General features: G+C 45.8%; 1 protein-coding gene across 9 annotated transcripts; it reads right to left on the reverse strand.

Annotated features, from left to right (window-relative positions):
* Positions 1 to 6,722: 6,722 nt before the first annotated feature.
* On the reverse strand, positions 6,723 to 107,793 carry znf462 (zinc finger protein 462). 9 transcript variants are annotated; one of them, XM_080188334.1, is made up of 16 exons: positions 107,311 to 107,793; positions 107,043 to 107,212; positions 106,438 to 106,534; positions 61,354 to 61,602; positions 53,393 to 59,130; positions 45,840 to 46,010; positions 40,321 to 40,586; positions 37,834 to 37,952; positions 23,759 to 23,953; positions 23,329 to 23,367; positions 22,489 to 22,750; positions 20,779 to 20,915; positions 19,437 to 19,660; positions 13,304 to 13,430; positions 9,888 to 10,011; positions 6,723 to 9,435 (listed from the first exon to the last, which is right to left on the reverse strand). In XM_080188334.1, exons 4-16 carry the CDS (start codon positions 61,571 to 61,573, stop codon positions 9,201 to 9,203), a joined length of 7,857 nt encoding a protein of 2,618 aa, XP_080044460.1. In that variant the 5' UTR covers positions 61,574 to 61,602; positions 106,438 to 106,534; positions 107,043 to 107,212; positions 107,311 to 107,793; the 3' UTR covers positions 6,723 to 9,200. The 9 variants fall into 9 exon arrangements, with proteins under 9 accessions (XP_080044460.1, XP_080044457.1, XP_080044454.1 ...); XM_080188331.1 differs by having other exon boundaries at positions 45,840 to 46,013; positions 106,438 to 106,529; positions 107,311 to 107,792; XM_080188328.1 differs by having other exon boundaries at positions 45,840 to 46,013; positions 107,311 to 107,792.
* Between the last annotated feature and the right edge of the window lie 36,386 nt (positions 107,794 to 144,179).

The following is a 144,179-nucleotide window of genomic DNA, read 5'->3' on the forward strand; positions in this document are numbered from 1 at the left end:
CAGGCTCATGGCTCCTCTCAGAGTCATTTCCAGCTCTTGAGAATCATACAGTGCAGAAGGAGACCATTTGACCCATTACATTTGCACTGGCTCTTTCAAAGAGGAATCCAATTACTCTGGCAAGTCCATTTGTTTTAGGTAAGTCATTTGCTCAATTATCTTAGAATCAGTTAGAAACCATTTGCGCAGCCACCTCCTTCATTCAAAAAGGCAAATGAAATATTAATCTAAGGGATGGAATCGTAGATTCCCTACAGTGCAGAAGGAGGCCATTCGGCCCATTAATCCTGGACCAACAACAATCCCACACAGGCCCTATCCCCATAAACCCCACACATTCACTATGCTAGTCCCCAAGACACAAAGGGGCAACTTAGTAAGGCCAATCCACCTAACCAGCACATCTTTTGGACTGCAGGAGGAAACCGGAGCACCCAGAAGAAACCAGTGAACACAGTTACCCAAGACCGGAATTGAACCCGGGTCCTTGGCGCTGTGAGGCAGCAGTGCCAACCACTGTGCCACCAAATAGAATAGGACATAGGATAGAATATAAAGAGAAGCAGGTTTTGTTCCACCTCTCCAAAGCCCTAGTTGGACACATCCTGGGAATAGTATGTACATTGTACCATTAGGAGGAATTCAGAACAAAGGTTATGAGAACCCTGTTGATTAGGATATGACGAGAGATTACATAAACCAGGCCTGTTTGCTGGAACATGGACGGTTAAGGGCGATTTGACTGAGGGTTTTGGGATTTTGAGAAAAATGAATATATATGTTTCGCATTGTGTAAAGACGTAGATTGGTGGGGGAGCTTAGGTCAAGGAAACATTATATTCAAATCAGAGCCACGACGCAGGAGGCAAGATAGAAAATACTCTTTCATGTAAAGGATAATAAAAGTGAGGCATTCTCTCCCACAAAAGAGAGTCACTGGATCAATCATATTTTTAAATCTGATAGATTTCTGCTGGACCGATGTTTAAAACTCAGGATCTGGAGCCAAGGAGAGTGGGTGGAGTTAATATACAGATCAAGTATGATCTTACTGAATGGAGGAGCAGATTTGAGGGACTGAATGGCCTCCCCCTAAACCAATGATGTGTGTGTGATACAGTATATTCTGTAGGAAGGATGGATTCACATGGGCTTTTCTCATTCCCAGCTGTATGTTATTAACAAGGGAGAATTTTCGGTCGGTACAGATTTACTTGCGGGGTGTATATGTACAAGTGGACTTATTACTAAACGACAGTTAACATTAAATACTAAAAACAAACAGGAAAATCATCAGCAAAGTTCCACATGAAATGTGTCTCTGCTCCTGCCCTGTGAAGTTCATGTTTACTTTAACATTTATCGCACAGAGAATGAGGAAAACATAAATAGCCTACTCGAATGCAAAGCTACTACCCATTTCCAATGGCCAGTGGGTCAATATACTAATTACAGCTTTCTTCAGCCAAAGATAATTGCACCACAAATGGCAGCTTTTGTGTTTAAATCAATTTATTCAGTCATTAATTATCTTTCATTGGAAAATGTGTTCATGTTAATGTTTAATACCAGTCGGCGGGGTTCAGTAAACTAAATTACCATCCCTTTCTCCACTGAATTATGTTGGTTTATACGCTCCCATTTTCCATCTCATATTTCAACGGCGAACAGGTCTTTTCTTGCTGTTTCTTGCTCACTAAAGCAGCTGCTGTCCATTGTCAATGTGACACACACAAAGGCTCCTGAAATTATGGAATTTAACTTGAGGATATTAGATGGGTAATGCTCTGGATCCCTCAGGTTAAAAAAAAATCCTTTTGAATTTACTTACAAGTAGACAATGTTTTAAATTTAAATTTGATTTGATTTGGTTTGACTTATTATTGTCACATGTATTGGTAGACAGTGAAAAGTATTGTTTCTTGCGTGCTATACAGACAAAGCATACCGTTCATAGAGAAGGAGAGAGTGCAGAATGTAGTGTTACAGTCATAACTAGGTTGTAGAGAAAGATCAACTTAATGCGAGGTAGGTCCATTCAAAAGTCTGACAGCAGCAGGGAAGAAGCTGTTCTTGAATCGGTTGGTACGTGACTCAGACTTTTGTACCTTTTTCAGGAGAAGGTGAAAGAGAGAACATCCAAGGCGCATGGGTTCCTTAATTATGCTGGCTGCTTTTCCAAGGCAGCGGGAAGTGTAGACAGTTTTAATGGGTGGGAGGTTGGTTTGCGTGATGGACTGAGCTTCGTTTGCAGCACTAAGTAGTTTTTTTGTGGTTTGGGACAGAGCAGGAGCCTTACCAAGGTGTAATACAACCAGAAAGAATGCTTTCTATGGTGCATCTGCAAAGGTTGGTGAGAGTTAAGAACATAAGAACATAAGAAATAGGAGCAGGAGTAGGCCATCTAGCCCTTCGAGCCTGCCCCGCCATTCAATAAGATCATGGCTGATCTGAAGTGGATCAGTTCCACTTTCCCGCTTTCTCCCCATAACCCTTAATTCCCTTGTCTATCAGGAACCTATCTACCCGTGACTTAAATATATTCAGCGAGACAGCCTCCAATGGGCAGAGAATTCCAGAGATTCACCACCCTTTGAAGTGAAGAAGTTCCTCCTCAACTCCGTTCTAAACTGCCCCCCCCCATCTTGAGGCTATGCCCTCTAGTCCTGCTGTCCTTTCTAAGCGGGAAGAATCTCTCTACCTTTACCCTATCCATCCCCTTCATTATCTTATACGTCTCTATAAGATCACCCCTCATCCTTCTAAACTCCGAGTACAGACCTAGTCTATTTAGTCTCTCTTCATAGTCCAACCCCCTCATCTCCGTTGCAACTGACATGCCAAATTTCCTTAGCCTCCTGAGAAAGTACAGGCATTGGTGGGTTTTCTTAGCTATAGCATCGGCATGGGGAGGTGGGGGGGGGGAGGTACCAGGACAGGTTGTTGGTGATCTGAACACCTAGAAACTTGAAGCTCTTGCCCATTTCCACTTCGTCCCTGTTGATGTAGACAGGGACACGTCCTCCACTACACTTCCTGAAGTCGATGACTATCTCTTCTTTGTTGACCCTGAGAGAGATTATTGTCGTCACCAGTTCACTGGATTCTCTATCTCTTTCCTGTACTCTGTCCTATCATTTGAGACCTGACCCACTACGGTGGCGTCATCAGCAAACTTGAAAATGGAGTTGGAGAGGAATTTGGCCACACGGTCATAGGTATATAAGGAGTATAGTAAGGGGTTGAGGACACAGCTTTTTGGTGCACTAGTGTTGCGGATGATCGTGGAGGTGTTGTTGCCTATCCTTACTTAATGTGATCTGTGGATTAGGAAGTCTAAGATCCAGAAGGAATCTAGAGAGAGATGCCGAGACCCAGTTGGAGATGGGCTTTATAGGGATGGTGGTGTTGAAGGCTGACTGTAGTCAATAGATAGGAGTCTGATATAGGTGTCCTTGTTATCTAGATGTTCCAGGGTTGAGTGCAAAGTCAGGGAGATGGCATCTGTTGTGGACCTGTTGCAGTGGTAGATGAACTGTAGTGGATCCAGGCAATCTGGGACGCTGGAATTGATTCATGCCATGACTAGCCTTTCAAAGCACTTCATAATGACAAATGTCAGAGTCACTCGACAATAGTCATTAAAGCTCGCTGCCTGGCTTTTCTATGGTACCGGGATGACGGTCGTCTTCTTAAAGCCTCTCCTCATAGGACCCACAAGTCTGTAGTGACAGGTGAGCAAGCGGTCACTGCAACTGCTGTGTAGGAATGAAACTGACCAGGACACGAGAGAGTAAGTAGCTGAACTATTTGTCGTGAATTCTATTTGACCTGGCTGGTATCTTTCATTCTGTCTTCTATAAATTCAAGCTTATCTGGAACACTGCTGTGTGTGTGTCCTACCTTACACAAAGCCCCAGTCACCTTTCACCCCCGTACCGACAGTGGCACCCACACAAGCAACATCTTGATTTCAAAATTCTCATCATGGTTTTAAAATTCCATTGTAGCCTCTCCCCTCCCTGTTCCTGTAATCTGCTCCAGCCCAACAATCCTGAGAAACTGGCTTTTTCATCATCTCCGATTTTAATCAGTCCACCCTCGACAGACGTGCCATCAATTCACTCAGTCTCAAGCTCTGGAATCCCCACCGGAAAACTCTCTGTGTCATTGTCCTCCTTTGAAAGCCTCCTAAAAAAACCTTATACAGGTTTGTCACTACCTGTCCTCATATCTCCTTGTGAAGCTCAATGTCATATTCTGTTTCCTGATTCTCCTATGCAGCACTTTGGGATTTGTGTTATATATATGTCCTCTTTCCATAACAACAATCAGTTTAATAATCGGGAGGGTGACTATACGGATGAAGCTGTCAAGGCAGCACTCCCTCTGGGCTGGAGTCAGTGGCAGCTTAGACACTGAAAAGTCACGATGTGTACAATCTCAGAGGTTAGCGCAGTAGCAACTAAACCTTATGAAGACAGGTCAACTTTTGCAACTTTTCATCAACTCCCACCGTGGAGAATCCTTTTGAAACCTCCAAGCAAAACCATGACAATTTAGCAACCATGGTAACTGTATAATCCACATCCTCATCTTCAAAGTTGCTCTGGATATTTTGAAGGAGTTTTTATTATTGTGTGTATTGATTGCAATCATCCTTATATCACCATCTATCCAATTACCATTTTGAACATGTTAGATTGAAGTGAAGGTGGAAGTAGAAGCTGAGATTTTATGTGGATTTTACTGCATTGAAATAGTTCGACATATCCATAATCAGTTCACAAGCCTCCTCCCATCCTTATATGGCGTTAGTGTACCTTTAAGAAAAGTTTTTTTAAAATCATGATTTCTGCAGCTCACAGCTTCAGGTGATGCCACTGTTGCCAACTTTTTTTTTGAAAAGATTATTTATCAGTGTCACAAGTAGGCTTACATTAACACTGCTATGAAGTTACTGCAAAAATCCCCCAGTCACCATATTCCTGTTCAGGGACACCGAGGGAGAATTTAGCATGGCCAGTGCACCTAACCAGCATGTCTTTTGGACTGTGGGAGGAAGCTGGAGCACCCAGGAGAAACCCATGCAGACATGGAGAGAACATGCAAACTTCACACAAACAGTGACCCAAACCAGGAATCCAACCCCGGTCCCCTGGTGCTGTGAGGCAGCAATGCCACCCTGGAATTGTCCTTTTATTGCTTGTCAAATGGTTTAAAAGGGGTTGTTTGTGTTTACTCTAGTATTACTTTTATGATCCTGCATTGTTAGGAGATAAGGTCATGTATTTTTGGACAATTCTTTTTCTTTCCAGCAAGTTGAAGGTTTCAGTTTTGAGAATTCTGAGACTGCAATTTAGTTTTAGCAGAGGGATCAAGCAAGAAAGAAGCTGAAGTCTCTCTCTCTCCCTCTGTTCTATTTAGAAATTTTGCTGGTTCTCTCAAGGCAACATTTTGCCTTCTGGAAGGAAAGTGAAGACTTTCCAAAAAAAATTCAATTCCAGTCGTGAGATTTTAACCTCTGCTGTTACCATCACACTCCGACACCCCTTGCTTGCTTGACTGGGCGTCATAGACCATCGATGTCTCAACTTTAAAATACTTATCCTGGCTTCAAATCCTTCCATAGCCCCCTCTCCCCGCCCAATGTTCTTCAGCCCCACATCCCTCTGGGATGTCTGAGGTCCATTAATTCTGGGTTTTTGAGCATTCCCGATTTTAATCGGTCTTTGTGCCTCCAGTTGCCTAGGCCCTGAGACCTGTAATTCCCTCCCTACTTTGCTTTCCTTCTTTAAGATGTTCCTTAAAACCTCTCTGACCAAGCCTTTAGTCATCTGACCTAACATCTCATGTGACTCAGTCATACTTTATTTTATAATGCTCCTGTTCTCTAATGCTGTGTGATGTGTCTTGGGGCATACTATTCCCTCAACCATTCCGTGTGGGAGCAAGTTCCACATTCTCCCCACTCACTGGATAAAGATGTTTCTGCTGAATCCCCAACTGGATTTATTAGCGACCTACATACTGATAGGCCCTAGTTTTAGATGTGACCCAAATGGAAACAAATACTCTACCCTAACCAAATCCAAGCCCTTCAAAACTCAAAAAAAACTATCAGAATCCATCATACTTGTTGTTGCAGCGATCAAGTTCACAGTCACATCTGGACGCTGTTAGCAGTTTACAGCTAAGCTACTTTCTAATGCAGGGGAGGCGATGGTTCAGTGATATTATCACTTGATTATTAATTCATAAACTCAGCTAATGTTGTGGGGACCTGGGTTCAAATCCCACCATGGCAAACTTGAATTCAATAAAAAAAAATCTGGAATTAAGAATCAACTTATGATTGTGAAACCATTGTCGGAAAAACCCATCTGGTTTACTGATGTCCTTTAGGGAAGGAAATCTGCCGTCCTTACCTGGTCTGGCCTACATGTGATTCCAGAGCCACAGCAACGTGGTTGATTCTCAACTGCCCTCGGGCAACTAGGGACGGGCAATAAATGCTGGCCCAGCCAGCACAGAGAAAAACCTAACAGCTGGAACTAAGGGTCCTACTTCAACACGCCAAAAGCCAGTTTCTGGACAGGGTGTCAAATTGAGCTGACAATCTCAAAAGGTGCGATGACTCACAGCTAAGCTGTTGGTTGGCTTGATGTGGTGTTTAATAGGGAAAGAAACAAATCTCCCAAGAAAGTTACAAAATTAAAAAGGAGTCATCACTTTTTATTTATCAAGTCAGCAAAACAAAATACCAGGAAGTACAGTATTTACAGATCAGCTAGAAACTAAAGCAGCATCGTTCAGAAGCTGCACTATCAAAATACAGAGGAAAGCCAATTAATTTTGGTAATGTTTACAGAGTTCATTTTTTTCAACCCTTACAGTTGGCTTAAAATTACAACAGGCTTCCAATGTATGTCCTAAACAGTCAACTTCGAAAGTATCTTAGATAACAAAAATATTTAAAAGTTTCCTAAACTACAATGTAGACAACAGAAAGAACACAATATACATGGTAACCTGCTATATCCCTGTCTTTTTCACAGAAACTGCTCCCATTTTGCCCCCCTGTTTTCAACATGAAAATAGGTGAAGTTTAATGAACTGCTTCACGGAACAGGATACGAGTTGCTGCTGTTCTCCGAAAGCATCATTTCAAAAATACCTTGATCACAATAATATTTCATTTGAAAATGCAAACATCTGGGTGTGAACCGAAGAGACGTGTGCCAAACAAAAGGTCATTTTAACGAGCAATGGGTCTTGACAACCCATATAGTGATTTAATTAAAGTGTTTTATATAAAACAAAAAAAAAGTAGAATAAACTGTAAACTTGGCAAACAAAACCTAACCTATGGAATTCTTATTCATGTAAAGTAGTCTCACTACAACATTGTAACACACGTCTCAATGGAGATGTGCAAGAAAAAAAAGGAAATCTACACAGTTTATGAACAGGTATCACTGTTACAGAATGAACATTCATTAAAGATTAATGCTGAGGTACTGCAAATCATATCACCTTTTGCACCAACTTTTCCTACATTAACAGTAATCGTTAGGACCATATCTGCTATACAAACAAGTTTCCTTTTAAATAATCGATTAAAAAAAAACATTTTACCAGATGCATTAGTGCAAGAAAACAATGTACTCTTAGTATGGTAAGCTTTGTTCAGTTCTGTATTACACACACACACACAACACAAAATCAAATCAATGTTGGTGCTACAAGTGACCTGGGCTCAGTATCTACCTAACTATAGCAACAGGGCGCAACCTGGTCCTTCCTCACTATTTGGAAATGTCTCCGTCACACTGCCGCAGACACCGTTTCGAAGAGACGCTTCTAAATCTCCTCCCAAGTGAACAGGAAGAGTCAACTATTAGAGGTGACCCTTCCTCCTTTACAAGGTAAAGGTTAGAATTTTTAACTGGCGGGGGGGGGTGGTGTGGATGGGGAGGAGGAGGAGGGAGATCTGGACCGTGAGTCGTTACAGCCGGCGTCGTGCGACCAGTGGAGAGTGAAGCTAACTGCTTACAAATAGTTCTTTGGACGTGTATCAACCAGGCGCCTTGAACTTAGCCAGATGTGGGCCACAATACAGCAGCTGGAAAATACGTCCCACCATAGCATGACACTCACTGAACCTGAGCTGCTTGACTGGTTAAATCCCAGGTCCCATTGGATATGCATCAATGGATTAATGACTGCGTCAAAGTCAAATTTGGGGGGGTTGGGGGGGGAGGGTTTTGGTTCTCAATTCACATGTTTGATATTTTGCGTTTTTTTTTAAAGAAAAGAGTAATAATGAAAGATTACTTCAATGAATGTCACAATTGCTAGTGAAGTAATGATATTCCCACAAGACCATACTAAGTTTAAAATAAAACACAACTTACTAGATTAATGAGGCAGTGCCCAATATTATTTTTCTTTTACACAATTCATTTGAACAAAGGATGGGGGTGGGGAGAGGAAAGGAGGGAAGAGGATAGCATCGGGGGAGGGGGAGGGAAGGGGAGGAGGGGAGTTGGAGGCAAGTGGGAGGGGGGAGGAGAGGGGCAGCTGGGAGAAGGGACAGTGAGGGGAGGAGGAGAGGATGTGGAGGAGAGGTGGGGGGAAATAGGAGGAGAGGATTGGAGGGGGGAGTGAAAGGAGGTGGAGAGGAGCGGGGGCAGAAAGGGGGGAAATACAGAGGAGGAGCGGAGAGGGGATCAGATGGGGAAGAGGAGGCGAAAGCTCCCCAAATGGCTCAGTAGGTGAACACCACGTGGTATAATGACCCAGAGTTACACTATTCAGAAGTGTCCAAAAGGCTTAATTTCCCATCTGAGAGTTTACTGACCTGACCATGGGTGGCAGTAGGAGGTTTTACAATTAGCCTCAGTCCTGGAGAGGTAAAATTTGGCAAGGTCTCTAGCTCTCGACCACACTCCAGCGCCCATATGTGGAGACATCAATAGCAGGACTGAGCCGAGATGTCCTCTTTGAGCCGGCAGTCTGTCAGTACTTACCGCTTAGACCCGCACAGGAAGAACAGACACTTTGATGAGGTACTGAAGGGTCAAGTGGACCCACAGAACTTTGCGCCAAAGTGAATCAGGAGAACATGGGGTTGGGGGGAGGTGGGAAGAGGGGGGAATTCGAAGGGTAGAAGGAACTTGCACAATGCTTCAAGAATACTAACATAGCTCAGACTTATTTTTGGTCTCAGTATCTAGATCCTGGGAGTTTTCCTTTATTAATGCTACAGAGATTGGACAGGATGGCAGGTCCTGGTAAGAGATTTCTGTATGTAAATTGTCAGCTGTGTCTAAATGATCTTGCACTCCTGAAGGTGTAGTGTTATTCTCCTCACTGGCGTTCTCGGTTACTGGACTGCTTTCACTTTTCTGATGATTGCTCTCACTCAGAGCCCTGGGTTTTAAAAGATAACATAAAACAATAATGAGAGAGAAACAGTTCAGGTAGAGGTGGCAAACTATCTTATAAAATCCACAGAATCACAGATTCCCAACAGTGCAGAAGGAGGCCATTTGGCCCATCAAGTCTGCACCGACCACAATCCCACCCAGGTACTATCCCCATAACCACATGTATTTACCCCCGCTAGTCCCTCTGACACCAAGGGGCAATTTAGCACGGTCAATCCACCTAAGCCACACATCTTTGGACTGTGGGAGGAAACCGGAAGACCCAGAGGAAACCCACGCAGACACGGGGAGAACATGCAGACTCCGCACAGACAGCGACCCAAGCCGGGAATCGAACCCAGGTCCCTGGCAGCAGTGTCGCCCATGCGTGCCGCCCATATTTACTTAAACCAAACGTTTTTTTAAGTATGGTATTCATCATTTTTAAGTTCTTACATTCCATGTCGTTGAATATGACGTTCCCAGTCAAAACCACGGGCAAACGTGCGGCCACAGAACTCACACGGGAATCTTTTCTCGTTGTAAATACGAATGCCACTCCCGGGGCACGTCTCAATTCCTGTAAATCAAACCAACCGTTCAAATCTGGTTTAAAACAGATTCCAACGTCACACACATACAGGACGATGGTTAAAAGAGAGGTGTACTAATCAGACTATCGAGTCAGAACAAGGTTAAACACAGTACTGTTCCCACTTCAACCACTCGCAGTTTCTTTGGAAAGTTAAAGACAGGTGAACAAACCACTCAAACAGATTTTGTTATTGGAGTGGGACGTAACTTTGAAGATTACAGCTTTTGGCCCAAGTCACGTAGCAAGAAAAATACTAAAATAAACGAGGCACAGAAAAAGAAAACATTCATTCATTTAGCACATTTTTACAATCTCGGAATCCCCCAGAGCACGTGGCTGTGAAGTGTGGCCCCTGCTGTTTGTGTAGCTATCACAGCAGCCAATTTACACAGAGAAAACTCCCACAAACAGCAACGATATAAAGATTAAATAATCCCCCTGTCTGCTGATCCATCCTGGCTCCTGGTTAAGCAATGCCACCCTTCCAAAATTCTCAAAGCCTGTTTTCAAATCTTCCCACAGACTCTCCCTGTCATCTCTTCCCAATAAATATTGGCCAGAATGCAGGGAAAATCCTCTCCAAAATAAAGCCTTGGGATCTTTCACATCCGTCCAAGGTGGCGGGGGGGGGAGGGGGTCTGATGAAACGTTTCATCTCGTTTACATCCCTGAAGCGAGACTTGAACCCATGACCTTTGGACTCTAAGATGAGGAGGGACAGTTTGGTTCAAGTGGTCTGGGATCAGACCCACATCCTTCAATATTCTCAGCGGGAAATTATACTGGAGTTAATCCCCGTGCACATTCCAAAATGAAACCAGGCTCCAATATTTCCAAGCTGGCACACAAAAACCTGTGGCAAGGACCACTCTCATTCAGATGTTGTCATAGCTTTGTGTTAGAAAAATGCAATTAGCTACACAAAGCAATGGACAATACAGCCTTGGATTCCTGCTAAGCTCATTACCTAAATGGAGAGACCTTTCACTGTTTCTGGGCAGCATGGTGGCACAGTGGTTAGCACAGCTGCCTCACAGCACCAGGGACCTGGGTTCAATCCCAGTCTTGGGTCACTGTCTGTGCGCAGTCTGCACATTCTCCCCGTGTCTGCGAGGGTTTCCTCCGGGTGCTCTGGTTTCCTCCCACAGTCCAAACAGCGGGCTGGTTAGATGCTTTGGCCATGCTAAGTTCTCCCTCGGTGTAGCCGAACAGGCAATTTTTACAGTAGCTTCAACGCAGTGTTAATGCAAGCTTACTTGTGGCACTAATAAATAAACTTAAAACTTCAGAGCACTTTGGTGCAGAGGGATCTGGGTGGCCTCATGCATGAATCTCAGAAAGGTAGTATGCAGATGCAGCAAGTAATAAAGTAAAGCAAATGGAATTTTGGCATTTATATTCCATTCTGTTAGTAATAAAAGTAACAAAGTGTTACTGCAACTGTATCGGAGATTACATCGGGGTTAGTGCACCGAGTTTTGGTTCCTTGACTTGAGAGAGGATGTGAATATATTAGAGACAATTCTGAGAAGGCGCACTAGATAGATTTCAGAGATGAAAGAGTTATGGAGAGAGACTGAGCAGTTCAGGCCTATATGTGCTGGAGTTTGGAAGAATCAGAGGAGATCGAATCGAGGTGTACAAGATGCTAAACAAGATTGACAAGATAGGCGTGGAAAGGATGCTTCCTCTACTGGGTCATTCTAGAACGAGAGGCCATGGTTTTAGGATAAAGGAAGGCAGATTGAAAACAGAGATGAGGAACTACTTCACCCACAGGATGGTGAATCTGTGAAATTCTCGAGAGTGCAGTAGACACTGGAACACTAAATACATTTGAGGGGAGAAAGATTTTTAAAGAGTAGCAGGGTGAAAGGTTGTGGGGAGCAGGCAGGAAGGCAAAGTGGAAACCGAGGTAAGATCAGCCAAGATCGTGCTGAACAGTACTGCAGTCTCGAGGGGCTGAACGCTTTAATCCTGATCTGAGTTTTTAATGCTCTAAATTCTGAATTGTGACCAAAATAAGCCAGTTTCCAACATGCTGGACTGCCTCAGGTACAATACCGCTGTGCCAGAACACCAACACAATCTCATTCACCATAACCCATCACACTGCCAATCTATAAATAGCTGCAGATCGTGACCCCATAAATTCCACCTCAAGTGTAGAAGTGACCAGGATTGATTTTTATGCAGATGATTGTGTTTGCAGCAGTTCCTGGAGATGCTTTGAAACAGGCCACATGGGTTGTTTTGCTCACTGGAAAATCTCATTTATTATTGTCACATGTATTAGTATACAATGAAAAGTATTGTTTTTTGCATGCTATACAGACAAAGCATACTGTTCATAGAGAAGGGGAGACTGCAGAATGTAGTGTTACAGTCATAGCTAGGGTGTCGAGAAAGGTCAACTTAATGCAAGGTAGGTCCATTCAAAAGTCTGATGGCAGCAGGGAAGAAGCTGTTCTCGAGTTGATTGGAACGTGTCCTCAGACTTTTATATCTTTTTCCCGACAGAAGGCAGCAGGAGAGAGTATGTCTGGGATGAGTGGGGTTCTTGATTATTTTGGCTGCTTTTCCTGAGGCAGTGGGAAGTGTAGACAGAGTCAATGGATGGGGAGGGGATTGGTTTGTGGGCTTCATTCACAACCCCTTGTAGTTTCTTACAGTCTTGGTCAGAGCAGGAGCCATACCAAACCTTGATACATCTGGAAAGGATGTTTTCTATGGTGCATCTGTGGAAATTGGTGAGAGTCGTAGTGGACATGCCGAATTTCCTGAGCCTCCTAAGAAAGTAGAGGTGTTGGTGGGCTTTCTTAAAAATGCACTGCTTGCTGTAAGTCCCAACTCGAGAACAGCTTCTTCCCCGCTGCCGTCAGACTTCTGAATGGGCCTACTTCGTACTAAGTTGATCTCTACACCCTAGCTATGATCATAACACTACATTCTGCACTCTCTCCTTCTCTACGGGCAGTATGCTTTGTTTGTATAGCATGCAAGAAACAATACTTTTCACTGTATGCTAATATGTGACAATAATAAATCAAATCAAATCAAAATCAAACCCGTTCCAGCCCCTCCTTGTCTCCAAGGTGGCAGAATGCTGTCAACAGACACAGAAAATACACATCTTCTTTTGGCTTATGACGTACTAAAACATGTCCCAATCTGTCTCTCTCCCCCCACACCACCTTCGTATTTACAACCCACCTTGAGACAAAGTGAACACAAAATTTATTTTTAAATTAAGAGACAAATTGTTGAAAGCACGAACCTCTTTGTTCCACAACACTGCCTTTGTCTTCTTCTCTGGCCTCCTCCTCACTGCTGAACCAGTCTTTATCTTTAGAATCCAACTGATCCAAGTTAACGCGACCAACCAATTCAAAGTTACGCACGACCTGAAATTGGAGAAGACAACAGACTGTGGAACATTCAATGACCAACATGGAATTTCCCGCACAGTAAGAGGCCATTCGGCCCAACTAGTCAGTGCCAGTGCTGATGCTCCACACAAGCCTCTCTCCACCATTACTTCACCTCATCCAATCAGACAAATGGATTAAGATCATTGGGTTAGATGGATTAGCCATGGTAAATGTGTGGGGATAGGGTGGCAAAAAGGGCCTGGCTAAGATTCTCTGTCACTGCAGACTTGATGGGCCGAATGGCCTTCTCCTGCACTGGAGAGATCCTATGATCATGATGCTTCCTTTCAAAAATACTACTGACCAGTGTCACAGGTGCGGAAAAAACACTTGCATTTATATAGCACCTTTCATGACCTCAGGCCATCCCAAAGCATTTAGTCAACGACATGCGGTCACTGCTGAAATGCAGCAGCCAATTTGTGCACAGCAGGATCCCACATCAGCAACGTGATAACGACAGGATAATTTTTTCGTAAGTGTGACGTGGGCTGTCAGGATGCGGAGGAGAAGTCCCCCTGCTTGTCTTTAATCAACCAACTGGACAGGGCAGACAAATAAGGAGTTTATTTATTAGTGTCACAAGTAGGTTTACATTAACATGCAATGAAGTTACAGTTTGGCACTCCTGCAGTACTGGGAAGGGACCAGGAATTTGGGCTCAAGCCTTCCGAAGCCTAAGGGATTCCGGTCCCTGCTGCTTTGACACAAAACCAACATCAAATGTGATGACCAGGGATTGCGTGCCCATTAGCTCCGAGATCATTACACACAAATATGAAGCAATGAACACTGGGGGCTTTTCGAATACAAATTGCAAAACACTCATTGCCAGAAATGCAGCAAGCAGTGCGATGGTGTCAATTACTTTGCCACTGCGTGCTTTCGTTGTCTTGTCGGGAGAGTCCTAAATATATGGCTTCAAATGGAAAGTCTGCCAACATAAAATAAGCCCCAAAACATGGTCTCCACAATCATTCACCAAAATAACATCATGGAGGCAAGGACGCTATGCTAAACCTTTGACTGTCTAAACCTCAGTGACACTAGAATCATAGAGGTTTACAGCATGGAAACAGGCCCTTCGGCCCAACTTGTCCATGGCGTCTTTTTTTTAAACAAACCCCGAATCTAATCCCAATTGCCCACATTTGGCCCATATCCCTCTATAGCCATCATATCCATGTAACTATCTACTTTTTAAAAGATAAAATTGTACCCGCCTCTACTACTACCTCTGGCAGCTTGTTCCAGACACTCACCACCCTCTGTGTGAGACAACTGCCCCTCTGGACACTTTTATATCTCTCCCCTCTCACCTTAAACCTACACCCTCTAATTTTAGACTCCCCTACCTTTGGGAAAAGGTACTGACTGTCTACCTTGTCTATGCCCCTCATTATTTTATAGACCTCTGTAAGATCACCCCTCAGCCTCCTACGCTCCCGACGAAAAAAATCCCCTGTCTAATCAGCCTCTCCTTATAACTCAATCCATCAAGTCCCAGTAGCATCCTAGTAAAGCTTTTCTGCACTCTTTCTAGTTCAATAATATCCTTTCTATAATAGGGTGACCAGAATTGCACACAGTATTCCAGGTGTGGCCTTACCAATGTCTTGTACAACTTCAACAAGAATACGGTGTCTAATTCTGGGCACTGCACTGCAGGAAGGGTGTCACGGTCATGGAGTACAGGGGATTTACCAGAATGATACTAGGGTTGAAGTTCAAGTATTAATGTCACAAGTAGGCTTAGATTAACACTGCAATGAATTTATTGCAAAAATCCCCCAGTCGCTACACTCCGGCACAGGTACACTCTGGGAGAATTTAGTACGGCCAATGCGCCTAACCAGCATGTCTCTTGAACTGTGGGAGGAAACTGGAGAACCCGGAGGAAACCCACGCAGACACGGGGAGAATGTGCAGACTCTGCACAGACAGTGACCCAAACTGGGGGTCCCAGGCGCTGAGAGGCAGCAGTGTTAACCACTGTGCCGACTCTATTTGGAGAGAGTGGAGACGCCGAGTGTTCTGCTTATAGCCGAGGAGGCAAAGGGGAGATTTAGTGACATATTCAACACTGTGAAGGGTTTTAACAGGACCAACAAGGAGATATTGTTCCCACTGGCAGGAGGGTTGGTAAGCTGGCAGGTGGGGAGAGGGGACACAGATTTGAGGTGATTGGTAGAAGAGCCAGAGCAGGTGAGATTTTTAAATTAAAAAACAGCGGTGAATTAGTGAGATTTGGAAGAACTTTCGGGGTCGATCAAATGGAAACACTTTTTAATTTAACAATGTTTGAAAATGCGCAGCTCTACTAGGACTGAGGGGCTGAATGGCCTAATGCTGCTCCTATCATCCTACAGACATCTCTATTTCAAACCAGCTTTCATAAGAATGAGGCCGTTCAGCCCATCATATTTATGCTAGCACTTTGAAAGAATTAAACAATTAGTCCCACTCCTGGCTCTCTGTGAAGTTATCTTCCTAATTTCCTTTCAAATCTGCTTCCACAGCCCTTCCAGAGTGTTCCGTGTCACCGCTGCTCACGTGTAGTAAAGTTCACCTCATCTCCCACTCGGATTCTTTTGAACCTCATGTTTTTGAGGAAGGTTTGAGTTATTCCCGGAAGTGGTGACCCCCTGACTCAATGTTGAGCCGAGCCAAGCCAATGCGTTCATTAGGTTGACCAAGTCAATCCGGGCAGTGCTGTTTTACAAAGGTGGGCAAATGAGATGCTGTAGCTGAGAGTATTAACCCATACTGCAGCTGAACTACAACACATCCTGCTGGCTTTCCAACCCACGTGTACAGCACACACTAACTACCCGGTTTATTAAAGCTGTTTAATGATGGATTTGCCCAGATTTCATCATCAGACAAAAACCAAACAGGTAGAAATCAGTAAACATTCTTGATTACATTCAGATAGGACAGAACGAAGGGAATTGGCGAGGGTCAGTGGTATTGGGGAGTGGGGGGGAGGGGCAGAGAGCTCTGATCTGGAACTCTCAGTCTGAAAGAAGCAGATTTGACAGAACAGGAGTTAGCACTGCTACCTCAAGGATCTGGGTTTGATTCTTGACTTGGCCATGCTAACTGCCCTTCTAGTATCCAAAGAGGTGTAGGTTAGCAGGATTAGCAGGGTAAATACATGAGGTAATAGGGATAGAACTGGGTGGGATTGTTGTTGGTACAGGCTTGATGGGCCAAATGGCCTCCTTCTGCAGTTCCTATCCATAGAGATGAACATTGTCGGACAATACAGCAAGATATAGTTAGGCTGGAAAATTGGGTGGAGAAATGGCAGATGGAATTTAATCTAGATAAATGCCAGGTGATGCATTTTGGTAGAACTAATGTAGGGTGGAGTTATACAATAAATGGCAGAACCATCAAGAGTATAGACACACAGAGGGACCTGGGTGTGCAAGTCCACAAATCCTTGAAGGTGGCAGCACAGGTGGAGAAGGTGGTGAAGAAGGCATATGGTACGTTTGCCTTTATAGGAAGGGGTATAGAGTATAAAAACTGGAGTCTGATGTTGCAGCTGTATAGAACGTTGGTTAGGCCACATTTGGAGTACTGTGTCCAGTTCTGGTCACCACACTACCAGAAGGACATGGAGGCTTTGGAGGGAATGCAGAGGAGGTTTACCAGGATGTTGCCTGGTATGGAGGGTCTCAGCTATGAGGAGAGGTTGGGTAAACTGGGGTTGTTCTTCCCGGAAAGACAGAGAATGAGGGGAGACCTAATAGAGGTGTACAAAATTATGAAGGCCGTTGATAGGGTGAACAGTGAGAAGCTTTTCCCCAGGTCGGAGGTGAAAATCCGGAGGGGTCACGGGCTCAAGGTGAGAGGGGGGAGGTATAACTCAGATATCAGAGGGATTTTTTTTACGCAGAGGGTGGTGGGGGCCTGGAATGTGCTGCCAAGTAGGGTGGTGGATGCGGACATGCTGGGGTCATTTAAGACTTACCTGGATAGTCACATGAGCAGACTGGGAATGGAGGGATACAAACGAATGGTCTAGATGGACCAATGAGCGGCGCAGGCTTGGAGGGCCGAAGGGCCTGTGCTGTACTGTTCTTTGTTCTATGATTCTAAAGAACCAGCACAGGCACAATGGGCCATGTGGCTTCTTTCAGTGCTACACCAGTCCAGTTCTATGATGCCGTAGAGAAACTATTTTCCTTCTCCACAGAAGGTTTGTAACGTTTTATCCCCATCTCCTGAATTAACAACACCAGCAACACAACTTCAGGAGCAAATCTGGTTAAGGTCTCGACTTCAGTGCCTGAATATCAGTGAACCCTCTGACCCCCTGCTGTGGGCAATCGCAGCACTTTGTAAATTCCAGGCACCAGAGTATTCATTGACATTCTTTTGTAACCTACCCTCCCCCACCACAAGTCTTTTCCCTACCTGTAACATCGCTTGTCCCACTGCAGCGGGAGACGCTACACAATTAGGTACACTTACACTGCCCAGGGAGGTGGTGGGAACAAGTACACTAGTGGCATCTAGACAAATACATGCATAGGATGGAAATGGAAGGATACGGATTCCGTAAGTACAAACGGTTTTAGTTTATGATGTGGAGATAGAACATAGAACATTACAGCGCAGTACAGGCCCTTCGGCCCTCGATGTTGCACCGACCAGTGGAACCAATCTAATGACCCTCTAACCTAAACTATTCCAATGTTATCCATATGCCTATCCACTGACCATTTGAACACCCTTAAAGTTGGCGAGTCCACAACTGCTGCAGGCAGGGCATTCCACACCCTTACTACCCTCTGAGTAAAGAACCTACCTCTGACATCCGTCCTATAATTACCACCCCTTAATTTAAAGCTATGTCTCCTGGTGTTAGCCATCACCATCCGAGGAAAAAGGCTCTTACTGTCCACCCTATCTAACCCTCTGATCAGCTTGTATGCCTCTATTAAGTCACCTCTTAACTTTCTTCTCTCTAACGAAAATAACCTCAAGTCCCTCAGCCTTTCCTCATAAGATGCCAGCGTTGGACTGGGGTAGGCACAGTTAGTAGTCTCACAACACCAGGTTAAAGTCCAACAGATTTATGTGGTAGCACGAACTTTCGGAGTACTACTCCTTCATCAGGTGAGTGAAGAGTTCAGTTCACAAACAGGGTGTATGCCTGTTGGACTTTAACCTGATTTTAGTTTAGGCAGGGATGGTGACCAGCGCGGGTGACCAGCGCGGGTTTGGCGGGTCGAAGGGTCCACTCCTGTGCTGTACTGTTCTTTATTAATCTGTATCTGATCTTTAACCTGCAAAATCCAAACTTTGGAGCATCTTTCTAGGTAAATTATCCCTTTATCAGCACAGTTGTCAGTTTGATCTAAAATAACCCCAAGTCCTTCTACACGGAGCGTGGAACAAAACCCACGTGAGGCGTACTGAATAACTCCATCGTCACAGCAGAGCCCGAATGAAAAGGCTGATGAAAATGACCTGCAAAATTTCGATAAAAGACTCATAAGTTTAAGGGTTATCAGTATAAAACAGTCGCTATTAAATCCAGGCAGGAATCCAGGCGAAACATCTGGATCCAGACAGGTGTGAGAAATGTAGAACTCGCTTCCAAGGCCATTAATTGCAGAGATATGTGTTAAGAGAAAGCTGGATAAACATGTAACAGAGAAAGGAATGGAAGGATATGATGATAACTCGAGACGAAGAGGGGTGGGAGAAGGCTCGTGTGGAGCAGAAACACTGGCGTGGCTGTATATTCAATGTAAATTTAGGTGGTCATCATTCACCAGTTAAAAGCTACATAATCGTGTCAACGATTAAGCTGAATTAGTGGGGCGGAGGCAGTTTGAAGAGTTCACCACTATGCTTAATGGTAGAAAAACACTTAACGGTAAAGTGTTAATGGGATGGTTTAATCACTAAATTACAGGCCAGGAGGAAGATACAATCCAAAACAATAATCAAAGTTACTTTGTGTTCTTCCTGAAGATGGTTTTCTAAATCGTCCTTTATTCTGCTCTCGTAGTAACACAGTTGGCACTTGTACGGTTTCATTTCCTTGTGTTTCTCCATGTGTTGCTGCAGAGCCTCGTCGCTAGAGCAGGTAAACGTGCACTTGTCGCATCGGAACACAATCCCTTGCAAGTGTCTGGAGAGCTTCGAGCGGCGGACTTCAATGGGGACAACCCTCTCCTCTGTACAACAGCAAGGGATGAAAAAGCATTTCTCATTACTAACCTCACAAAAAACCACCATTAAACCCCAGCAGGGCAAAGTGCTGGCTCATGAAGCAACACAGAAAGCAACGCATCAATTTTTCGATAAGGTTAAGATCACTCTGCAGACAAGGGTAACATCAAGAGTCAGATCTGCAATTAATTTTGCAGCCAGCAAGCAGTCATTTATTAAAATCGTCAGGAGAATCCACTTCTTCAGTTCACCCAGGACAAGAATTTATTGACACGTTTCACAATCACGAGGACAGCGTCCAGCCAATTGTAAAGTGTCTGTTCCCAACCTAAGACCTGATGTTTTACTGCAAGGGTTAACTGCGTCAGACCTTACAACCACAAACCAAAAGAGAAAATGCTGGAAAATCTCAGCGGGTCTGGCAGCATCTGTAAGGAGAGAGAAGAGCTGACGTTTCCAGTCCAGATGACCTTATGTCTTCAGCTGTGACAAAGGGTAATCTGGACTCGAAACATCTGCTCTTTCCTCTCCTTATAGATGCTGCCAGACCCGCTGAGATTTTCCAGCATTTTCTCTCTTGGTTTCGGATTCCAGCATCCTCAGTAAATTGCTTTTATCCACTTTTTTTTTTACAACCACAAAGTCTTGCGAAGCAGGATGCAGAAGAGTCTGAAAATCAGGCCATCCCCACAGAGGCCACTCAGCCCATCGAGCCTGCACCGAGAACAATTCTATCCAGATCCCGTCCCCGCCACCCCACATGTTTACCCCATCTAATGCCCCTGACACTAAGGGGCAATTTAGCACGGCCAATCAACCTAACCCACACGTCTTTGGAGCGTCCGAGGAAACCAGAGCGTCCGGAGGAAACCCACGCAGACACGGGGAGAATGTACAGACTCCACACAGACACTGACCCGAGGCCGGGAATCAAACCCGGGTGCCTGGCGCTATGAGGCAAACCCACTGTGCCACCCGTAATACCAAAGAGAGTCTAGAAAATAATAAGAAAACAGACGCCCAGGTACGCCAATATTTAAACTACCCGCCCTCCCCCGTTTTACTGAGGCTCTGATCGAACGCCCCTCGTGTTGCACAAGCTCTGACACGACAGGAAGCTCACCTCTGTGGAGGACGATGTGATCAATCATGCTGCTTTTGTATTTCGTGTGGTAGAGACAGAGGGGGCAACGCAGGTCCTTTGGACCCTCAACAGGAGGAGCTGTGTGGCTCCCTTCAACGTGCATAGAGAACGTAGACCTGCAACACAAGCAGAGAACACCACCGACCATAAACAACCTTAAACCGGAGAGACAGGCGCAGCTTCATTACACACACACACGCACCGTCTTAACATTGAATCACAAAGGGCACCATCTTGTCCATCACTGCTCTCTGTAAAAGAGTGATACCTGTCTAGTCCCAATACTCCCCACTGCCTGATGCCCCCAGCCCTAAAAGTTGCTCTTGAATCTGCTTCCACCGCCCGTTGAGGCAGCCCATTCCAGATCCCAATGATGCACCGAGTGAAAAAATAAATAAATTCCTCACCGCAGCCTGGTTCTACGTAGGAACGCGACAGACAGGAGCAGCTCAGGTATCACAGCCCCTCAATATCATAACCGACCTCCTACCGCCATTCCCCAACCATCTGCAATCTCTCTCTTCTGGGTACTGACCCCCGTGGAGACATTTCTCCCGAGTTACTCCAGTAAAACTCTCCAGAATCGTGCACCCCCCTCACAGAATCCCCACAGTGCAGGAGGAGGTCGTTCAGCCCATCGAGTCTGTGCCGACCACAATCCCACCCCAGCCCTATTCCTGTAAACTCGTATATTTACCCTGCTAATTTAGCATGGCAAATCGACCCAATCCGCACATCTTTGGACTGTGGGAGGAAACCAGAGCACCCGGAGGAAACCCACGCAGACATGGGGAGAAGGTGCAGACTCCACACAGACAGTGACCCAAGCCGGGAATTGAACCCGGGTCTCTGGCGCTGTGAGGCAGCAGGGTTCATCAATGTGTCGCTCTGTTTAATCTTCTCTTCAACCTCCTTGTTTTTGCACTGCCTGGTTGGAGGGGGTTGGCAGGGGGGAGTTGGTGGGGGGGGGTGGGGAGTGGTGGCTGCAGCACAGAGGGATTTGGGGGTTCTCATGCATAAATCACAAAAAGCTCGCATGCAAGTTCAACAAGTGATAGGGAAGCCAAATGGCATGTTGGCATTTCTGGGGAATGGCGTATAAAAATTAGGGAAGTTTTGCTAAAACTATACAAGACATTAGTTAGACCACCACTGGAATACTGTGAACAGCTCTTGTCCCCTTACCTAAGGGGAGATATACTGGCATTGCGAGGCAGTCCGGAGAAAGTTCACTCGATAGATCCCGGACATGGAGGATTTTCTTGAGGAGGTTGGGCGTGTACACATTGGATTCTCAGGGGGACTGACTGGGTCGATGCTGTTTCCCCTTGTGGGAGAGTCTGGGACCAGAGGCTTAATCTCAGAGTAAGGGAGTCACCCACTGGAGCCAGAGAGAGGGAAGAATTTCTTCTCTCAGAACATATGGAATTCTTCTCCGCAGAGAGCTATCGAGCCGGATCATTCAGTACGTTCAAGGCTGAGACAGGAAGATTTTTTTTTAGGGATTCAGGGGTTATGGGGATAAGGCGGGAAAGAGGATATTAGGTCAGTTGCGATCTCATTGAATGGCAGCACAGACCCGATGGGCCGAATGGCCAACTCCTGCGATTTACAGCTCCAGGACTGCGCCCTTTTCAAAAATCAAAATCCAAGAGATATGTGTCGCCCCGTCACGTTTGATTTTCTTACCTGAATCCTGTGAAGAATGGGCAATCCTTACACTTGTAGAGCTTCTTGCCGCAATGCCGGTCTCGATAGTGACGCCTCATGCTCTGAATGTACTCGGAATTAAACTGGCAGAACTCACAGCTGAAATAGCCCTTGGTTATCTGTTCGGAGGAAGCGGTTGGAGAGGGTACGGGGATGGGGCTGGATCGGTTCCTGGCCATCGCAGCCGTTTGGTAATGGTTAAGTTGCTGCTGGACATCGGGCGGCTCGGAGTATGAAGAATCTGTACGTGAAGAGCCAGTGCACACAAAACTGTATAAAATCCGACTCCTTCCCCCACCGGCCGCTCCCACCACCTCCAGAATGCGGGCGAAAGCTCAGAAGCACAACGACCCAGGCATCACATTTCCCCCATTCGCCAAACCACCACGTCAAAAAAAAACAAAAAAAATCCCCCTTGCAACAGAAAGCCCCAGGAAAGCAAGTACAGCGTCTGAAACCTCCCCCCCCCCCACCTCGGGAGTCGCAGGAAAAGCCAGGAGAGCAGGAAAGCAGATCAACAGGAAAATGGGAAGAATTTCCCCGTCCCCCGGTTGGACCTCGGGAGAAATTCCAACCATTTTCTCAGGTGGACGGTGGAAATCACGCTGCGTGGATTGGGGTGGTGGGGAGGGAGTTAATGATTTGAATGGGGGAAATCACTGACAGGACAGTGAGGTACAGCCAGCTGGTTTGGTTAGGCTGAAGCAGCAGGTTGGAACAGCGGCTACGCTCAATATTCTGTGCGATTGTACATGGCCAATGAAAGGACGCTGCTCAGAGATAAAGAAAGTGCAAGACAAAGCGATGACCGTCTCCTACCTTTGTTTCTGATGAAGGGAAATTTTAAGAAGTTGGGGTCTGGAATAAGGACACAGAGCAACAACTGGGTCTTACACCATTTCCGAGAGTGCTCTTACAAAAACGAGCTATTAACAATTCTTAACAGAAGAACACAGTACGGCAACGGCAGTAACTGCTTTCCCCGACCAGGTAGGCAACTCTTATGGACGCGTTTCCCTAGTTTTAACTCTCTTAAGGGGAGTGGTGTTGTGTTGGGGTTGGGAGGGGACATGGCAGAATTTGAGCGCAAATTCATGCTCTCAGTACAAAAACTGGGTTTAAAAAGAAAAAGCACACCGAGTGTGTGTCTTGCTCCCTGCTGGCTAATGTTTTTTTTTTGTTTGAAGGCATTTAAAATAACTTCCAAGTCAAGACTTGCGCACATCAGAGATAGCCACGAGCAGCTTACCATCTGACTCTGTCACTCCCTCAGCCTGGGACTGAGTCTGTGGTGGGCTTTCGGCAGACGAGAAGACTGCTGGCAGGTCAGTGTGGAGGTTGGACACGCTCAGTACATGGCCGTGTACTTTCAAGGCATGTTGCTTCAGCTGATTTACCATCAGAGTGGAAAAGGAGCAGTAGGAACAACTGTACGTGCACTCCACTGGCAAGACACAACAAAAGGCTTTTTTTTGAGAAAGAAAGTGTTTGCTCAGGGCGCCCCCGCCCACCCACCCCCCCCCACAACCACGTTTCTTTTTGAAGGTGTGGGCAAAAGGCTTGCAGTTGGCACTTGACTGGCACAACACAGCCCAGGTCACTTTAAATGCCTTCATGTCAGAATAAATCCAGTGCCTAATTATATTTTCGAATATGAATGGCGATAAATATAAACACACACCCACACAGGCATATCTTTACCTAAACAATAGAATATGCCCTCTGCTCCCAGGGCACATTTAATGTTCAGCAATTCACTCAGGGAAGCAGATACTCCCTATGCCAGTGCCAAGAGCAAACAAACAGCTCCTTCACAAAGACTAAACAGTTGCATTAACCTTCTGACTCTGTCAGCTCCGACTTGGTACATCCTGCATTAGTACTTGCCACCGTTCTCAGAGATCTCGTCTTCATGTTTTTATTTTGCTTTATTCACTTGCGGGACGTGGGCATCGCTGGCTGGCCGGCATTTATTGCCCATCCCCGACCGCCCTCGAGAAGGTGATGGCGAGCTGCCGTCTTTAACCTCCGCAGTCCTTAATGTTGTAGGTACACCCACGGTGCTGTTAGGGAGGGAGTTCAGGATTTTGACCCAGTGACGGTGAAGGAACGGCGATATATTTCCAAGCCAGGATGATGAGTGGCTTGGTGGGGAAACTGCAGGTGGTGGGGGTTCCCAGATATCTGCTTTTCTTGTCCTTCTAGATGGTAGCGTTCGGAAGATGCTGCCTAAGGAGCCTCGAGTTCTTGCAGGGCATCTTGTAGATGGTGCACACTATTCATCTATTGTAGAGGGAATGTTTGTGGATGTGGTGTCAATCAAGTGGGCTACTTTATCCTGGATAGCATTGAGTTTCTTGAGTGTTGTTGGAGCTGCACTCATCCAGGCAAGTAGGGAGTATTCCATAACACTCCTGACTTGTGCCTTGTAGACAGTGGACAGGCTTTGCAGAGTCAGGTGGTGAGTTACTTGCTGCAGGATTCCTAGCCTTTGATATGTTCTTGTAGCCAAGTATTTATACGGCGAGTCCAGTTCAGTTCTGGTCAATGGTAACCAAGATGTGGGGGATTGAGTGATGATAATGCCATTGAATGTCAACGGGTGATGGTTGGGTTCTCTCTTGCTGGAGATGATCGTTGTCTGGCAGCTGTGAGTTGTGAATGTTATTTGCTACTTGTGAGCCTGGATTTGTTTCAGCTGCTTGGACAAGGAGTGCTTTAGTGCAAATGGTACTGAACATCACCAATTCTGACCTTGTGACAGAGAGAAGATCATTGATGAAGCAGCTGAAGATGGTTGGGTCTGGGACACTACCCCGAGGAACTCCTGCAGTGATGTCCTGAAACAGAGATTATTGACCTCCACAAGCATCTTCCTTTGTGTTAAGTACGACTCCAACCAGTGGAGAGTTTTCCCCAATTCCCACTGACTCCAGTTTTGCTAGGGCTCCGTGATGCCACACTCAGTCAGATGCTGCCTTGATAGCAACGGCAGTCACCTTCTTCACACCTCTGCAGTTCAGCTCTTTTATTCCTGTCTGAACCAAGGCCGTAATGAGGTCAGGAGGTGAGTGACCCTGGCAGAACCCAAACTGGGTATCACTGAGCAGGTTATTGCTAAGCGCTGCTAGATAGCAGTGTTGATGACCTCTTCCATCACTTTACTGAAGATTGAGAGCAGACTGATTGGGCAGTAATTGGTCGGGTAATTGGATTTGACCTGTTTCACATGTGAACACACCTGGGCAATTTTCCACATTGCTAGTGTCATATCTGCACTGGAATAGCTTGGCTGGGGATGCAACAAGTTCTGGAGCACATGTCTTCAGTACAATATTGTCAGGGGTTAGGCTGGTTGGGGAGACAGGTGGACAGTCAGAGGTGGCAAGTATTAGAGTTACCCAGGAGTTGGAAGTGGTTTTAACTCTTCTAACTTTTTCTGGGTAACTTCTTCCCAGAGAGTTGGAACCATCCAAAGTCCCAAGCAACTGCCATGCAGTCTGTGCATGCGGACTTCCAGGGGGTCCCCTAGCACACGTTCCAAGGTACAACACCCTGGAGAACGGATGATCAAAAGCTACAAGCGAAAGGAACACTACATGTTCCAGATCAACAGTGGCAGCTTAACTGCGAAAGTGCATCCAAGATATAACCACTGCATTCACTGAACACTTCAAGAAATACATCAAAACTATGTTCCAATTTGTATTATTAACCAAAGTGACCAGCGGAGATTTGTTGCACGTTTTTCTTACAGAAGTCATGTTCCTTCTAACACAACATAAAGCTCAGAAATATACCATTCAGCCCAACTGCTCTGTGACAGTGTTTATGTTCCACTTCCCTGTGGCACAGTGGTTAGCACTGCTGCTTCACAGCGCCAGGGACCTGGGTTCGATTCCCAACTTGGCTCACTGTCTGTGCAGAGTCTGCACATTCTCTCCATGTCTGAGAGAGTTTCCTCTGGGTGTTCCAGTTTCCAAATTAGATGCATTGACCCGAACATATGCCAGAGTGTAGCAACTAGAGGATTTTTACAGCAACTTCACTGCAGTGTTAATGTAAGCCTACTTGTGACAAGAAATAAACTTTTCACTTTTATCACACCCCATCCACATCTCCTTCTATTCTGTTCTCCCTCATGTGCTTATCCAGCTTCCTGTTAGGTGTCACTATACATTCACCTTAACCACTCCCTGTGACGGTGAGTTCCACATTCTCACCACGCCCTGGTGATGTTTCTCCAGAATTCCACACTGGGTTAATCAATGCCTAAGTTACATTTGTGTCTGCTAGTTTTCATTTCACCCAAGAGTGGAAACATCTTCACATTTTATCCTAGCAAACCTCTTCATAATTTTAAAGATCTGGTCACCTCCAGAGAATGGAGTCCCAAGCTTATCAGTCCTTCCTGATCCCAGGACAGGGAAGTTCTAGCTATCATTCTGAAACCATAGTGTCATCGCATGATACAGCACAGATAGAGGCTATTTGTTGTTAAAAATTCTTCAGCCAACCCCTCTGTTCCCCCTGGCTTTCTACACTTTGGTAAATTCTCCCCCTACAAATATTTATCCACAGTAAGAAGCTTCACACCAGGTTGAAAAGTCCAAGAGGTTTATTTGGAATCACGCGCTTTCGGAGCGCTGCTCCTTCATGCATCTAATGAAGGGGCAGCACTCCGAAAGCTCGTGATTCCATTTAAACCTTATGGATTTTAACCTGGTGTTGAGAGACTTCTTATTGTGCCCACCCCTCCAATGCCGGCATCTCCACACCAATATTTATCTAAGAGAGAAAATGCTGGAAAATCTCAGCAGGTCTGGCAACATGTGTCAGGAGAGAAAAGAGCTGACGTTTCAAGTCCAGGTGACCCTTTGTCAAAGCTCTGACAAAGGGACTTTGACAGAGGGTCATCTGGGCTCGAAACGTCAGCTCTTTTCTCTCCTGACACATGTTGACAGACCTGCTGAGATTTTCCAGCATTTTCTTTTGGTTTCACATTCCAGCATCCACAGTGATTTGCTTTTATTCAGTATTTTTCCAGTTCCCTTTTCCAAGGTTACTATTGAATCTGCTTCTACCTTTGCCTTTCAGGCAGTACATTCCAGATCACAACAACTAGCCGTGCAAGAAATATTCTCACCCCCGCCTGGTGTGTAACCAATTATTTTAAATCACTAACCCGCCTGCCAGTGGAAACCATTTCTCCTTAATTACTTTATCAAAAACAGCTCACGTTTCTGAACCCCTCTATCGAATCCCACCTTAACCTTGTCTGCTTGAAGGAGAGCGACGCCAGTTTCTCTCATCTCAACAGGCAACATTTCTATAGTCGAGCTGGACTTTGAGATAAGCTGGAAGAATTCACAATGGAGTGGGTTAATGCAGGTCACAAGCTTCTGACTGAATCAGAGATTGTGGATGTGGGTGCAATTGATTAAAGCAAGCTTCTAATGTCAGATAATGAAAATTGATCGTTAGAACTGAAAACGTTGGCGTGGATCGAGAACGAGGTAAAGCCATTCAATAGGACGTCAAAGCGTTTGAACAAAACCATCCTTATTTTGATACTCTGTTGTGGATCCATGTATTATTTTCCCACTGCAGTGTATGCTTTAAATCAAAAGTGAGTTGGTTGTTTGCATTTAGAGGCATGGGAGAGGGTGCAAAAAGATTTACGAAACTGACTGTACGAACAAAATGGGAACATTCAGAAGACAGAGGAAAGGAGTGCTGGGGATGGGCGTAGGTAATAATTTCAAGGTGCCCGGATTAGTTAAGAAGTTGCAAAAGAATTATCGGACTTAATGAATTGAGGCAGAGGGATATTAAAGCAAGGTCATTGCAATAAACCTTTATAAAAACTCTGGTTTGACCCCAGCCAATGTATTGTATTTAACCTTGGGCACCACACTGCAGTAAGCACCCACCCCCCCCCCACCAAATATCACCTAATGTGGCCTCAGTTTCATCTACTAACACTCTTGTGAAGAGCCAGATAAATGATCTGACCCCCAGTCACCTCTGCTTCTCCATTCCTTCCTTACATATCTGAATCAGACATTTCCTCTGGTTTTGTTTTTAAATTTCTCCCGATGGTCACAAGATTGGCAACATTTCGGGAGAAAAACCCAGGTTGAGAAATAGCTCGAGGCAGAGGGAATGCACAAGAACGTGACATCAGATTCAGATATCGAATCAGTGTTAATCCACCACAGCACTTGGAAGCTTCTCCCAGTCACTAAACCAATTACAAACTGTAGAACGCAATGTTAGTTGGAAAGATCTACCACAATCACCAAGGATATATCATAAGTACCTGTTTAAATTAAATTAATAGTTGCTTACAAAGGAACAGAAAGAGGCCATTCAGCCCAAATGGTCTACACTGGTGATTAAGCTCCAGAGTCAAAGAAGTTTACAGCATGGAAACAGACCCTTCAGCCCACCTTCTCTCCCCTCACCTTTAACCTCCACCCTCCAGTTTTAGATTCCCCTAACTTTGGAAGAAGATGTTGACTGTCTAGCTGATCTATGCCCTCCATTATGTTACAGACCTCTATAAGATCACCCACAAGTCTCCCAAGCTCCAGGGAAGAAAGTCCCAGTCTATCCAACCTCTCCTTATAACTCAAACCATCAAGTCCCTGTAGCATCCTAGTAAATCTTTTCTGCACTCTGCATTCAAACTGCCTCCCAGCTTTTCTCATCTATTTTACCGTTGTAATTCTGTATTCCCTTCTATCTCTCATGCTTGTGTAGTTTCCTCTTCAACGTGGCTATACTATTCACCGCAATGTGATGCGCAATGGTAGATTGAACCAGGGCAGGACTTACTCAGTTAACGGCAGGGCGTGGGGGAGAGTTATAGAACAAAGAGATCTAGGGGTACCGGTTCATAGCTCTTTGAAAGCGAGGTCACAGGTGGACAGAGTGGTGAAGGCAGCATTCGGCATGCTTGGTTTCATCGGTCAGAACATTGAGTACAGGAGTTGGGACATCTTGTTGAAGTTATACAAGACATTGCTAAGGCCACACTTGGAATACTGTGCGCAATCCTGGTCACCCTATTATAGAAAGGATATTATTAAACTAGGAAGAGTGCAGAAAAGATTTACTAGGATGCTACCAGGACTTGATGGATAGGATTATAAGAAAAGGCTAAAGAGACTAGGACTTTTCTCTCTGGAGCATGGGAGGCTGAGGGGTGACTTTATAGGAGTCTAAAAATAATGAGGGACACAGACAAGGTAGACAGTCAATATCTTTTCCCAAACGTAGGGGAGTCTAAAGTTAGGAGGCATAGGTTTAAGGTGAGAGGGGAGAGATACGAAAGTGTCCAGAGGGAAAATTTTTTCACACAGAGGGTGGTGAGTGTCTGGAACAAGCTGCCAGAGGTAGTAGGAGAGGCAGGTACAATTTTATCTTTTAAAAAACACTTAGATAGTTACATGGGTACGATGGGCATAGGAGGATATGGGCCAAATGCGGGCAATTGAGATTAGCTTAGGGGTTTAAAAAAAAAGGCGGTATGGACAAGTTGGGCCGAAGGGCCTGTTTCCATGCTGGAAACCGCTATGATTTTGCGGTAGTGTGTTCCATGTCCTCCCCACTCTCTGGATAAAGAAGTTTCTCCTGAATTCTGATGGTCTCGAAGAAAACATTCTCAGAACCCACTCCAGCAAAACCTTTCAGAATTTAAAGAACTCATATTAGGTCAACCTCCCAAAGGAGACCCAGCCTATTCCTCTGATATGTAAACCCACATACACAGTTCTGCACAGAAGTTCTTCCAAGGGTGATACCAGAAAGACTGGATTGTGCAGCGAGTAGTTTTATTTTTAATTGGCTGAGACGGGGAGATAAAGTAAAATAAAAGTAGTTTATTTATTAGTCCCAAGTGAGGCTTACATTAACACTGCAATGAAATTACTGTGAAATTCCCCTAATTGCCACAATCCGGCACCTGTCCGGGTCAATGCACCTAACCAGCATGTCTTTTAGACTGTGGGAGGAAACCCAGGCAGACATGGGGAGGGCATGCAATCTCCACACAGACAGACAGTGACCCAAGCCAGGAATTGAACCCGGGTTCCTGGTGCTGTGAGACAGCGTTACCACCAAGATGCTTCCATGTGCTGTGGTCTGCAGTTACACTGAATTGGTATCTGAATGAGTTATCAAATTCTTACTCATTTGTGAGTTCCCTCTGCCTTGGGCTATTTTTCAAATTAAACTTTCCCCCAGATTTCGCACATTCTACATTACTGTGCTGTACTGTTCGATGTTCTACAATGGCCAGAACTGCAAGCAGTATTCTTACGCATGATCTAACTAAGGCTCAGTATGGGTTTAAAGTAACTTCCCTATCTTATGATGCTATCCCTCTAGAAATAATTTTTGTTTGCTTGTTTTTTTTTTAAAAATGGCCTTGTTAACCTTTGGGGCAATATTTAGTGATTAATGCATTTGTATTCTAAAATACCTTAGTTCCACTATGCCACCTAGACGTAGAGCTTTCAAGTAATTAAGTGACCTTCCTATTCCCTCTACCAAAATGTACTCTCTCACATTTATCAGTGTTGAACCTCATTTATCAATTATTTACCCTTTTTGTAAGTCCTCCTGTATTAACTATGCTGGCCTCCTGTTTGATGGCATCCCCAAGTTTAGAAATTGCATTTTTGACTTCAGCTTAGGACCCTGAGATGACTTTTTTAAAATTCATCAGTTGGACACGAGTGTCACTAGCTGGCCAGTATTTATTACCCATCCCTAGTTACCCTTGCTCAGGGGACAGTTAAGAGTCAATTGCTTGGCTGTGGTTCTGGAATCACATGTAGGCCACACCAGGTAAGGGGCGGCAAATTTCTTTCCCCAAAGGACATTAGTGAATCAGATGGGTTTTTTTGACAATCGACAATGGTTACATGGTCATCAGTAGATTAATTCCAGATTTTCTTTTAATTCCACCACCTGCTGTGGTGGGATTCGAACTCAGGTGCCCAGAACATGAGCCGAATTTTTGGATTAATAGTCAGCTATAATACTACTAGACCAATGCCACTTTATATGCAGCACATAGCCTGGATGTCAATAATGGAGGTTTTGAGGTAATTAAATAATTAAAGACATGTTCTTTAAAAAAGTTACGCTAACTTTCGGAATATGCATCCCACTTTCAAATCATGGTTATTTTTTTCCAAATTGTGAAAATTTGCATCATTTAAAAACAGTGGTGACTAGATTCAAGAAACAGCGTGTGTGAGAGCACGTGTGACAGAGTGAGAGAGTGAGAGAGTGAGAGAGTGTGTGAGAGAGTGAGTGTGTGGTCAAATGCAAATTGCTAAAACAGCATTCCAACTGAAGAACTCTGATCATGTGCAGGTCTAATTAAATATTTAAAAATTTTACCACCAAATCTCACCACAAATTATGTCCAGGATTTGCAGGCAGTCGAGATGAAATATGAAACAAATTACAAAATGTTACATTTAATAGCGTTTGGGTGGTACACTAAGAATTAATTGGCCAAAGCAGTGATAAACTGATGGGTTTAATGGGCACTATGTTTCTTTGTAATGTGGTTCCATTACAGCTGAAGACTGAACGAGCTCATTAATCCACTTCTGTGTGATGCCAAACTAGAGTGTCGATTGTCTCAGAAATAATTCTTTTGAGGGGAGTGTTAAAAAGCAAACGTTTCAGCATTTGGAAAGTGTGGCTGTAAATCACTAAGCAAGTGGGAAATACTAAATGGTATTACTGCAGAAGCTACAAAGCATAACCCCCCACTTGCAAATATTTTTACAAGGCAGAAATTATCTTCAGTGAACTGGAAACTCCAGGTTTTTAGTTTAATTGCAAAACAGTGGCCAACCTCAAACGTAACATTTCCCAGTTCCAGAATTACACAAGATTCTTGTGTCTAATTTTACTGCCAACTAGCCAGCCAGCATAACTCTCGTTTTGCAAACCCTCAGTTGGTAACTAATGGTCCAATTATCCAGTTATGCAAATAGAATTTTCCTCCTCCTCGCAATTCCCCAGCAGAATCACGTCTCCTAATTTGGTGTTTACACTTGGTCGGTTTGAAACGAGTGTGATTAACCGGCACAATGCTCGATGTAACTGAGCCAGGTATGGCCCTGCTTTCTGTAACACACTTCGACGTATCAGTGTCTTCCAAATTCCGCCTGGGTTTCACAATTATCTAAAAACAAAACTGCTCCAGAACTGAACACGAAAGGCGAGACTTGAAACATTACTTCTTGTTTCTCTCTGCACAGATGCTGCCAGATCTGGAGTTTTTTCAACAATGAACTGCTATTTTAAAATTTTGAGGCATCTGCAGTATTTTGCTTTTGTCCTCAAACTCAAAAGATATCCAGGCAAAAGATCTGAAGCATCCGTGACAATCTGCAGCCAGAAGTGCCGAGTGGGTGTCTTCCAGAGATCCCCAGCATCAGACGTCAGTCTTCGATTCACTCCACACGATATCAAGAAACATCTGAAGACACTGGATACTATGGAAGTTCCTCAGGGTTAGTGTCCTCAGCCCAACTGTCTTCAGCTGCTTCATCAATGACCTTCCCTCCATCATAAGGTCAGAAGTGGGGATGTTCACTGGTGATTACACAATGTTCAGCACCATTTTGCAACTCCTCAGATACTGAAGCAGTCCATGTCCAAATGCAGCAAGACCTGGACAATATCCAGGGCTGACAAGTGACTTTCACACTCCACGCGCCAGCCAACGACCATCAACGAGAGGATCTAACCATCGCCCCTCGACATTCAATGGCATCATCATCACTGAACCCCCCCCACTTTCTACATCCCGGGGATCATCCTTGAACCGGACCCAGCCATATAAATGCTGCGGCTACCGGAACAGGTCAGAGTCTGGGAATCCTGCAATGAATAACTCACTTTCTGACCCCTCAAAAGCCTGTCCACCATCTACAAAGGTGCAGGTCAGGGGTGTGGTGAAACACTCTGCATTTGCCTGGATGAGAGCAGCTCTAACAACACTCAAAAAACTCAATACCATCCAAGACACCCCTTCTGCAAAAATGAACTCCCTCCGCACCGACGCAGAGCGGCAGCCATGTCAGAGGCTTACAGCATGGAAACAGGCCCTACCATCTACAAGACGCATTGCAGGAACTCATCAATGTTCCTTAGGCAGCACCTTCCAAATCCATGACTGTTGCCATCTAGGAGAACAAGGGCAGCAGATACACGGGAACGCCAGCACTTGCGAGTTCCCCTCATGCTCACCATCTCGATTTCGAAATATATCACACACAGTTCCTTCACTGTCGCTGGGTCAAAATCGTGGGACTCACTCCCTGCCTAACAGCACTGTGGGTGTACCTACACCATATGGATTGCAGCGGTTCAAGGAGGCAGCTCACCAGCCCCTTGTCAAGGGCAATAAGTGCTGGCCTGGTCAGCAACACCCACTTCCCTCGGGCAATTTTTTAAAAAATTAGTTGATTATTTGCTGACAGCCTTAGTGTTGGATTATACTGGTCGCACTGTTTAGCCAAGCCCTGGGTGGGCGTGAATAAACACATTCACTCAATCCCCGGTCAGAGGATAATAGTCTGGCCTCCACAATTTGGGTCATTAAGTCACCGATACTGTAATTTTTAAGACAGCAGACTAAAGACGATCAGGATCTGTCCGTGGCGATGAGATTGTTGCATTCGTTTTAACAGGAGCTGGAAGGTGGCCCCTGTGTTAAGTCAGTCAGAGGGAGTAGTAGCAGTGACTCGAATTCTTGGTAAAGCTAATCACGTTGTTTAATGAATAGAAACAGGTGATGAGTGTCAATGGTTTTCTAGCGAGCACAGATAAATAGCAGACGAGCCAGTAACAGGTCATCGAGCAGACTGTCTGACCCCTGACTGTCTGACCCTCTACCATGTCTGCATTCCCAACCAGGCAGAGGGAGCATGGAACAGGACGCTTCAGGACTTTCCGTGCCCAATGGGCACCGTGGGGACTGGAGTGCATCATTACCCCTGGGAATTATATTTTGAGTTTTGAATCGATTGCAGTGCCCTACCAGAGGCTGAGATATTTATATAAATTGGGGAGAGCTATGAGACTGAACAAGTCAATGAACTCTCTCAACAAACATAAACTGTGCTTTGGTCTTGGCTTCACCAAAAGGTTTGGATCCGCTTCACAGGTCGAGTAGATGTTTAACCTTCCAGAAATGATCAGTACGCTTAATACGGTTTAAGCCAACGGACCAGAACCTGAATTTATATAGCGCCTTTAATTGGTAAAACATCCCAAGGCATTCCACAGGGACAGTAACTAAACATTGACACCGAGTTACTTCAGGAAATATTAGAATAGAATCCCTACTGTGCAGGAGGTGGCCATTTGGCCCATCAGGTCTGCACTTAGCACAATCCCACCCAGGCTCTATTCCCACAACACCACATGTTTACCCTGCCAATCCCCCTAACACTGGGGTCAATTTAACACGGCCAATCAACCTAACCCGTACATCTTTAGACTGTGGGAGGAAACTGGAGCACCCGGAGGAAACCCACGCAGACACGGGGAGAATGTGCAAACTCCGCACAGACCCAAGGTTGGAATTGAATCCCAGTCCCTGATGCCGTGAGGCAGCAGTGCCAACCACTGTGCCATCATGCCGCCCTTATTCAAACAGCACCATCTGCCATGGTGGCATTCGAACCCAGGTCTCCAGCACATGTGAGCATTGAGAACACAAGTGTAGAGGATAGAAAACCAAAAGGTTTGGTCAGATAGGTAGGTTTTAAGGAACAGCTAAAAGCGAGAAAGAAGGTTGGAGAGATTTAGGGAGGAAATGTCAGGAGGTTAGGATTCATCCTGAAGGCACAGCCACTAATGGACTGATGGAAATCAGCACCATCTAGAATAAACAGGGAGAGTATGTGACGTGGACAGGGCTGAATCAATAAAAGAATAATTCTCACTGTCATTAGATTCAGCTACTTTTGGTATTTACCCAAGCAAACCTGTCAACAGTGGATCAGTCACACATGGATTAACTTAAACCAGTTCAATCCAACAGAGGTTCCAATCTTTCAGAAGCTGAAGATTTAGAAAAAAAAATCTAAGATTGTGTGTGTTTTCCTTAAATGTATTCATTCACAGGATGAGTGTGCCAGTGGCAAGACCAGCCTTTATGACCCATATACCCTCGAACAAGTGGTGAGTCAGCCTGAACTGCTGCTCGACTGGTGGTTTGTGGCCAGTTTTTGAAAATCAGCCACATTGCGGTGGGTGTAGATTCACACACAAAGCAGGTCAGGTGAAAATAGCAGATTGTCACCTGGGAAGAGGGAACCAGATGAGTTTGACGACAACCCAGTAGCTGCGTCGCACCATTTCTCACGCCATCTTTTTCAATCCCAGGTTCATTTTGTGAATTGAATTTTAACTCGCCAGCTGCTGGGGTGGGATTTGAACTCCGGTCTCTGGATCCTGAATTCAGGCCTCTGATCTTGCAACATAACCACTTTGCTACCATATCAATAATTGACAAAAGAACCATGGAGAGATGAGGAGGTTTATTTAAAAGCTCTTAAATCATCATCTGGAACTCGCTGCCTGTTTAATAATAACTTTCAAAATGGAATTGGGACAATCTTGCTGGACTGTGGTGAAAAAGAGCAGGGCTCAGTGCGACTAATTCAGGGGAGGGCAGCACGGTGGCACAGTGGTTAGCACTGCTGCCTCACTGCACCAGGGACTCGGGTTCAATTCCAGCCTTGGGTCATTGTGGAGTTTGCGTTTTCTCCCCCGTGTCTGGTGGGTCTCCTCCAGGTGCTCCAGTTTCCCCCCACAGTCCAAAAGACGTGTAGGTCAGGGGGATTAGCCATGCTAAATGTGCTGAATTATAGTATAGGACGTGGGGAGTGGGCCTGGGTAAGGTGCTCTCAAAGAATTGGTGCAGACTTGATGGGCCGAAAGGCTTCCTCTGCACCATAGGAATTCTATGGCACTATGGAGGCAGCAGAGTAGTGGTACTGTCACTGGGCTCGTAAGCCAGTGACCCAGCTCCGGGGACCTGGGTTCGAATCCCACCAGGGCAGATAACGGGACTTGAATTCAACTTTTTTTAACAATCTGGAATTAAGAATCTACTGATGGCCATGAAACTATTGTCGTAAAAGACTCATCTGGTTCACCATTTCCTTCTTTGTGAAGGAAATCTGCCTAAATGTGATTCCAGAACCACAGCAATGTGGTTGACTCTAAACTGTCCTCAGGGACGGGCAATAAATGCTGACCAGCCAGCGACACCCACATCCCATATAAAAATAAAAATAATTGGCTACCTTTCTCAAACGGCCAGCTGGATTATCTTCCTTTAATGAAATAGTAAGCCTTCAAATGATTAACTTTTTGTCAAGAAACAGCAAGGAACTTTCGATATCACAATTCATATTTATCTAGAAAAATGCCCCAAGGTATAAAACAAAATTTGACCCTGGGTCATGAAAGGTGATATTAGGATAAAAGCTTGGTTTTAACAAGTGTCTCAAATGACTGGAGAGAAGGAGAGAGGCAGAGGAGTTTAAGGAAGGAATTCCAGAACTTGATCTGAATGCAAAGTGTTTTAGTTCAGTTTAAGCAGGGAACAGTTCAGTGTATATTTGCTAAAGCCATGCCTGCGAATGCCACACCCATAGGACTTCCCACGTTAGATCAACAGGACACAAGATCCTGATTCCTGAAGATGTTTACAGACGGACCATCCCATCGAGAGATGGGTCCCGTCAAATACTTTTGGGAATATTACCTGAACAATGAGCATCGCTCATCTTTAAAACAGTAGCTGCACGTGTGAAGATATTAAGACAACAAGCTGTCTTGTATTAATAGTTCAAGGGACTGAGACGAGATAGAATTTGTGGTAAAGTGTTCAGGTAAGTACATGTTAAAAAGGGACACATTTGATTATGCGGCCTGAATTTTTATCATCCCTATTTAAAGTCACAACAAAAACAAGCATATATAAAAGGCAAACACAGAAGAGCACACATTGCAGATAATGCAGCACACACACAGCTCAGACAACGCAACAAGTCACACCGAGGCATTGTACATGCACATGGATGGCCAGTTTATAGACCCGTACACATCATTTACAATTCTTACCCTGGCCATATCCCACTCTGAAATCTAATTGCTTTTAAATGAGTGCAAATTATCTGCTTACTTGAATCGGTTACTAATCTCACATTACATCTCAGCAACATATATACATGTGTAATGTTATTATATATTAAAAAGTAATCTTACCAGCGTGAGCCCTCTGTATGTGACTCTTGAGGCCACTAATAAAGGCAGTCTTAAACGAGCAAAGTTTGCATCTGAATGGTTTTTGGTGCCCATGTTGGTTCTGCATGTGGCGTTCCAAGCTGGGAAATTAAACAGCAAGATCCAAATCAAAATCGGAAACAGTAAATGCCATAGGCTGCAACTCGTGCTTTCGGACTTACGGCGACAATCACCGGCTGTGTATTAGTGAGATTTTACACTGCCATAAAGAGGGCAAAGGGAGCGGAGGGAAAAGCAGCAAAATAAACATCAAATCAGTTGAATGAACTTGTCCCTGCAGAGAGGGGTGTGAGGAAATTTCAACTAAATAAAAAGTTGCTGAACTTGGAGTCTGGGACAGGGATGCAATGTGAAAGAAACAATAATGTTTAGTCCCACAGCCCCAACATCACACATCCCATAGACAAAAAGATTTGTCTTTAAAAAAAAAGGTCTTTCTTCAAAAGATACAAGCAATCTTTTCCTTTCAGAGCTCAGGTGTTCCACAAGGAAAACTAGTCTGGATTTGTACAGATGTTCAAGGCCCAATCCTGGCCCAGTTCCAGAGTCAGCTGTATCTAGAACACTCACTTCTTCAGTCAGAAGACCTTGAGCTCAAGTCCCCCTCCAGATGTGAGATAGGGTCATAGAATCCCTACAGGGCAGGAGGCCATTCAGCCCTCAGAATCTGCACCAACTACTATCCCACCCAGGTCCTATCTTGTAACCCCATGTATTTACCCTGCTAATCCCCTTGACACTATGGGGAAATTTAGCACAGCCAATCCATCCAACCAGCACATCTTTGGACTGTGGGAGGAAACCAGAGCACCAGGAGGAAACCCACGCAGATACAGGGAGAACGTGCAAACTCTGCATAGTGACCTGAGGCGGTAATCGAACCTGGGTCCCTGGCACCGTGAGGCAGCAGTGTTAACCATTATACCACCATGCTGCTGCCAACATGCTATGCCTAAATTGGCTACCTATTTCCTACACCAATGGCTACACTTCATAAGTACTCCGTTGACTGGACACTGCTTTGGGACACACTGTGGGTGTGAAAGCGTCAAGGGTGCTCACCAGGGGGGGGGGTAGTTTTCTTTTAAATTCATTCGTGGGACTTGGGCGTCGCTGGCTGGCCAGCATTTATTGCCTAGTTGGCCGAGGGCAGTTGAGAGTTAACCACATTGCTGTGGCTCTGCTGTCACATGTAGGCCAGACCAGGTAAGGACGGCAGATTTCCTTCCCTAAAGGACATCAGTGAGCCAGATGGATTTTCCCAACAATATATTCATTGTCATCAGTAGATTCTGAATTCCAGACTTTGTTTTTTTAAATTGAATTCAAATTCCATCATCTGCCACGGCTGAACAGTAACCGGGTTTCTGGATTAATATTCTATTGATAACAGCACTTGGCCATCGCTTTCCCTGTTACACGTGCAAAGGCTGGCTGCCCTTTACAACTTAAAATGATAGCGCTCTCATTGTGGGCACATGCATTCTAATCCCAGCTTCCACTAACATCAGCAGAGAACGTAACAAAAACAAGATGATAATTTCATTGAATTTTCTGATCATTGGCACTGGTGGCCCTGCCTGAGCCCGGGGCTCTGGGATTCCCTCCCGAAACCTCATCACCCCACCATTCCTCCTTGACGACCCTCCAGGAATCCCTCTGGAACAACGTCGGGGGTCACTTTGTCCCAAGAGCTCCTGGTTGTCAAATGTGTTGACGCTACAGTTGATGTCGTCACTCTGGTGAAGGAACCCAAAGTCTGGCTTGCATAGCTGGGAAACAGAACCAGTCAAAAAAAAACACAATATCACAGAGAAAAGATGATTTGCACAACACAGCTGGATGAAGTTACTAATTCTCACTCGGCTATTTGACTGACGCTGTAACGTCTAAACGTAAACACTTCAGCGTGGCAGCTGTGTTTACTTTTTGGATTTGCTTGGTTAGAGATCAACCCACATTCCACCCTTGGTTCAGTTGTACTGGCGATTCCAATGCTTGGTAGGGTTGGAGGCGGCGATGGCCTACTGGTATAATCACTAGAATATTAATCCAGGAACCCAGCCAATGTTCTGGAGACCCGGGTTCGAATCCCGCCACGGCAGATGGTGGAATTTGAATTCAGTAAAGAAATCTAGAATTAAGGATCTACTGATGACCATGAAACCACTGTCGGGAAAACCCATCTGGTTCACTAATGTCCTTTAGGGAAGGAAATCTGCCATCCCTATCCAGTCTGGCCTACATGTGACTCCAGAGCCACAGTAATATGGTTGACTCTCAAACTGCCCTCTGAAATGGCCTAGCAAGCCACTCAGTTCAAGGGCAATTAGGGATGGGCAATAAATGCTGGCCCAGCCCACGAACGAATAAAATAAAACTGTGGGGTTTGATAGTCCGCAGCCTCACAGCGCTGTCAGTGGAATGAGACATCTATGGTCCACTTACTTCTGCCGGAAGGCAGTGACGAACAAACAGTACTGGCAGTGATGTTTGCCCTCACGGCTGAACAATGCGGAAGCCGTGTGACTCCTTTCATGGGACCGTAGCCCTTGCAAAGACATGAGAATCCGGTCACACTGACTGCAGGGGTAGCCCCCAATGGTAGCGTCCACGCCAGCGACGTCCTCCTCCCCCTCCAAACTCTGCTGCTCTGGCAACATTTCTGATGACTTTTCAGCCAAACATATCGAAGTGTTATCCCCGTCTTTGTCCTGTTGGGAAAAGTGAGAGGTAAGATCATTCAAAACGTGGGGTCGGGCACACACGCACCCTTCTGAGCCTGTTTCACCACAAAGAAAAAATCACAGCTGATCTTCAAAATCAACTCCACCTTCACACATCATCCCCACGTCCCTTACTTCCCTTCAAGTATAAAAGACGTCCATCGATCTCAGTCATGAATAAACCCATTGACTGAGCACGCACAGACCCCTGGAGGAGAGAATTTCAAAGGTTTACAAACCTCGTGAAGAAATGTCTCATCTCTGTCCTAAATAGTTGACCCCACGAAGGAATGAAAACGGCCAAAAATGTATCATTCATCGAGATTTTGAACGAGAGCGTACCACCGCACTTCGTGTTGTGGATGGTAACGCGAGGGAATTCAGTTCCACAGGAAGACGGAACAATCCGGGGTCATTCTTTTACAAGGCAAGGAGATTAAGGGGCGATTTAGAGGGGTTTAAAGGAACGAAGACTGGCGATGAAATATCTCAGGAGCTTTCAGTGGCAGGAGGGTGGGCAGCTAGAAGAACGGAAATATAATTGGCAAAAAAAAAAGAACTGCAGGGAGGGAGATGAGGCGATTTAAAAATAATAGTACAGCCGTCGTGATTTGGAACGGTCGAAGCAGATTCAATAATAACTTCCAAAAGAGTATTGGATGAGTAATCGAAGAGGGAAGGTGGGCAGGACGGGGCTGGGGAGGAGGGAGTTAATAGTTGCCGTGTCCAGTTGAAATGTGGCTCCCCACGGCAGGGGGTGGGGTGGGGGCTGTCGTTCAGTCTGGCCGCCCACCTCTCTTCCGTGGCCCAGTCTGACATCCAGTGTTCCCGATGGGGGGAGCTTGCAGCTTCGACTCAGGCCCTCCCACCACCAGTGGGCACCAGAGGGACAGCATCATGCTTTAAGTTTGCTTTCACTGAAGTGTTTGTAGCTCACGGATTGCTCCCCTTTAAAAAGCGGGCACCTCTATCAGTTGGATTTTCGGGGGGGGGGAGGGGGGGGCGCCGTCTCAGAGGGCAGCTGATGCCGCTCGCGCAAGGCGAAAACTCGCTGGCTGCAATCAACGACGGCTCCAGTAACAGGGAGCGTTGCAGCAACCTGCGCTTAGCTGGAGTCAGCTACATCAGTGCTAATTACACAACTTGATTTGCAGCCTCAAGCTGCGACGCCAAGCAATTCACTCCAGGGTACACACGGGTTTAAAAACATCTCTTCCACAACCCCTCCAGTCACAGGTGTTACAGAACGCCATGAAAAACAAACACATCTTATTCACTATAACACAGAGGACTGCTTATTCACAAACGCTTTCCATGTGCATTCCTCCCCTGACGTAAAGGATGACTTATTCCTGTACCCAATTCTCCAGGGATTAATCGTGTATTCGAACCATTAGCCCTACGCGTGTTGCTGAGCTGTGTAAACGTGCAATTTTAAGAGCAGGACTACACAGTAGAGCAATGAACACACCACCCCACTTTGCTGGGACGTGTATTTAAATAGAACCAGTGCAAAAACAAAAACAGTTTGCTGTAAGATTTGACTCCAGCATCCTGTCAGATCCGAATCTTAACCACTCTCTAAGGTGTAGGAATTTCTCCTAGTTTTCCCCTTGGTTCTGTTGTCCATTATTGTAGCCCTGGAAGCTTTGGTTACTGACACACTTGCCAGAGAAAACTTTCAAAACCCCAAACCTCTATTAAATCATCCTATCGCCAACTCTGCTCAAAAAGGAAAAATCTCCCAGTTTCTCCAGTCCCTCGGAACCGAGGCAGATAACGGCCTAGATTTTGCAATTTCAGCATCCACCACTGAAACTGACATCAACTTCTAGATGCTGCACGTGTGGTCAAATGCAGGTAGGAAGGGGGAGCAGGAATTTTCCCTCCGACACTTTCAAAAGCATTAAGTCACATCTTGTTGATTCAGGTATGACCCGGTTTCTCAATGCACGTTAGATTTGTTTTATTCTTGTCACACGTATTAGCATACAGTGAAAAGTATCGTTTCTTGCGCGCTATACAGACAAAGCATACCATTCATAGAGGAGGAGAGGGTGCAGAATGTAGTATTACAGTCATAGCGAGGGTGTAGAGAAAGATCAACTTAATGCAAGGTAGGGCCATTCAAAAGTCTGACGGCAGCAGGGAAAAAGCTGTTCTTGAGTCGGTCGGTACATGACCTCAGACTTTTGTATCTTTTTCCTGACGGAAGGAGGTGGAAGAGAGAATGTCTGGGGTGCGTGGGGTCCTTAAGTATTCTGGCTGGTTTACCGAGGGAGCGGGAAGTGTAGACAAAATCAATGGATGGGAGGCTGGTTTGAGTGATGGACTGGGCTTCGTTCGTGACTCTTTGTAATTCATAATTACTTCTAAACTCCCTCAATGGCCCTAAAAGCCTGATTTTACATTTGTGTAACATCAAATTTCTCGATTGTGATTGACTACCACGTAACTTAACCATATTTCAACTTTTACTTTAATCCCATGAACATATGACAGTTTATCATTTCGCTGTGTGCAAAATAATAATTCAATGGAAGATAATCAGTGCTTTCAACTTCCTGGTTTGCAGTCTGTGAGAATAAGTCAATGTGATTGGCTGCTTTCTCCATTTGCCGACATCACTGTTCCCAGGTGCTTGGCAATCCCCTTGACCTGCCGCCAGATTCCAGGGAAAGGGAAATCCATGCCACAGAGATTGAGAGATCTTTGTGGGAAGCTTTCTCCATGGTTAGCAACAAGAGCTGTCACTGACTACCAAGTGGAGGCCCAATTTTATTTATTAGTGTCTTACATTAACACTGCAATGAAGTTACTGTGAAAATCCCCTAGTCAGTTTGGAGCCAGTTTGGGTAACACTGGAGGGGGAATTTAACACGGCCAACGCGCCTTAACCAGTGCGTCTTTCGGACTGTGGGAGGAAACCGGAGCACTCGGAGGAAACCCGTGCAGACATGGGGAGAATGTGCCAGCTCCGTTCAGACAGTGACCTAAGCCAGGAATCGAACCCGGGTCCCTGGCGCTGAGAAGCAGCAGTGCTAACCGCTGTGCCACCATGCCTCCCGTCTTATATACTTGGGCAAAGGATTTAATCACATGCATTAAATCAGCAGTTATGCCAATTCCAACCATTTCCTGGTCAGTGTTAGTGAGTCAGTAATAGTCTAATGCCACAAGCTGATACAACTTGGTCTGCACATTATTAAGGAATAATTTTTGGACAGACATTTAAATAAAGTTGCCTTCACCTCTGGTGTCCTGAGATTAAACTCAGCCCAAGGAAGGTTAGGAGTAATGTTCACAAATGCGACATTGTGTATATTAAACAAACTGATGATATTGAAATTGGATCAAAGCAGAAATGAATGAGCCGAGAGCCAGCCAAATAAGACGTGGGATTAGTGAGTGTTGTATTCCCTGGAATTAGCAAGGGGTGATTGGATCAAAGTTTCCGAGATATTAATGGAACTGATGAGGAGAAACTATTGCCGCTGCTTAGGAAGTTCAAGACTGAGGAACCTAAAAGTTCAAGTGAGATTTTTCAAACCATAAGATATAGGAGCAGAACTAGGCCTCTTGGCCCATTGATTCTGCTCCGACATTCGGCACGGTAGCACGGTGGTTAGCACTGCTGCTTCACAGCTCCAGGGTCCTGGGTTCGATTCCTGGCTCGGGTCACTGTGTGTGTGGAGTTTGCACATTCTCCTTGTGTCTGCGTGGGTTTCCTCCAGGTACTCTGGTTTCCTCCCAAAGATGTGCGGCTTAGGTTGATTGGCCATGCTAAGAAATTGCCCCTTAGTGTCCAGGGATGTGTAGCTTAGAGGGATTAGTGGGTGTAATAGGTAAGGATATGGGGGGTAGGGCCTGTGTGGGATTGTGTTCGGTGCAGACTCGATGGGCTGAAGGGCCTCTTTCTTCACTGTAGGGTTCTATGATTTCTATTCAATCATTTTTTTCTCATCCTCATTCTCCTGCCTTTTCCCCATAACCCCTGACCCCCTTATTAAATCAAGAACATATCCACCTCTGTCTTAAAGACACTCAACAACCTGGTGTGAAATTAGGAAATGTTTGTACACAGGTGGTAGCGGTTTGGAGCTCCCCCTCACAAATGGCAATATCTACCAGGTCAGTTTTAACTTTAAATCTCTGACCGATGGATCTTTCTTCTACAAAGGGACTTGTGGCGATGCTGGGTAGAGTGAGTTAGGCCACTGAGCAACCATAATCTCACTGAATGGCCTCCTCCTGTTCCTATTCTCTATAGAAACCGCCCTCCTTCCCCAAACAAGGCAGACAGTTCCAGCTACACCCTGGTGCCTGCGCGTCGAGTTTCCAATTTCGAAAGTCAGTCCAGTGCCTCTCAAAGCTCGTCCCCATCTGCCTGTCACCCTTCAGCTGATTTATGGGCTAATTTCTCAGGGCCAACAAGCAGGCACACGGGCTTTTGTTTGAAGATTTCATAGCCAAAGGGAGTTCGACGAGAGGCTACACTACAGGCCAGATGGCCAGGCCTAGCAGAACGCAGCTTTCTGCCATCTCAACAGAGCGGTGTTGATCATTCTAATCACATCGCTCTCTCCTAGTCACAGAAACTTAACAAAAGGCTGGGGGGGGGAGAGGCCTCAAAGCAGAAACAGCACGGACCATGAGCGATTCCAGAAACCCGTTTGAGTACTTGTTGCAAGGTCGCTCCACAGCTGAGACGTGAGGAGTGGGGCTGGAACAGATGCAGGGACCCATTTGAAAGCAGTGACATAAAAGTGAATGACTGCGGATGCTGGAATCTGAAACCAAAAAGAGAGAGAAAATGCTGGAAAAAATCTCAGTGGGTCTGGCAGCATCTGTAAGGAGAGAAACCTTCACCCTTCACTCAAAGGGTGGTGAATCTCTGGAATTCTCTGCCTGTTGAAGTGGTGGAGGCTGCCTCGCTGAATATATTTAAGTCACGGGTAGATAGGTTTCTGATAGACAGGGGAATTAAGGGTTATGGGGAGAGAGTGGGAAAGTGGAACTGATCCACTTCAGATCAGCCATGATCTTATTGAATGGCGGGGCAGGCTCGAAGGGCTAGATGGCCTACTCCTGCTCCTATTTCTTATGTTCTTAAATGAGAGCTGACGATTCGAGTCCAGGTGACGACAAAGCGTCAGCTCTTTTCTCTCCTTACTGCCAGACCTGTTGAGATTTTTCCAGCTCGGTGACAGCGGTACCGAGTGTACAAATAGTAAAGCTCACCTCTTCGCCCCGAGTGGCGTCCAGCGACTCACCGAAGGCAACATGTTTGCGCAGGTGATTGGATATGGCTCTGGGCGTCGGGTGGACCTCGAAGCAGAAACTGCACTTGTACCCCACGACGTTCCGCTCCTTAACCAACGGAGCCGCGCTCGTCGCCTGGATGGCATCCGGCTGCTGTGACAGAGAGGGAGCACGGACAGCGAACAGTTACTAATTTTACACTGACAGGCGCAGAGAGAACATCAACTGAAGCAAGAAACAAAACCGGATGGAGGGGTTCTTCTGCCCACTGTATCAGCTGTAGCTCAAGAGGGTAAGCAATCCCAGCTCACAGCCTGAAGGTTGTTGCTTCAAATCCCACTCGGGCCCATAATCCAGACTGACTCTCCCATCGCAGTCCCAAGGGGGGGTGACAGGGGGGACGGGACATTAAACTGACACCTCAGGTAGACACCAAATATCCTCCGGCCAATACTTGAAAAAGGGAACGGAGAGTTTCCTGGACGATATTTATCCCTCAAACAAAAACAGCGGAAACAGATGATTCGCTTGTTATCAGGTAGCAGCCTATTCTGCTGTCATGAGAATGACGTTTCCTTCAATCTTAAAGCACTGACCAGCCTGTAAAACGCTTTGGGAAAACCTGAAGTCAGGAAAGGTGCTACAGAAATGCAAGTTTTTACTGCCGTTACGAATACATACAATAGACACATTGATATGTTTCCATTCCATTGACCCAGGGATTTGGGACAAGTCTGGTATCTTTAATCGTATTTTGGCCTCTCAATCAAATCCTCCATTTCTCAGTTTACCAAGTGAAAACTTTTTTTTTGATTTAAAGGGGACCAGCTTTCACACCACTCAGAGTTCAACATCAAACTGCTCGTGTGAAGAGGCAATTGTGTGTGTGTTATCCACAACAACTTTCATTTATTTAGCACCTTTTATGGCGATTCAAGCTTCCCAAGAGATGTCACTGGAGTGATTAACAAAAGTGAACACCAGGTCACAATGAAATAGCCCAACAGGTGAAGTAGGTTTTGCAGGGTAATTTAAAACTGAGAGGGAGAGAGGGGAGGGAGGGAGAGAATATGAGGCAGACCCAGAGAGAAAGAGAGAGAGAGAGAGAGAGAGAGAGAGAGACAGAGAGAGCGCACGCCAGGCAGAGGGAGAGAGCGAGAGAGAGAAAAAGAGAGGGTGCGAGAGCGAACCAGATAGAAAGAGAGAGAGAGAGAGAGAGAGAGACATAGAGAGCAAGCCGGATAGAGAGACACAATCAGAGAGAGAGGGGGGGCTCAAGAGAGAGAGAGAGAGAGAGAGAGAGCGAGCGAGCGTCAGGGAAAGGAGAGAGAGAGAGAGAGAGAGAGAGAGAGAGAGAGGGAGAGAGAGAGAGCGCAAGAGAGCCAGAGCTAGACAAAGGGAGAGAGAGTCAGACAGAGAGAGAGAGAGACAGACAGAGAGACAGAGAGAGAGGGGGGAGAGAGACACACACAGAGAGGAGAAAATCTATTTCTCACATCCTTTTCATTTTATCAGAATTTGTGTCTTGAAGCATACATTTTTGAGAATTATTTCTAACCGCTAATTAACGTGGACTCTTTATTTCTGTTCGACAGTCGCGCCTGGAGGTGCAATCTACTCAGCAGATAGGTGGCTCTAAAAATAAATCCGCCACTTCATTAACATTCAAAAATAGGCATTTGACTTCATTACTAATGCTGCAATTCTGTCACAATGTTCTGAAAAGTGCACTTGGGAGAGAAAAAGCACGGCTCACTATCTCCAAGGACTGAATCACAGTTCACTCAGTCCGTTCTCAGAAGATACTGACCCAGGTTTCGGAATTCTTCCCACCATCACTTCCTGTTTTCTTCAGCCTCTCGGACATTTGCCGACGGATTGTGGGAATGACTGGGTCAGAGCGAGACTCTGCGTGTGTTTTAATGAATTCTTTTTCAAGTGCAATTGCTGAATTGTCAGAATTGTACCCCTTTCACCCAAATATTCCCCAGTGTGTTATTCGCTGGTTCCAATAGGGCAATAACCTCACTGTGCAAGCACAGAAATCCTCCTCATATTATTACCTCCTTGTAGTTTACATCCCGTGGTGGTGCTTGTAGGCACTTTTAACACCAATATTCATTGCCAATGCACCTCACTTCATCTACGTTAAGTGTCATTAAGTCCAAAAGATGTGCAGATTAGGTGGATTGGCAATGTTACAGTGGATGGCACTGCTGCCTCACACTGCCAGGGACCTGGGGCCGATTCTGGCCTCAGATGACTGTCTGTGTGGAGTCTGCACATTCTCCCCGTGTCTGCGTGGGTTTCCTTTGGGTGCTCCGATTTCCTCCCACAGTCCAAAGATGTGCAGGGTAGGTGGATTGGCCATGCTAAAATTACCCTTTAGCGTCAGGGTAAATTAGCAGGGCAAATTGCTTCAGCTGCAGCATAGGCCCTGGGTGGGACTGTTGTCAGCGTAAGCTCGATGGGCTGAGTGGCCTCCTCCTGCCCTGTAGGGATTCTATTCTGTGAAGTTGTTCAACACATTATAACTTCCCCTTGGTATTGGCTGGATTTGTTTATTTTTAAACCTTTCTTTCCCTTTTCGCAAAACCTTTTGTCAACTTCAGACGGAAAACCGTGTGGCAGCGGGAGGAGTCTGGATCCCCGACATCAGCCAATAAAGGTGCCCAGGAAGTCTCGCTCCGTGACATCCCTCCACTTCCCAACCCGGACGCACCCACGATGGACTCATGTGGGATTTTTCATAATCAATTATCAAACTCAGATCAACCCTTACAACGCGTCTCACGTTGCACAGACCATCACTGGAGCTCAGCTTGGTGGCTAATCTTCAAAAATGATTGAGAGAAGTAGAGAAGAATGATTCTGAGCTTAACGAACCTCAGTCAAACAACCTTGGCGTATTTACAGAGCAGTGTAAGCTCGGAGGCGGTCTACGGTGAAACAATGAAAGAGCTGGCTCATCCCTGTGTAGTTACACTGACTGGGGAGGATCGTGTGGGGCCACTGTTTGAAACTCAGTCAAGAGGAGGAACGGGTTGGATATTGGTGGTTCGTCTTATCACAGTGCTCTGGAATGTGTTGTTAGCTGAGACACTGGGTGCAGGCTTATCCCAAGTTTATGAGGGGCATGTACTGGGTAAATAGGGGACAGCTGGTCCCCTTATTCAAAGTGTCAGTTATGACGGGACATCTTAAAAGTGATGGATGAGAGGTTTAGTGGGGATTTGAGGAAAAATGTTCTTAGCTCAGAGGGTGACGATGGCCTGGAATGCGCTGCCTGGGAGGGTGGTGGAGGTGAGGTGGCTCACATCCTTTAAAAAGTACTTGGCACGCCTTAACATTCAAGGCTACGGGCCAAGTGCTGGCAAGTGGGATCAGGTGGGCAGGTCAGGACCTTTTGTGCGTCGGTGCAGACTCGATGGGCCGAAGGGTCTCTTCTGCACTGTAAAGATTCTGATTTTGTGGAGGGAGAGCTGGACTGGTTTCTGACGCGGAGACATATTGACAATCAGTGCTTTTATAGAGAGTACTTGTTGGGTGCGATCTCCTGGGTCAGCTTCTATCACTTGCAGAGGAGAGAGATGAATTTTACAGGGTACTTTTTTTTCTCTTTTTTGCCCAGTTTGGTCTCTCCCTGGAGATTTGATGGTAAAAATGCTGGTGGGAAAAAGTGCAGGGAGAGGGGTGCGAGGAGAGGAAATGTTTAGTCAGGACATCATGAGGGCTTACAAATGATTAACTTTCTTGCATCCTGTCTCTGCCCTGCGTTGACCAATGATAATTCGCTACTTTTTTCAGCCCCCAAGATTGTCTCCATCCACATCCAGCCCTCCTCACATTTTCTCATTTCCTCTCCAGTCCGAGACATTGCCACTCCCGTCACTGGAACCCAATACTACATTCATTCACCAAAAGCCCAATCTCCAAATAAGCACTTTCTCAATTTCTTGACTTTCAATAGATGCTACTGTACACTGATGTCTCAAGAGAGCAGATTACAAAGTCTGGCATGTTGCCACATATCTTTCCTGTGAATAATGGAGAACGGAACAATTCAAGAGTTTCACTCTGACTGCCTCAGCAATGTACCATCTACTGAATCCTCCAACTAACCTGGTCACCCTCTAGATTTGCAATCACTGAGCGACTGACTAATTTCCTTGCTGGAGGAGCAGTTTCTCAAATTTGGCTTTCCCCTCCATTTCCAGTCCAAAATTAATTGGGTCTGGTCAGGAAACCATTCGGTCTTTTGCGGACATGCCAGCCCTCTGTAGGAACTATCCAATTACTCCCATCCTTTCTCCACCCCTCCCAGAGAGCTCCGAACATCTCCCCTTACAAGGATTTATTTGAAGTCCTTTTGAAAAATCACGATCGAAGCTGCTTCTCGAGTCAGTCCCCCCATCGATCAGACTTTTAAAGATCCAACACCAGGAATTGATTAAGATGGGGAATAAAGCAGTAATTGTAATTTGTATTAAATGGAAAAGACGACAACAAATCTTCAGCATCTGTCAAAGTCCAGCAAAAATCAAAGGGTTGGTTAAATTCGAAAACAGCTGTGAGCGCTGCACCTTGGGAGGATGATACTGTGAAAGTGCACTTACACCAGAGTAATAACAAGGCCAAAAAAGTGTTAAATCATCAGGGCAGGTTGTAGAGACTCGTATTCCTTCTAGGCTAGGAGATTAAGGAGTGATCTAACTGAGGCAAGGAACTGGTAGCTTTGATAGAAAGAAACTATTTCCTGTGGTTGCAGAGAGCCAAGAAGGCAGCAAAGCATTAGCTCCCAGGCCCTTCAGGGGCAATGTCACGCAGAGGGGAATGGAGATCCGGAACTTTCTCCCGGAGGATTGGAGGGGATGTCAATTTAAAATTCCTATCACCGCGTTCAGGTGGATTTATCACAAGAGGATGGAGATAATCGAGCTCTTACTGACATCCCTGTGACAGGATTGGGACAGGAACCAACGTGGAACAAAAGAAAATCAGTAGTGAAGTGATGTGGAGTAGATCTTTAGCAAGGTCGTCAGAAACGGAGGAAAAATTATTGAACCAGGCAAAACTTTTGGAAAGTTAGCATTCGCCCCGATAAAGAGGAAAGGCTGTGGAAAGCAGGCTTCGGAATGACAGCTCTGGCAAAGCCCCAGCTGGAACAGCTGCTCAGAGGGTCAGGAAAACAGCGACTCGCACAGCTTTCCGATGCAAGTTACATTTGCAAATGTCGAGAAGTGCATCTATACAGGCTGCACGCTGAAAGAAACCTGGTGGAAGATACTTCAGGCTAATCGGATAGGTTAGCCGCAAGAGATAAAAGGCCGAGCCTATTCCAAAATAACCATGGTGACAGTCACAGCAAACAAAATGTCAGGTCAGATCTGCTGGAGGTTGAGGGGGTGGGGAGGAGGGGAAAGGAACAACTCAAGCTCCCTCTCGGGCCAGCTAAAAGTCAGAGTGCCAGGAGAGTGAAAGCAACATTTGGCCTTGGGGAAGTGGCAAAGGATTCTTGCATGATGATTGTGACAAATAAAATCTGGCTGGTGGGCTGAGGGTTGAGGTGACGTTTAAAAAGGTAGACATAAAATGGTCAGAAGAGTCAAACACAGAATTGGGAAGCAAGGATAAAGTTCTGGGAGTCTGTTTGATTAGGCAACGTGGAGAAACAGATTCAGGACTTTGTAACGGTGAATTTAACAGTGGAACAAAGCTAATCCCCTTGGTCATTAAGAGGTCTGGTGGTAAATTCTGTTTGACGCTATTTGAAAAACACTTGGTCAGCAGGATGAGGAAGTGACAGCGCTAACAGGTCAATAGAAAGGTGAGAGGATATTGAAACCGAGTGACTCTCAGGAACTGAGAGGGGGGTGGGAAGTTACAGATACAAACACGTGATGTGCAGAAAGATCTCAGGATACAGCAGGAAGTTCAAGGGGGCCAAGTGAAAAGGGGGAGAGAGTCTGAAAGACAAGCACAAGACAACGCGTGATGGAAATGAGAATCAAGAAAGGAGGAGGCCACTCATTCCCTGGATCCCACCACAATCAATCAATGCAATCAGCTCAACTCCAGCTTGCTGTCTTAATTCTGATCCCTTTACCCAAGGCTGGGCCCAAACCTGATCGACTACGGGTCACAGGCCCAGTGGCGTAGCATCTCTCTCGTGTGGTTTTGGGACCAAATCATAATCTGCGGACATGCACACAAAATCTAGGCTGACACTCCCAGTGAGGAGTTAAAATCCCTCTGGCCTCGTCTTCCCACTCAGACGGGTCTCGCGTGACCCCCATCGTAAAGAAGACCATGGGAATTCTCCTCAGTCCCGCAACCAAAGCGGATCACCTGGTCATCATTGTCTCTGGGATCTTGCTGTGCACACACTGGCCGCCACATTTCACACGCTATTTCACTTTGAGAAATACTTCAATGGCTGTAACACATCCTGAGGTCAGGTAACGCACGTCTGGTTTCTTCACACCAGGAGGACTAGTCTAGCCCTGCAAGTCTCCGTGAATCTTTAGTCTGCATTCGAATGTCGTCCGTGGCGTCCGCCAGAGGACTCCACCCTCTGGGGTGATTTACTCACTCTCATTTTCCATCGGCCCCTCAAAAGTCAGGTGACTCCCTTCTGCTGTACTGTCTTAAAGAGACACACACACACACACACACACCAGAATTAAAAAGGCCACAAGTCTAAGATGGTCACTAGGAAAACCAACAGGAAATTCAGGAGGAATTTCAGAGAGCGGTGGGAATGTGGAGCTCGTCACCTCAGAAAAGTGGAACAGTATCAGTCCCTTTAAGGGGAAGCTGGATAAACTCACAAAGGGGAAAGGAATGAAGGGATACGTTAGTGGGGAGGGGGCGGGAGGAGGTCCATGTGAAACATTAACATTGGCATGGGCCCATCCAGCCAGACAGCTCATTCCTATGCTGCAACTCAGTGTAGTGTCATCGTAACCTAGCAACAATCCGATCACAGTGGCCTCTTTAATGTCTCAAGCAGCGCTGGGAACTGGGGAATAAAAAAACTGGACACAGAGAATATATAAAAAGTTTGAGAATGAAGAGGCAGAAGGGGTTTGTGATGTGGACAGAACTGTCAGCATGAAGCATTAGTGACTGAGCAACCTGTATAAACATCCATGTGTCTTGGTTTTGTATCAATGGCGGCCAATAATGGGGATGACAATATTGTCAATTATTGATATCTTAACATTCTTACAGGATTATGAACAATCCACGCAGTTAATTCTGCTGTTGGGTAAGTCTACAGCACATAAGACACACACAGGTCTCGCTCAGTCTAACCCCCCCACATTGAGAAATGCCAGAACTGCACAGATTCCTCAATGCAACTTTCCTCATTACTGAATGTTTGCAATGACCAGTGACATTGCTAGTCTGGATTTTCTATCGTAAATCACTGCATTTAAAAACACACATTTATCTTCTGAAAGATGTGACATCCGTGTCACGGACACCATGTTGTGAATAGCATGCATGAAGTTGTGTGTCCAACATACCTGATTCTTATTGCTGTCTGCTTCTGTCGTCTCTGCTTTTTCTTCCTCGTTCACTTGCTCCTCTTCAGCAGTTTCCGCTCCTTCTTTAGGGCGCTCTTCATCTTTAACTTGGTCTTCCTCTTGGTGATCTTCAGCAGCAGCAAGCTGCTGCTCCCCGTTAGGGTGAGCCTCACTCGGATGTTCCCAGTTAGGCTGCTCTTCGCCTTCAGGGTGATCTTCCTTTGGGCCCTCTTCCCCCTGAAGCTGGGCTTCCTCCTTCGGCTGATCCCCGTCAGGCTGATCGGCCTCCAGCGCCTTCAGCTTCTCACGGTGCAGCTTGGCCCGCTGGCTGAAGCGCTCGTTGTGCAGGGTGAGGTGGGCACTCAGCTCGAGGGTGCTGAGGATCTTGCTGGAGCAGTGGTTGCACTCGTAGGTGGGGCTGTGCGAGCGGGTGCTGCCGGGGAGCAACGTGAAGTCTAGCTTCAGGTCTCGGCTGTGGTGATCCGTGTAATGCATGCAAAGGAGTTCCGGGGTGCTGAACGAGAGTTTGAAGCATTTCACACACTTGAAAGGGAGCCACTCACTCTCCCGTCCGTGGGTCATTCCAGAACTTTCTATAGCAGTGACCTCATCCTTCACGCTGCACTCTTCCTGGTCATCAGAATACACAACTGTGAAGTAACCATTGTACTTGCTTACGTACTGCTTGCGTGGGTAGACGCCGGGGTGGCGTTTCATATAGTGGGACACCAGGCCCTTCTTCGTGTAGGTTTGGAACGAGCAGAGCGAACACTTCTTCTTCTCCACCGCCCTCCTAAGCTCCTCGCTCAGGGGCGGAGATTCCGGTTTGGACTCCACGGGGAGGATGAGTTTCTCCGGCTTCTTGCTGATCATGGTTTTGGAGGCGGCCAGACAGTGGGTGTAGTAGGAATCGATGTCGTGGCGTTTTTGGTAGTGAGCGGCGAGCCCTTTGCGGAGCGGGTGAGTGTAAGCACACAAGGCACACCGGAAGATGTTGTTCTTGCCTTCGGGTTGAGCCCGGACGTTGTTGTGTTTGTTCCGATAGTGTCTCGCGATACCCTTCCGAGAGGAGCAGAAATACTTGCACAGCTGACACTTGAATAAAGTACTGAGGTCAGAGCAGCCGCTGACAAAGGGGGGAGTCTCAGGGACCGACTCGGTCACTTCTGCCGCCTTGTATTCCTCCGAGGTATTCGGTTCTTCGGGTTCCGCTGACTCGGTGACGGAGTCGGTGAACATGTCGATGGCCGGCTGCCTGTGGTACTTCTCATAGTGAACCTTCAGCTTCTCCAGGGAGCCGTGGGCATACGGGCACAGCTTGCAGCGGTAAGCGCCAAACCCCTGCTTCGGGACTTTGGTCATCTCTTCCAGGTCGTTGCTTTGGCCGTCGGGGAGTTTCTCCGCCTCGTTCATGAAGTCGTCAGCGGTGACCTTGATGGAGGGGTGCCGCTTCTGGTAGTGTGTCAGGACACCGTGGATGCGAGTGTTGACGTACGGGCAATGCCGACACTTGTACAGGGTGCTGGGCTTCTCGTCCTTCTCCAAGGCAAACTCGGCAGCCTTTACCTTCACCCCCGGGTGCTTCTTCCCGTAGTGGGTCAACAGGCCGTGCAGGTTGTTGTACTCGGACTTGCAAATCTTACACTGGTAGGGAGAGCTGGTGGGGACGGAGCTGGCGGGGGCCCTGGGAGGAGGGGGGCTGATCGGGGAAGGGACCAAGACTTTCGGGGGCACCTCGTCGTCAGCCAGGCTGGACTCGGGAATGCTGCAGGAATCCACGGCCGAGTAATCGTGGGCGGTGGGGTTGTTCTGCTCGGAGGCGTCTTTCCCCAGGATAATGTCCAGCAGCACGGACTCGTCGCCGCTGACGGCCCAGGGGTGCAAGGCCTGGTAGTGGTTCGTGATGTCCCAGATCGAGGCGGCCTCAAACACACAGTCCCGGCACTTGTAGTGTTTGAGATCAATGAGTGCAATCTGCGAGGGGTTGGCCGAGGGGTCGGGGCCGGCCCACAGCTTGCTGGATATGTAGGTGTAATCGACGGGGTGCTCCGGGTGCCTCTTTTGGTAGTGTATTAACAAGCCGCTCGGCTCCTGATGCGAGTAGATACACCATTCACAGTGATAACCGGCCGTCACCACCCCGTCCTGGAACGCCCACCGCAGGATGGTGGTGACCGTGGCCTTGACGCTGGGGTGCTGCTTGCGCAGGTGTTTCTTCACCGCGTACAGGTAATGCGCCGTGTAGGAGCAGTGCCGGCACTTGAAGAACCGCAGCTGCTCGCCGTCCGTCTCCTGCTGCACGGTGGCCATGGGCACGCTGACGCCAGCCTGGTTGTTGGTGGCCCGCTCGCGCTGGCTCCTCACCGCCGCCGTGTGCTGGCGCACCAGCTCGGCCGTCGCCTTGATGTCGCGGTGCTTCTTCCGGTAGTGAATCACCACGCCCTTAACCGTCCGATTGCCGTAGTTACAGTGCTGGCAAAAGAACATCAGCTCGCCCTCCCCCTTCTCCACCAGCCTCTGCTGGGGGCTGAGGTCATTGTCGTAGGTGTTCTTGCTCCCCTGATTGAGGTGTTTGGTGATGAGTGGCCTTGCTGGCGTAATTTGCAGCTCTTCCATCGTCTTCTTCAGGGCTGGAGTAGGCGGCGCGTGTTTGATGTACTTTGCGGTCACCTTAACCTCTGGATGCCTTTTCTGATAGTGGACAAGCACGCCAACCACCGAGCGATTGCTGTAGACACAATGCTTGCAGTAATACAACTGCTCGAATTCCACCGCCTGAGGGGGGGGAGGCGGCTCGTTCACTGATGGCGCAGGAACCATCTCAACGACGCTCGGGGCGCTGATCGCGGGGTTCTGGACAGACACCACGCGCATGGTCTTCTGAATTCGGAAGTAGGAGGCCTTTTCCTCGGGGTGCTTCCTCTGGTAGTGGACCAGGACCGAGTGCATGTTTGGGCTGGAGAACGAACAGACGTCGCAACTGTAGACCACGGCGCTGATCATCGACGCCTCCCCCTGCTTGGGGCTCATGCTCTTGGGCGAGTTGACGTTGGAAGGGCTGGAGGAAGAAGCGCGCTGCGACAGTGGGGTGGACGTCCCGATGTTCTTCACACCGGAGTTGAGGATCTCCCTCAGCGTCTGGGACTCGGCGCTGACCTCGTTGGTTTGTTGGACGACGTAACTGGAGAATATCATGGAGTTGTTGATTTTTACGGTCGGGTGCATTCTTTGGTAGTGGGGCATGAGACTGCGGACATTGGGACTCGTGTAGGAGCAGAAACGGCACCGGTAGGTCAGGTTGGCTTGATGGAAGTTGAGGATATTCTGCGCTTCGGGATGGAACTGAGCGTAATGTTGCCGCAGATCTTCGAATTCCGCATATTCCACGAAACACTCGAGGCAGCGGTACACCGCGCTGTGATCTGTGGGGTCCTCGATGTATCTGAAGCTGTATTTAATGTAAGGGTGCATTCGCTGATAATGGGTGCTCACGCTGCGCGCCACCTTGTTGCTGAAGTTGCAGTGTTTACAGTAGTAAATCTTGCCAGAGTCTTCGGCGGCCTCCGGGTTTTCCTGAAAGGCGTCCCTGCTGTCCGAGCCGGCTTTTTTGTAAGCCGAGCTGCCGGCGAGTTTGCGCGACGAGCCGTCGCACTGCCCCGAACTGGAGTTCCCGTAGAAGTCCTCGTCGTCGGAAAGAGTCAGTTCGATCTCGGCGCTGTTGCTAACGGAGTAATCCTGCTCCAGGGTCCCATATCCCGTCTCTTCGCGCATTCCATCCGCCCCCTCAGTCCACATCTGGTGACCTCCGTAAGCGTAGTTTGGCATCTCCATCAGATGATCGGTCTTCCCTTCCTCCTCGTCCAGGTCACCGTCCATATCCACTTCGACCTCCACGTCCCTCTCTTCCTCCTCCTCCTCTTCCTCCTCCTCTTCCTCGTCCTCCTCCTCCTCCTCCTCCTCCACGTCCTCCACTGCGATCACCGACTCCACCTCGCTGGCCTGCTGATTGGCCTGGCTGATCTTACTCTGCAGGTTGTTGGCAATCTCGTCGATTCTGGTGCGCTTCTTTGCGGGAGACAGGTCCAGCGGGCTGTCCGTCACCAGCCTCTTGCCCTTCTTGAACAGGAAGGAGTTCTTGGAGGTCGACCCAAGGATGGAGGTCTGAGTTTTCACAATACCCGGCGACGGGAGAGCTTCAAACTGCGAGAGTGTAGTGTCCTGTAACGTATCCGACGCCTCTTCTCTGGCTGCCAGTAAAGCGTTGTCGCAGAACGAGTGCTTATGTTGCTGGTGTACACGCAGCCCCTTCAGGGTGACAGTAGAATAGCTGCACATGGTACATTTGTAAGGATATTGCTGCTTGGAATCGCCGACAATGGCAGGCTTTTCTCCATTAACCACCTGACTCTGAGCCGCATCCACAGTCACTAAGCTGTCATTCAACGGGGCAGTGCTACTGTTCTGTAAACTAACAGCGTCCCATTCCGAGGAGTGGGACTGCTTGTGGGCCACCAGTTTCTGGGCAGTAGTGCAGGTGAAAGGGCAAAGGTTACACTTGTGAACGATGGTCCTTCCCGACAGGTGGATGTTCTCGATGTGGCGGGAGATACTGCGGCGGTGCATGGTGAGGAACGAACAGAAAGGGCACTGGAACCGGTTCATGTACTTGCGGAAGGGAATTCCCTTGGTTTCCAGCAGCTTTGTGTTCCCGACCGTCAGCAGCTTCTTCCCGGAGCCTTCCGAGCTCTGGGACGCCAGGGAGTCCATCTCGTCTACGTCCTGCTGCTCGTCTTCGTCGGAGGAGCTCCGCTCGTCGCTCAGCAAGCTGCTGGTCTCCAAACCCGAATTGGACGCGTTGAGGTCGGCCAACTCGAAGGAGGATCTGCCGGTCATTCCCACTTCACCGGAATCGGGAGAAGCCTTGGGCTTCATTTTGGGAAAGGGGAACTTGATTTTAATTGGAGCGAACCTGGGGACCGCAGCAGAAGCTTGTTTCATCGTGGAGCCCCCCAGAGAGCTTTTCAGAGCCGGATACTGAGCTAACTGCATCTCCCTCTCCGACATCTTCATGGGCAGGTAGTTAGAGTTCGGGGATGACTGCTGGGCGTCCTTCTCCTGGGACTTGGTGGGGCTTCCGTTCGAACCAGACTGCTGCTGCCGCAAGGACGAGATGATCTTCACCAAGCCCTGGGCCAGGAGATTCCGATGTTTCTTCATCAGATGGTCGCACCAGCGCTCCCGCCTGGAGGTGTGGTACCCGCACCACTCACAGCAAAAGCTGCCCCTCGACTTGGTTAAGGGCTTCACCTGCGCTTCCAGGATGCTGCGCTCCACGGCATCCATGGGCACGTCGCCCACCACCTCCTGCACCTTGGTGGCGGACCGGTGGCACAGCTTCTGGTGCTTGATGATGCGCGCCCGGCGCGGGCTCTTGTAGGTGCAGTAGCGGCAGGCGAAGACCTTCCCGAAACCTTCGTGCAGGAGGACGTGGTAGCTGGAAGGGGCGGGGGGAGGGGCCATGTCCGACGTTTCGCCGCCGAAGGCTGGCCCTTCCACCTGCCCGTGGATCTTTCTGGTGTGCTCGGTGAGGAGATTCCGGGACCGGAAGTAGCGGACGCAGTACTTGCACTGGAAAAACTTATTGGCGGGTCGCGGATGCGGATCCACATGGTGACTGTACAGAACGGATGGGCTGTTACTGGCGAAATTCGAAGATCCGGGGTGAAAGGAATTTTGTGCTTTGAAAAGAAAAGAGGAGGCATTATCAGAATCTCTCTCACACTCCGTCACACGTTAAACGTTACTTCAATCGTCATTAGTTTATCCCTCAGGGTGAATACCCAGAGCTGCCCTCACTCTGTTGGGCTGAGCGTGGGGGTCAAGTTGCTTTAACGTTTCCAAACAAAGCAAAAATCCGGACAGAACAGCCGGAGTCCGTTGTTCCTGTGCCGACTCCGGGAAAGAGCTACCCAATTAATCCCATTCCCCAAAGCCTGGCAATTTTCACCCGTTTATCTCAGGGTTTGTGAATTTACTTCTGCCGCTCTTACAGGCAACGCACTCCAGGTCACAACTGCACACCTCAAACTTACATTAGCAATCCAGTCACAGGGAAAGACGTGAAAAATTAAAAACTGCCTTTTAAAATGACATAAAATTTCCTGGCTTTTGTTTTAAACAAGATTATTTTTACCTTCTTAGCGAAACGATCTGTTGATAGGGTGTATACGGAATGGGGTAACAGGAAATTAGTGTAAGGAAATCTGCCGTCTTTACCCGGTCTGGCCTGTTTGTGATTTCAGACCCACAGAGACATGGTTGGCCACTAACTGCCCTCTGATAAGGCCTAAGCAAGTCCCTCAGCTCTACCTACACTGGACTGTTCAAGGTGCCGCCACTTCCGAGGGCCATTAGAGATGGCCAATGAACGCTGGCCTGGGCCAGCGAAGTCCACATCCCTGGATCGGGGCTTCTGTCTATTTCTGCTCTGGAAGCAACACAATTTGTACTTTTTGCCCTGTATTTTTAGGTTGTTGATTACATTAGGTTTTACAATTATCCACAGTAGAGTACATTCGGCAGGCAAATAGTCCCCAAGAACAAATTCTCTCATCCCGTTAGTCGGGAGCTGGTCCCAACACTCGCCAATATGGTCTGTCAATGAATCCTACAATTTCTTCCTCATTAGCCAAATTTTAGCCCACCTACAGTGGCACAATGACAGTACTCCCACCTCTTTAACGTGACTAATTAATGTCAAAACTTTATTCTACTGGAGGACAAACTTTTAGCACTGTATGTGTAACGTTGGTAGATCACTTATCAAACAGCAAGCCACTTCGGGATGCAAGACTAGGGACTGTCTTGTGTCCGCTCTCCCTCCCTCCCTCAATTCCTGTAAGTACAGGACAACTTCTGAGCCAAGTGTTATGTCAAAAGAGTGTTGAATATTTCTACGGACATTTTGGGAGGTAATTAGATAGTTTCGATCATGGATGGGCTCTTATTATTCGCACCGATTACATTTCATTAAACAGAGTGAGGCAAACAGCGGCTGCACTGCATCATAATACTTGGGCACAACTTTGAAAAGACATTTACCCAACACCATAATATCTAAAGAAAATCTAACATCAAACTCTGGAAATAACCATCACCAACGTGACTGAAATTCTCAGAGGGGATTTGGCAGGAGGTACTCAGAAACGGGTTCTGAGCAGTGAACAGGGAGAAACTCTTCCCACTGACTGAAGGGTTGACAACTGGGTGAATGACAAGTTCGGAAAATATTTTTTTTTTTAAAGATGCAAATTCTTAGGATCGGAACACACAGTGCGGTGGAGGCAGCTTCAATCCTGCCTCTCTCTGACTGGACAATTATCCGAAGAGAATACTTTTGCAGGGGGAAAAGTTGGGGAGCAGAGAAGCAGGTGAGTTATCCTTCCAGACAGCCAGCACAGAGATCTCGGGCCAAATGGCCTCCCTGCTGTGCTATAACCAGCCTATTAAGCAATATCACAGAAGATAATCTGTTCCAGGATGTAGGTCATCAAATAACCCTAACACATGGAACGACACTGGAGATATTGTTTTTTTAAAAAGGCTTATATAATTCACAAGTAACAGGTGGTAAAACTAAGGGAAATTTAGGTGAACGAGCTTTCAGAATGATCTCAGGCAGTGGGTTGTTCTTCAACCAGGTCGCAATCCAAAATTTGCAACAGAAAATTTAAACTGGAACAGAGCAAAATCTCAGTCCAAACTGGCAAATGCTAACCATTTGTCTGCCAACTCGAAGTCTAAAGTACACCAAATGCAAACAATGCGAGGCACCTGTTGAGTGTGTGTCATTAGGAGTGTGGGCTGAACAATACACTCAATGATATTACAATGAACAGAGTTATTGTCTGTCGGCTGTCCGTTTGTGCTCTTTTTTTTAATTAGAAAGTGAAATTACTCACCCGTCGTCTCCACTGGTGAACCCAGCTCCGTCTTCACTGCAGGCAAGCTCACATCAGCTTCAAGATCTTGGGTTGGTGTCACAGATCTGGGCTGGCTGCCGTCTTCCTCGGCAGTTTCCACATGGGGCAAGAACACAGTGTGAACATCCTGGATGTGAGCCTTCAGGTCGTCGTAGGTTTCTGCTCGGTAATCGCAGCCATCGCACTGCAGAGCCTCCATCACTTTCGGCTTCTTTCAATTAGAAGGATCTGGAACGCAACCAAATTAACAGTTTGCTTACTGACTGAAACCAAGTGCTAAAGGACAAAAAGATGGCAGCTGTCTTGCAGTGGTGTGCACACGCCTCCGAGGCAGCTCTCGGGTTCAAGGTTCACTCCAGAGCAACACAATCTAGTTGGGCACATTGGTGAGTGCCACACGCACCAAGGTGCCATCTTTTGGGTGAAACTTTAAACTGAGGCCACTCCATCCCTCAGGTGATGATCTCACGACACAGATATCAAAAGAACACGGAGTTGAGGAGGAACTTCTTCACTCAAAGGGTGGTGAATCTCTGGAATTCTCTGCCCGTTGAAGTGGTGGAGGCTGCCTCGCTAAATATATTTAAGACGCGGGTTGATGGGTTTTTGATAAGAGAGGGGATTAAGGGTTATGGGGAGAGGGCGGGAAAGTGGAACTGAGCCACGACAGATCAGCCATGATCTTATTGAATGGCGGGGCAGGCTCGAAGGGCTAGATGGCCTACTCCTGCTCCTATTTCTTATGTTCTTATTTTCCTTCATGCCTCAGGTCAATATTCATTTCTCAAATCAACAATCTGCTCAACATCCATCAGGGTGCTGTTTGAGGGAGTGTGCTTCGAGCTAATTGGCTTCTTTACTTCCTATTCCAGAAGTACTTCACTTCCACGCTAAGGGCTTTGGATCATCCGGAGATCCTCACAGAATCTTTACAGTGCAGAAGGGGGCCATTCGGCCCATCGAGTCTACACTGACAACAGTCCCACCCAGGCCCTATCCCCGTATCCCAGCGTATTTAACCTCCTAATCCCCCTAACACAAGGGTCAATTTAGCACGTCTTTTGTTGGAGGGTGGGAGGAAACTGGAGCCTCCAGAGGAAACCCACGCAGACATGGGGAGAATGTGCAAACTCCACACAAAGAGTCACCCAAGCCAGGGACTGAATCCAAGTCCCTGGCAATGCTAACCATTGCCACCGTGCTGCCCCTATCCTAAAAGGGGCTACACAAACGCAAGCCTTTGTGTTAACAATATCAATTAGAATATTTTGGGCACCTATGTAGAAATGCTTCATCAACACAGAAAACAGAACCATGTTGCCCTGTGGGTTGATTCAGAATTATTATAGAATCCCTACAGAGCAGGAGGCCATTCAGCCCATTAAGTCCGCACTGACAACAATCCCACCCAGGCCCTATCCCTGTCGCCCCACATATTTACCCTGCTAATCCCCCTGGCACTAAGGGGCAATTTAGCACGGCCAATCCATCTAACCAGCACTGTGGGAAGAAACCGGAGCACCCGGGGGAAACCCACGCAGGCGCAGACAGAGAATGTGCAAACTCCACACAGCCAGTGACCCGAGGCCGGAATCGAACCTGGGACCCTGGTGCCGCGGGGCAGCAAGTGCTAACCGCTGTATCACCCCCTTTCCTAAACTGGGGGAAAGCGATACGAGTATTTGCTCGATCCTTCAGAACCCTGCTGAAAAAGTAAAGAGACAGGCTGCCGAAACCTCAGAGCAGTCGTACAAAACACCAAATTTCAGAGGGAACAACACATACGTGAAAATAAACTGCCGCATTAAACTTACTTTCGATCGTCCCGAGGTTGTGAAAGGCGCTATGGAAATGTACTCATTTGTTTTCACACGCATTTTACAAAACACATCACCGGGAAGCATCATTTCCATTTAAACCAGCGATTACCATCGGGGACAATTCTAGCTTCCTCGCTTTCTTAAACTACTCCCCCCACAAAAGGTGCAACTCGCAAAGTGACCAATTTCTTGACTTTAAAGGGGAAAAAGAAAAGCACAATCTTTCTCGCTGCCATTCAGCATCCCCGATACCCCCGCGCGCTACAATACAGCTCCCAACTCTTCGATTAACAATGCCTTCGCCAGCGTCCAAGGAGGACGAGTGGCCAAAGGCACTGTAAAAGATTTAAAAAGGTTTTGAGGAGCGTCTTAAAGGAGCAGAGGGGTTTAGGGAGGGAATTCCAGAGCTTGGGGCTTGGGCAAGCAAAGTCGCGACCACCAAATCGAGGAATGAAAGGACTAAGGGATGAGATCATCACCTCCAATTTCACCAGACGCTTGTGGCTACCTCGGGTTTATCCTGGCGCTGGGAAGTCACAGATATATAGAATCCTACAGGGCAGAAAGAGGCCATTCAGCCCATCGGGTCCGTACCAACCACAATCCCACCCAGGCCCTATCCCCATCCATCTACCCTAGCTAGTCCCCCTGACACGAAGAGGAATTTAGCCAAAGCACCCAACCCACACGTCTTTGGACTTTGAGAGGGAACCAGAGCACCTGGAGAAGGACGTGCAGACTCCGCACAGTCACTCAAGGCTGGAATTAAACCCAGGTCCCTGGCACTGTGAGGCGGCAGTGCTAACCACTGTGCCACCACACCGCCCCCACCTCTCCTCGTTCAAACTGAGGCAGTAACTGAAATTTCGAACCACACTACAGCCTTTGGAACAACACTTCAACCCATGCATTTATCTGTGATAAGTGAGCAACTGTGACAGGTTTATTACTGCTTATAGATGCAAATATAACAAATCTAAAATTCTACACTAGAATCGCTCTCATTTTTGTAACTAGAACCTTTTTTTATGGTTTATTATGGGTCTTAGCAAGCTGTGATTCTATCGCAATCTGAAACAAAATTCTAATGCACACCTTACCCAGTGAGCTTGCGGGCTTTTACGAAAGAGAATAAGGGAAGGGTACAAGGAGGCCATTCAGCCCTCTGCGCTTGTGCTAACTATCTTTGAAAGATCTATCCAAATAGTCCCACACACCCAATCCTTTCCTTTCCCCATCACCCAGCAATTTTATCACCAAGTCTATAAGTTCAGTGTCACAAGTCGGTTTATATTAACGCTGCAATGAAGTTACTGTGAAAATCCTCAAGTCGTCACGCTCCGGCAGCTGTTGGGATACACCGAGGGAGAATTTAGCGTGGCCAATGCACCTAACCAGTGCATTTTGCCGAATGTGGGAGGAAACCCACACAGACACGGGGAGAATGTGCAAAATCCGCACAGAGAGTGACCCAAGCTGGGAATCGAACCCGGGGGTCCCTATGAGGCAGCACTGCTAACCACCGTGTCACCAAACTTCTCCAACTCCCTTCTGAATAGGTTTCCACCATTCTTTCAGACAGCACATTCCAGATCACTGCATTGAAAGAAGTGCACTCACCCCCCCTCTGGCCATCACTTATATGGTGCGCCCTCCGGATATCTGGAACCTGTCACTGGAAACCGTTTTCCTCCATTCACTCCCAACAAAATCTTTCAGAATTTTGAACACTACTAATTCTCCCCCCAACCTTCTCTGCTCCAAGAATAACCAGCCCAGCTGTTATAGCAAATAACCACTCCTGGTGCCATCCGAGGTGCAGCAGTTCCAAATCAGTGGAAGATTCCAGAACTGCAAGAAATGCAGTGTATAACACTAAACTTCAGTTAGCTAAATTAGAACTCTGCATCACCCACACCCACAATGTGCAAGACAACAACAGACACCAAGTGCCTGGGTTTCCGTTCACCATCACCCCACTGCTTTGCCACTACCAGCTGCCAACAGCATGTTCTGGTCAGGGAGACACATTGAGGCTGTGGGAAAACCTCCAGCCAAATCAATGATAATGGAACCCACCCAGTGGAAAGACACTGCAGTCAACCACTTCCCGGTATTTATGTTTTAACCATAGTGCATCATCTTTGATTAAGTTTTGTTTTGTGCATCGTGCACTCCCACCCCAATGGAATAACTTCAGTCAGTCACCCCAACACGTCTCCTGTCGGCCTCAGGTCCCCGCACCCAAGTGACTGAATGACTGTAACGCTTCCTCTTTCTCTGCCTCCCCCAAAGTTCCTCCAACCCTCATCTCAAAATCTTCCAACTCATCCGTTGCTCTTCTTAATCCAATCCCGAGCCTCTACTCACTCTTGGCTTCCACCATTTACCCATGCCTTGGATCGCCACCCCCACAGGAGGCCATTCAGCCCCTTGAGCCTGTCCCGCCACTCACTGAGGTCACGACTGATGGGTGACCTAATTCTCCTAATTTACCCCATATCGCTCAATGCTTACACCAAACAAAACTCCACCCGGTTTTAAAAGTGATCCAGTGTCACTTGTGGGGCACACCCCCAAATTTCTGCCACCCTTACTGTATGGAACGGTTTCCTAATCTCACTCCCAAGAGGTCCAATTTTTACGCGATGCCTCCTGGCCCCGGACTCCTCAGCCAATGGGAGCAGTTTCTCCTGTTGTAGCTGGCATACGCTGGGAGGATCATGTGACCTGATCGCCCAATGGGGAACTTGGTGCAGCACATGGGATTTGAACACCCAGACTAGATCCTGGAGCTGGCAGTGTTTACACTGTGAAAGTACGCCGTACATTTACCTCCTTAGAAATATACAGTTATGGTTCATGTGGCGATCGCCAATCCTTCCAAATACCACACTGGCGATGAGGAAAATCAGAGCGATTCCACTGCAGCGAGGAATTCAAAGAGATCATTACAGAGTGAATCAGACTGACCCAAGCCTGGAAAAGAGGGAGCGGACATGCCTCGCTCTGGGAAGCTGGAAACTTACAACGTGACCACGGAAACAATATGTGGAACAGCGGAAATTTTTTTTTCAGGGCTAATGGAATGGAGGGGGAAATAGGAAGTTATTTTACTTTGCGCACGTGGGTCCTGGACGCATAACTTTATCCAAATTTTAACTTCCCTGGATGATCCTGACACAAAGAAATTCACAGAGCTCGTTGAGCTAGCAAACCACCATCCTGAAGCCTCGGTAACGCTGTAAAGATACAAGTTTAACTTAGAGGGCAGTGCCCCAGGAGAAACCATTGCAACCTTTGTAGCAGATTGCAGTGAATTGCGACTTTGGGTCAGCTTTAAATGATCTGTTAAGCAATCGACTGGTACGCGGTGCAAGTAATGCAGCTATACAAAGGATACTGTTGGTGGAATCTGAGTTGACATTAATGGCGGCAATGGAAATGGCGGCAGCGTTAGAGCATGTCTACAGCACCCAGGACTTAAAGCATCTAGGTCCACCAGTTAGACCAGGACACCAAGAATAGTAATTGCACTGGAAGCAAGGGTGCGGGATCAAACTCAAGCAGCGGGTCGAATGCAGAAGCAGGAAGAATCCCTAAATACTAGAGATTTTAGTAGCCTAGGAGTAACCATTCAGGGTTTTGTCTGCAATCTTCCAGTGAATTATGGAGAATTCGCAGTAAGGTTTGCTCAGAGTTGGTGCTCATCTGGACAACGTCCTCATAACAGGGTCCAGCGAAGAGGAACATTTGGCAAATTTGGACAGTTTTGAGGAGATTCCAGGAGGCAGAAGTGTGCCTGAAAAGAGAAAAGAGCACCTTCCAAGCTGTTGAGGTGGCTTATCTTAGCTATTGGGTGGATGTTCAAGAGTTACACCCACAGAGTACAAAGTGACAGCAACTAAGAAGGTACCAACCCTCAGGAACACTTCCAAACTCAGATACTTCCGTGGATGGTCAACTATTCTGGATGGTTCCTCCCAGATCTATTGACATTTCTATCACTGTTACTCGTGCTGTTAAAGAAGCACCAGCGATGGTGTTGGAAAACACCAGTGGCTTTTAACCAAAGACTCTTCAATCTTCAGGTTGACCAGTGCATTTTCAAGTTTGCTGACGATACCACCATAGTGGGTCTGATCTCAAACAATGAGGAGACAGAGTACAGGAATGAGACAGAGAATCTGGTGAACTGGTGCGACGACAATAACCTCTCCCTGAATGTCAACGAAACAAAGGAGATTGTCATCGACTTCAGGAAGCGTAGTGGAGAACATGCCCCTGTCTACATCTACAGGAATGAAGTAGAAATGGCTGAGACCTTTACGTTCTTAGGTGTCCAGATCATCAACAACCTGTCCTAGTCCCCCCCACACTGACACTATAGTTAAGAAAGCCCACCAAACGCCTCTATTTTCTCAGAAGACTAAGGGAATTTGGCATGTCAGCTATAACTCTCACCAACTTTTACAGATGCACTATAGAAAGCATTCTTTCTGGTTGTATCACAGCTTGGTATGGGCTCCTGCTCTGCCCAAGACAGCAAGAAACCATAAAAGGTTGTGAACGTAGCCCAATCCATCACTCAAACCAGCCTCCCATCCATTGACTCCGTCTACACTTCCCGCTGCCTTGGCAAAGCAGCCAGCATAATTAAGGACCCCACACACCCCGGACATTCTCTCTTTCACCTTCTTCCATGAGGAAAAAGGTGCAAAAGTCTGAGGTCACGTACCAACCGACTCAAGAACAGCTTCTTCCCTGCTGCCGTCAGACTTTTGAATGGACCTACCTTATATTGAGTTGATCGTTCCCTAAACTCTAGCTGTGACTGTAACCCTACGTTCTGCACTCTCTCTCTTTTCCTTCTCGCACACCCTTCATCTATCCTGACCCCACTAGCTTCAGACCTCCCTGCAGTACGTTCAATGTCACAGGCCGTTTGCCAGTTTGCTAGGACATGGCTCATTCAGACTGCGTTTTTATTTTTAATTGATTCTCTTTGGGGCATCGCCAGCAAGGGCAGCATTTATTGACCAGCTCACTGCCCTGTCTATAAACACGGCAAAGTCACTCAGAACACAGTGAAACATCAAAGCCACATCCAGGCTGGACAAGGCAGGTTTCCTTCCGATAACAGGACACCAGTGAGAATCCAAAAGCTTTAGTGTTAACTTTACCAGTGTTGCTGTCTTATACTTAAAGATCTTTAAAAGATGAATTCAAACTCTCAAGCAGCCCTAGAGGATCTGGCCTCACCTGCTCTGGAATATTAGTGCAGCAATTTAATCCCTACACTACCCCCCCCACAACGCCAACCCCCCAGCCCTCATTTCCCAACCTGTCAAAGAACAGCTCGTTCCCAAAGTTACAGTATTCAACCCAGAAACACAGCCATTAACCTCTCCCTGCGCTAAATGATCAAAGGAGATAGATATCCCCTGATAAAGACTTTACTTGTCGATGCATTTCCAGTCCATCACACATCAAACGACGCTGCCCAGTGTAAATTTGTCACACAGTCTGGGGTGCGGGCAAGAATTCTAAACCGAGGCAACCGCACGATACGAACTCGTCCAGCATTTGCTGATGGTTCCCGCTCTGTAGCGCAGTTCCATCCTCCCCGTCCAGCAGGTCAGGCTCGGCCACACAGAAATTGGAGACGGCGGAAGGGAAGTTCCCTCCCGTTTTTTTCTCCCCCCCCACAATCCGGGTCTCGGTCCTTCACCCAGAACAGGTGCAGTCCCCAGCTCAAGCTTACAATCTTCTGCCGATCACACTGGCTAAGGAAAAGCATCAAATCGCAGACGGTAATTTTTACACCAACACCATTCAACTCATTGCTAAAGTCTCCCCATATCAAACTCACAAGCGTACACCAATGAAGAGTGCAGAACAGCTCAGTGTAGTTTTCACAACACACTCAACGATTTTAAAAATTACATACTAGTAAGACACCCCCCGACTTCACTGATTGGTGGAAGACGGCACATTTAGGATTATTTTGGGAAATCTGATCCCCATCTCAACATAGAACCCCTACACTGCAGGAGGCCATTCAGGCCATCGAGTCTGTACCGACCGCAATCCCATCCAGACCCCATCCCTGCTCTACGAATCCCCCTGGCATCAGGGATAATTTAGCATGGCCAATTCACCTAACACGCACATCTTTGGAGGAAACCGGAGCACCCGGAGAAAGCCCACGCAGACACGGGGAGAACATGCAAACTCCACACAGACTGTGAGCCGAGGCCAGAATTGAACCCGGGTCCCTGGCGCCGTGAGGCAGCAATGCTGACCACTGTGCCACCGTGCACTTACGGTAGGTTCGGTGCACAATTTCTGTGTTGCACTCAAAGTGGCAAAGCAGCCAGCACAATTAGGGATCCCATGCACCCCGGACATTCTCTCTTCCACTTTGTCGGGAAAAAGATACAAAAGTCTGAGGTGGTGCACCAACCGACTCAAGAACAGCTTCTTCCCTGCTGCCATTAGACTTTTGAATGTACTTACCTTGTATTAAGTTGATCTTTCTCTATGGCCTAGCTATGACTGTAACAACACATTCTGCACTCGCTCTTTTCCTTCTCTATGATTGGTATGCTTTGTCTGTATAGCGCGCAAGAAACAATACTTTTCACTGTACGTTAATACATGTGACAATAAAAAAACAAATCAAAAGCAAGTTCAAAGTTCTCGGTGCTGAAAAGGCAGCAAAGCTTCGGGTGCCTTTGGTAATCTGTACGGGTTTTTGATATGGTGAACAAAATACACTGATAAAAACCATAACTAAAATTCTGAGTGATCAGTTTTTTTGACAATTTTTACTTCTTTAAAATTCAGTGTTTACACGTCCAGGTGCCTAGATTAGCAAGGCTTTACTTAACCTTTTTTCTCATGATAACAGTCAGAAAGGTGGGGAGAGATAAACGAGATGTTAAAGAGTCTTTAGGCTACGTTGGAGAGCTGGGCACAGAACAACCCCCTGCACCCCCCTCGCGTCTATTACACGAGTTCCCCCTCTGACCCAATTCTGCGCAATCCCTCAGGTGGTTGGCAAATATTAGGTTTGAGACGCAAAAGCAAATTTCAACATGCTTGTTAAAAATATTTTTTTTTACAAATATATACATACACACACACACACACACACACACACACACACACACATATCGCTTCCAAAGTTGAGAGGAAGTTCTTAACCATCCCCTGCACCCCCACACTCCCACCCAACAAAATACTTCCAAGCGTTTTTGGGACTCATAAATATATATATCAAAAAAAAAGAGTCAAACCTGACCTCTAATTGACCCGAGAATCTGCCAAGAACAATTAGTCTTTAATGGAGACAGGAAGACAGTAATTACACCTTGCATTCTTAAAGGGACAACTACACTTACACACAGCTGCAACTGTGCAGCAGAATGATACAGCATCGGTATTACACAGCGCTGCTCCTTACTCTGTAAAAGCAAGTTGTGCGGCGTACCAAGGTTGCAAGCACCCGTGTTCGGAAAAGAAGACAATGGCTTTAGTTTCCTGTTGTTTAACTAGGAAACATCCCATTTTATCCAGTTCTAGAGATCACACAAGGCATCGATCACCTGACACTCCAAAGTCTCTTCCCCAATAAGGCACAAAAAGTCAGCCATGTGACGGAACGCTCGCCACTTGCCTGGATGGACACAAAGATCTACACCAAAGACTAAATTCGATCAACGCACCATCTTACACTACCCCACCCCCCCCCCCCACCACCACCCAGGCACTGTGGCAGAGTGTACCAACTATAAGATGCTGTGAGGCAACTCGCCAAGTCTCCTGTGAGAAACCCGCTAACTTTTACCATCTGACGAACAAGAGCAGCAGATACCTGGAACCCCATCACCTGGGAGGTTCCCCTCCAGGTAACTCACCGTCCCGCCTTGGAAATATAATCGACCGTGGCTTCACTGGGTCAAACTCCCTCCCTGACACTACGACTGTACTTACGCCTCTGGGAGCCAAGGCGGCAACTCATCACCATGGCAAAGAGATACGGGCAACAAAGGCTGGCCTAGCCAGTGACACCCACATCCCATGGAAGGTCACGTGCGTGGGAGAGTTTGAGAAAGGTGGTGTTGAGCTGGATCTGGGTGTCACCAGGCATGTGGCATTTTGACACAGAGCACCCTCTGATTTAGCCAGGGAAACATGAACCACAGGTTCGGTACGAATTCATTCGACTGACTTTAAGAAACGATGTCGGCAAGGAAGCAGTGTGTTTTGCAGAATCCAGTGCAAACAGGAAAGGAGGAGCCAGAGGCAGCTCAGTGGAGATCAAGTCCTGTAATCCTGGCTCACACTTCCAGATCAGTCCTGAGCCAGCAACAAGCGAGGGTCAGCACCTCCCGAGGGCCAATACTGAGTGTGCACTGAGTGAGGGTCAGCACCTCCCGAGGGCCAATACTGAGTGTGCACTGAGTGAGGGTCAGCACTGAGTAAGGGCCAATACTGAGTGTGCACCGCACTGAGGGCCAATACTGAGTGTGCACTAAGCGAGGGTCAGCACCTCCCGAGGGCCAATACTGAGTGTGCACTGCACTGAGCGAGCACCACAAGATTGGAGAGGAAATCTAAGCGAACACCCCAGCGTCACAGGTGCTGCACCAAAGCCCCACCATAAAAAGATCCCCTCGCTATGTTTCCAGCCGGTGAAGGTCATTGGCCAGCTCCCTGGTGACCTGGCCAATAATCATCCTTCAATCTACGTCACCAAAAGCAAGTTTGGCTGCTCGTTTATCTCACTAATGTTTATGGGAGCTTGCTGTGCACATTCCTCTTTCTGTCAAGCCAGAAGGCATCCAAATACTAAGGCCAAGAAATTTTAAAAAAAAGTGAAGATCAGAGGAGGGAAAGTGGATCGCTGCCCTACACATCTTCAAACTTTGCGATAAATACTAACGTATTATGCAGACTTCTGTCAGTTACACACAGCCTACTCGAGTAACAATAATTGGAGAATAATCAACATTATAAACACTTCACGGAGTCTGCCACAGAGGGAATCCTTTTACAGATTACACCACAACTCTCTGGTCATCTTTTGATCACCCGTCCTAAATCGCTCTCGTGGCTCTGTCTCAAATTTTACTGGACAAAATCGCTCCTGTCAGGTAATTTGAGATTGTTTATTGTGTGAAAGGCGCTATATGAATGCAGGATGTGTATTAAACAACCGGATTAAATTTTCCAGCAGTTACTTCCCAAATACTTCTTAAAAAACAAAATCGATTTACAGAAATTTGAGTTTAGCCAAAATTGACAAGGGTGGGTTTGTATGTGTGGTTGTAAGCACAGTCACCATCCTTGGAGGGGACAGTGTGCGGCAGGGCGCACACACACACACACACACACACACACACACACACACACACACACACACACACACACACGGGGTTATAAAGACCACTGCGGGCAGCATCAAGTTAACACTTTCAACGAAAGGGAAGCAGTCCTTTTGCAACTGTGGCTTCCTCGCAGTTTCTGAATTTCCCGCTCCCCCCCGAGCTTCTTCCTCTTAATTTCGGGTCAGTCACCAGGAACAGGCAACGGTGCGACGAACGGAACTGCAGCAGTGGGTCAAAAGCCTCCCCTCTCCTCCGCCACCCGGCAGGCCACAACCCCAGGCTGCCCCGCGACGGGCAGGGCTCAGAAACACAGGCAACAGCTTCAGGATCCAAGAGAGATCCACCCAGCTGAGAGTCTCTGGCTTCTGCGCCGACAGGGCCCGCGTGCGCACGGACGAGAGAGGCACCGGGCGCTGGCAGAGGGGGGCACAGCGACAACCGGTTACGGAAAGGAGACAGACGGAATCGTGACTCCACTGCTGAGAAATACAGACCGAAAGTAGAAACTGAAAACAACTGGTCCATGTCCAAAGTTAATTTGATAAATTTCCAGAGTCCCCGTCTCAAAAATCACCAGAGATAGCATCAGTGTTCACCGCAGGTGACACAATCACCGTCAGGTCTGGAAATGTCGCCGAAATTTTCAGCTGCAAGATCGACTGGGGCAGATCAAAGTGATCCTGATTCCCGTTAAGTCCACTCTTTCTCCCTCTATTCTCGAAAACCTCCTGGAACGTGTCAGTCACACAGTGTCGTGAGCGTTCTTACTTGTAGCCACACAGCGGAGCAGAGAGCTGCGATGAAGGCGCATGTGTCAGTGAGAACAATAACGTGCAACGAGTCTTTGCAATTTGCTTTGCCTGCTCCAGGTACGCTTCCCTGCTTTGAAATTCATGCAAATCTCGCAGGAGTGTGCTCGGAATCCTCCCCGTACACTCTGCAACCCTGAACTCTGTAAAAAGTCTCACAACACCAGGTTAAAAGTTCGACAGATTTATTTGAAACAGGGTTTGTGAACAGAACTCCCCACTCACCTGACGAAGGAGCAGAGCTCCGAAAGCTAGTGGCTTTTGCTACCAAATAAACCTGTTGGACTTTAACCCGGTGTTGAGAGACTTCTTACTGAGTTTACCCCAGCCGGCATCTCCACATCCTGAATTCTGTCAGTGATCAAGATTTTCTTGCACGTGCTTTCAAACATAGCGAAAAGAATAAAAACTTCAAGGCAGTGGAGTTTCAATACCAGTGACACAGTGGTTAACACCGCTGCCTCACAGCGCCAGGGACCTGGGTTCGATTCCCAGCTTGGGTTACTGTCTGTGCGGAGTCTGCACGTTCTCCCCATGTCTGCGTGGGTTACCCTCCCGGGTACTCCAGGTTCCTCCCACACTCTGAAAGACTTGCTGGTTAGGTGGATTGGTCATGTTAAAGGTGCCCCCTTAGTGTCACAGGGACTCGTTAGGGAAAATACACGGGGTTATGGGGATAGGGTCTCGGTGGAATTGTGGTCGCTGCAGACTCGATGGGCCAAATGGCTTCCTTCTGCACTGTAGCATTCTAATTTTAAAAAGGCATGAGTGGAAAGGCAAAAATCTAGCACTAATATTATAGATATGTCTTAAACGACTGATTAAATTTGTGTAGGTGATGCTTTCAATACTTTCATAGAACGTGGGCATCACTGCCCATTCCAGAAGACAGTCAAGAGTCAACCACATCGCTGTCTGGAGTCACATATAGGCCACACCGGGTAAGGACAGTAAGGATTAGTGAACCAGGTGGGTTTTTGCAACAGTCGATGGTGGTTTCACAGTCACGGGACGAGGTTTTTAATTCCAGATTTATTAATTAAATTCAACTTTCACCAGCTGCCTACGGTGGGATTTGAACCGGTGTCCTCAGGGTATTAGCCTGGGCCTCCGGATTATGAGTCTGGTGAGATGACCACCATCTCCCCCTTCGTCATCTCCAGTAATTGTCAATAAGGAAGGTGATGCAACTGTAGGAAATCTTTTGTGGTATTTCTTGACGATAAAACATAAAGGAAAAAATTCACTGCCAGTCAAAGAATGCATTTTGACCATCTGTACCTCCTTGGTTAGGCTGCATCTGGGACAAGTAGGCCCAGTTTTGGCCCTGTCACATGGTGGCTGAGGTAATGAGTATGAAAATAGTTCATAACAGTCCCAATGGTTACCATTCTTAACTCTGTGGATAAGTGATAACAATATCTATTTTAAGTTTCAATACCATAGTTTATCTGAAATTTGTTCTGGAGTTTGCACATCCTCCCCGTGTCCATGTGGGTTTCCTCCCACAGTCCAGGTGAGGTGGATTGGCCATGCTAAATTGCCCCTTAGTGTCCAAAGATGTGCAGGTTAGGGAGATTAGCGCAGTAGCCGCGTGGGGTTACAGAGTTAGGGCGAGGCAAGAGGGCCTGGGTAAAATAGTCCATCAGAGAGTTGGTGCAGACCTGATGGGCTGAATGGCCTCTTCTGCACTGTAAGGATTGTGTGATTCTCTGAAATGCATCCCACCTTTTCTGTGAAGACTTCCTCTTCAGAACCTGCCATCTATCCAATTGATTTTGGATTTTATTATACTACGCAAAATATTTCAGTACTGCACAATGTTGGCAGTACTCTCTATGAAAACCCTTTATATTGGGCCCAACTGTAATATATTTACCGAGAAGGCTTCAGAGAGAGATGCATAAAAATAGACTTGCTTTTCCATTCAATTGCAAGGTTCTAAGCTGTAGCATCAGCAGCAAGGCAACAAACCAATATTCTTCCTTCAGTATCATCTCTCGCCAATGCTTTTGGCTAACGTTATAAAGAGCTTTGAACCGTTCTGCGAATACGGGTGCCATATGTTCCTGCCGCACTGTAGTAACGTGGGCAGCATGGTGACACAGCGGTTAGCATTGCTGCCTCACAGCGCCAGGGACCCCAGTTCAGTTCCTGGCCTTGGGTCACTATCAGTGTGGAGTCTGTACGTTCTCCCCATGTCTGCGTGGGTTTCCTCCAGGTGCTCCTGTTTCCTCCCACAGTCTGAAAGGAGTGCTGGTTAGGTGCACTGGCCATGCTAAATTCTCCCTCAGGTGTACCCGAACAGGTGCCAGAGTGTGGCTATTTTCACAATAACTTCACTGTAGTGTTAACATAAGCCTACTTGTGACACTAATAAGCAAACTTTAAAAGCTTAATTTACGGGAAGCAGGAAACATAACATGGTGGCAGCAGGCTGACTGCAAGAATAAACACAACTTTTCCAAACTTAACGCCGAATGAGATTGAAAAATTAACCTGGTTTAGTAGCGGAGAGAGAGAGAGAGAGAGATCCAAATCAAATGGCAGCCACCTTTGCATGAAACACAGTGTCCGGAATGTTCCATTAACGGGAAATCCGGAAGCTGACATCATTATAGAAGCATTTGAGAAGTTTGAATGAAACTGTTAACTGGCACCAACAAAAGAGGAAATGGACAACGCTTTTGCAAAGGGGGAGAATTTGTTTAGTAGCTGGGGGGGGAAACGGGGGCCAGGTGAAAATGGCAGCGGAACCTCAACATTTGTGAAAACTTCAGCACGCATCGCCAGCAAAAGCCAAAATCTGCCAATGCGGGCCTGAGGGAGGAACAAGGTGAGCCTGTTGACGATTTTGGAACAAGATTGAAAAATCCAGCCTGAAAATTCAAGGACAAAAGGGGGTGATTGATCAGTTCATCTGGATTCTGCACACACTGAAGTCCAAAGAGATTTTCATCGGAGGGGACAATATTGCAGGCACAGAATGTGCTGACTGGCCAAACTATTAACTTCCAGTAAAGAGAAAAATCAGCAGGTTTGATGCACTGAAACGGCAGCAAAGAAATGCACACACCAGAAGATGTGCCGTGGACCACAAGTTCTCAGGCAGGAGGAAACGTCCCACCTCTGGCTCACACTGCAGGGCTTGTCAAAAGCCCAGTCACTGAGAGGAGATGTTTGGAGGAAAGGAATAGGGTGACAAATGAGTTATCAAAGCAACAGGATGGGTAAGAAGTAAAAGGATGGAGGACGGTGACGAGGTTGAGGACACAACTGACAGAGGAACCGTACAACTGCACGAAAAAGGTGGAATGTGCCAGTCCCCAGAGAAAATAAATTCACACACACACACACACATTCAGATCAGGAAGAGGGAAATAAGCCACTCCGAGTCCACTTCGAGGTTCAAATGAAACCATCTGCAGAGTTGCTGAACACTAGAAAATATAGAACAACTCAACCGAGCAAGGTACTCGCCCACAGGGAGCAGGGAGAGAGAAGACAACAAAGTTACTGATGCACAGTGAAAGAGTTTATCACTCCAACTAACATGCTAATTTCCTGTCGAAGCTATTGAAAAGGGCAAACTGTACATGTACAGGATGCGATCGTGAAAAGCTGGTACTCGGCAAGGGTTGTTGGTGAAGCTGGAACTCGGCAAGGGTTGTTGGTGAGGCTGGAACTCGGCAAGGGTTGTTGGTGAGGCTGGAACTCGGCAAGGGTTGTTGGTGAGGCTGGAACTCCCGAGGTCATACATCATTCACACCGAAACCAGTAAGCAAATGAGAAAGAGCAGTGTTCACATTCAGCCTAAATCCGAGCTAGGAAAGCAGATAAGATCATCAGCAACACTAACCACACTAACCAGTGACACAATGTCACCAAAACAATGACGTGCTGATAATGGCACTGGGCTAGTAATCCAGAGGTCCAGGGGACAAGGACTGAAATCTCACCATGGCAGATGGAGGAACTTAAATTCATTTAATAATCTGAAAGGTAAAAAAAAGCGAGTCTCAGTAACGATTGTTGGAAGAATCCATCTGGGTCAGTAATATCCTTTTAGGGGAGGAAGACTGCCGTCCTTATCTGGTCTGGCCTACACGCAACTCCAGAGCTATACCAACATGGTTGACACAATGGCCTGGTAACGGCAAGGGCAATTAGGGGAGGGTAATAATGCCGACTTTGCCAGTGACGCTTTGCCTGAAAAATAAAAGGAACGGTGCATCGTTAGTGGCATTAAGCACGATCCCTGCAAGCATGCGACTCAGACAGGGCAGCGCCCACGGACAGCCATGAATGCCAAATCCACACGATGGCGGCGCAACGTGCGGGTCAGGTGGTAACGTGAATATTTTGCGCAGAAGAGACCAAGTCGATTGCGCGCCCCCTTTACTTTGGAAAAATGCAAATGGTTGGAACAGTTACCTTGATATAGAGGTGGCTGTATAGTTAAAGCAAGTGAGATGTTATAGAGATAGAAACAAACGGTTTTGGGGATTTATATCCCGGTATGCCACATTCTCTGCCACGTAACAATGCATCAGCCCACCAGGAGGGAACACAACCGATACGGATCCAACATTCTCCAGTCTTAAATGAGATTAATTTTGAACTTATGTGAACGGGAAGATATAACTAACCAACGAGATAGCAAACCAAAATTCTCCATGGACAAATGGTCCATTCATCGAGTCTTGCGCTACAATCCAACACCAAACTAACAGGTTTTTCTGCAGTCCTTCTAACAATAAACACAAATAGCTTCTCCCCGAACAACAACAGCTTCACAAACTTTGTTACAAATGAGAGAACATTGAGAACTTGGAAAGTACAGTGGGTTTTGGACACCATGCCTTCACCTCTCCACCTCATTTAGACACGCAACGCTCTACCCAAGGTGCAAGGGTCGGTGAAACAACTTTCTGCAAGCGACTGAGCATCAAAAATACAACAAACTTCCACTGGGATAAAACTGGCAGCCTCAGAGAGAGAGAGAGAGAGAGAGACACCCCATGTGATTGTGGTGTACAGAAGACGGGAATGTCGCACAGATGCGGGACGGTCTGGGACAGCGTGCAACCGAGTTCCGAGGAGGATACAAGGGTGGAATAAAAAAAAGCTTTCCCCTCAGAATTTTGCAGGGGAGGCAGTAGGTGCCATCCCCAAAAGAAATAGAAGCAACTTCCAAGAACGGACAACCTGCTCTGAATCACGGGAAGGGTTCATCCCACCAAAATTAGAAATTAAATGTCTACAACGTGACCAGCCCTTCACTGATTCCTCACTTTTCTGTACCGGACTCTGCGCTCAGACTCCGCACACCTTCCACTCTCCCCGACACAGGGGAAAAAAAAACCACGTGTTTGAGTAAAAAAACAACACAAGATCCTAAACAGCAACATGCACAACCTTGAAACAACTACATTCAAACAGTTGCACGTTTAAGTTGCTGGAAGACTTTATACAGTTACAATGCAAATCATTGTTTTTTTGTTTAAGAATAAACTGATGAGATGCGTGTTTTTTTTTATTATTTGAATCATTGCGGTGGTTTCGACAGATTAGGAAGCGAGAAGGTTGTCCTTTCAGTCCAGTTCACCAGAAGATGAGCTTTTTTTTTAATTAGGTGCATCTCAAATGAGTATAACTGTGACTAAAGGTTGCAATTATCTAGCGTGCTTCACAATGATCTCCTGCAGCCAAGACAATTCCCTCCACGTTGCCCCCCCCAACTCCACCCCACCCCCTTCCTCCTCCCTCCCGCCCCTTAAATCGGGGTCATGGTGTGGAGGAGGGCTGGAGTGGAACGTGCAGAGCCTGGCTGCACCGTATGGCATGGAGGAACAGCCAGAAACACAGGGTCATCATCAGGCATCTTCTCAAGATCCTGCTTCAGGTCTGCAAAGGCTGAAAAGGTAAGATGCTTTGCTGCTTCAGATCATCTGCATAACCCCACTTGTGTGATCCCCTGCACACTAAAATCCAACAGTACAGCAAGGCTGTTGTCAGAAGGACGACAAGCCCTGCAGACTTGCAGCCAGGTTAGCTGTACTTACTGTTGAAATTCAGCTCCAATTTCTCCTCCATCTTCATTCGCTCTCCTCCATCTTCTGCAATATGGTGTTAAAACAAGGAGGTTATAATCTTCTGTGTCTCCACTTGAGAGAACGTGCAATGTTCCATTTCACACCAGACCTAGCACTGCTCAAAACAAAGAGAACAGAAAGAAAAGCTACACAGACACCTACAGGGCTGAAGGTTTTCTTGCAGACCCCAGTATCTACAAAATAAAGAGAGACTGGGGAGAGAGAGAGAGAGAGAGAGAGCTGTTTCCAACTGAGATCTGGATCAAATTACAGCACAGAAAAGGACAGGCCCCACCCCATTCTTCTTCAGGGCAGGCCAGCATCACTGAACAAATCTCAAGGCTCTGTCTCTCTCTCTCGCGCGCGCACTCTGTATGTGGCTCCTGCACTTAGGAGAGAGAATTAGGCAGATCATTCAAGTCTCCACTTCCCCACGCACCCACCCCTCGTTCCCTTCTGCTCACAATGAGACCAGCTTCTCGCCACCATCAGATGTTGAGCGAGAGAGAGAGAGGGGCACACGGTATCTGCTGCCTTGTCAGTGCAGCTTTAAGACACACACAATAAAACTGCCTAGTCCTACCAGCTCCAGGAGCAGCCATTTTACCTCCAGACGCTCCACCAGCACTCAGTAGCAGAGTTCCCAGCCAGCAGCACAACATGGCCCCACTTATCTACCACTCATCTCAAGCAGCTGAGGCACTGTAAAAATGCTGTTCACATTCCAACCTAGCTCCTCTTGCCAATACCTTGCTGAAAAGGATGAGATTGTCTAAGGAGGTGTTTTATTTATTCCCTTCCCTCTCTCTCTCTCTCTCAAGGTTATTAGATTTTGTGTCACTTTTCTGCTTAACAAAAAAATCACACACAACTCTTCTCCCCCCACCTCCCCACTGAAATGAGCAATTTAGCCCAAGAGAGACAATAACGTTTGCTCACATCAAGCAAGTTGGATGACGTGCGTTACAACAGGAGAAATCTTTTCTCCACAACACCCCCCCTCACCCTCCAAGCCAGGGCAGTTCCTATTGATTTGTGGCTTTGTTGGAAGCAGCAAGCAGATAGAAGCATTCCATAATACCTGCACCACCCTGAAACCTTACAATGGTCTCACAAGTAGAGAGAGAGAGAAAGAGAGACAAAGACCATCTAATTCCACTCAGAAGATTCCAAAGTTTACTGACCTTTGTTAATCACCAGCCAGTCTTTCTACAAATAAGCAAACTCTCCCAGAGCTCACACCCTCCCTCCCTCCCTCCATACGCACACATTGCTACAGTTGTACTGGTCCTCTGGGATAGTCAACAGCACACACACACACACACAAAATTGACAACTTTCACACAAGTGTTGATGACCCTTTGCTTTCATGTCTTCATCTCTCCAGAACAAACAAAAAAAAAACCACACAAAAAAATTTGACGTTAATTCAAACCCGTCACCAACAGCAGCATTAGAACAAACTACTACCACACACCACACCACCACCACCCCCCCCACTCCTCCTCACCCACCCCCCCACACACACACACACACACACACACACACACAATCCCCCCCCTCGTCAAACCCAGCACTGATTCACACAATGGGTTAAAGCGCGGCACCTACGAGATGCCTTCGAGGAGATCACTCGAGAATCTGGATAAAAAGCTCGCTGTTCAAGAAAGCAAGCTAGTCAGCAAGGATGGAAACACAAGGGGTCAGCAAATCCACTGCCAGCCCTTTTGTCAGATTAAACCGGCCTTTTCTTATGCAATGTTTGCCCACATTTTGCTCTTTCCACACACCCCCCCCCCCCACCCACCTCCCTCACACACACACACACACCCTCACTGGGGAAACCTCCATTTTTCACCCACGGATGTCCCCTCGATGATTACCAGGGCAAGCTGAGAATACACGGTCTGCGTTACTGTTCCACCAGGGCATTACATTCAGGCACCACTGAACAAAAGCCTACAGCCATCTCAAAACGCCATCATTGCAGCTTCCAGTCAATTAGGTGGAGCACATTTGGAAACAAAGCAAGGTTGACTTGGATCAGCGATATTCCTTCAAACAAGGGAAGGCAACAATCAAAGTCTTTTTTAAAAACTCATAACCAATCTTGGGCTAGCTTCGACATTTCTCTCTCCGACAGGATTCCTGCGGGTACGCAGTCAGGACCCCTCATGTCCCATTTTAAAATGGGTCATTGGAACACACCATCAACAATAACTCCAAGCGCGCTTTTAATAAAAAAAAAAGAAACGAACACACAATGAGGATCAAGAATGTTTAAAGCAACAAATTACTGTTCACAGGTGTGGCCTAGACGCTCAGGAAAATTGCGCATGGAATTACTGGGATCACGCTGTGTAAAAATGAGATTAGACTGGCACAAGCGACACATGGAATGCAGCAAGACAAAAGGCCACAAAAACCTGCTTCAGTAAAAATGCCCCCATTCACAGGAACACCCAACTGCTTCAAGGTCCTCTCGTGGTTCCAATGCAACATTCCAGGTCAGAATGTTCTGGTGATAATTAAATGCAGAGCTGTTAATGAATTAATGGATGGGCCAATGTCATCCAGTAGCAATTTCACCAATGGCAATTGCTCTTGACAATGGATCAAGTCTTTAAATAAATAAAAAGCAGGTTCAGAACCATTTAACACAAATCAAGCCTCCAAATCCAAAATATTAGAGAGCGCACACAAAACATGGAACCCCTATTGTGCAGAAGGAGGCCATTCAGCCCATTGGGTCTGCACTGGCTTTCTGACAGAGTATCTTATCCAGGCACGCCCCCCGCCCTATCCCTGTAACCCCGCGCACCCGACCGACATATATTTGGACACCAAGGGGCAATTTAGCAAGGCAATCTACCTAACCCGCACATCTTTGGAGTGCGGGAGGAAACCCACACAGACATGGGGAGAACATGCAAACTCCACACAAGGCCCGAATTGTACCCGGGTCCATGGTGCTGTGAGGCAGCAATGCCAACCGCTGTGCCACCCATGGTACACAATGTACACGATAGCAAAAAAAATTCTCCATGCAGTTTTTATTACAGTAGCTACTTCAACACTGTACATCTGGTTTAAAAAAAAGTTTTGCTATTGCCTCCAAAGTCCAAGAGGAATTGGTTCTCAGCTGGCACAAAGTCATGGACTAGGGAGAAAACCAAATTATAAAACATGCACACTAGAAAAAAAACTCTTCCTACCTTTGGTGGAGAAATACCAACACACCTGGCAGTTTTTCAAGTTTGAGGCTATATCATCATCACTGCACATTGACAACATGTGATTTTTACTATTATTGAACATTATCTACACGCCCAGTATGAACACTGCATAAAAAATGTGTAAAGTTCAGACATTTAATGAACAATGTACTCTGCACACCTCAAATCCTCACAACTGTTATATAACAGAACCACCGTTAACTAACTGAAAAACCTCCAGACTCAGGTAGCTATTTCACAACAGTGCAGTTAGGAAATGTTCACATGGAGGCTCCCCCTTGTCTACATCCAATGCCACTGAACCCAGAGCCCCCATAAAACACAAAGCCAAAGCCAGCCCTGCCAGGAGTCAGCTGAAAAATTGGCCAACACGTTCTTCAGAACCGCAGCCCAAATTTTCACAGATACGATTTTGTGCAATGCAAAAACATTCCCAATAAAAATGTCCTTATTTCCTCTATCCACTGGTAATTATTTTGCGAAAATCTTTGCTGCTTGCAGTGTGTGGTCTCCAAAGACCACTGTATGGTCATACCAAAGACAGCAGGTTTTAACTTCCAAGCACACAAACAGGGCACAGTTACTCGGAGCTCCGCACACACTGGAGTTACCAGCTTATGAAAGGTTTTAACACATAACTCAGAACCTTCACCTATCCTCTCACCCTTCTCTGCAGTGTATCAATATTAATACAGTCAGTACTGTTGGAAAGATCCTCATTTTTCAAAGTCTACATAAGGTAATTTTACGTCACATAAAATTCACAGCACCAAAACAGGCCACTCGGCCCCAGCTGCTGATGCTTACGCTCCACAGAAGCATCCTCCTCTTCATCCCATCTCACCCTAAAAGTTTACATTTTACTTATTAGCGTCACAAGTAGGCTTACATTAACACCGCAATGAAGTCGCTGTGAAAATCCCCTAGTCATCGCACTCCTGTTCGGGTGCTGAGGGAGGGAGAACTTCGCATGGCCAATGCACCTAATCAGCGCATCTTTCGGACTGTGGGAGGAAACCGGAGGAAACCCACGCCGACACGGGGAGGACGTGCAAACTCTGCCCAGTGACCCAAGCCAGGGATCGAACCCAAGTCCCTGGCGCTGTGAGGCAGCAGCGCTAACCAGACTTTAATCATAGGTAGTACACAGGTATAGCAAGTGGAATGTTGGTGTTTATTGCAAGGGGAATGGAATATAAAAGTAGGGATGTTTTTCTAGTTAACACTGGGCATTGGTGACACCACATCTAGAGTATAAATGTACAGTTTTAGTCTCCATATCTAAGGATGAATTTAACTGCTCCAGAAACAGTTAAGAGAAGGTCCGCCTGACTGATTCCTGGGATGAAGGGGTTATCCTAGGAGGAAGTGTTGGACAGATTGGACTTGTATCCACTGGAGTTCAGAAGAATGAGAGGCGATCTTGTTGGAACTTACAAGATCCTGAAGGGGCTTGACAGGGTGGATGGTTTAAAAATCAAGGGATCTCCTTTGTTTTTTTAAGAGAACTCTGTTCCCCAGAGAATGATAGGGGCAGAATCATTGAATATTTTTAAAGGTATAGGCAGATAGGTAAGGACTGGGCAGGATAGTGACATTGAGGTCAGAATCACATCAGCCATATTTCACTCAGATGTTTGTACATCCTTCTATTGCCTTCTCTCTCTCCCTCCCTCCCTCACGTATTATCCAGTTTCCCCCTTAAATGCACCATTCACCTCAACCACTCCCAATGATTCCACATTCTAAAGACCCGCGAGCTTTCTCATCACCCTCTTCTCTTTACTATCCCGTTATTAAACGCAGTCTTAGTATCACAACTTACCAAGTTCTCCAATCCCTTTCCATTTTATTGGTGTCTTGCAACACAGGCTTTACTTCAATCTGCAATCGCGAAAAGCAGCCTCAAACTGTGGCTGTGTTACATGACTGCCCAGTGTCACCAATACCACAGCACCTCCAGCTAAAAATGCCACATTCCCTCCAATTTCACCTTTTCAATCAATCAATCTCCAGTTAAAGGAACTCAAACATGTTTTATTTTTGGGGGTGGGCTGTTCAGGTTCCATCCCAGTGTCTCGTTGACCCGTGATCATTTGTCCTACAACACTCCAACAGCTACATGCCTTTCTAATCCCCGATTTTCATCATGCCGAAAGTGGCCATGCCTCCAGCTGCCCAGGCCTCAGGTTCTGAGATTCTCAGTCTACAACTCTCCCTCTCAGATCCTTAACACCACCCCCTTTGACCAAATTTCTGGCCATTTGGCCTGACAGTGTCAAACCTTATTTGCTAGTCACTGAAATGCATTGGGACAGTTTGCTATGTTAAAGGTGCTATATAAAATGTATGCTGTTGTTACCCGCTGTGTTACACTGATGTTATACATTCTTTCTTTAATTCTACCCTTGCCTGCACCCTTCCCTCAAGATGTCAAATTCTTGAACCCAGTCAGTGACCCCATGTGTGAAGCTGAGCTGTTTCCAGTGAATCCCGTCTTGCCTGATAATTGTATGTTAATTACACTGTTAAAGGTACACAGGATGAAGCGCATTGTTTAAGTACTCAGAGCATGAATAAAGAGAGACTGCTGGGACACTGGGTTGGTAGAGGAAGCAGGCATGTGCAACGCCGTGTTCTGTGAATAAACCCATAAAGTCTGGTTTTATACTGCACCAGCAAGCTTAGGATCGACAAAGACACGCCCACCATGCCTAATCTTTCCAGCAGAGGAGTGGAAGATCTTCCCGCTTTCCAGCCAAATCTAGGAACACAGAGAACAAGTTTAGCTCCCCGCATTGTCTCAAATGCCCAAAGCAAGCCAACACATTATCTCACTAATCAAACCGGGAAAGGTTTAGATCTTCTGAGCTTGCCTAAGCCACTGGCAGAGCCACTCAGGGGAAAGTCACTTGATGCTAACATTGTGGGTTTTGCAATACGGTGACGCAGGGAATCAATGGTCAGGTTTGTAATTTCACAACACAGCAAGTGACACACTCCATCTACACTCCAACATGTGGCACACACTTAGCACTACACTGCACTCCCCAAAATATATCTACAAGCACATCTTTTGCCATTAAATTTGGTTAGCAGTTCAGATACTGCACAAATTACTCAGCGTTTCTCACAGAACTTTTTAAAATGTTAAACCAATAGGTAATTGGAGCAGCGGGGCTTTTTTTTTGGTACATAGGCTGAAAGTTACTTTAAAATAGCAACCTGTAAGAATTCCACTTACAACTCTCGTAATAATGTGTAATCCAATGTCAATAAACCCCAAAAGGTTACATTTCCAATACATAAACCACAGAGATCCTACAGTGTCAGTTGGATTAACAGATTTAGCAGGAGACCCCAAATTTCACAACACAGGTTTTCTTGTAATACTTTCACACATGAAGCCTACTGCACATAACGCCTCGTTTTATTACATGGTAAGACTTGTCCAAAGTCCATTGATAACATCACCATATTCCTCCACATCATTCCGTCCTGACAACACTGCCTTTATTTCAATATTATTTCAGCACCTGGGGATCCAACAGAAATGTAAAAACTAAACATCCGATGAGAAGCGCTGTAGGAAAACGGGAAGTCAAGTTCTGGAAGGTAGTACCGGGAAATAGACTGAAAAGGTCCGTACAGAGCAGGAAAGGCCCTTCAGCCCATCCAGTCTGCACCAACAGTAACTCATGCTAACCCCATTTTCCAGCACTTGTCCCTCATGAGGCTTCAAATGCTCATCCAGGTCATCTCAAGAGTAGAATTGAATTGAAGGGAATCGCTAACAAATCCAATAGAGAGTTCAGGAGAAGCTTCGTTAAGAGCTGTGAGGATGCAGAACTCATCACCGCAGGGAGTAGTTTGAGGTGAAGAGTATAGATACATCAAGCACGAGAGAGAATCCTACACGATTCCATGTCGCCTGAGGCACAAGAGGCTGTGTACAACAACAACCCAGGCAATAAAACATCCAGCAGGAATCAGCATGGATCAAAGTTTCCAACTTACTGAAGTTCTTCCATCACCTTTCCACAGAAAGAGCATCGAATGTCAAAAAAAAAAATCGCAGAATCCCACCCTCTCCCAGATTAGGAGAATTCCCTTTACAAAACACCAAGACAAACAGACTGGAGCAGCCAAGGGACATTGGAGGACAATTATAAATAAAATTTATGGATCTATTTGAAGCGTTGAAAATGACCGAAGTAATCCGATGAGTTGGGACAGAGAGAAATTACTTCCTCTGCTCAGGCTGGCGGGCAGTGTGGGGGGGGGGGGGGGGGGGGGGGGGGCGGTTTTGAAATTTGAACCAGGCCACGTCAGGAAGCACTTCCTCACGCACACACGGACTGAGAATCCGGGACTCTCGTCCCCAAAATAACCGGGTCAATTAGAAGATGGGAGAGCGAGACGCTGTCCTGGTGGCACAGTCAGCAAGTATTGCAAATGGCCACTGACTTGGACAGAACGTCCATCAGGTCCCATGGGGGTGGGAGCAAGGTGCCAGGAACTACAACACTGCATCTTACACTGCCACACGAGTTCTTCCCAAAGAAGAGTTGAACATTCTGAAATAGCCACAACCCGCGCTGTGGACGTACCTACACGATGCCAGCGTTGGACTGGGGTAAACACAGTAAGAAGTCTCACAACTCCAGGTTAAATAAACCCATTGGACTTTAGCCTGGTGTTGCGAGAGTTCTTACAATGTACCTACATCCCAGGGATTGCAGCGGTTGAAGACGACAGCTCACCACCACCTTCAAGGACAATTAAGGATGCGCAATAAATTCTGGCCAGCGATGTCCACATCCCACAAAAATGCATTTTTGAAAAAAAGGAATTGGACACTCAAAGACAATTAGACAGGGTCTACGACCAGAATTGGGAAATTAGATCTGTGAGGGAAAACTGGAGAGACTGGAGCTTTTATCTCTGCTAAGAATCTCTGGTAAGTGACTGGGCAGTTAAAAATCATGAATAGATGTAGAAAAGTTTCCACCTGGGAGATGAAGACAACCCACCAAATAAAAGAAAAGTCTGAATTCAATCCAGTGAATTCAGGAGAAACTGTGTTACCCAGAGGGCAGCCGGAATATGGGCCTCCCTATCACCTGGAGTAGTTGGGACTAATAACACTGGTGCACTGAGGGGGAAGCCTGATAAATATTAGGAAGGAAGGAATCTGCTGAAGGTGTGGGAGGAGGTTCCAGGTGGAGCACAACATTGGCATGGAGGAGATGGGCAGACTGGCCTGTTTCTGGGTTGGGCAATGATGTAATGTCACAGCAAGGAGTCAATCAATGCAGAGAGAATAAAATGGGAGGAAACAAAGACATCCAGGCCCTGCACAAGAATGGATCACTTATAGCCCAACTGTTGCGTGTCCTCCACAACTTTGGTCTTTGCTCTGTGGCTCCAACCTAGAGAAACAAGAGGCAGCAATAATCCAACCTCAAAAGAATGCTGTTCAATCTGGAATGGCAAAGGACATGTTTTCAGTCACAAGAGAGTGTTGCCACCACACCCATAGTAAGCAAATCTATCCACTTGTTTCAATTAAACAAACAGCAGAAATGTATAGGAAGTGGGCCCAATGCCCAGACAAACACTGCCATTAACTGCGTGCCTGTGTTACAACACTTCACCGCACTGCCACGGTTTGATGCTCTGAGGAACGCCTCGAGATCAAGTGAAGCTTCACTGAAGTTACCAACTTAACGCTGGAAAGTCTGCACGCCAAAAAGGAAACTCCATAAAACTTCTACAGAAGGTGGAACAGATAGAGCAATTGGAGTCAGTGTGCCAACAAGGCACAGAATGGGTTAATTTAGAAACTGTCCTGGACAGGAATGTTTCATCTCGAGAACAGTTCTCAGCCTCGCACTGTTCTCATTTTGGAATGTCGTTGTGAACGACTCCATTTTCCTACTCTTGAATTCATCACAGCTACTGAACACAAAGTGCTACAGGAAGCATATGGTAACAGAACTAGGTCAACCATTAACCAAGCAAGAGGAAGTCCAACTGCATACACCCTACACAAGGATTTTAATCTCCTCAGTGCATGACCTTCACCAAAGTCATGCAGTGCACTCGGAGAATGCCAGCCTGAAATCCTACTGTCGTGTCCGCATGCAGAAGGCTCGACACATGAACACTCAACAGAAAAGCAGCTCAGCAAATGGAATCCTGCAAATACTAATCCATGCAAAGCAAGTACACGAGCCACATCCCTTTACCAAAAAAAAGGTTAAAGGAAGCCTGGTCACTTCAGGAACAAGCAAAAGTTTGAGAACAATTTTTCCTACACGAGATATTCCATGCCTCAGTTTTTCTTACACTACATTGCACAGTGGCTTTACTTTAATCATCTAACATTGAAGCACAGCTACAAGAGTCATGAACCTTTGTTTTAAGAATATATAAAATTCTTCCCCATTTCTGCAAATCCTCTCCCCCCCGAGATTTCAGCGTTCTTCTCATTCTGGGCATCTCCAGTTTCGATGATTCCACCATTGGAAGGAACACCTTCTGCTGCCTCAGTACTAGAACACCCTCCAACAACCTCCCTCCTCCTCGAGGATACTGCACAGATCCTACTCTCTGACCAAGCTTTTGTTCATCTGTCCTAACACCTCGCCACGTGGTTCAGAGTCTCCGGACTCTAACAGAAGTGCCTCGGGATGTTTTACTATGTTAAAGGTATCATATAAATGCACAATGTTGTATTACGAGTCTGTATTGGCAGCATTGTGGCATCCAGACTCGCCGGGCATGCGTACATTAAATAAGCAATCATAATCACCACGCCACTGACAGAATTATCAGATTGGACTCAATTTTGAAAGCAGGAACTTATTCTCCAGAGGAAGCTGTGTGCAAGGCCATCCTTCAGTTCCTTCACTTCCCAGATAGTAAATTGTTCCTGCATCTATCAATTACTCTGCAAGCCCATTGAAGAGAATGACTTGTTTAAAAAACCCTTAATTTAAGAGGTTGTCAATCAAGAAATACAATAAAAATGTGCAGTCAAATGCCAAATTATCTGGACATAGATAATTTTTGAATTCTGCAATCTGAAGATCTTCCAAAACTCTAACATCCTGGGTTGGGGGAGGGCATTTCTTTTCCATTTTTTTAGATCTGGGAGTCACATTTATTGCCCATTTCCAACTGACCTTGAGCAGGTGACTCAGAGCACTACAACTGAGTGGCTCTGAGAGTCCATTTCCAAGGGCAATTAAGAGTCAACTACATTTCTCTAGGTCTGGAGTAGCATGTAGGCCAGACCGGGTAAGATGGCAGATATCCTTCCCTAAAAGGGTATCAGTGACCTAGGTGGATTTTAACAGCAATCTGATCATCGTTATTAATAAGGCTACCTTTGGTAGCTCTTAGATCTCTGGCCATTCATAACCTGATCACTGCGCCAAGACAAAACTCAGTTATATTTAATTCCTAGCACAATTATTAATAATCAAATTCCCTCTAGTCCAAGAAAAATCTTGCCCAGTTTCTCAATCTTCACTTAAATTCCTGATGCTCCAAATCAATGTGATGGCAGCAATCATCGCATTTAATGGAACATTCACAAGGTCACAAGCTGGTAGTGAATGTACAAATGGTATCGATTGCTGGGATGGAACTGGTTCCATACGGGAGAAGGGGATTACGTTACCATCGCTTTCCATCTCAAAATCAATCAAAATTTGCAGGTGAACCATCTACCCTGCAGACACTAACCCGCAATGATGCAAATATTTGCATTTATATAGCACCTTTAGCATACAAAAGCATCCCAAGGTGCTTCGCAAGAGCTTTATCAAAATAACTGTCACTGGGCCACACGGCGAGATTCTAAGGCCAGTGTCCAAAAGCTTGGTCAAGGAACGGAGAGGTTTGGGGCGGGGGGGGGGGGGGGGCTTCAAGAACTTCAGACCACCAATGGTGGAGTGATGGAAATCAGGCATGTGCGAGGAGCACAAATATTTCTGGAGGACTGTAGGGTTGGAGGAGATCACAGAGATAAGGAGGAGGGGGCACGAAGCCATGGAGGGATTTGAGAACATGGGTGAGAATTTTAAAATCACAACGTCTGCTCAACTGGTGAAGGAGCAGCGCTCTGAAAACTTGTGGCCTGTATTACCAAATAAATCTGTGGGACTTTAACCTGGACTTTTTACTGTGCCCACCCCAGTCCAACGCCGGCACCTCCACATCAAGAGAGAATAGAGCCAACGTTGAGAGTCTGGATGACCCTTCCTCAGAGCTGGATTTCAGGGGTGGTTAGCTGGCTAGATGAACACTAGGGTAGTGCTGTGTAGGAGGTAAGAAAGCAAAAAAAGGTACACACCAGGCTCTCAACAAGGGGCAAAGCGGATGGTTTCAATAACATGAAACCAACTAAAAACAATAAATCAAAGACAATGCATGCAGAAAGCTGCAAGTCAGCTTTGGAATAACAATGACACCAACCAATATGGGTGGAGGCATTTTCCTGGTTTCACAGCACACTATGGAACACAAGGTGCAGCGAATAGAGACTCTTCGTGCGATCTGAAACCAATGATCAGAACAATGGGTTCTCTTTGAGATTGTCTTAATAACGCTGCTTTTAATGTTGAATTAATAAAGATCATCGACCTATCATGTAAAAAGATAGCGTCTTAACATTTAACCGTGCAGAATGCCAACTGGTAAGCACTGCTCGGTAGGCCGAGCAGTGAAGTGGTTTTTCCAGCAGCCATTTTGGGATTGGGCAGCTGGGACACAAAGCCAGGTAAGCATCGTCAACTCTTCAAAACCCTGCGAACAAGAGAAAACTCAACTTCCCAATGTCTTTAGAGAATCCATGTACTCAGAGAGACTGAGGAGAAGCGAGATGATCCCGCACTCTTTTTCCAAAATAATTCCAGCTGCAGGTTGTCCCTCCCTGTTCCTGATGCGAGATGGTTCCTCTGGGAGGAACCCAGATACATTCTTTCCAGTATGAATTGCGTGTTGTGTTGAGGAAGCGACCGAGGGTTTAGTTCCTTCAGATTTCATGGCTGTATTCTCAAACTGTAGAACAGTCAGGAAAATCCAGGACTGCCTGCTTTGGAAGCAGAGAATTACAGTTTGAATTCTCTTTTGTCACATCCTGCAATAAATACCTTCAGTCCATTGCGCTACTTCTTAAAATTTATTCATTCACCAAATGTGGGCGTCGGTGGCTAAGCCAGCATTTACTGCTCATGAGTAGGAGGTGATGAGCTGCCCTCTTGAACCACTGCAGTGTAGGTAAGCCCACGGTGCTGTTAGGGAATCCTCAGAATTTGACCCAGCCACAGTGAAGGAACAGCCGAAACATTGGCAAAGTCAGAATGGTGTGTGACTTGGAGGCAATCACATTTCCATGTATCTGCTGCCCTTGTTCTTCTAAGTGATAAAGATTGGGGATTTGGAAGGTGCTGTTGAAGAAGCCACTTGAGTGCATCTTGTAGGTGATGCACACTGCCGTCACTGTATGTTAGTGACGGAGGGAGTGAGTAATTATCATTCCTGGTGTCCAGTCACTCTTGGATAGTCTGTAACATGACTCATTATTGCATTGGCACAATTATTACAAGATCTCAGGGTTGTGTTGGATGAGGCTGCTTCAAGGTGAAGACACTCTACCTTCTTGTGTTCTACTGCCAGCTTGGTTATTCATTAAGGGTACAACTGAAGACTAAGTCACAACTAGCAGTTACCATGAGGCAGTGAGAAGCTATAATAGACTCCATACCGTTGTGACGTCCACACAGAACCCCAGATGCAACATCCAAGAGGTAACTCTCGGCAACTTTTCTTTTGTGAATCAGTCTGAGGACTGGAAGGAGGTTTGGAGATTCAGCAAGCTTCTAACAGCGAGATGGCAACACAAGGAAACAGCCCAGTCGCAGGCGCCAGTATAAAACTCCTGAATCTGTTAGCTGTAAATCAGGATGTTGTTGAAACAGGTGCAGAACATACAAGATAACCACAGGAGCCCACCAAGGAATCGGGAGTCAAACGACAGGAACAAGGTACACACACACACGATGCCAGTTCGAGGTCAGCAAACTCAGAACCACGTACAGCTAACTCGACCATTGCAAGAGGTTTGTTTAGGAAAATTCTTTTCCTTCTCTCGTCTGTTCGTTGTTGAATAATTCTGCAGGTGGAATCTTGGTTTTCAGATTCATAAGAATTGCACCATCCCAGAATGCAAGCTGTCCGTTACATTTTACCTTTCTTGCTTGTTACAAAAGCAACTTGCATTTATATAGCACCTTTAATGTAAAGCACCACGAGGCGTTTCACAGGAGACAAAAGCAGTCAACATGGGACACTGAGCCACATCAGGAGCTATTAAGGGACAGGTGTCCAAAAGCTCAGTCAAAAGAGGTAGGTTTAAAGGAAGAATCAGGAGAAAGAGGTGGAGAGAATTCCAGAGCATCGGAGCCCAGGCAGCTGAAGGCATGTTCGCCAATGGCAGAGTGATTAAAACTGGGGATGCTCGAGTGGTCAGAATTGAAGGGGTGCAGAGATTTAGGATTGCACTGTTGCAGGAGGGGACAGACAGACAGACCAAGAGCTACAGACAAACAGACCGAGAGCAATTTGAAATATAGTGGTGAGAATTTTTAAATCCAGGCATTGCTGGACACAAGACCAATGTAAATAGACGAGCGGACAAAGGGGATGTCAGGTGAATGAGAGTTAGGGCACGAAAAGTTTTGGATGGGGCCAGGCTGATGCAGAGTGGATGACTGGAGCAGTAGATTTTAATGTTAAACTTGCAGTGTGCATGTCGGTTCCATCACAACGCAGGGAGAGGTTAACCTTTCCTTCAAGCAAGGTTGTTTTTCTCTTTTACTTAACTCTGTATATAAACAGCCCACAATGCCAAGTGAAACTAAGGACTGGTTTCATAATGGGCTAACACCTCCCCGCCGACCACTAAATTATATCACTCTCGCTGTGGGAAATCTGATAATGGTGTCGGTTTTTAATCAATCTCAACAATCAGGGTTTCTTCGACAAACCTAGATACTGTACTAACAAGTTTGGTCTAGACCAATTTTTTCCAAGCTCCTTCATCGATTACTACTTATAAGATTACAGAATTTAAACATTGCAGGTGGTAACTTGGGCCCATCTTCCAATAGCTCCATTCTCCCACCAACATGCACCATTTTGCTTTGGTAACTCTCCTGGCTTTCACAAACACGCATTTATTTACTCGGACGTTTCAGGAACAGAACAAGGAACCTTTTGGAACCCACCCGAGTAAAACGCGCTTTAAACAAAGTGCAGGCTGGCAAAACGAGGCGAATGGTTTTTTTTCTCTTTCTGCCACAGACCCAATGACAGATTTTTCTTCGAGCGCAGCTTATAAAACGTATGTTCAAAGCATTCCGAGATCTGGAGAGGGCACGCATCTCACACTCCATTAGCTTCTGTAAACCTCAACACTGGCACAGGATCAGTGTACAATAATCATAGCAAGTTTTCCCAAATGTTGAACACCCACTTAACCAAGCTGCCAGCCTCGCTCACCAAACCCAGTGTGTGAAAATCCACTTCTGCCAATTTGTCACTAAAGAAATTACTGATCACACTTTATATGTCTACTGTCCTTTGGCTTGGAGAGGGTATACTCTTCCAGCCTCGTAAAGGCTTTCAGCCTGACGATATCCATTTCTTCATTGTCCAATTCTCAGATCTTTTCACAATTTGCACACGTTTCTCAATCTCTACATTTCAATAAAACTGAACTGTGCAAAATGGTTAAAGCACAGGAAGCCGTTCAGGCCATTCATCAGGTGGCACAGTGGTTAGCACTGCTACCTCACAGTGTCAGGGACCTGGGTTCAATTCCGGCCTCGGGTCATTGTGTGTGGAGTCTGCACATTCTCCCCGTGTCTGCGTGGGTTTCCTCCAGGTGCTCCAGTTCCCCCTCACATTCCAAAAGACATGCTGATTAGGTGGATTGGCCATGCTAAATTCTCCCTCAGTGTACCCGAACAGGCGCCAGAGTCTGGCAACTGGGGGAATTTTCACAGTAACTTCATTGCAGTGTGAATGTAAGCCTACTTGTGACTAATACATAAATAAACTTCATGGCCATTGCTAATCTTTCTACAAGGGCAACTCACCTCATGCCACTCCCCAGTCTCCTCTCCTGCGGATAACTATCTAATTCCTTTTGGAAAGGTCTCAATCAACTCTGTACCCGCCACACACTCAGACAGTGCATTCCCAACCCTAACCATTTCCCGCATGAGAAAGCTTTTCCTTGTATACCATTTGGTTCATTTGCCATGGAGTAAGTGAAATGCGAATAATAATTTTTCATGTAAAGCCTCAGTAAGGTTAGAGCAAGAAAAATCGGCCCGTAGTGTTGGCACATGTCTTAACACCTTGGCGCTCAATACCTCAAAATGATATTACAGATCAGGCATATGCAGTGAAATGGACCATTAGTTTGTCACAGTGCGCTTCATGCACCAGAGTACATGACGATTGCCAGAGGGACATCATGCAAGATCCCGTCCCATAGAAACTGATGGCACAAAGCATCAGTGCTGTTTGCGAGGTGCAGACTCAGCTGGTACAACACAACAATGGACCTTTACATGCAGAGGGCTTAAAGAGCTTCAAATGGCACAATGTGATGGTGCATTGTCTGTGTTCACAGGCTCGAGATTCAGAGCGACAGCAGCAGCATACAGATGAGTGGCAGTGAGACACCACACTATGTGGAATGCAAATAACTACCATTACTTGGGAGCACTCCTGGGAACAAAGACACTGTATTGCTATGCACTTCCTCACCAAGAGTGCTCTCATTCCTACCACATACTGTGCCTCCGTCAAATAGATCAGAGTTCAGGGTGCAGACATCTCAATCCAAACGGTCTTCACACCGCAAGAAAATAAGAGGCATTTTGGTGGAGGCAATTTAAAGCCAATTTCTCGTCACCGAGGGGAGATACCTGCAGATTAGCATTTGCAAAATGCAAAGTGTCTCTTCAGGAAAGGCCAGGCAAAAGATCCAAAGCAGACATTTGACTACGAGATAGCAGAGAGACGCTCTCATCACCAGAGCGATACATCATACATAATCTACAAGATTTACATTTCTGTAGCACCATGCACATCCTCAGTAATGCCTCAAAGCTGTTTACAGCCAGCAAACACATTCTAAAGCACGGTCACTGTTGTAATATAGGCCAATTTACAGACAGTGTTGGTCATGTGAGAAATATTGACCAGGAGAAGAAATCCCTACAGTTCTTGGACATAGTAAGAATTCTCACAACACCGGGTTAAAACCCAATGGGTTTATTTGGTAGCACAAGCCACTAGCTTTCGGAGTGCTGCTCCTTCGTTAAGTAAGTGGGAGTTCTGTTCACAAACAGGGCATATAAAGACACAAATTCAATTTACAAAATAATAGTTGGAATGCGAGTCTTTACAGGTAATCAAGTCTTACAGACAATATGATTGGAGAGAGGGTTAAGCACAGGTTAAAGAGATGTTATTGTCTCCAGCCGGGACAGCTAGTGAGATTTTGCAATTCCAGGCAAGTCGTGGGGGTTACAGATAGTGTGACATGAACCCAAGACCCCGGTTTAACCTTGCGATTTTATTGATCACAAGTAAAGCTTGTGACCAATAGTAAACTTAAACTGAAGTGACTGGCCAATCAGGACATTGAAAGAACAACCAATTTGGGCAGCCAACAGCCATCCCATTGCCAGTAATAATTCCCATCCTGGCTGGAGTCTCCGCAATCACCATTGCTGCTTCGGAACCCCAAACCCTGGACACATGGCTTGGAACACTCTATTCCATACAATTCTCCAGATCCAGAAGCAGGCCACTCTGCCCATCATACCATGGCCTTTGAAAGCATTACACAATTAGTCACACTCTCCACTGTCCTCTCTCAATACTTATCCAATTCCCATTGGAAAGTCATGACTGAATCTCAATCTATTTCCACCACCCTTCCAGATAATCAAAATATCCTATTACACAGTAAAAAAAAATCTCCTCCACCTCGGGTCATTCAGCCAATTATCTTGAACACGTGTCCTCTGGTTACTGGCCTACCTATCACGGAAACAGCCTCTCCCCATCTACGCTATCATTTTTAACAACTCAATTAAATCTCCCCTTAACTTCCATTCTAAGAGCAATCAACTCTAGCTTCTGTAGATCTGGACAGTAAGATTCCTTTAAATGTTTAAAAAAACGTTTGATCCATTTGAAAGAACAAAAAAGGTCTTTTTAAACCAATTAAATACCTGTGTTAACCGAGCCTATCTGAAACTCACACCAGCCATGTGGCCATTCACCAAGCTCAATATTACCTCCAAGCAAAGAAGTCATCTTACAAGGCAGGATCCGACCCAATACGATTCAGAAATTATGTTAGACTTGCATGCTACAAAAGCAGATAGATCAGAAAGCTCTAAACCATCTTCCAAGAGTTCCATTTGCAAGGATAGCCCATCCACCCAAGCCCCTCCCCTCTCTCCATGATACAAAGAGATTAATTGGAAAAACACCTGTCTCTTTCATCTCCAACCAGCTATGTTGATAAGGATATTCTGTAACAGAAATCATTTCAGCCCATCAATCCCTTATACTTATCTTCTCACTTTATTCCACACATGTCCCGCTTCTCATTGTCGCTCTCAATCCCCATCTCCACAAACATACACAACTGCCTCAAAATTATTTCCTGTCAAAAAGCCTCCTTGGTCACTGATTGTGCAAAACCTCCACTTGACTTCCCTTTTTACTCATGGCCATCATTTTAAACCATGCGCCCTAACACATTGACAGAGTGAACTCATCCCCATGTGATAATTTTTAATGATGTATTAGCAATTCACAATAGTCTCCTTTGTCCACCATCCCAGATGGAATTTATTCCTATGCTTCACATTATGGCTCATGGATACGTCACCCTGACCAATTCTTAAGGACAAAGATCTTTGCAACTGCCAGCCCTCATGTATCGAACCCCCCACCATCTCATCACAAAACAAGAGCCTCCCAAGAAGCATCTTTTTAGATTTTATAACTGCTCTTTTCTTTGGAAACCCTGGCAGATGGAGTTGTGTGAAAATTGTTTTCAATTTCAATCTTCATTTTCCATAAAAATTCAAAGTTTCCAAAATTATGAGCAAACGTACTCAATAAAATGTTATTCACATACACACATGGAGAAACGATGGCCTGGTGATACTATTGCCAGATTATTAATCCAGAAACTCAGCTAATGTTGCGGGGACCTGGGTTCGAATCCAGCCATGGCAAATGGTGGGATTTGAATTCAATGAAAAACATTTGAAATGAAGAATCGACTGATGACCATGGAACCATTGTCGATTGCCGGAAAAACCCATCTGGTTCATTAATGTCCTCTCGGGAAGGAAATCTGCCATCCTTACCTGGTCTGGCCTACATGTGACTGCAGATCCACAATAACGTGGTTGATTCTCAACTGCCCTCAGGCATCTAGGAACAGGCAATAATATTGGTCAGGCAGCAAACTCCAAGTCCAACAACTGAAAAAACAAGTCTATATATTATGTCCTTCAAATCATTCTTATTTAAGATATTTTAGGGGAGAAAATTTGCAAGACTATGAATAAGTGGGGCCAATTGGATAGCTTGCCCAAAGAACCAGAGAGAGGGAAGAATAGAAAAATGACTTGCTTCTACACTGAACCAGAACATTTCCTTCAGTGTTGCAAGCAATTTGAAAATGGCCAGAAGATAAAGAATAATGCTCGCTTTCCCTGTCAGATATACCATAAAGCAAAAAGATCCCCAGGCAAGAACTGAGCTCCTAAGATTTCCAGCCAAGGGGAATCTTTAATCTGACACTTAATGTCAAGGAGAAAACTGTCCTGTTCTCTTGGTACAGAATCTTCCAAACGTGCTAAAAGTAAGCATGATACAGCCACTGTATTGCTTCTTTCAAAGATTATGGTCACAATTCTCCAGAGTTGTTCACCCCATCACCGCTGCTAGCAAGAATGAAGAAATTGGCGCAAAGCCAAAACTCCATTCACTGCAGCGGGGCTGGAGAATCCCAGCCATGGGCGAGGTTGGAAAACTCCAGCTTACATTTTGATGTAGGTCTACTTGCACTTTGCTACTTCTCAGAAAACCACTCCATCCTTGCACCATAAATCATAGAATACCTATCGTGCAGGAGGAGGCCACTCTGCCCATCGAGCCTGCGCCAACCACAATCCCACCCAGGTCCTACCCCCGTATCCCCACATATTTACCTTCCTAATCCCCCTCACACTAAGGAGGGGCAATTTAGCATGGCCAATCAACCTAACCCTCACACGTTTGAACTGTGGGAGGAAACTGGAACACCTGGAGGAAACCCACACAGATACAGGGAGAACGCACACACAGCCGGGAATCGAACCCAGGCCCCTGGCGTTGTGAGGCAGCAGTGCTAACCCACTGTGCTACCCCAGCTGGATTCTCTCAGCGACCCACTGCAAATAGAACAAGGCAATTGTCAAGTGTTTCTCAGTTTAGACCAGCCCTAATGCACCAAGACCCAAAGGTAAGAGGTCTTGTATTAATCTAACAGGAGGAAACATTATCACACTGGAAATGGCCAGGGTGATGAGAAGATGCAGAATTGCTGTGGTCACAACCTGCCTGATAACACAGGTCCAATTTTAGCACAAAGGCCCCCATCTTATTCTCAAACGCAGCGCGCTCACCTTGGTGAGGCTTTTTATACCCGCAGACAAGTATTTAGTTTTCCACCAGTAAATGCTAATTATAATAATGGTTGTGTCAGGTTTGCTGCCTCTGGGCCACTCTAACCTGACACCTTTGACAATGCACATCAAGATCCTCCAGTTAAATAACACAAAAGACAATAAATCACCAATGCTCCCTCAGTTAGACGCCCATCCCAGTCACGACAATGAAAGCAAATGCGGTGGGTGTCGAACAAAGACTGCTGCTTCCATTAGGTGGATTAATGTGGGTTGGATCGCGCCCATCCACACAACAATCACTCTGTCCACTGCTCCATCCAGAGGCTAAGCAAATGCAACTCAATACCTAGTCCACACACACACACTCTGCATTTCAAACAGGTCGGTGAAGCTGAACAGCTCCAGTTTGCTGCATGCAAATTACCAGCCAGCACCTGAACTTTGAACAATTCCACCAGCACATACACTTGATAAAATATGGAATCTGAAGATAAGAGCTTTAATTATTCTTCTCCAACTGCTTTCTAACTCTACCCCGCCGTTTCAGGAAGACACTTCCTCAAATTAGCTTAATCCACATCTCACGCAAACTCCCATCGTTTGCTCATTCCAGTTTTAATTGATCCAAGGAAAGCTGTACACATCTGCCTCATCGCGACAGAAACATTCCACCAGAATCTTACTGACTAGATCTTGTGTTTCCTAAATTGGAGGAAAAAAAACATTCCTAGCGTTAACTAGACAATAACGAACCAACAATGAAGTAGGTCTCTCCAAATAAAAAAAAGCACAACTGCTAAGATGTATATTTTTGTTACAATAGTTTTATAAATCTGTAAGTCAATGCAAACAAAGGAAATGGTTCAGAGAGAGCAGGCGGGGGGAGAAAAAGACTAACTAAATGAAATGGTGCTTTCATGAGGTGATTTTTGTTTTAAAAGAAAAATCTCATGTGGACAGCCTTGCCAGGTGTTTAAAGTGATTCTTGAAGGTTCTGAACCTATTCTACATTTTCTTTCCCCCTTTGGTGCTGCCTTCAAACTCCCCTAGCAACCAACGTTATAATCTGCTGAGATGAAATGGCTGCCTGCTCTCTGCCAAGCCAAGTTCTTCATGTAGACACTACATCCTTCTCTGTGGACCCACCCCCCAGCTGCTGCTGCCCAACAGTTTTATCTCCTGCGTCACAACTCTGGCAGCAGCTTGCTAGCTTTGCAGATCAGAGGCCCCATTCTGCAACTCTCCAGATGCAGATCTCTCTCTTTCTTTTCAGAGAAAAGAGAAAAGCTTTGAACACAACCACAAGGCACATGTTAGATCCCAGGAGTTCTTTGTCAGTGTGCCTGCCTACCCACCTTGGAAAGCCAAAACGCAAAGCAATTTTTTTTTTGCAACCTTGAGTTAAAAAGTAGGACAGTGTGGATTACCCAGACACTATCTCCTTTCAGAGCTAAGATTCAGTGGGTGCTTCCCTCTCAGCAAGTGACATCAATCACCAATGCCATTATTTCCTTTAAAGGGACATTTCATGCAATGCGTGGACTTACAGATGAGAGTTAGAACAGATTACACTTCACATTTTATCTTCTGCTAGACGGATAAGGACGAGTGGATACAACCAGTCTCACACTTAGACTCAACCCTTCCATGGAGAGTTCAGCTTTCTATTCACATCTCAAATCACCATTTTCTGCCTCTCTGGAACAAAACAAGATTCCTATTGGCAATTTTCCAAATACTTGGAATCCAGTTTGACGAGATTTGGTAACTCCTTGTTTTTCTGCTCCTGCACTTCCAGTGCTCACGTACATCAGTCCTTGTGAAGTTTCACAGAGATATTAACTCCACATTTGCTCCAACTCTCACAGTAGTTCAAATTCTAGGTGCAACTGCACTCTTTGATATTTGAGATGGATGAATATGCTCTCTCAGATCAAGACCAGTTTAATCTCTGGGTGCTGTTGGTGTAAGGCTCCGAACCTTTGTTTTAAAAAGATACAACTTTCCATTTATTGGAACATGCTTTGCACATCCAGACAACGTGGAAGTTTTTTTTAAATTACATCATGTTCACCTGAGATTCTGTCCAGCCTAAGTTGTTTCATAAACTGGTGCTCCACCATTATTTAGTCTTCTGCTGGTCTCTCTAATCAAGTCCTTAGTCTTTAGATAAAGAATAGTTCCCTCTGAGATTAGCCCAGGCGTTTAATTGGGAAAAGCAGCCACACACAATAATGGAATTCCCTAATCATGACTCTCCTTCACTTTTTTAACCCTTTCCCAGCACAATCCTTTGCGGGGTTGATACTTGCAACGTTACTGATTATCAATGGACAGAATGTAGATCAAATATGGGAGATGGATTAAATATCAAGAGTAATTCATTGCTCCTCTTCAAACTGTAATCTAGAATCTTAAATAAGGACATGGCATTTGCAAAAATAAGTCCATCTGGTCACCTGGAAATTCTCTCTCTTTTAGGTGAATTATTTTGGTGAGGGTGTGGGAAAAGAGATGAGTACATGGGAGCTGGAATTAGAATCACCGTGTACCACCTCTGGACAGTATAACTCCCTTTAAATTAGGAAGGAATTAACCTTTGCTAAGACAAAAACAAAAATAAGAAATTCTTCTCAGGTCCAACAATATCAAATCAAACTTTTCTCAAAGGCTTTGAATTACAGCTCACGTTGAACTTTTTAAACAAGGCACTCAAGAAGCTGGCTGTATTGTGACAAGTATTTTTGATAAATCTGAGAAATTAAATATAGACATCATATCGTGTCTCCCACAACAGCCTTCAGGAGTCAAAGCTTTAACTGCACTGGCTTATTACTCATTAACATCAGTGATGTTGAGAAAGTCTTCATCTCCCAACTAGAACCTAAATCTGATGACCTCCTATTCCTGAAAACAATTAAATCTCTCAAGTGTACAACAAAGATCCCATTTCCATATTTCAGGAGAAGAAAACTCTTCCCACGTTTTCCATCAGCTCGTGCATGATGCAAAGACACCATCATCGTTCTTTACATCAATTTAATCCATCATTCTTAGGCATCTCATTAGACTAATACAAGAGAGAGAGAGAGAGAGAGACTGTCGAGTGAAACAGTTCCAGCAGGCAGGATAAGACCACTGTCTATACACGCATTGAAATTCAGGAAGCACAATTAGGTTACAGCCATTACAGATCTCAACAGGCAACATTCTTGGAGTGTCTTAACCACCATCTTGTGCTAAGCTCGTTGGAAAGCACCCAAAACATTAATTCACGGAACTGAGAGCAACTCATTGTTAAGCAGTGAAAGTCGTGGACAGAACAATCAATCATATGACTCCAAGTCCCCACTGAGACCTACATATTGCATCCCTGTTTCACCAGATCCTCAGTGCTGAACCTTCCTCCTCGAGCTAATCCTCATATTCAGAAAAATAACCTTTACATTTTGCCTGCCATCAACAACTGCACAATTCCCAATTCAAGCGTCAAGTATTTGGAAGATGGACGCAGAATAAAACCTGAAAGCTCAGCTCCTCACAAACTGATATCCAGGTCTGCAAAGGTAAGGTGTGGAAAGGAGGTCTATTGTGCAGAATAAAAGGGTTGTCTACACTTGTAACATAATTCTGACTTGAAAATGTGCATTTTTACACAAGCACTTAATGTCTCAAGTAGCCACAGAGCAGGATGGCAGGTGAATAGAAAATGGAATGATCTAGAAGGGACCAGTGCAGAGAGACTATGGATAAAGCAGTTTCCACTCACATTAAATTAGTTCTATTTTATCACTAATAACATGGTCAGTTACATGTTGCTTATTCTGAATTTTTCTTATGGTCTAATCTAAGCTACCTCACTTGAGATTTAGAGTAAGCCCCTTAAGAGAAATTGATTTTTAACAACTATATTAACCCACAGGCACGTTTTGCAAGCTGGAAGCAATGCAAGGGCCAAATGTGGAAAATCCTAAAAAAAGTCGAGAGGAAATGACTGACTACTGCACTTGAGAAGCAAGCCAGCAATGCCACATTTCAGAAAGATCTAGCAACTGTCTTTGTTCAAGGCAGAATGAGAGTTTCAGAATAAAAAAAAGTGGTTGGAGAAAAAGGTTGCAAAATTGAACTCCACTCAAATATCCCACACCGTGCTTGCAAAATTGTCTGCCATTTTACAAGCTAGCTTCTTGCTAAAAACAGATGAACCGTGTCCAAATCTCTCTCAAAATACAGTCCATTCTGTCACCTAGCTTAGTTACGTTTCCTGTCTCAAGGTGCTTCCAGGTCCCAAGTTCCTGTGCAGGGGGAAAAGTTCCACAGATGTTGCAAAAGTACCGCAGAAATAATCAGTATGTATTCTATTGTTACCAATTCTGCTCACATATTTTTAAATTACAAGGATATAGAACAGAATAACAGCACATCTGTTAAGTTCAAGATTCTGGAGGTTCCAATTCACCCCCACCACTCTTTAAGTGCAACTCTTGAATTATCTTCTCTTAAGTTTTGAAAAATAGCAACTTCTGAAGCCCAGATCCCCACTGTTGAGTATATCAGATCATCTATGATTTTTTTATTCATTCATGACTCATGAGTGTCACTGGCTGGGCCAGCATTCATTGCCCATCCCTAGCTGCCCAAGGGCAGTTGACAGTCAACCACATTGCTGTGGTTCTGGAGTCACATATAGGCCAGGCCAGGCCAGATAAGAATGGCAGATTTCCTTCCCTAACAGACATCAGTGAACCAGATAGGTTTTCCCAACAATGGTTTCATAGTCATCATTAGCTTCTTAATTGCAAATATTTTTATTGAATTCAAATTCCATCATCTGCCATGGTGGGATTCGAACCCAGGTCTCCAGAACGTTAACTGAGTTTCTGGATTAGCAACAATACCACTAGACTATCACCTCCCCATTCACTGAATGATGGAGCAGGCCCGAAGAGCTGAATGGCCTACTTCTGCTCCTACATTTTTCGGTCTTATCACGTCTAGAACAGGTTCCAAAAACCAATCCATCTTTCCCAAAACAAGCCCTATTCTTTTCGAACATGCTTTTCAAAAATCCTTTTGCTTCCCCCACAGGAATCAGGTACATCTTTCACTGGGTTGGATGTTCTATATTTTGGTTGGGTCTGAGAAAGATTGAAAACACATTTTCTATAAAACTATGAACGTACATTTCTACCTAGTAAAAGTCAATGTTAGTCCAGGAACCAGAGTTCTAGAATGTAGGCTAGTTCAGATATTAAATAAAAACTGGTGTTGGCTTCTCATGACTCAATACTCAATTTCATGCCCAAATTCATGACCAAAAGCAGAATAGTTTTTGTGATGGGAGAGAGAGGATTACATTATTCACTGCAGGCTTTTCCTTCCTTGTATAAATGGACAATCCAATCATGAGAAAGCCAAAACCATTAAAAAGCCAGAAACAGTTTTATTTAACGTCTATCCAGCCTTCTGTTTCCATTTCAGTATCAGAGTGAGAAACTCCACAAGAAAAACACATCGATTTGTGGCAAATACTCTTATAAACAAAAAACTGTTAACCAAGAATTTACATCAAATTTGTAAGTTAATTTGCAAAATCCTGCAAAACATTGGGCTCGCTTCAAATAAATCAAGCCCTTCTATTGGAACAACACCAACATAAACGTTTTTATTGAAAATCTAACAAGTCAATAGACTTGGTCATCACTTTGAGGTTGGAGTAATCTCTACAAAATGGCTACTGTTAAGGAGCACCCATTGAGAAGTACCAACATGGATTTGCAATCTGGCATTTTGGGGGGTTTTTTTTGGTTTTTAATTTGCCCTGGGAAACTACCCTCTGGATCCTCCCCAACAAACAGAGGGGTTGGGGATGCCAGGGGTTTACAAATATTTTGGTTCTTTACGCTGCAGCTTCAAGATCTATACAACCATGATTACAAAGCAAAAAAAAATTGAGGTGTCACAACAGAAGGACAACATCTCCTAATTCCCCATTTGACTAACAAGTCTCTCATCCAAACCAGGGATGATATTAAAGCTATTGACAAAGAAACCTCGAGTTCATAAGCAACTTCTCTACAGCAATGCTGGAAGGACATCACAACATAAATGTCAAAGCATAGGCAATATCCTCGTTTAAGCATCATTGTTCCTTAATATCTTTTTCTGAGTGATAAATAATCTCTGTTTGCTCTTCAGCACATTTTTAAATTCAACAGAACACTTATTTTCAACATCCAAGATCTTAATAATTTATTGGTCATCTCATAGTCATGAGCCATCTCATTTTAATTTCTGATGCATGCACTCATTATTGCAAGACTGGCACCAAGATGGAACATTTTTTAAAAAATCTCATGAGCACACGACATTGAATTTAAAAAACGGTAAATGCAACCAACCCATGGAAGCAAATGCTCCCAGATAGCTACAGCTTAATTGTAGAGCAGTTAATTGTGTTAATTGTAGAACTGCAACAGAGACCACATTCAGAAATAATTAAGCTCAATAAAAGGAGATTCTCAGAAAGGAAGCATGTCTAATTCTAGAGATCTTTCAGTCCTCTTGTCCTTGAGATTTCAGAAAAATACATGAAAAGACCTCCACATTCTGCAATGCTTCTTTTAGTCCATCTTCTCTGAGCTCCTGTCAGAACCTGTCTTCAGAGAAGAATGAATTTCACTTTTCAAAACACAAAAAAAATGCTTTAAAATGATTTAGTAGGACCACAGGAACAGTCCACCAGAACCTGGTGTCATAAACTGAATCAAATTGGAAAGGAATTTTAAAAAAAAGATCTTCCTCTTATCAAAGAATCTTAATCTCCCCCAGAATGCAAGGCTGAAAACAGTTTCTTTCTCCACCATTTTCTGTTCTTTTTCTCTCTCTCTCTGAAGGACAATGATATGGGCCTACCTGAATGCAAGAGGGATCTCTGGCGCTTCCAGTGGTAGGAACATCTACAGACTAAGCAGTCGTTCTTCCTTCACACAACTGACTCCCCAGAGCTGTTCTGAAAAAAATGGCTTCACATCAGGCTAGAGGAGGAGTCATTCCTATGGACCCTCATGGGGAGGGAGGGAGTTCTCCACAGCACACTCAACAACAAAAAGAACCTAGCGTTTCATGCAAGAGCCAGATAGACCTTCAAGGGAGGGGGGAGGAAGCCAGGCAGGTCAGAGACACATTTAGGAGAGCAAAAGAGACCTAGAGCAGTGGGGGGAGGTGGCCTATGAGGAAGTGCAATGGTGTGCAGCTTAGCTGCTGTTGTCGCTGCCTTTGTCTCCAGACCTGGGACCAGCTGCACCATAACTAAGGAGCTTTCATGGGAGAGAATGCTAGCAATGGTTACACACTGCTCCTCAAACAAAAAAAAACACACACCAGCCAAATACAGCAAAGCTCCCGATGCAATGGCGTTAGCTCAGAGAGAGAGAGAGAGAGAAGCACTTTCTCTTCTCAACTCAAAGGGGAGCCACGAGAAACATTCAAAAAAACAAAAGAACAAAGAGACCACTCACCTCTTGCACAGCCACAATGTCTTGAGGGAGCCTCCTTCTTCCTGGAAAGCGCAAGATCCATGCAAGGGGAAGAGGAAATGTTGAGAAATGTTGAAGAGATGTGATTCTGGCTGCCTAAGTCCTCCAGAGCTGCCTTCCCTTCTCTGTGCAAGCAGTAGCCACCCCCACCACTGGAGAAAAGGCAGAGTCACACACATTAATACAACAGAGACATGTAATACAAGCTCGCCCTCTCAGCAGCAGAGGCAAGTTGGAGCAGCAATCTTACCCCGGCAGAATTCACTCCCACACCACCAGGAGCAAGATCTCCTCCTTCCTCCCCTGTGTGTCCTGCCCGTGGCGAGCCCAAAGCTCCTCGCCTGCTCTCCCTCTCTCGCTTCTGGCTGCCCTGGTGTTGAAAGTTCCTCCTGCATGGGTCTGTCTGCAGGGATCTTAGAGGGTCGCCATCTCTCTCTCTCTCTCTCTCTCCTCCCCCCCTACCGTTCCAGCTCCTTTTCTTTCTCTCTCTCCTCCTTGCTGTTAAAACTGCAGATGACCTGATCTGTGACGGGCACTTGGCAAGAAAGGGAGAGAGAGAGAGAGAGAGAGAGGAAAAGAAAGGGAGAAGGCAATGAGAAGGGAGAGAGAGGAGCAAAAAAAAAAGTTGATGACAAAGCGCTGGTGTGGGGGAGGTTGAAAGAGTTGAACACATTAGCCACAGGGGGGAAGAGAAGGAGGCTTTCCCCAGGCACTGTGCCAATCTAACAGGTGCCAGGGACAATCACTTCAACCCAATTTTGGAAGGAGGGGGTGGAATCAGACACACTTAATCATTGGGAGGAAAAAAATATCATTTAAAAACTTCTGCATCTCCCGCACTGCTAATTGCAAGCAATCAGCCAAAGTTCTGGGCTTGTGCAATGCTTGTCCAGATCCTCCAGCCACCGTTATATTTTATTGAATGGACCCAGGGGCTGGGGAGAGTTCTTTAGCATGTCCACTTGCCCCCCCCCCTCTTTACAATGAGCTTTCTGCCGAGCTTCAGTTCCATTTCCCTTCCCTCTTTGGAAAGTGAACTAGTCTGTGACGTAAGGCACTGCCCAAAGAGATAAATTGAGAAGGTCCAGCTCCAACTCTGGCACTTCCCTAGCTAAAAACTGCCCTGTCCTCGCCCTCCCCTAGCAGTGGCTGTTTGCCTGCCTTGCAATGCTGACTGAAGGCGCTGCCTCCTGGAGGGCAAAGGAGGTTTGGAGAGCATTTAATCTCAGCCTGTAAACAGGGCGAAGAGAGGTGGTGGTGCTGCCGCTGCTGCTGCTCTGTGTGTGTGTGTGTGTGTGTGTGCTATAAGGCAGCTCGCAGCCAGCAAGGACTAGAGACTGGGAGGAGGAGGGGTTGGGGTGGCTTTGGAGCTTTGAAACTATGCAGATGAGATGCATCTGAGATTACTGGAGCAAAAGTCCGCCAGGCAATGTCTTCAGATGGTGCATCAGGGGGAAACCACTCCCCCCCCCCCCACCCTCCCCAGCTGGCAACCCTGCCATTCTTCAAAACTCCTGCTTTTCATCTCTTTTTCTTCCACCTTTCTAAATAAATGTGTTTTTATTTTACATTTGATTCTAAACCCTACTTCCCACACAACATGAGAAGAATAATGGGGCTCCAGCCCCCTTGCACACTCATTTACACTCGCTGAAACTCTCCTTCACGTTCACACCGTCATACGCACGTGGGCGCAATTTTACAGCCTCGCTCGTCCCGAAACCGCAAAATCCCGCCCAAGGTCACTGGATCTTTCCATGGTCCGCCCTCACCCGCTCCGATTCCCGTAGCGGGCAGTGCGGTAAAATTCCGGCCACAACTCACATGCACGCTTAGGTCTCGCACGCATTCGCAATCACGCACCGTGTTCACACACGCTCAAACACAAATTCTTCAACTCACACCATCACTCCCATACACTCAAACATCACACACACACATATACTCACACATGCGTGTGCACACACTCATTGATACGCACACACATTTACACTAAAACATAAGCACGGACTGAAAGACACGCTGGTTAGATGCATTGGCCGTGCTAAATTCTCCCTTAGTGTACCCGAACAGGTGCCAGAATGTAGCAACTAGAAGAATTTCACAGTAACTTCATTGCAGTATTAATGCAATGGGATGGCAGGTCTGTCATATGAGGAGAGACTAAATTGGCTAGGATTACATTCACTTGAGAAGAATGAGAAGGGGGCCTCATAGAAATTTATAAAATTCTAACAGGGTTAGACAGGGTAGATTCAGAAAGAATGTTTCCAATGGTGGGGGAGTCCAGAACTAGGGCATCACAGTTTGAGGATAAAGACCTTTTAGGACTGAGGTGAGGAGAAATTTCTTCACCCAGAGGGTGGTGAATGTGTGGAATTCACTCCCACAGAATGTAGTCGAGGCCAAAACGAAATGTGATTTCAAAAAGGAATTAGATCCAGCTCTTGAAGCTGAAGAGATCAACAGGGGAAAATCAGGATATTGAAATCGATGATCAGCCATGATCAAAATGGATAGAGCAGGCTTGGAGGGCTGAATGGCCACCTCCTGCTTCTAGTTTCTATGTTTAATGTAAGCCTAGTTGTGACACTAATTAATAAATAAATCTCATGCACACATACACATAGACAGAAATACACACCGCTAATAAAAGACTGCTACTGCCCATTTTGGCACCAGGTTCAAAGCAGCAATGAAAAACAGTGGAATATCGAAATTTACCTCAAGGTGATTGGAATATTTACTTAGTTCCACAGAGATTTAGTTAGACCCTATGAGGAAAGCTGCTTACAGTTCCGGGAATTGAAACTCTAGAATGATATTTTGAACTGCAGCACCAGAATAATACCATGATTCAATGGAATCTTTTCTGTGGCCAAGTTGTGTAGACCAAACATATTCCCTTGAACTTAGAAGGTTTGGGTTGATCTCATCTTAAAATGATCATAAGATTTGATAAAGTGGACACAGATAAACTGGTGCAGTGATTAGCCCTGCTGCCCCACAGCGCCAGGGTCTCAGATTCGATTCCCAGCTTGGAGCACTGTCTCTGCGGGTCTGCATGTTCTCTCCGTGTCTGCGTGGGTTTCCTCTGGGTGCTCCGGTTTCCTCCCACAGTCCAAAGATGTGCGGGTTAGGTGGATTGGCCAGGCTAAATTGCCCCTTAGTGTCAGTGGGACTAGCTAGGGTAAACGCATGGGGTTATGGGGATAGGACCTGGATGGGATTGTGGTCAGTGCAGACTCAATGGGCCAAATGGCCTCCTTCTGCACTGTAGGGATTCTATCTCCTCTGATGGGGAATCCAGAACAGAGTGAGTATATATTGGATTGCAATCAGGAAGCACTTTCTCACACCAAGAGTTGGAAACCTAGAACTCCCACAATATGCTGGAGAGCCAATGGGAAGATTTTCAAGAACAAAATCAAATTTTTGACAAGGATATTGAGAAATATGGATTACAGTGGGTATATGTGATTGATTCTCAAATGCCCTCTGAAATGGAGGGCAGTTAGGGATGGGCAATAAATGCTGACCCAGCCAGTGACACACACATTCTGTAAATTAATATTAAAAATATGGCATTGACATATGGACAGCCATGAACGTATAAACAGTGCAACAGTTTTAAGGGGCTGAATGGCCTCATTCTAGTCCTATGATCAATCTGCTTTGCCATTTTGTACTGATCTTTCCTGGAGACTACTTGAGTAATGTTCTAGATGGCGGGGGGAGAGATCCTGTTGCTGCTCTAACCTCATTTATGCACTGATAATGCCTCAACTCTCCAGCAACAACTTGCATATCTTGACACCATTAACACGTTCACAGCAGTGTTACCAAACAAAATTTATCACCAAGCCACATAGGGAGAGACAGGGGCAGGTGATCAAAGCTCGGGCAAAGAGGTAGGTTTTAAGAAGAAGCATCTTATGGAGGGGAGTGAGGTGGAGAGGCAGAGAGGTTTAGGGATGGAATTCCAGAGTTTCGAGCCTTGACAGCTGACGGCACAGCCACTAAGTATGGAGTGGTTAAAATCGGGGATGTACGAGGGGCCAGAATTGGTGGAATGCAGCGATCTCAGAGGGTTGGGAGGTTGGAGGAGATTACAGAAAAGGAGTGAGGCCATGGAGGAACTACAAGTTTTGCCCTAATACGTCCTTCTCAACTTTTTTTGTACCCATTCATGGGGCATGGCTGGCCAGCATTTATTGTCCATCGCTATTTGCCCGAGGGCAGTTAAGAGTCAACCGCATTGCTGTGGTTCTGGAGTCACACTTAAAGTTTATTTATTAGTGTCACAAGCCTTACATTAACACCGCAATGAAGTCACTGTGAAAATCCCCCAGTCGCCATAGTCCGATGCCTGTTCGAGTACACACCCAATGCACCTAACCAGCACGTCTTTCGGACTGTGGGAAGAAATCCGGACACCCAAGGAAACCCATGCAGACACGGGGAAAATGTGCAGACCCCACACACAGTGACCCAAGCTGGGAATCGAACCCAGGTCCCTGGCTCTGTGAGGCAGCAGCGCTAACCACTGTGCCACATATAGACCAGACCGCGTAAGGACAGCAGATTTCCTTCCCTAAAGGGCATTAATGAACCAGATAGACTTTTCCAACAATCGACAATGGTTTCATGGTCATCAGTAGATACTGAATCCAGATTTTTTTTTAATTGAATTCAAATTCTACCATCTGCCATGGCGGGATTCAAATCCCAGTTCCTCGAATATTAGCTGAGTTTCTAGATTAATAGTCTAGCTATAATACCATCAACTCCCCTTTACTTGCTTTATGAGAAACCTGTGAAGAGCCTTGGGATATTTAATTCTGTTGAAGGTGTTTTATATGTAAATAGTTGTTGACAAGAATAAGAATTTTAAAATTCTAGTGATCTAAAATGGAACAGGAGTTCATTTTCAGCACTAATAACATGTCCCCTTCACATCTTTCATCCATTTTCAAAGCATTTATAAAGTGATGAGAAGCTTTATGTTTATTTCTATTACAGAAATGCACTTGACCTTCTGAGAATTAGGAAAAAAGATGAATAAAGGGGTTGTTTGACCAGTATCAAAATCTCATTTGGTTTTTATTAATCCTGAACCAAGTCCAGACAAAGAAAAAGCATGAATGCTGTAAATGCGAAATCAGATCAGAAACTTATCATCAGTGATTACGGATCATTTGTCCAGATGCAACTTCCCTTCATGGTCACACAGGTAACCCAGCTGCAAACTTGTCTCAGCAATGGGGAGAGGGGGAGCTGAAGTGGAAGGGGTCAGGGAAGCTGGTAGTGGGAAAGGGCAGGGGTTTCAGAGGAGGGAGGTCAGGTTGTGGAGTGGGGTTGGAGAGGGAGTTGGGGGGGAGTGGAGGAGGGGGCCAGAGCAGCACTGAGGAAGACGAGGGGATGAGGGAGAGGAGGGGGTGAGGGAGAGGAGGGGGTGAGGGAGAGGGAGGGCTCCTCCTAGCCCACAAGCAGTGCTGTAAAAGGCACTTACCTTCTGAATCATAGAATGCCTACAGTGCAGAAGGAAGCCATTCAGCTCATTGAGTCTACACCCACACAGTGACAGAGCATCCCACCCAGCCTTCCCATCCCCACATTACTCCTGCATTTACCACTGCCAATCCACCCAACCTACGTGTATTTGGGTTTAAGTTAATATTAATGACTGTTAACTCTGCCTCCTCCTTTCTCCACAGGCACTGCCTGACCTGCCGAGTGTTCCAGAATTTTCTGCTTTTATTTCAGATTTCCAGCATCTGCAGTATGTTTGTTGTTTGATGTGGGTTTCGGGAACTTCCAGAATGCTACCTGGATTTCTGGATTCAGAAGTTGTACTGGTTTGAGTTTACCTCCCTCCATATAGTTAGATCTCAGATTTGTCAATGCAGCAATATTGCACGTTGCCCTCACTCGGTTGTATCTGATCTCAGAATGCACGCAAAACATTTCTACACTCAACTTCTGCATTTAATCATGACTTCCTTGTCAAACCCATCCTATGTAATGATGCTACTCATGTGGTAGAGTACACATTCTCCAGTCTCTCTGCAAAACATGCAGTACTGTTAATTGTAAAGCTTCTTTACTCTTGTCTTCCAGCACTGTAAGGATCTGAAGACATGATTGTTTGTGTTAAATGACTGGTTGTATCCACATTAAAAGCCAATTACACCTGAAACATTTAATCATTCTTATCTTCAACTCATGGTTATCTCCCCTACATTTATTCTAACCGTGGATCTGATTCACAAGAATCACACCTGCTGCATGAATATATTAGTGAGACAAAGCTCTCTGAGTCGCCTGCACAGTTAGGCGCTAAATTTAAGGCAGTTGATGTTAATGCCTCATTTACTGAAGAGCAACAGAACTCTGAATGAAGCAACATCTCCAATCCTCCAGGGCTGGACTTCAACCACGGTTAAAATGATCTGAATCTCAGCCACTAAGCTGACCCACTTTTATCTTACCTATTTAAATGTTTGAGTTTCAACAAGCTGTGTTCTATGGTTTTCATAGAATCCCTACCCTGCAGAAGGAGGCCATTCGACCCATCGGATCTGCACCGTCTCTCCCACACAGCATCTCCCTAAGGCCACCCCACCCCTCCTTTCTCCCGTAACCCCATGCATTTACCCTGCTAACCTACACATCTTGGGTCAATTTAGCATGGCCAATCCACCTAACCTACATATCTTTGGACACTAAGGGACAATTTGGACTGAGGGAGGAAACTGGAGCACCCGGAGGAAACCTACGTAGACACGGGGGAAACGTGCAGACTCCACACAGGCAGTGACCAAAAGCGGGAATCGAACCCGGGTCCCTGGCGCTGTGAGGCAGCAGTGCTACCACTGTGCCATCGCGCCACCCAAAATAAATACTTTTCTCTCGTGTCTTAGTCAGAGAAGGCGATGGTATGGAATGGTGAACCAGTCCTGTTTTAATTAAATTCTAATCACAAAGAATTTCTGTTCTCCAGTCCGACAGAGTATTTTTGTTTCAGATTTATTTCGCTGCTGGTTCAATTTCTTCCCTTAGACAAAATGAGTTTGATGCCAGAACTGGGATGTTTTAATTAGCACAAAAGACCAGAGTTCTTTTCTCAAGAAAACGGAAGACTGAAAAGTAACCCAGCGGAGGTCTTCAGATGTTAAAGTGGAGTAGACATTGAGAAGACTTTCCACTTAAGGGAGAGTCAAGGATCAGGGACCAGAAATGTGAGATAGTCACTCATAAATCCAGTAAGGGACTCCAGGGAGACTTGTTTATCCAGAGAGTGGTGAGAATGTGGAACTCGCAACACTGGGAGTGGCTGAGGAGACTAGCATAGACACATCTAAGGAAGGCTGGATAAACACAGGTGGGGGAAAGGAATAGAAGGAATATGCTGACCAGGGGAGATACAGAGGGTGGGAGGAGGCTTGTGTGAAGCATAAACACTGGCACAGACCAGTTGGCCTGTTTCTGCGCTATAGGCAGATGTAATTCCATGTTAAATACATCCTTTCCCAGCTTTAACAAGGAGACAATGCACCATGGAAATTTCCTGGTTACTGACTTTGGCAATTGTGATCAGCTGGGGGGAAAGGTTTATTTGAAAACCTTTTAAATAAAACAAGAAATCTGACTTGCACCCAAAATAGTGGCAACATGGAAAAGCAGCTTTGATAAAGGGTTATCTGGACCCAAATCATCAGCTGTTTTCTCTCCATACAGATGCTGGCAGACCTGCTGAGATTTTCCAGCATTTTCTGTTATGGAAAAGCACTGACCCCTTGCACTGGATCCCTATGCTTGCTCCTTGCACTGGCTCCCTGCACTGGCTTTCTGTGCTTGCTCCCTGCACTGGCTCCCTGTAGTAACTCCCTGCACTGGCATTATAAACTAAGGGATAAATTTCTAAAGAGGCAGAGTGTAGAAAAGCAGGGGAATTAGGATAAGCCTGGATAAATCACTGGTTTGACCTCAACTACAGTATTGCGTGCAATTCTGGGAACTGCACTTTCAGAAGGATGTGAAGGTATTAGAGAGAGTACAGAAATGATTCAGAAGAATGTTTCCTGGGATGAGGAATTTCAGATATGTAGATTGTTTGGAGAAGTTGGAACTGCTTTCCTTGGTGAGAAATAGAGGGAAACTGTTCCCATTGGTGGAGGGATTGAAAACCAGAGGGCACAGATCAATTAGTAAATGAAGCAACACAAGGAAAATCTTTTCCACAGAGCGAAAAGTTAGGACCAGGAACGCAATGCCCAAGAATGTGGCGGAGACAGATTCACACAGCGAGTGGTTAGGATCAGGAATGTACTGTCTGAGAGTGTGGTGGAGACAGATTCACACAGCGAGTGGTTAGGATCAGGAATGTGCTGTCTGAGAGTGTGGTGGAGATAGATTCACACAGCGAGTGGTTAGGATCAGGAATGTACTGTCTGAGAGTGTGGTGGAGACAGATTCACACAGCGAGTGGTTAGGATCAGGAATGTACTGTCTGAGAGTGTGGTGGAGATAGATTCACACAGTGAGTGGTTAGGATCTGGAACATACTATCTGAGAGTGTGGTGGAGACAGATTCACACAGCGAGTGGTTAGGATCAGGAATGTACTGTCTGAGAGTGTGGTGGAGACAGGTTCACACAGCGTGTGGTTAGGATCTGGAATGTACTGTCTGAGAGTGTGGTGGAGACAGGTTCACACAGCGAGTGGTTAGGATCTGCAACATACTATCTGAGAGTGTGGTGGAGACAGATTCACACAACGAGTGGTTAGGATCTGGAATGTACTGTTTGAGAATGTGGAGGAGGCCATAGAACATAGAACACTACAGCACAAACAGGCCCTTCGGCCCACAAGTTGCGCTGATCACATCTATACCTACCAAGCCATAGCACTATCTATAGTTTCATAGGCCAGTTTTATTACAATTTGCAAAAGAGAACTGGATCATTATCTGAAGAAGAGGGAAATTGTAGGTCTATGAAGAAAAAGGTAGGGGGAGAAAGACCAGGGAAAATGTTCTTGTAAAGAGCCAGCACATACACAGTGGGCTGAATAGCCTCATTTTATGCTGTAATCATTCTATGTATCTCTAATTCTAGGTGTGTCAGTACCTGCGGAGAAAGACACCGAGTTAAAATTTCAACTTGATAACCTATCTTCAGCACTGGGAAATGTTGGAGATGTAACACAATTTAAGCAAGTAACAAAATAAAAGAGGCAAATGGAAATTCCATTTGAAAGAAGAGCAGAAATTATTCAATAGATTTGGCTTGAGATGAACCGTGAACACAGAAAGTACCAGAAATCCCAATATCTGCGTAACAAAACAAGTCTTGAAACCTTTTTCGGAGATGAAGGACAGATCGTTCTGATGGGTTGGGGAGATTGATGTCATTCTAAAGAGGAAGACAAGTCCTTGGAGGAGGATAAAGGGACATTGTTTAGAGACTAACCATAATCTCCTTCCCGACAGTTAGTTTGGGCATCGAAAGCCTCTCTGTTCATGCCAGCAGGGGTAATGATCCCCCTTGTCAAGAGGACGATGAGATCCTGGACCTTCGTTTCAGACCTTGAGGAATAGTTCAATGTTTAATAAAACTCACACAATTGGCTTCAACTGAACTGCACCATCTCTTGGAATCTTCTCGTTGAACCCTTTTGCAACTTCATATGTGTCCAGGTGACAGATGTCTGAGCAGATGGCAGCTTTCCCTGTTTTAATATTAGATGATATAACAGGATGCAACCAAAGTCAATTAAAACAAGGTCAGATGTCCCACAGATTTGGCTCTGATGTTTCTTGCAGAGATGGAAAGACACCTAGATTGAAAAACACTGTGCACTGTGAGTAACAAACTCACTGGGATGAAATTCCTCAGCTGTTTTAACAAAGATGAGAAACCATTTTAGAATTAATAGCTTGACTCTTCAAAAACAGGGAAGGGAATTCCAGACAAATGAATGACAGGACGGGCATTTCCGAGGAGCAGCAATCATCATCGGATTGCACTCCACTTGAACTTTTCTCCTGGCTCAACGCTGCTCCACATTTTTTGCCGCATCTTCCAGCTTTACCAGAAATGTGGAGCGCAGTGTCCCTCACAGAGCTCCATCGCAGCAGAGTGGAGCTGGGGGGAGGGGGAAGCAGGACATGCCTCCTATTCACGGCACTATTGTAAGTTTAAAATTCCAGCGCGAATGTTAGTGAATGGATGAATAAATGAGTGAATGGGTAGGGTGGTAGAATGGGTAGGTGGGTGTGGTAAATGGGTAAGTGGGCAGGGTGGGTATTGTGGTGGGTGCGTGAGGGGGCAGGTGGTCAAGGTGGCATTTGGATACAGTGGCAGGTGGGTCCGGTGGTAGATATATAGAGTGGTAGTTGGATATAGAACATAGAACATAGAACATAGAACACTACAGCACAAACAGGCCCTTCGGCCCACGAGTTGCGCCGATCACATCAACACCTACCAATCTATAGACCTATCTATAACCCCCAATCCCATAAAACCCCATATACTCATCCAGAAGTCTTTTAAAAGACCCCAGCGAGTTCGCCTCCACCACCACTGACAGCAGCCGATTCCATTCACTTACCACCCTCTGAGTGAAAAACTTACCCCTAACATCACTTCTGTACTTTCCTCCCCGCACCTTAAATCTGTGTTCTCTCGTAGCGACCATTTCAACCCGGGGAAATAGCCTCTGAGAATCCACCCTATCTATTCCTCTCAACATTTTATAAACTTCTATCAGGTCGCCTCTCAACCTTCGTCTCTCCAGGGAAAAGAGTCCCAGCTCCCTCAACCTATCTTCATAAGGCATGCCTCCCAGTCCAGGCAACATCCTTGTAAATCTCCTCTGTACCCTTTCAATAGCTTCTACGTCTTTCCTATAGTGAGGCAACCAGAACTGTGCACAGTACTCCAAATGAGGCCTGACAAGGGTCTTATAAAGTTGCAACATTACCTCCCGACTCCTAAACTCAATCCCTCGATTAATGAAGGCCAGTACACCATACGCCTTCTTGACCACCTCTTCCACCTGCGAGGCCGATTTAAGAGTCCTGTGGACCCCAAGATCCTTCTGCTCTTCAACACTACTAAGACTCCTGGAAGGAGGGGAATATAGGGGAAGTGAATGTGTCAGTGTGAGTGATTGTAGTGTCAGTTGTGTAGTTACCCAGGTATTAGACTAGGATTTTTCTGTCTAACATCTCCTGGGTGACTATCCAGTAAATACTGTGGAACTGACTGCAGTCGCTTACTCTAACTCAATCAGAAATGTTAGCCAACAGGGTTCAGGGGATCAGGACAATGCCCTTCGGAAATTGGAAGTTCCATGGAGTCGCAACCCACATTTTAGATTGTACATAAGAACATAAGAACATAAGAAATAGGAGCAGGAGTAGGCCATCTGGCCCTTCGAGCCTGCCCCGCCATTCAATAAGATCATGGCTGATCTGTCGTGGCTCAGTTCCACTTTCCCGCCCTCTCCCCATAACCCTTAATCCCCTCTCTTATCAAAAACCCATCAACCCGCTTCTTAAAAATATTTAGCGAGGCAGCCTCCACCACTTCAACGGGCAGAGAATTCCAGAGATTCACCACCCTTTGAGTGAAGAAGTTCCTCCTCAACTCCGTTCTGAACTGCCCCCCCTTTATCTTGAGGCTGTGCCCCCTAGTCCTACTGTCTTTTTTGAGCGGGAAGAGTCTTTCCACCTCTATCCTATCCATCCCATTCATCATCTTATACGTCTCAATGAGATCTCCCCTCATTCTTCTAAACTCTAACGAGTACAAGCCTAGTTTATTCAGCCTCTCCTCATAGCTCAACCCCCTCAACTCCGGTATCAGCCTAGTAAACCTCCTCTGCACTCCCTCCAAGGCCAAAATATCCTTGCGCAGGTGCGGCGCCCAAAACTGCACACAGTACTCCAGCTGCGGCCTCACCAATGCCCTATACAGCTGCAGCAAGACCTCCCTACTTTTATATTCAATCCCCCTCGCTATGAAGGCCAGCATCCCATTCGCCTTCCTGACCACCTGCTGCACCTGCAGGCTGGGTTTTTGCGACTCATGCACAAGGACCCCGAGGTCCCTCTGCACCGTCGCCTGCTGCAGTTTTTCGCCACGTAAGTAATAATCCTTCCTACCATTCTTCCTACCAAAGTGGACCACCTCACACTTGCCAACATTAAATTCCATTTGCCATTTCCTGGCCCATTCGCCCAGCCTATCTAGATCCTTCTGCAGACTCTCCACACCCTCCGCACAATTTGCCTTTCCCCCAATCTTGGTGTCATCAGCAAATTTCGACACCCTACACTCGGTTCCCTCCTCCAGATCATCTATATAAATGGTAAATAGCTGATCTCCATCTGGTCTCCAACAATCCAGGAACCAGAAATGGTCAAAAGCTTCAAGTTACTATGTGTCCAGGTCACCAACAACCTTTCCTGGTCCCTCCCCGCAATAGTTAAGAAAGCCCACCAATGCCTCTACTTTCTCAGGTGGTTAAGGAAATATGGCCTATTCACTACGACTCTCAGCAATCCTTACAGATGTATCACAGCGTGATATAACTCCTGCTCTGTCCAAGACCGCAAGAAACTACACTGGGTCGTGAATGAAGCCCAGTCCATCACGTAAACCAGCTTCCCAACCATTGACTCAATTCACACTTCCCACTGCCTCAGGAAAGCAGCCAGCATAATCAAGGACCCCACACATCCCAGACATATGATCTTCCATGTTCTTCCGTTGGGAAAAAGATACACAAGCCTGAGATCATGTACCAACAGATACAAAAGCCTGAGATTACGACTCAAGAACAGACTCTTCCCTGTTGCCACCAGACTTTTGAATGGACCTAGCATATATTAAGTTGCTCTTTCTCTACACCCGAGCTATAACTGTAACATTATATTCTGCATTCTCTCCTTTCATTCCCATTATGTACTCTATGAACTCTATGTGCTTTGTCTGTACAGCACACTGGAAACAATACTTTTCACTGTGTCAGTGAAATACATTGTCAAAAATAAATTAAATCAAATTAAAAAGATTTGGGACTTTGGTTTTACTATTACTCCACAGAGATACTTACTGCACCATAACACTGAGGCATTAATGTCTCAGTAACAGGTTTTTTGAAAGCTTGACACATGGTCAAACATGCTCGGGTGAGCAGGTGGCAAGTGTATTAGGAAGCATGCAAAGGTCTTGGAGAGATGACAGAAGAGGTTTACCAGAATAATTTCAGGGTTGAGGGATGCAAAGAGAGACTGGAATAGCTGGAGTTGTCCATTTTAGAATGGAGAAAAAGAAGGTTTGCTCGGGGTGCTCAGGATCATGATGGGTTTTGATGGAAGAAACAAGATGAAATGTCAGGAGGGTAAATAACTAGAGGATGTTTTGATTTGATCTGATTTGATTTATTAGTGTCATCTGTATAAGTTTACAGTGAAAAGCATTGTTTCTTGCGCACTATACAGACAAAGCATATCGTTCATAGAGAAGGAAACAAGAGAGTGCAGAATGTAGTGTTACAGTCATAGCTAGGGTGTAGAGAAAGATCAACTTAATGTGAGGTAGGTCCATTCAAAAGTCTGATGGCAGCAGGGAAGGAGCTGTTTTTGACTCAGTTGGTACATGACCTCAACTTCTGTATTTTTTTCCCAACAGAAGAAGGTAGAAAAGAGAATGTCTGGAGTGTGCAGGGTCCTTAATGGTGCTGGCTGATTTTTTTACGGGAAGTGTAACAGAGTCAACGGATGGGAGGCTGGTTTGGACCAAGCTTCGTTCCCGATTATTTGTCGTTTCTTGCGGTCTTGGGCAGAGCAGGAGCCCATACCAAGCTGTGATACAACCAGAAAGAATGGTTTTCATGGTGCATCTGTAAAAGCTGATGAGAGTTGTAGCTGACATGCTAAATTTCCTTAGTTTTAAGACAAAAGACATTGACATAACACTTGGGACTCGGATTCAATTTCAGCATTGGGTGACTGTGGGTGTGTGGAGTTTGCACACTTTCCCTGTTTCGACATGGATTTGTCCGGGTGCTTTGGTTTCCCCCCACATGTCAAAGATGCACAGGTTAGGTGGATTGACGATGATAAATTGCCCCTTAGTGTCCAAAGATGTGTAGGTTAGGGGGATTAACGGGGTAAATACATGGAGTCATGAAGATAGGGTTCGGGTGGGATCCTCTGTTGGAGAGTCAGTGCAGACCTGATGGGCCGAATGGCTTCCTTCTGCACTGTAGGGATTCTATCATTTCCTCTCTCTGTCATTTCCTCCATTCCATCAGCTCTCCACGATCTTTGCACTCTTCCAATTTGGATCTCTTGCACATGCTCAATTTTAATCACTCTGCCATTGGCAGTCATATCTTTATCTGGTGAAGCTAAAAGCTCTGGGATTCTACCTATCTGCCTTTAAAGTGCTCCTTAAATCTTACCACATTGACTAAACGTACAGTACCTGCCCTAATATATCCTTATATTGCTCAATCTCAAATCAGGTTGTGGGGATAGTGTATGTAAAAGGTATGTGACTGAAGTGTCTGATCAGCCATGAACATATTGAGTAGCAGGACAGATTCAATGGGCTAAATGGCCTATTCCTGTTCCTGTTGCTTTTGGTAATTGTAACCGTGCAGCGCCTTGAAACATTTTACAATGATAAAGGCATTGTGTAAATGCAAGCTGTTATTATGGAAGAAGCTATGTTGTGCAGAATGGGTGATAATCTGCCAGACTGAAATATGTGTTAATCTTACAACAAACTTTGCACCAAATGGAAAGGAGATTGTACTTTGACTTTTGGCAGTCAGCGTCTGGGCCAACCCTTAACCAACGCCACAAAAGACAGGACATCCAGCCATTTACCTTGGTCATTGTTTCTGGGACCTTGCTGTGCATAAATTAGCTGTCACACACTAACAGTGGGGATGATTCCCCGGCGCCACTAGCTGCAGACAGGATTCCCGATGGTCTGGTATATCGGGTGTGAAAGCCAAATAGGGAGTCTCGCCAGACGTCCAACACACTGCAAGTCTCCCAGCCCACCGTGCCAACCAGATCAGGCTCCCGTCCATCGCGGGTGAGAATCTGATTGCAACTGATATAAGCCTGATTCGGCAGCCTCCTGAGATGCCCCTAACCCCTTCCTGCAACCTTCCCCCTGTGGCAAGTACTGTGGGTGCCAATTAGTCCTGGTCTGGTCGAGATGCAGTGGTCTCTGAGAGGAGCAAGGAGAGAAAAACTGCCTCCAACTGTACCCATGGGCTTCTCTGCCCCTGCTAGACTGCGACGGGGAAGTCCCAGGGGACCAGCGAGTTTGGGGGCTCGGAGGAAGGGGCTGACGTCAGGGCTCTGCCTTGGAAGTTAAGATCACTCTTAGGATGGTGACGTCGGACACATCCTGGGAAAAACCTTTATTATTGTCTGTGTTCTGTACAACATTTGAAGTGGCCTGGTCATTGATATCCATGCCCCCTGAACACCTGGAAGCATTTAAAATCACAGCAGCACTCCATTCTATAGTAGGGATTGCCCTTGGTTGATTTCAAAAGCCCCAGATGTTACCAAACCTCATTGAAGTGCTTTGAGTGACAGGTGCTGTCACTTTCACTGGGGACATACCCTTTCATCCCCTCATAAGCCCCAGTTTCTCTGAAACCTATTAAAATTATTTGATTGACAGCACCAGAGCGGATCAAAGAGGAGATTAGTCAAGGTTTGTTCACACCAGGAACTGATAGAATTTTGGCTGCGAAATGTTTTTTGACTGACAGCTCCAGTGCAGGTCAAAGAATTAATTGTTGATACAATCAGTTTTGCTCGATTAAGGTTGAAATGCTTCTTCTTTTCACCACACTTGTTCTGTCTGGTCCCCGTTTTTAAACACTGCAGTTTTTTTTCCACTCTCTGAACCCTCCTAGAAAACAAATATATTTTCAGAACATAAGAACATAAGAACTAGAAGCAGCAGTAGGCCATTTGGCTTTTCCAGCTTGCTCTGCCATTCAATAAGATTTTGGCTGATCTTTCGTGGACTCAGTTCCACTTACCCACCCGTTCACCGTAACCCTTAATTCCTTTCTAATTCTATTTTTTCTCTATTGGCTTTTCTTCTTGCCTATAGCTTTACTCACTGAACCCATTAGCTTTATCTTACCACTCTTTCTCCTCCTGTTTCTTTTTTAACTCTGTTGTCAAGCTTCAAGAGTGGATAGGCTGAGGTTTTTAGCTTTGAGATGGGGGAGGCTGAGGGGAGATTTAATTGAAGTAAATAAAGCAATGATGAGGGCCCTGACAATATGGATATGGAAGGACGTATTTCTAAAACCAACGGAGACACCAGGCGGAATAGACTTGAAGTGGTAGGCTGAAGGATTAAGGAGGAGTTGAGGGGAAATTATTTTCACCAGAGAGTGGGGGTTGGATGAGATAGAGGCAGAAAGCTTCCATAACATGCAGTGCATGGTTATCCATTAGAAACCCCATGATCTACGGGGCTACTGCCAAGAAAAATGAAGAAAGGCATCTGATGGGCTGAATGGCCATGCCCTTTACGATTATTTTCCAGAAATCTATAACCAACTTCGTCACTTCATCCAAGACAACCCTCAGAAGTACCATTCATATTGGTTAAATGAGACATCCAAGTAATTTTGGCGTTGACTTCTGAGCTGAGAATGCAGAACATTGTCCTTTTGAACATTGGCTCATTTGGTGTTTCATTGTCTCTGAGAAGTCTTGACTTTCGCTGAGGCTCCCAAGGATTTGAATTTGACCTCAGTGTTATGGCAATACAGCACTTAACAAAAATGTCCGATCCTAAACGTGCAAACTGTTCATTAAAGATTCTCTCTACAAGACTTTGTCTCCCCCCCCCATCACAGTTCACCTTCTTAAGAACTTGTTCATTATATTTCAATATAATTGATTGGCACTCTGAGACAACAAAAGGACATGACAAAGTGTTATGCATGAATTTTTATAATGGTTTTCCCATCACTTTCAGCATCTACAGTGAGATACAGTGCTAAATTGAGCCTAGTGTCACGAGGAGCATTGGGATAACGCTCGCTCCCTGTGTGTGGAGTTTATTTTCCAATGATTAGATGATTGGAAATTTGTGAGGCTTTATGTGTGATAATCTATATATTTCTGCTTTATTGTCTACAAGTTCAAAGCCTTGATGCTCCAGCACTAGGTACAATTTCAGAACTACACCTCATCCTATTATCATGAGTGTGTATGAAACCACTGAGATGCCATTGGCATGGGGAAAACTACAGATTTGATTGAGTTACATCACAGATTTTAAATGGACGTTGTGTGGAACATTTAATCAGTCTTGAGATGAGCTAAGTTATTGGGGAGCAGTTCAGTTCCAGCTTTCAATGATTTTTTTCTGGGTTCTTGCTGTAATAGCGACTGTTAGAGGTAAATCCAGGGTTATAACTCCAAAAGATAGGTATCATAAAAGATCTAAGGTGAAATGCTTCCTGCATCAATGCGAGACTATGTTATTCTTCTTCAGTTATTCTGAGAACAGGAAGTGATCTTGAATGTCAGCTGAACAGCTGGCTGCAGATTCAGGCGCCTGACACCATGGGCCTGTACAATTCACATGGGGATATTTATTGAGCTTTAAGGTGGTTGAATTCCGCCTCAAACTCACTGGTCGAGGTGGCACCGTGGCACAGTGGTTAGCTTGGCTGCCTCACAGCACCAGGAACACGGATTCGATTCCCGGCTGGGTCACCTTCTGCGTGGAGTTTGCACGTTCACCCCGTGTCTGCGTGGGTTTCCTCTGGGTGCTCCAGTTTCCTCCCACAACCTGACAGATGTGCCGGTTAGGGTGCATTGACCCGAACAGGTGCCAGAGTGTGGCGACTAGGGGAATTTCACAGTAACTTCACTACAGTGTTAATGTAAGCATTATTTGTGGCTAATAAATAAACTTTACTTTAAATCTTCCCACTGGTGGCAGCACTTAGAATTCATTCAGGATATTTCGTGGCCATATTTCACAAATAATGAAATGCACAAATGGGCAGCGCCGTGATTAGCCCGGTTGCCTCAAAGCGCCAGGAACCCCGGGTTTAATTCTGACCTCGGGTCACTGTCTGTGTGGAGTTTGCACATTCTCCCCGTGTCTGCGTGGGTTTCCTCCAGGTGCTCCGGTTTCCTCCCACAGCCCAAAGATGTGTAGATTAACCTGATTGGCCATGCTAAGTTGCCCCTTAGTTTCAGGGGGATTCACAAGCTAAGTACTTGGGCCTACAGAGATAGAACTTGGGTGGGATTGTTGTCAGTGCAGGCTTGATGGGCTGAGTGGCCTCCTTCTGCACAGTAGTGATTCTATTTGAAGTACTCTAGGCCATTCCTTCTGATGAGTATTCACACAAGGAAGTCAATTTGTCCACTGGTGACATTGTTGCTGCACTTCCTGTTTGTTACTGTGCATCTCAATAAGCTGTAAGGAGCATCAGCTTTGGACCAGCGGGGAGCACCTTTGCCTCAGAATCAGAAGGTTGTGGGTTCAAGCCCCAACCCAGACACTTGAGTGAAAAGAATCCAGGCTGACATTCCCAGTGCAGGAGTGAGGGAGTGCTGTATTGGAAGAGGTGCTGCTCTGAGGATGAAATATTGAAACAAGGCCTCTCAGGTGGATTTAAAAGGTTCCAGAGCACTATTGCAAGGAAGAACAAAGGAGTTTTCCCCAAGCAATGTCCCTGGGAATAATGTTTATCTTAATCCACATCACAAAAACGCAGGTTATCTGATCATTGGCAACATTATTATTCAGGGGAGTTTGCTGTGTCCAAATTGGCTGCTGTGTTTCCCACATTATGACAGGGGCTAATTAATTGGCTGTGAGGTGATTTGGAACTTTCTGGATTTTTGAAAGGTGCTATATAAATGTAAGTCTTCCTTTTTAAACTTCAAATATCAAATAAGCTAATATTCCTGTGAATCAGCTAATCGCCCATTTCAGCAGTTAATGCCACTCATTTTGTCAGCATCATTAGCTCAATTCCGACTAAATTTAATAGTTACCAATCCTTTAATCCCATCCCTTGACAAATACAACTTAAGTGACACCTGGTGTATATATTAATGCATAAGTCTTACACTCACAGGAACACAGGTATCGCTGATTTTAATAATTACTTCAAAATATGCTAATACAGTCAAGCTATGATTACATTATATTCATTTTATTTTAAGCGGACATCACTAAACCATGACAGCACTCAGATATGAAATAGAGCTACCCATTGGTCAGTGCAATGTAATGACATACAGCCGGTGGCACAGTGGTTAGCACAGCTGCCTCACAGCGGCGGGGGCCCAGGTTCAATTCCAGCCTCGCTTGACTGTCTGTGTGGAGTTTACATGTTCTCCCCGTGACTGGGTACTCCGGTTTCCTCCCACAGTCCAAAGGTTGATTGGCCATGCTAAATTGACCCTAGTGTCAATGGAATTAACAGGGAAAATATGTAGGGTTAGGGGAATTGGACCTGAGTGGGATTGGGATCAGTGCAGACTCAATGGGCTGAATGGCCTCCTTTCACACTGTAGGGATTCTATGACATCCAAACACAGGATAGAATCAACTAGTTCATCAAACCTGGCTCACAACACAATGGCCAAACTCGACACTAACCAACCCACCCCAACACTCACCAACCCACCCCAACACTCACCAGCCCACCCCAACACTCACCAGCCCACCTCAACACTCACCAACCCACCCCAACACTCACCAGCCCACCTCAACACTCACCAACCCACCTCAACACTCACCAACCCACCCCAACACTCACCAACCCACCTCAACACTCACCAACCCACCTCAACACTCACCAACCCACCTCAACACTCACCAACCCACCCCAACACTCACCAACCCACCCCAACACTCACCAACCCACCCCAACACTCACCAGCCCACCCCAACACTCACCAACCCACCCCAACACTCACCAACCCACCCCAACACTCACCAGCTCACCCCAACCCTCACCAGCCCACCCCAACACTCACCAGCCCACCCCAACACTCACCAGCTCACCCCAACCCTCACCAGCCCACCCCAACACTCACTAGCCCACCCCAACACTCACCAGCCCACCCCAACACTCACTAGCCCACCCCAACCCTCACCAGCCCACCCCAACACTCACTAGCCCACCCCAACACTCACCAGCCCACCCCAACACTCACCAGCCCACCCCAACACTCACCAGCCCACCCCAACACTCACTAACCCACCTCAACACTCACCAACCCACCCCAACACTCACCAACCCACCCCAACACTCACCAGCTCACCCCAACACTCACCAGCCCACCCCAACACTCACCAGCCCACCCCAACACTCACCAACCCACCCAACACTCACCAGCCCACCCCAACACTCACCAGCCCACCCCAACACTCACCAACCCACCCCAACACTCACCAACCCACCCCAACACTCACCAGCTCACCCCAACCCTCACCAGCCCACCCCAACACTCACCAGCCCACCCCAACACTCACCAGCCCACCCCAACACTCACCAACCCACCCCAACACTCACCAGCCCACCCCAACACTCACCAACCCACCCCAACACTCACCAGCCCACCCCAACACTCACCAACCCACCCCAACACTCACCAGCCCACCCCAACACTCACCAGCCCACCCCAACACTCACCAGCCCACCCCAACACTCACCAGCCCACCTCAACACTCACCAACCCACCCCAACACTCATTAGCCCACCCCAACATTCACCAGCCCACCCCAACACTCACCAGCCCATCTCAACACTCACCAGCCCACCCCAACACTCACCAGCCCACCTCAACACTCACCAACCCACCCCAACACTCACTAGCTCACCCCAACATTCACCAGCCTACCCCAACACTCACCAGCCTACCCCAACACTCACCAGCCCACCTCAACACTCACCAACCCACCCCAACACTCACTAGCCCACCCCAACACTCACTAGCCCACCCCAATACCCACTAGCCCAGCCCAACACTCACCAGAGCAAGGGAGAAAAAAAATTGTAACGGTAATAATTGTCTAATCACATATGACACGGTGTTACAAAGTAATTCATTAGAGTCATGGAGGTTTACAGCATGGAAACAGGCCCTTTGGCCCAACTTGTCCATGCCATCCCTTTTCATTGTGTGAAATGCCCACAGATAATGACGAGGTGTTCTATAAATACAAGTTGCAGTGTACTATTCTTGTAGGAAATAATCAGATGTTCCAGAACATGTGCAATGTGAAAGAAAGGTGGAAGGATCAGCAATGCAGTCAACGTATCATGACTGCTACCTGAGAACCACCAGATTGGTATCTGAGTTACACCACTGCATGCAGATCCGTATCTGAAGAAAGCCATCCCAATATTTTTATGGGCTCTGTGAAGTGAGATTGACTATCAGTTAACGTTGAAATGTGGACATCCTACTCAAACGCCCACTTAAGTACTTCATTTTCACTGGTACATTAAACTGCTTGCTGAGATTAACCTCTGAGTTTGTTTTAAGATTGCTAGTCCTTTCCGGCATACATTAAAGTGAGGTTTGATGAATCGAGACGTGCTTGAGATGTTAAAGGTCCCTCTCCCACCGTCCTCGCTCAGAAGGACAGTTTCCAAGTGAACGGAGAGAAGCTGAGGCTGGTTTGTCATATTTATTCCCGGGGTCAGGCAGCTCGAGGCTGCCGAAACATCAATCAGCGGTGGAACAAGGGTACAATGGTAGCATACATATTAATGAGGAATGACACCCAGTGCCTGTCATAGTACCAATTGTTAATTCACATACAGTGTGCACCTGCTGTACCCTATATAAAAAAAACAGCCAGGCTCATTCTGCCAGGCCCTGTTCCTGTATTGTCTTATCTAAATAATACCATAGCGAGACACAGGGTTATTCCAGTGTCAACTAACAAAATGCAAACAAACACTGCTCCCTTTTTTAAACCAGCTCAGTTCATAAGGAACTAGACCTTTAGAAAATTTATAGTGATAATAATATTCTTAACAAAGCTTAGCCTCTGGGATTCCCTCCATAAACACCATACTGCCTTTCTCTTCCTGATTGCTGAGGGGATGAATGGATATGGAGATAGGGCAGGAGGGTGGTGTTGAGGTCAAAGACCAGCCCTGGTCACTTTGAATGGTGGAGCATGTTTGCAGGGACGAATGGCCTACTCTGGCTCTCATGTCATAAGTTCTTTGGTCAAACTAACATCTCCTCATGTATTTCAGCACCACCTCCCAAGAAGCAAGCAGGAATGTTTTACCATGTTACTGGTGCCACATAGGTGCCTCACAGCGCCAGGGACCCGGGTTCGATTCCCGGCTGGAGGTACTGTCTGTGCAGAGTCTGCACGTTCTCCCTGTGCCTGCGCGGGTTTCCTCCGGTTTCCTCCCACAGCCCAAAGATGTGTGGGTTAGGTTGATTGGTCATGTTAAATTGACCCTGGTTTCGGGAGGATTAGCAGATTAAATATGCGGGGCAACCGGGATAGGATGGGATTGTTGTCAGTGCAGGCTTTACAATTGAATGGCCTCCTTCTGTACTGTTGGGATTCTATGATTTTATAAATGCAAGTTGTTATTGTAAAGTAGGTTCCCTTGACCTTGCGGTGGCCTTGGTCATAACAACCCTATTGGGAACCAATGGATGCCGTGTATTCTATCTCCAGGTTCATGTACATTCAAATTCAGAGCAGGTGTAGGCCACTTGGCCCTTCCAGCCTGCTCTGTCATTCAATAATGCATGGCCGCTCTCATTGTAACCTCGATCCCATATTCCTGCCTACCCCCAATAATCTTTCACCCCCTTACTTATCCAGAATCTATCTAGCTCTACCTTAGAAACATTCAAAGACTCTACTTCCGCTGCCTTTTGAGGAAGAGAGTTCCAAAGATTGGGTACATTCAAGATTAGGAAGTAGAGGTGGGCAGCCAGGGTGACATCTCCAGCAATGGGCCTTGTCCAAACAGCAGGCCTGTGAATGGTCACCTCAGTCAGGCTCAAGAGCAGGGCGGAGCAAGGCCCAGGCCAGGAGGTGTGGTCTGCAGTTGCCTCTTGCACACTATAAGGTCAGAGACTACGAGCGTGGCACTGGACTGGAGCAGGGTACAAAATTCTGCTGGATTGTAGATACAACCTAAGTGTACCATAGTCCTGACTCCAGTCTGCACTTCATTTAGTGAAGTCTCTTGCTGGAAGTGAGCCAAGAAAAGCAACTGTGGGTAGGCTCCCTACCTGATCAGTTACCAGATCGAGTAGCCTGTCTCCTACAAACAGCCTGACCCTGATAACCTTGAGAGAAAAAGTACTGATCATTTCCAGTGCCTGTGCATTTCATTTTAGTTTTAACACTTAAAATCATACAACAACACAAGTGACAACTTGTATTTCTGTATTTATAGCAACAATTTGTTTCTAACGTGATAACACTTCCTATTACGGAGGTAATTTAAAACAAAATTTGACACCAGGCTGCATAGGGAGATATTAGGACAGGTAACCAAAAACTCGGCCAATGAGTTTTTTGTAAGGAGTATCTTAAATAAGGAGAGAGGTGGATAGGTTTAGAGAGGGAATTCTGGTGGTTATGATCCTGGAAGCTGATGATGTAGGCAACAATGGAGAAGTAATGAAAATCCAGAATGTTCAAGAGGCTGGAATTTCAGGAGTGGAAATACTTTGGAGAGTTGTGGGAGAGGTTGGGGTTGGAGTCACTTTAAGATTGTTTTAAGATTATTTTATCTCCCCTTTCCTTACCCTTTCTGCCCGTTTGCTTCCTCTGTGCCCCTTTTTCTCAATTTTACCTCTCTCCCACCTCTCTCCACCTCCCCCACATCATCATCCAACACAGTTTATCCTCTTTTCTGCCGTTTCACATCTTCTATTCTCTCTACGGACTGCCATTAGCAGCCTTTCCCCTTGCTTTTGCAGTATAAGTATCTCCCACTCCGTGTGCCTTACAGTTTTGACAGAGGGGTCATCTGGACTCGAAACGTCAGCACTTTTCTCTCCTTACAGATGCTGCCAGACCTGCTGAGATTTTCCAGCATTTTCTCTTTTGGTCTATCCATCCTTGGCTGACCTGTCAGCAGTGCAGACAGGAGGCTGTCCCACCTGCCCCAAGACACAAGCAGCAAAGTCAGGAGGAAGGGAGGGAGGTGAGGAATACCTATGTGTGTCCGCAGATGTGACTTGAGGTGGGAGCTTTCGGTGTAGGTCTTTCCGCAGCCCGCATAGTCACACATATGGGTGGTGACCCCCTTCCTGGGCCACGATCAACTACCTGTTTAATTTCCTCTTGTATGTTCCCGTTGAATCTGTTTCCAATCATCCTTCAAGCACTGCATTCCTCATCGTAATAACTTGTTGTGCGAAAAAATGTTTTCTCATGTTGCTTCTGGTGCTTTTGTTAAAAATCTTAAATTTGTGCGCTTTGGTTCCCATCCCGCCAGCCACTGGAAACTACTCTTCCTTACTTACTGCGTCAAAGCTGGCCTTGATGGTGAATAGCTCTATCAAATCCCTACTGACATTAGAAATGTTAAGACGGTATGGTAGCACAGTGGGTTAACACTGCTGCCTCACAGCGCCAGGAACCCAGATTCAATTCCCGGCTTGGATCACTGTCTGAGTGGAGTCTGCATGTTCTCCCCATGTCTGCGTGGGTTTCCTCCGGGTGCTCCGGTTCCCTCTCACAGATGTGCTGGTTAGTTGCATTGGCCATGCTAAATTCTCCCTCAGTGAAACTGGACAGGGGCTGGAGGGGATTTTCACAGTAACTTCACTGCAGCGTTAATATAAGCCCACTCGTGACACTGGTAATTACCCAAACAAAGATCTGACTGGACAACAGCAAAATGCTGGAAATATTCAGCAGGCCTTGCAGCAACTGTGGAGAGAGAAACATTCCAGGTCACCGACCTTTTTTCGGAGCTCTTTTTAGCCTCCTCAACCCTAAGGATATGATGTGTTGGTGACCAGGTCCATCAAGTCCGTCCCATACTCACAATGACTTACACATCATGATGATACACTTCTTCACTAATCCCTCCCTCCCACCAACAGCGATGTTCTCTTCATTCTTTATTCATTCACAGGATGGGGTCTTCTCTGGCAAGCCCAGCATTCATTATCCATTTCTCATTGCCTCCTGGGAGCTGGAAATTCCACAGGACAAAACCCACACCAATTATCGAAACGATATTCTCGAAAATTCCTCTCTGACCTCCTCAGGCAATCAGGAGGCAGTCCAGGAAATCACATAGACCAACCAAAGAATAAAGAACAAAGAAAATTATTGCACAGGAACAGGCCTTTCGTTCCCTCCAAGCCTGCTCCGACCACACTGCCCAACTGAACTAAAATCCCTTACCCTTCCAAGGGTCATATCCCTCTATCCCCATTCATGTATTTGTCAAGCCGCCCCTTAAAAGTCACTATCGTATCTGCTTCCACTACCTCCTCCGGCAATGAGTTCCAGGCACCCACCACCCTCTGTGTAAAAAACTTGCCTCGTACACCTCCTTTAAACCTTGCCCCTCACAGCTTAAACCTGTGCCCCCGAGTAATTGACTCTTCCACCCTGGGAAAAATCTTCTGACTATCCATGCCCCTCATAATCTTGTAGAATTCTATCAGGTTGCCCCCTCAACCTCTGTCGTTCTAGTGGGAACAAGCCACGTTTCTCCAACCTCTCCTCATAGCTATTGCCCTCCATACCAGACAATATCCTGGTAAATCTTTTCTACACCCTCCCCAAAGCCTCCACATCCTTATGGTAGTGTGGCGACTAGAATTGAACACTATATTCCGAGTATGGCCTAACTAAGGTTCTATAAAGTTGCAACATGACTTGTCAGTTTTTAAACTTAATATCCTGGCCAATGAAGGCAAGCACGTGTATGCCTTCTTGACTACCTTCACCACCTGCATCACCACTTTCAGTGTACCTGTACACCCAGATCCCTCTGCCTATCAATATTCTTAAGGGTTCTGCTCTTTACTGTGCTTATAAAGAGATTGACCATCTCTGACACAGTCCGGACCTGGTACAACTCCCTCTGGAAGATGTAATTATACATTTGGTAATGAAAGAACAAAGTAAGAAGTGTATAAACTAAAACCACAATCTTGTGATTGCAAACAGGATGAACCTCAGTCTGTAACAATGGTCCAGCATCAACAATATTTGACAGCTGTAATCTGATAGTAATGGGCAGTAACCAGCTGGGGCTAAATAACACAGATTGTAAAGTTGACCTAATTTCCTGGAGTTCCGGTTTGATAGCCATTATTGGATTTTAGAAACTCTGGAGATTTTGCCTTTGATTCAGGGAACCGAGTGAGGGAGAAATGTGTGGCAGTGCAAACGACATGTGGTCTGTAATTAGCTCGATCACACAAATGGCTCTTTCGCCCTTATGTGATTTTTGTTCATTCAGCACCTTTATAGTTAACATTTCCTCTTGTCGGGACATAAGCTGTAACATTACAAAACAACAACTGACTACACATGGCCCAGATTCCAATATTTTTATCTGCACCTCCATTCCATGATTGCAAAGATATTAACATCTCCTGAGAATAATATCTCTTTGGCCAATAGGTAATATTCCTGTCTCTGAGTTATAGAATCCCTACAGTGCAGAAGGAGGCCATTTGACCCATTGAGTCTACACCAAACACAATCCCACCCTAGACCCTCTCCCCGAAACCCCACATATTTACCCTGCTGATCCCTCTGACAGTCGGGTCAATTTAGCATGGCCAACCTGCCTAACCCGCACATCTTTGGACTGTGGGAGGAAACTGGAGCACTTGAGGAAATCCATGCAGACATGGGGAGAATGTGCAGACTCCACACAGACAGTGACCCAAGGCCTTAATTGAACCTGGCTCCCTGGCACTGTGAGGCAGCCGTGCTAACCACTGTGCCACTATGCCAGGTCAAATAGTGACATTTTTTAGCCTCACTTCTTTCCCCCTTTCCTTCCCCGCCTCCTTCTGCCGCCTCCTTTTCCAATTTCCCTCGCCTTTTTCCCCCTCTCCCCCTCCCCTTTCTCCCTTCCCCTTTGCCCCCCAAAAAAGCTTAAATCTTTCAATTCTAATGAAAGTACATTCACCCCAAACAATAACTCTGTTTTTCTTTCTCCTCAGATGCTCCCGGAGCTGGAGGGTCTTTCTCAGCTTTTTCTGTTTGCCTTTTGATTTTTAGACAGGATAACAGCCATTGCCATTGAGAAGAAGTCACTATATAGCTGATCTGTTCGTGTTACAGGTCATCATATCTGATTAATGAGTATTAGGGCCACTGAGACTGTCTCTGTAGTATTACATAGATTGCTCTTTCCAATCTGTGACTGACCCTACCTTTCAACCCTGTCCCTCTCACAACCAGGCAGCCCCAAAGTTGTGGTGTTTTCACCAAACTCCTACAATACAGAGGGAGGCCATTTGGCCCATTGAGTCTGTACTGACCACAATCCCACCCAGGCCCTATTCCTCTAACTCTTATTTAACCTACTACTTCCCCTGACACGAAGGGGCAATTTAGCACGGCCAATCAATCTAAACCACGCATCTTTCTCCTGTGGGAGGAAACCGGAGCGCCCGGAGGAAACCCATGCAGATACAGGGAGAATGTGCAAACTCCACACAGACAGTGACCCGAGGCTGTAACTGAATCATGGCATTGTGAGGCAGCCATGCTAACCACTGTTTCACCATGCCACCCAGCTTTATTTTCTTTAATTTATCTCCTCACAGCTCATGATGAAAGGACATCCTCACCAGTTCCAATTTATCTGACTGCTGCTCTTTATCGATATATTGAAAATACACAAAATAATTACAATTTTACTTAATCTGAAAAGGGATGAAATTTACACAATGGCAGTTTTCAAATTTCTCCATGGCCCTCATACTCTCCCTTTCTCTAGAACCTTCTCCAGCCCTATAGCCAGTCCACTGCAACATCTCTACACCTTCAATTCTATCCTCTTACACATAACCAATTTCCATTACCCCATTGCCTCAACTGCCAGAGCCTATGCTCTGGAATTCCCTCTGTAAACTTCTCTGCCTCTCATTCCTTCTTTGATATATTACTTTAAACCGATCATTTTGACCAAATTTTTCGTCACCTATCCCAATTTTTTTTTCATTCAGAGGATGTGGGCTTCATGGCTAGACCAGCATTTACTGCTCATTCCTAATTGTCCTTGAAAAAATGGCGGCGAGCTGTCGTCTTGAACCACTGCTGTCCTTGCCTCAGGGACATTCGGAATGCTGTCAGGAAGGGAGTTCCAGGATTTTAACCCAACAGTAGAGAAGGAACAGCAATATAATTCCAATTCAGAATGGTGTGTAGCTTGGAGAGGAACTTACAAGTGGTAGTCTTCCCATTTAACTGCTGCCTTTGTCCTCCTAGATAGTAGATGTTACTGGTTTGGAAGGTGCTTGCGTGGTACATCTTGTAGCTGGTTCACACAGTTGCCACTGTGCATTGGTGAATGTTTAAGATGCCAGTCAAGTGGGCAGTTTTGTCCTGGATGGTATCGAATTTCTTGCTTGTTGTTGGAGCTGCATCCAGACAAGTGGAGAGTATTCCATCACAGTCCTTACTTGTGTCTTGTAGATGGTGGACTGGTTTTGGGGAGTCAGGAGCTGAGTTAGTCTCCCAACCTCTGACCTACACTTATCGGCACAGCATTTATGTGGCTGATCCAGTTCAAATTCTGATCAATGATAACTTCAAGATGGTGATGGTGAAAGATTGACCGATGGTAGTGCCATTGAATGTCAAAGAGAGATAGTTAGACTCTGTCTTGTTGAAGATGGCCATTGCTTGGTACTTGTGTGGCACAAATGTTACTTGCTAATTGTCAGCCTAAGCCTGAATATTGCCCAGGTCCTGCTCCATTTGTAGTTAATGTTGTCTACTATCAGGTTTTGTTTGATAATTACTCCTGTGAAGCACCTTAGGCCATTTTACTACATTAAAGGTGCTATATAAATGCAAGCTGTATTTTTATTTATGTGGTGAGGGGAGAGGCACCTGCTCATGGGGTCACGTGATACACAAGGGGTCATGTGGGTTGAATTTGTTGGATGCTCTGTTATAGGTTTTGTTACTTCAGGCACTATCAGCCAGATGGGATATTGGAGCAAGTGGATTGGTTCAGGACTCACACATTCAAAGAATAGATCATAGGAAGGCCTCGAATGTTCAGCAGGCAGTAGAGAAACATACAGGGAAAATACAATCAGGAGTAGGCCATTTGGCCCTTCCAACCTGCTCCACCTTTCATTATGATCATGGCTGATCATCAAATTCATTGCCCTAATCCTGTCTTCCCCCAACCCACAACCCCAAATCCCTTGATCCGTTTATCCCCAAGAGTTATATCTTGAAATCACACAACGTTTTGGCATCGGCCATTTTCTACGTAGTGGATTGAACCACCCTCTGACTGAAGGAGTTTCTACTCATCTCAGTTCTAAAAGGTTTATCCATTATCCTCAAGCTATGACCCCTAGTTCTGGGCTCCCCCACCATTAGGAACATTCTTTCTGGATCTACCTTGTCTAACCCTGTTAGAATTTTATAAGTTTCTATGACATCCCTTCTCACTCTTCTAAACTCCAATGAATATAATCCTAACCGACTTAGTGTCTCCTCATATGACAGTCCTCCCATCCCAGGAATCAGCCTGGTAAACCTTCACTGCACTCTCTCTATGGCAAGGACACCCTTCCTCAGATAAGGATACCAAAACTGCACACAATGCTCCAGGTGTACTATTCAAATTAATGGAACGGGGGATAGGTTGGGGAAGATCACAACAACAATAACTTGTATTTACACAGATCCTTTAGATTCATAGAGGTTTACAGCATGGAAACAGACCCTTCGGCCCAACTTGTCCATGCCGCCCTTTTTTTTAACCCATAAGCTAGTCCCAGTTGCCCGCATTTGGCCCAATAGAGTCATAAAGGTTTACAGCATTAATGCAGTAATTCATCCCAAAGATCTTTATTGGGGCATTATTAAACAACATTTGATACCCAGCGACGTATCAGGGATTATATGGCTGAAACCTATCTATATGCCGTTGGAAAAATATCCCCTTATTTATATATCAAAATCCAACATCATTTTGAATGTCTCAATGAAATCTCCCCTTGACCTTCTCTGCTCTAAGGAGAACAAGCTCAGCTTCTTCTGTGCCTCCATGTAACTGAAGTCCCTCATCAGTGATACCATTTAAATGCTTAATTTTTAAAGATGTTACTCAGCATGGAACTAACCGTTGTCGCCAGGAATCTGCTTCACTTATTCATTAATTTGTGGGAAAGAACAGATTTTTTCCGATATCTGGTCTAATTTAAGGTTGTCAGCTTCATATGTTCCCTGGTTTTGGAGGAAATCCAAGTTAAAGAGTCTGTTTTGCATACTACCGTAATCCATTATGTTTTATCATTTTTATTTTGTTAAGGTAAACAGTATTCAGGGATACGGAACTACGGTAGTTAAATGGAACCGAGATACAGATCAGCCATGATCTAATTGAATGCTGGAACAGACTTGAATGGCCTCCTCTTGTTCCCATGATTTACACAGAAGGTTTATTGGGATTTCAATATTTTGTTCTTATTTAATTGGGGTTCTAATGACATCATAGCATCCATTTATATATATTTTAAAATATTTGGGTGGGGTACAGAACTTGAAATTTGTTGCTAAAAAAAACATACAATCAAAGTTTATCATCCTGCACTCATCAGGATTAACGCATGAAAAACTAAATTCAAAGGGATTTGTTAACCAATCAGCAGTACCCTTTTCTCTTGCAACATAAATATTTGCTCCCTTTGAAATTTGGTATTCTTGTGTTTGCCCTGATGAGTGCAGGATGGAAAGCTTCGACAGCATGGCTCTTCTTTTCAGCAATATTTAAGATGTAGGTGGAAATCGAGTGAGAATTGCTTTAACAACATTCTTGCTCATTTCCTGTGGAAAGGTGGTGGGAGGCCAACTACGGTTAAAGTAACAACGCCTGCCTTAGAGCCTGGCGGAGCTAGTGGAGTGTTAGAGCAAGAAATAGCTGGAAGCCATAAAGTAGCAAGCGTTACAAACAAGGCCACCCTGGGGAGGTTAATTTGCCACTGAAAGTTTCAGCCTCATTGTGAGCTGGGGCTCAGTGGCTGGTGCTCCTGTTTCTGAGTTAGAAACCTATGGGTCAAGCCCCTTCTCTCTGGAGACCAAAGCATTAATCCAGGCTGATACTTTTGGTACTGCACCGAGAGAGCCCTGGGATGTTGGAGGTGTCATCTTTATGATAAGATGTTAAGCTGAGGCCCTGTCTGCTCTCTGAGTTGAATATAAAGGATCATTGTTTTGTGAAAAAATAATGACTTGCGTCTATATCATGTCTTTCACAATATCTATTGCCTAGCTATTGGTTTCGAATTACAGTCTCTGTTGTAAGAAAGAGCTGAGGATTTCTCATAATATTGAGGAACAATATTTATCACCCAACCACAGACACTAAAAACCCATTGCTGTTTATGGGATCTGACTGTATACACAGTGGGTTTATTGGGATTTCAGTATTTTGTTCTTATTTAATTGGGGTTCTAATGACATCATAGCATCCATTTATATATATTTTAAGATATACGCGTGGGGTACAGAACTTGAGTATTGTTGTAAAAAAAAAGACATACTGTCAAAATTTATCATGCTGCACTCATCAGGACAAATTCATGAAAAACTAAATTCAAAGGGATTTGTTAACCGATCAGCAGTACCCTTTTCTCTTGCAACATAAATGTTTGCTCCCTTTGAAATTTGATATTCTTGTGTTTGTTTTGATGAATGCAGGATGGAAAGCTTCAACAACCTGTCTCTCCTTTTCAGCAATATTTAAGATGTAGACAGAAATCGAGTGAGAATTATGGGATCTGGCACCTTTCTCAGAATCTTACAGTAACTATGGCCTGGATATCAAATTGGGGTGGGTCGGCTGGGTAAAGGGTAGGTTCGGAGGGTGGATTCCATGCATGTTGCATGGCTTTAACTCTATATAACATTCTGACATTGTCCATGTCCGGGGGTCACCCTGATTAATGAACTTGGTTTTCATCCTGGAGGGAAGATTCTGGAACTACTCCTGGGAACAGATAAGTCTGATCCACAGCTCCACTGGGGGTCTTTCCCAGGAGTATCTGATCCCAGGAAATAATTGGATTTGATCTGGTTTGATTTATCATTGTCACATGTTTCTGTATACAGTGAAAAGTATTATTTCTTGCACGCTATACATACAAAGCATATCATACAAAGAGTACATGGGAGAGAGTGCAGACTGTAGTGTTACAGTCTTAGCTTGGGTGTAGAGAAAGACTAGCTTAATATAAGATAGGTCCATTCAGAAGTCTGATGGCAGCAGGGAAGATGTTGTTCTTGAGTTGGTTGATACGTGTCCTCGGACTTTTATATCTTTTTCCCTACGGAAGAAACTGGAAGAGAGGATGTCCAGGGTGCATGAGGTCCTTGAGTATGCTGGCTGCTTTGCTGAGGCAGCGGGAAGTGTAGACAGAGTCAATGGATGGGAGGCTGGTTTGCGTGATGGATTGGGCTACATTCATGACCTTTTGTAGTTCTTTACAGTCTTGGGCAGAGCAGGAGCCCATACCAAGCTGTGATACAACCAGAAAGAATGCTTTCTATGGGGCATCTGAAAAAACTGTTGTAGTGAACATGCCAAATTTCTTTAGCCTCCTGAGAAAGTAGAGGCGTTGGTAGGCTTTCTTAACTGTCTTGTCGGTGTGTGTCCAATCTTTCACCCAGTAGGGGGATGGTGTCTAATTCCAGACACCAGGGTTTTTTTGTGGGGTTGGGAGATGCAGATACCAGGAAGAAGTCCTCTGTTTCTCCAGGTCTGTGAAGCTGTGCTATGAAGACACACTCCTGAAACTTGGGAAATCCAGCCAAACCAGACTTAAACCAGTCAAACAGGTTAAATCAGAGGCTGTTCAACTCATTAAAATAATAAGATTGCCAACTCACCTTCTGGGAGCAAGTTGTCTGTCCTCTGTTTGCCCTGTTACCTGTGAACCCGGAGATCGGAGAATGAAGTGGGGGTGAGCACTCAGATGTTTAGAAATATATAATTTCTGACCCAGCCTCAACCCAACTATTTTTTGGGAGTTAAATTTGCCCTTACATTACAAAACTATTTAATTGGCTGTAAAGCATTCAGTACATCCTGAGATCCTTTCACTGATCCGTCTGGTGATAGACGCGGGGAAGGGAAATCCATGATTAATGTTGTTCAGAAGATGCTCCAAGGGCAGCACGGTGGCACAGTGGTTGGCACTGCTGCCTCACAGCGTCAGGGACCTGGGTTCGATTCCCAGCTTGGGTCACTGTCGGTGCATAGTCTGCACATCCTTCCAGTGACTGCATGGGTTTCCTCCGGGTGCTCCGGTTTCCTCCCACAGTCCGAAAAATGTGCTGAGTAGGTGCATTGGCCATGCTAAATTCTCCCTCGGTGTTACCCGAACAGGCGCCAGAGTGTGATGACTAGGGGATTTTCACAGTAATTTCATTGCAGTGTTAATGTAAGTCAACTTGTGACACTAATTAATAATAAGAACAATGAACAGTCTATGGGTAGGAATTTTTAATATAATTGGTTGAATGTACAGTGCTACTAGAGAACACAGAATCACAGAATCTTTCCAGTGCAGAAAGAGGCCATTCGGTCCATCGAGTTTGCACTGGCTTTCTGAAAGACCATTCTACCTGCTCCCACTCACTTGCCTTTTCCCGATAATTTGCACAGTATTTCATTTCAGATAGCAATTCGATTCTCTCTTGAATTCCTCTATTTAACCTGCCTCCTCAGGAAGTTCGTTCCAAACTCCAACTATCCTCCGGGTGAAAACCTTTTCCTCGGATCACTTCTACTCCTTTTGCCCATCATTTCAAATCTGTGCCCTCCAGTTCTTGGTGCTAGCTTGAGTGAGAATGTTTTCTCCCTATATACCCTGTACATATGCCTCAGAATCTTGAATATCTCTATCACATCTCCTCTTGGCTGCCTTTTCTCCAAGGGAAATATATGCCATCTATCCTCAGGCTATAGTTTTTCATCCCTGGAATCATTCTTGTGAATATCCTCCGTACTGGCTCCAATGTCTTCATCTTTCCTCAAGTCTGGCACCCAGAACAGGATAAAGTATTCGGGATGCAGTACTCCAGATAAGGCTTAACTGATGTCTTGTACAAGTTCAACATGATCTCCTTCCTCTTGTACTCAACACATCAATTAAGAAAGTTTAAGATACTATGTGCTTTGTTAACTGCTCTCTCAATATACATCAGGAAGAGCAAGGGTCCCAACACTAACCACTGGGGAACTTCCTCCAATCTGAAAACAACATTTTATCGCCACTCTCTGTTTCCTGTCTCTCAGTTAATTTCTTACCCAAGTGCCTACTTTCCCCTTTGTTCCATGAGGTATAATTTTGCTCACAAGTCTGTTGTATGGCACTGTATCAAATGTCTTTCAAAAATCTAGATACACCACATCAACAGCAGTGCCCTTATCAACATTCTCATCAACAACTTTTGTCTCAAGGTGGCGCTGGAGCAAGCAATTTCTCGCAAGCTGTGCCCAGCACACCTTCTAATTCTATCTTTTACTCTCGTTCTGTGCTTCTAAAATTTTATTCTAACTCTTTTCTATGACTGCAACACTACATTCTGCACTCTCTCATTCCCTTCTCTGTGAACGGTATGCTTTGTCTATATAGCACGCAAGAGACATTACTTTTCACTGTATATTCATACACGTGACGTTAATAAATCAAATCAAATCAAAATCAAATCATTCTCTATGATCATCTCAAAAACTCCACCAAGTTGGGTAAACATGATTTTCCCTTAATGAATCCATGCTGGATTTCCTTAATTACCCAATGATGATGGCTTTTGTTTCAAGCTCTAGTTTCTAGAATTTAACTTTGCTCTATACTTTCCATTGGGTTTTTTTCTTATATACTTTGATGGGATATGGGTGTCACTGGCAGGGCCAGCATTTATTGTCCATTCCCTATTGCCCTTGAACAGAAGGCCTTGCTTCAGAAGATAGTTAAGAGTCAACCACATTATTGAGGACCTGGAGTCCATGTAGGCCAGACTAGATAAGGATGATAGATTCCCTTCAGTGAATCAGATGGGTCTTTACACCAATTGACAATCGTTTCATGGTCACCATTCCCAAGTCTAGCTTTATAATTGAGATTTTTTTTTTAAATAGTTAATTTAAATTAAACTCCACCAATTCCTCTCTACTTTCTCAGGAGACTAAGGAAATTTGTCATGTCAGCTATGACTCTCACCAACTTTTACAGATGCACCATAGAAAGCAACCTATCTGGTCATATCACAGCTTGGTATGGCTCCTGCTCTGTTCAAGGCTGCAAGAAACTACAAAGGTTCATGAACGCAGTCCCATTCATCACTCAACCCAGCCTCCCATCCACTGACTCTGTCTACACCTCCCATTGTCTCGGAAAAGTAGCCAGCATAATTAAGGACGCCATGCACTTCGGACATACTCTCTTCCATCATCTTCCATCGGGAAAAAGAGACAAAAGCCTGAGGTCACATACCAACCAACTCAGGAACAGCTTCCTCCCTGCTGCCATCAGACTTTTGGATGGACCTACCTTATATTAGGTTGATCTTTCTCTACACTCTAGCTATGATTGTAACACTACATTCCGTCTCCTTTCCTTCTCTATGAACAGTATGCTTTCTATAGTGCGTGACTTTTCACTCTATACTAATACCTATGACAATAATAAATCAAATCAAGTCTAATCAAAAAGGGGCTTGAACCCATGCCCCTAGGGCATCAGCTTGGGACCTCCACTGAAATGACCATCACAGCAACACTAACCCAAACTGATCAATACAGGAAAAGATATCCCAATAGAATCAGCAACACAGAAGACAAAGCAGGCTACCTGTGATGCTGTTCAGCAGATGGTGTGGAATACTGCCTATCAAGATGAAGTCAAGCTTTCTGTGGTTTTTATTTAATTTAACCCAGGAGAACAGTAAACCTCTTAGCTGCTGGGAATCTATAATTTGCTGTAACTGCTGGAGTTATTAGACCAGGGATTTTGGAATTGATGACTCGTCTGCTTTCATGAACAGTGTCACAAAGTACGTTCCCCTGTCTAGTCTCTAACCCGAGGGCAATAATTTACTTGTAATGGGTGCTGAATACCTTTGATGCTTCCAGCATGATGTAGAACAGAATATCCCCGGAAACCTCCAGTGTGATAATAAGTAAACCACAGAAATAAGGAGAGACCGTGAGGGGCAATTTCCTAGATCAAATAGTGAGAATATTTTTCCTCGTTGACACATCATGTGGGATTATTAATTGGGTCATCTACCTTTTCAAATTTAGCTCCAGTTGGGATTTGTAAATATGTCTAGCATCTGCCTTTTATTGCATTCTTATTTTAGCACACACACACATCCTGGCCACATAGAAAACAGAAAGAACCTGAATTTTGATAGCACCTTTCACCACCTCAGAAGGATGCAGTGTACTTTCCAGCCAACAGAACACTTTTTTTTAAGTCTCATCTCTGTCGTTGTATAGGGAATGATGTGGAGATGCCAGCGTTGGACTGGGGTAACTGTGCTATAGGGAGCACAGAAACAAATTTGTGCACAGCAAGATCCCACAGATGTGGTATTTCTTGGCCGCATGGGATGCCATAGGCTGAGTCACTGCCAGCCCCATGATTCCGAGCAATATTTCCTCCATTGGTGCAAGTGAATGGAGCTGTGGTGTTGAGCCTCATTACTTCTCTGTGGCTTACTGCTGTTATGGGTGCCTTTCTCCGGCAAGTCAGAATGTGAGCAATAGTGTGGCACTTCAGTGGCTGTGTGTGTGTGGTGTGGAGAATCTGGATGTAGGGGAGTTCTG

Source organism: Carcharhinus amblyrhynchos, chromosome 5 (genome assembly GCF_965287045.1).
Source record: "Carcharhinus amblyrhynchos chromosome 5, sCarAmb.v2.hapA, whole genome shotgun sequence".
Lineage (NCBI taxonomy): Eukaryota > Metazoa > Chordata > Chondrichthyes > Carcharhiniformes > Carcharhinidae > Carcharhinus > Carcharhinus amblyrhynchos.

Coding starts and splice junctions, on each gene's coding strand:
- znf462 (XM_080188330.1), bottom strand. CDS start 61,573: ATGGAGGCTCTGCAGTGCGATGGCTGCGATTACCGAGCAGAAACCTAC. Junction 40,587..45,839: donor ACGCCACTCGGGGCGAAGAG/GTGAGCTTTACT, acceptor TTTTCCCAACAG/GACAAAGACGGGGATAACAC. Junction 9,436..9,887: donor CATATTCAACGACATGGAAT/GTAAGAACTTAA, acceptor TTTAAAACCCAG/GGCTCTGAGTGAGAGCAATC.